The 117,968-nt window shown below is 35.9% G+C and overlaps 1 protein-coding gene across 1 annotated transcript; it reads left to right on the top strand.

Annotated features, from left to right (window-relative positions):
* The first annotated feature begins 39,106 nt into the window (after nucleotides 1-39,106).
* On the top strand, nucleotides 39,107-105,329 carry LOC129261203 (uncharacterized). The gene is made up of 26 exons (XM_054899279.2): nucleotides 39,107-39,245; nucleotides 46,898-46,930; nucleotides 48,706-48,756; nucleotides 56,694-57,034; nucleotides 57,788-57,855; nucleotides 58,474-58,622; nucleotides 59,611-59,733; nucleotides 60,535-60,599; nucleotides 61,906-62,102; nucleotides 62,425-62,485; nucleotides 63,059-63,131; nucleotides 63,688-63,817; nucleotides 64,351-64,524; nucleotides 64,832-65,199; nucleotides 65,659-67,256; nucleotides 68,999-71,469; nucleotides 71,925-72,103; nucleotides 72,719-72,899; nucleotides 76,165-76,493; nucleotides 77,281-77,433; nucleotides 78,690-78,826; nucleotides 80,663-80,722; nucleotides 83,231-83,502; nucleotides 84,144-84,849; nucleotides 104,792-104,943; nucleotides 105,256-105,329. The coding sequence occupies exons 1-26, from the start codon at nucleotides 39,198-39,200 to the stop codon at nucleotides 105,327-105,329; spliced, it is 8,193 nt and encodes a 2,730-aa protein (XP_054755254.2). The 5' UTR covers nucleotides 39,107-39,197.
* Nucleotides 105,330-117,968: the final 12,639 nt, after the last annotated feature.

Below are 117,968 nucleotides of genomic sequence, written 5' to 3'. Positions count from 1 at the left end.
CCATACTCCAATTATCCGCCTAAGAGTAATGCGGATAATTCAATAAAAATTGCATTCACAAACTCCGAAAATGATCCGCACCATTTTTTTACGAGTGCCAGACCTGAAAAAGGCAGATAATTGTCTTGGCAACTGCACACGCCCCCTCCGATGGGGTTGTGTTGGAAAAGGGTGACCTTTTGTGACCGCACCATGGCAATTATCCGCATTACTTTGGAAATGCGTTCACAAAGCCAAAATCTGGTCCCGCTCCGATTTTACAACCAAATTATGCGGATATTATCCACATAATTGGGTTTGTGAAAGGGGTATAAGTTAATGTGCAAATCTGAAAATCCAGACTATATCAGTATTTTTATGAGGGCCTACATGAAAAGGTGTCAGCCAGAATGCTTTGCGATGGACTAGAGTAGGCCTGTAGAGGCACATCATTACAAAAGGGCAGAATATTCATTGACTTCACTTAGGAAAGGAAGTTAACTTATTTGTTCAATTGGAATTTAGAAATAAATTTTTAATGATACATTTATATATTCATAATTAAAAACATTTGACCACTTTTTATGAATACAGAATCTTTGACAACTCTAAAGCCTCCAAAAAACTTTATAAATATTTCTTATGCACAATTTCACGTTGTTCCGTAAAGAAGGTATTACACTCTGTACAAGAACACAATCATAATCGTCGCAAGCATCTGGCTAGAATTCTTTAAATTCAGGAATTATCAGTTGACGCTACTTGAGACATTCTTTGAATTCTTGTTTTTGTGTCCAACACCCATGCTGACCATGTCTCAAAAAGTGTCATTTTACGAGATTATTAACCTGCGTTTCTTTGGAAAGAGTATGGTGATTTAGTCTGGGAGTTGCATTGAATAGATTCTATTTATTTACCATTCAGTACAGTCCCACATTTCTCTCTTTGTAAGGATTTGCATTGTAGTTTCTTGGACTTTCTTTAAGCAGTTTGTAGCTGGTTTGCTCAGGAAAAATAGGATTGGTCCCCGTTCAAAACATTTCTTGTAGTGGATACCAATTTTAGTATGCAACTTTTGGACACTTCATTTTTGTAAGTCATTGTTATGGAAAACAGTTTTTTTTACAAACAAATTCCAGAAATGTATTGCTTATTATCAACAAAAACTTTTGGAGCTTCAGAGTTACACAGGAGGGAAAAAGTCTAGAACATAAGGGATAAGAATAAAAAAATAAATGCTGATGAACAAGTGCAATTCATCATTATACTATATTGTATTTTAAGTTTTTTACAACTCTTACAATCAGTTTTAGAATTGACAGGTTTACCTTTAAAGTACATTCCTCACCCTGCTCGAAGATCCCCCCCTCCCAAGCCAAGACACCTTGTGAGCTCGGAATATCTCTCCTCTCCTTGTGCACTCCTTGCGAATCAACCTTGCATCCCTTGTTTGCCATACCAGACACCAGCCTTGTCATTATCAATCATATAGCACCATAGGATGAGTGTTCTCATTAATGTACGTCATGTTGAGGTACGCAAGTGATGTGGGAGCAATTTGCCCAAATTGGTGTCATAATAGTACCAAAGAATTTTAATTTTCGTTAATGTTCTTAATCTATGTTGGGGTATGCAAGAGACGGGGAGACATGTTTACATTTTGTCCAACTTGCTTTCATGATAGAACAGAAGAATTTTCATTCTCATTGATGTGCTCCATGTTGAGTTTACTCAAGTTACTGGAAATATTGAAAGGACATAAACATTTGTCTCTATCTCTATAATACTACAAAACATTCTTTTTATTCTCATTAATGTACATTACCTTGTGTTGAGGTACAGTTATAGAAAAAAGGTATACCTTGTTTTGATTGTCTGATTTTCCTGTAAAGCTCCGAAAAGATGAATAATATCTCTTCAATGATCACCATGTTGAGGGGGGGGGGGGTTAAAACCCCCTGGCATATGAATATCAAGTAATTCATCACCAGGCTTGGGGTTGGTAGTACAGACCCTCTTGTTGCCTACAGTAGACCATTTTCCTTGTATTGAAAATGATTAATATTACAAATTTTCAAGCCCCTGGGAGCCCCCACTCCCTTCAGCAAAATTTTTTTAAAAAAATCTTTTAGTCTAGCACTATCCAGAAATGAAATCATTGTTTGATTTCCAAACTTAAAATTTATATCTCCACTAAGATAGCCCCCATGTTCCCAAATATTCAAACATCGTACAAAGATTGGAAGCCGGAAAGGGGAGAAAAATCAAAAGTAAGTTATTAAGGGAGGGAGATGTAGACATTAAGAGGAAGATATTAATGAAGATATGTAATGGGCGATTCCATGCTAAAAAAAAATCAGCCATTTTCACAATATTTTTCAACCTGCTGTCCAGACGAATGAAGAACTTCAATTTGTTTTGTGGTAATATTAAAGTACTTCTCGGTAGACATGCAAAAACTGACAACCAACATGAAATTGTCGTTCATAGGTGAATTAGAGGTCAAAATGTTGCGTGTCGTATGGGACTTGATAGAAGTACATATTTATGCATTTATTCTAAACTCTGAATAAATCAAAGTACATGATGCTTCTGTATTGAAAAAAGTGTGCATTTATGGTAAAGAATAGTACAATGGATATAGTTATAATGAAATAAGGCATGTATCACAAAGCTGAGCAATGATCGTAGAACATTTTTCTACGATGGATTCCATTGACTATAATGTACAATCAATCATAAAAATCAAGCGTACAATTAATCGCTAACCTTTGTGTTACAGGACCCTGGATAACATGTTTGTGGCTTTTTTTGCATGATTTATGTAGATGAAAACACAGATGTCCAACCTCAAAGCGTATTTTTTTGCATATGTATTATTAGAAAAGCTAGTTTGACCTGAATATTTGTGTGAGGGTGTGTGTGTGCGTGCATGGGGGGGGGGGGTTCTCCTTGTATGCCCTATCTAACTCTAATTTTCTTACAAATCTTTTCAGCAGTGTTACCTATTTGTTATAATGGAAGAGACCAACTTGTCACTTGGTTCATTTCATTCAAGGAACAGACCATTGTTAGCAGGGGGTGTCATTCCAGTAATCAGTAATTGATCTACTTTAGATGCAGCAACCAACACCTCTTGGAGCTGTGCATCAGTCTATTGAAGTGTACTAATGGCGGTTTCTCCCCTTTTCGATAGCAAAAGGATGCAAGTGATAATCAGCCAGATTTGAGCTATTGATATTTTCATACTTAGGAAGTGTCCAATTGACTTTCGTAAGTTAGAAATCATAAATTTGGATCCACACATCCAATCCGCATCCGTGGAGCGTTGTGGCCCAGTGGATTAGTCTCTGGACTTTGAAACAGAGGGTTGTTGGTTCAAATCCCAGCCATGGCGTAGTTTCCTTCAGCAAGAAGTTTATCCACGTTGTGCTGCACTCAACCCAGGTGAGGTGAATGGGCACAGAGCGCTTGAAGGCTGCTTGAGCTACAGCCGGGGTAATAATATCCAAGTCCTTTTGAAGCGCATAGAGACGTTATTCATAATGTGTTATGCACTATACAAGAACTGACTATTATTATTATTATAATTTTGTAATGCACAGTAGTATTAGTTTTATATTTTTCAACAACACTGTTTCTATTTCTTTTAAAACACATCCACTGTGCATTACATGAGTTTGACCAAGGAGGGCAGCCTGTTTCATTTAATTGATTTTGAATAGTAAAATTTCCACAGTTCCATCTCAAAACACGCCTTTTCAGCACTCCACGTTTGCATTTTGAAAGACATTTATTCACCAGTTATCATGATTATCATGTTTATTCTTAAGAGCAACAAAGTTGCTTTATTGCAACCAAGGCTTGAACTAAACATCTTTAAAACCCTGCTTCTAGGGTATTCATATATCAATTAAATCCAAATTTGAAATCTCAGTGTACTTTTCTTCTTGGCCAAAACGTATGCATGAACTCAAAACCTGATAGGCACTATGTTAGACAAGCTATTATTGTGTTGATGAGATGTCGGTGTAAGTGCTCTTTTTTATAGGAAATATTATGTTTGTCACTTGCACCCCTTTAGCTCTTGTAGTGAAACTGGTTAGAAAATATTGGGCTGTACCACTCAAATCAAGGGAAGGGGGTTGACTTATTTTAATTGAGTATTAAGTCTTGCGCATATACACCCCTATTTCTATGATTGATGAGGTCGCAGAGTTCATTCCCGTTAGTCATCTTAGGAATTTACCACTGGTGTTTAGGGGTGCAGGGAGCCATTGGACTGGTATTTATCAACCATCTGAGCTAGTGTTGCGTTTACATGCAATATTCTGGAGTGCATTAACATGCCTTCAGGTCATAACATGGTTGTGCCCTTCCACACTTACAGAACACCTTAGTCGTGATTTTGATCTTGAATTATTTAAACCAGATTTCTCAGTAAATACCTCATGGGGAATCATGATGCAACAACCTCTTAGTTTTTTGTATTTATATGACATACAAATTGGGGATAATATTTGATTTGATTTATTGATTTCCGTTTCACAATTGTACATAATATGATAAACATAACATAACAAGGTTGAAAATACTACAAGACACAATAAATATATATATATATGACATAATCATAGATTTAAGGGACACAATTCAATAAATAAAGTTATATCAGATGACATTTGTATTTAAAAGTAAAATGGAGGGTCTTGCCAAAAAAATCAAAGCTTGTAAAAAAGGCAAGCCCCTAACTTAGTTTCATTACAAAATTAAAATAAAGAAATATTGGGTCGTAATAATATATAGAAATTTTGTTTAAAAATAAATACAAACAATTTTTGTGCGCTTTACAAAAACGTAACTGATGGATCGTGTGAGAAAATATTTTGTTTTACAATATTAGATAGAGAGAGGGGTGAGGGGGAGAAGACAGGAGGGACAGAGGAGTTCAGTGTACGCTAAGTAGAAAGAGAGAAGAAAGACGGTGGGCAGCAGGAGCAGGTACTTTGGCTAATTGCAATTTTAAGAAGAAAAAAATAAAACAAATATAACATACAATTGTAATTTCTATGTGCTTTCCATGAATATTGTGACTGTCAGGTATACTGGAACTCTCTTGAATCTGTAGAAGCATGTACAGAACATTGTTGCACCATGTTTTTGATCTGCATAACTGCAATTCAAACACAGTCCTCTAGCCTTTGAAAGTTAAGTGTGAATACATAAACGCGTACTAACCACTGGCGGAGATACTAACTACTTTTGCAATGTTAAACATATTTTTCAATTAACAAGTCCCTCCTTCAGCTATCCCCCCGCAAGAAGACAATGGAGTTGTCCCCAGTAAGTTAATATCTACAGTAGACAGTAATCACCTCGACTATTCCACTTCACATCTAGGGGAGATTTCATGCACCAAATCAAGATAACCTGTGCCTCTCTTATTGATCATGGAAGTTTTTTATAAATCTTCTTTTAATTAATTTTCATAGACCAATTTTCTCTTAGCCAATCATATGTGAGGATTTTGGTAACTTGTAACAGTTTTCCATTGTATATCACTGACCAATATCCTCCTGAAACGCTCCCCCTTATCTGTCAGTTGCTCATATGTTCAAGCCTCTGTTCCAGTAAAAGTCATTATTGGAAAGGCCCTCAGACTTGATGAGTAGCTGGTATTATACCAAGCCAGCGTACCATCATCGTAAAATGGAAAAAAGAGGCACTATCTATGATGCCGCATTTCACATCTGTTGCTAGGAATGCAGATTACTTTTACACTGATTAAATGCCTGTCTGGTTATGACAGAACTTTTTTTTTTAACTGAGAGTTTCAATTAAACAAGGGCTGTTCTATGAGGAAAATATCAAATTGAGTGCCATTGGAGCCATTTTCTATTAATTCACTGGTTATGCTAATATATTATAATATTCAAATTTTATATGTGTAAACGTATCATGCACATTGATTTTGTAAGGTTTTTGGATAGACCTATCTGTCATGAGCCTTGTATTATGATATTTTTACTTTTTTTTTCAAATAACTTCTGACATTTAGCTCATAACTCTATACTTATTTGGTCTCAGGGTCTGCCGAGCTCAGTTTTCCAACCGTAACAGATGAAGCTTGACCAATATCCCTTGTTATTGTAGCATTCGATGCCATTTTAAACAAAGTACACCTGACATTTATCTTCTAAACCTGTATCTATGCAGTATTTCTTTCAAGGTCTTTGTCAGTGAATTTGGACTGGTGTAAATATAGCTCAAGTGCATTTTTACTCTATGTTAGAAGTGTATTCTTTGCCCTTTAGTATGAATTTACCTGATAATCTCCTTGCAATTTTGATGCTGCTACAGTAGCTGTGTATGTAGGTCAGTCAGTTATGTCAAGCATTTTTTCTTATTTCAAAAAAGGTTTCATTGTGAATCAAACTGGATTCATAGATTTTTCGTGTTGAATTATGCAATAAATCATCTTTCCTACTCAACTTTCCATTTCTTCTTCTAAACAATATGCATTTATTAATGGAAAATAGGATAAGTCTGTACTTTCAAAGGGATGGCCAATTAGCTCCACCATTCTCCTTTCACTACGTTATGTGATTGCACTCTGAGTTATTTTGTATGAATTACCCTGACATTTATCTCTGTAATTCTGTACTTGCGCAGTTTCTGCTCCAGAGGCCATTTTCATCATATCCAACAATCAAACTCGATCAGAAATAACCTCCTCTCCCCCGACATATCATCTACCGTAACCATCCTTGACCTAGGGTTTTAATGGAGCAGACAGTAATGAAATTTACTCAGGAATCGGACCAGTTATGTTGTCATGGACAACCGGTTTAGACAGTTGCCTGTGTCATCAACCTTGGGTCCAGACGGACGGATATTGCAAACATCTGAGGGGGTTTCACAAGAAGCTTACGGTCCCATCAGTTCCAAATATCAATTACAAACTTGCACTTGATACATCAATTTTTTTTAGCATGGCAAATCAATTATTATCCTCTGTTTTGAGAAGGAGATCATAAATAATTTGTAAATTTACAATCAATTTCAAGATCTGAGATTGATTTCCTACCATAACTTGACTTGCAATTGATCGCAATTTAGTGAAAAAATCTAGTGATGCCTCCTAAATATGTTTCAGGTAATCGCAGTCAAGTTAACAATTAAAATTTGTATACTAAGATGTTGAGCACTATCTAAAAAAGCTTAGAACTTTGCACACTTCCATTAGTCCTGTACTGAAATCAATCTTTATTGCTTTTGATTTAGCAAGTTATAAATGTTGACACTCCAAGTGTTGACACTACAATGACACTACAAGTGTCATTGTGAAAAGTGACAGCTTTAGCATGGTGTACCCATAGACCTCACCTGCCTCACCTGGTTGAGTGTGGCAATAATTATAGGTACGTGTATTTGCAAGAGAGGCATTTGATAGAACGTTAAATAATAATAATAATAATAATCATAGCTGTATTTATAAAGCGCCTTTTGCCTGAGGATACAAAGCACTGCTATTATTACCCCGGCTTTAGCTTGAACTACCATCACCGGCACTCAGTGCATGCAAGGAATTAATCCTGCCGGGTACCCATTCACCTCACCTGGGTCAAGTGCAGCACAGTGAGGATAAATTTCTTGCTGAAAGAAAACACGCCATGGTTAGGATTCAAACCCACGACCCTCTGTTTGAAAGGCGAGAGTCAGAACCACGAGACCACGACGCGCCCACTAGGACCACTGGATAGCTTTGTCTGGTGACAACCACATCAGGGGACAAAACAAAATATGAATGAAATATCAGTTTGAAATATGTGATGTTGGTGTGAAACAACACCATCATCTTAGTTTTAATGATTGCTCCTGGTATCACATGCATGTATACTGGTACAGCAGCAAAGACATTCAGATCTAAGTTAGATAATCGAATAATAGATTGTGCATCTTACACCCTTCTGTCACCAATGCTATGTCATGTTCTTTCCCCCCTATTCAAAATTGATTCACCCATAAGACATTCGTGCAGTCATTGATATGACCTTTGACTATATTGTGATGAGAGGCACAAGGAATTAAGTTCACTTTCAGTGATATAAGGTAAGACCCTTTTGCACTCAATAGATGAATCACATAATGTGAACTCTCATTGATATTGCTCTCCAGTAAATATGCACTGCCACTAGCTAGGAGATCTTATTGGTCTAATTCACAAATTTCTACAAAATTAAAGCCATAGTCTTCAGTTTAAATGGAGTACAATACAGTTAAATGGATTAAAGTTGCCAAGGTTCCAACTCTTGTCAATGATCCCGTCTTGTGTCGGAGATTTGTGTCACAGTTGGTTACAACATGTTATGAATAATTACTCCTTTGTGATTAAAAAGTCATAAAACACATAATGCATAGTATAGGATTAGATCATCAATGAAACCAATAGAGAGGCTACTATTTCTTTGTTTATATAGAGTGTTGACTCTGGTTGACAGAACTGAGTTTACATCGTATTTGGGGGAGGTTGAGTGATTTCTGACTTATGGCAACTTTATTGATATTGCCAATGGTATCAATAATCCAATTTGCGCCAGAGGTCAAAGGATGTGATTGTCTTTGTTGGCTTTAGTTCCTTCTGGTTCTCAAAGGAATGAATCATTGGATGTATCATTGACATTTCATTCCTGTGAGCTGTGACTTACTTGCGCCGAGTTCTCATTGGTATCCAGTATCAAGTTTACTTTCGACATAGAAAGATCACTGTCATTGGACAGGTGTATATTCTGCATGTAATAAGTAGTCTTGGTATTTTTCCTTTGTTACCAGCGACCATACTCTGTAAAGTGGTCTAACCATTAAAGCAGGGGGGCAATTTCATAAAATATGTATGTCCGACCCCCTATATGTGAGACCTTCATAAAATTTTCTGTCTCTGATTTTTGGTTCTTTTGACAGTCTGTAATGCTGTCAAATGACCATGACTTAGTCAATTTATGAAGTGAAGTAAAACTTTAAAAAAAATGGGGGTCAGATGTACAAAAAAGGTTAATTACTTTACGGAATCGCCCAAGAGTTGACGATCTTAGAAAATTCATCAGAAGAAAGATTGAGAAAAAAATACCATACACCTAAGTGACTTAACCTCTATAGGTGCAAACTGGCAAAAATCTAGTTTTCAAAAGGATAAATGTAGCTTATGTTGCCATTTTGAGGAATAAATACTGATCAAATAAAAGCCTTCAAGTGAGCCATTGCCCTTTGTTGTAAAAATAGAAGGAGTGATTGGTAGCAAGTTTATTCATGTTGGAGAAAATCCAACATACATGTATTAAAGCACAGTATTTGAGGTTGTGCTCCTTGATGGGCACTTTATACTTATATACTTATATACAAAAAAGCTTGTGCGCTATGAACGCCTAGCTTAGCCGGGTAATATAGGAGCGCCTTGAGCATCTAACAAGGTGGATATGTGCGCAATATAAATACCCTATATTATTATTATTATTTGGATTTGAACGTGAATTTGTATGTTTTATGTTTACTTTATTTACTAATAGGTTGAAGGAAGGTGAAATAAGAGTAGGTCCTAGCTCTACCAAAGTTAATTCACAATTAGATAATCATTTGTAATATTTGTACCTTAAGAAATTGACCGAGTAAGCTACCAATTCATTTGTTTCTTTTTGGTGAATATGATACTGATGTAGTTATATGTGCTGTAGCATAAGAAAGGAAGACCTTTCACAATTCCTGGGAACCAAGACAGACTGAAGTTGGAGACAAGTTTAAGGTCTAATTTCACATACCAATGGATGACATGTACTTGATTCTACCTTCCATTAGAATCTAGTCCGACAGCTTCGGACTCTATCATGTATCTTATGATGGTCATCACATAAAGGAGAAGGAGGAAGATGGAGAAAGAGTGCACCACCCCCTTCTTCTCCCCCTCCCATTATAGAACATGCTGTTGCCCCCTCCCCAGGCCTTTCCCAAACACTTTTGATAGCAAGCATTCTGTGGGTCCACCATTGAATCAGTAGGAATTATGATGACGGCAACCCTATTCTCACCTTTAGTCACCCACAAGTATTCCTGAATCTATTTCCAAAGCACAGACCATATTTTTTAATGAAATGTTACCTTATCAAGTTATGAGTTTTTATGACTGTAATTAATGCCCTTGAATTAGGTCTAATAACCAGCAATCTGTTTATTTTTCTCCCGAAAGGTGTGCCGTGAAGAGTCCTGGATCTATTCCGAATAATCTTACATGAACAGGCCATTTAATGTATTCATAAAATGTGTTCTCTACCAAGTCATGAGCTTAGTTGTTCAAATCGTATTTTTAGAGTTCAGTGCTTGTTAAGAATAGTTGGCAGTTCATGGTACAGTGGTGTGAGATGTTCATTCCAAAGCGACAAAGGCTCAGATGAGCAAGGGTATCATGTGCGATCTTGATCTATGATACAGTCTTATGACTCATCTGATGACACTAGATAACATCCCATCCATCCTTTCTGTATCATCTTCACTCACCTGTCATCTGAGACCAGCCCCCTCCCCTTCTTCCAAAATAGGGCCCCTTAATTACCAACGCCCCCTCCCCACCAACAGCATCATCATCATCTCTCCACCACTGAAGATTTCTGCCCAACGCAACGACCCAGATCCAGATCTCCTTGTCAGTTCCATTCGCCTCTTCCCCATCACTGTACATACAACAGGGGGCTGGCTGGCTTTTGCGTAGTTGTCTGTAGTTTCTTTTTCTTCTGCTTTGTCCGCTTAACTGCTCATGAACTCTTGTTTATCCCTCTTGTTATGGTTCTGTGCTGTTCACCCCACCTCTTTGTGTACACTTTCAATCTTTTGCGACCATCGCCTAACTTGGAGAGCATTGGCAGTCGCAGGAAGATGGTTATCGCTTCCTTGGCAACGCTAATCTAAGCATTTGTGTATTTGGAGAGAGTTTGTACATTTCACAGTGGTACCTGTTTGGCATCAATTTTTCCTTTTGTAAAAATTGTTTTTTGTTGGAAGCTGTATTTCTATGTGTACTTCTGACCTATGAATCCTTGTATATAACTCTCCACCCTGTTAACACGTGTGTTAATTTTCGTCAAATGCAACAGCTTGTAATGAAAGGAAACATATGAACAGCTCGTAGTCTGTTTTTAGAAGAGACTTGACCTTGAATGACCCTATTCGAACTTTGAACTTTCCAACATGATAAGCGGCTTTAAGTAGTCTAGAGTTTTGGATAGTTAATCGGCAAGACTTTGTAGACGTTCTTGAAACCAGGCTTAGTGGAGAGATCTATCTGTTTTGTGAATTTTAAGGATAAGAAAACAAAATGTCGCTGTTCTATTCAGGGCAGGTGAGTTACTTATTTCTATATTTATATTTTCTTTTTGAAATGTTTTATTTTTCTTGTTTTCTAAATATTTCATTGATTGGGAAAATAATGTTTTTTTCTTCATTTTTGCCATTTTTAATACGTTATCCTACATATTTAATTTTAGTGTTTGAAAGTTTTGTCGGCAATGTCTGGGTTTTCCTATTTGTAAACACATTAAACAGCTTTCTCCTCTAAAAAAATATTATATTTGGACATAAATCTACTCTACATGTATGTTTTAGATATTTTATGTATTCATTCATGCTTTTTATCCTTCATATAATATCATTCCTCTAAGTAACAAAATAGTTTATCAATTTCAATACAAAACGTGACAAATTATTCTAAGGATGACGGATTATTATGAATATTATTTAACTTGCAGATTTAATCTGTGTATAGATTAGGACAATCCTCATTGGTTCTTTAACCTTCAAAGTTTTATTGTTAATATAATGGCTCAACTGCAACAATTTGATTTCATGCCTTTGGTGGTAAGGAGGATTATAAGAACATTGTTTAGTCTGAAAGCTGACATAAATGCACATAAAACCTTGATATACATGCCCTTGATGACCTGCGTTGGAGAGAAATATGGGTTTGGTAGGTACATATGAATCCATTATCTCTCTGTAAATACAACTGAGTGAGAAATGATGCATGTTCATACTGGAAGCTTAATTCATTTACCTGTAATGATGCAACATGATGCCTATTCGGCATCAATTGCAGTTCATTACGCATTATCACGTTAATTACCATCTTCGAAGTTCGATCTTTATCCTGTGAATTTCTTTACTTTGTAAGCACCTTATTATATGATCCTATATTAATCTTTAATTGTCTAAATGCTCATTTGACATGTTTGTATTGTGTGTTCGTGGCTAGTTACTTTTATTAATGAAGGTATTGAGTGATCAACTTCAATTATGATTATCTGTATTAACAACAATATTAAAATTGTTCGTTTTATTTAACACTTACATGGATTTTTTGTTATTATATCTAATGTTCATGTATTAGATAGTGTAATGAAACAAGGGTGCCACTAGCCTGATTTCATACTCAAGGAACTTATTTTCAGGCCCTAGAAAATACATTTTATGTACAAGATGGCCAATTCTAGAAAAGTTTCTGGCTTTCATTATTAGTGGCATCTCTTATCAAATCATTTGCAGGGTAAAACAAAATCAAACGTAGTAACTCCTTGTACTACTTTTTTTATGAAATTTCATATAAAGTATAAACAAAAAACAAAAAATCTCTTAGCCACTTGATATGACATGTTCCGATGAAAGTGCATAGATGTCATGTGAACTTGAACATGCAGAACATAGTACGTGGGTGGGCATCGAAACTAAAAACACTCCCTGTTTATTTGGGAAGTTGAGCAACCTCCTCTCCAAAATGTTTGCTTCTCCCACTCCCATTGAAATCAGAGAAAATACTTCTCTATTTTTCTTGCCAAAATGTGGTCGGGATTACAGGAAATCCCTCCCAATGTTATTTTTTTTGTAAGAATACATCATTATTCTGGGGAAGAATTGTTGGTGATGTAGTTTTGAGATCGAGAATGATTTTAAAGCCAGAATCATATTTTAGGGCCTTCTGATCGTGGCTCTCCATATATAAATCGCTACAGGGCTCTAGCCGTGATCAGTTTAGTGTCCGGTAAAATATGAATAGGCAAAGCTGTGGTACTCATGGCAATTTTGCTCGAGATTGTCTCGGTATCTTTGGCAAAATAATGCGCGCAGAATTCATATTGTGCAAAAGCTATGACTTTGGTAGCATGAAATAGAATCAAATTGATACACATTCAGCAAATTTTAGTTCTGTTTTGGGAAAATTTGTGCGGGCAGCGCATGCAATTTTGACCCAAGTGCCAGGCGGTAATTTGCCCGATGTAGCTTGAACCCTAAATTGCAACTATCGGTTTCTATTGTAAATCTCTGGATTGTTCCATCTCATCACTAGATTATATGAATTTTCATTCGCTGGAACAGTAACCATGTGAAGAATATGAAATAAAAATGTGTTTTATTTGATAAATTTGTGATTTTGATGGGATGCCCAGAAACTATATCTCCATTTTTCCTATACTTTTTTTTATATGAAACCTTTTCCAAAGCATGGAATGGGCTGAATATTGCAGCATATACCGTAGTCGTTGTCTCTCTTTTTCTGATATCCCCTCATTAAATGCGTTAAATAAATGATCAAAGAGTCTCTTTATAAAATAAAAACATTGGCGAGAGAGGGTGCTAGATATCTCAGACTTGATTATTTGAATTTTACAGAGGACCAGCCATTAAAAAGTTAATGGCTTGCTCATCTTTAATCTAATACTTTCTTAAATCTTATATCTATATTTCTTCTTTTGCTACTTCAGTATGTCAGTGCTGAGACTACTAACACAGAAGGAACTGTCAGTCAGATTGTTAATGTTGACTGTGTTGTCACTATGATGTGTACTCATTAACACATTTTTTTGTTTATGATGCTCGACCACAAGAGAGATTAAAATTGTCAGTTAATCATATCTTATCTTATGCTCCTAATTATGAAATAAGGAGGTATTTATGAGATGCCATAGCTATATGACATCCCGTATTGGAATGTTTAGCAACAAGACAGAAGATTTGAAATTCTTGTATCGTAATCCAATCATTTTTATAAATAGTCAATTAATTCATTTTCCATTAAAACTTAAATCAAACAATAAATATTTGAAAATTAATAGCATAATTATGTAAAACACTCGGTGCCGTCATCCCGATTAATCAGATGAAAAGTAGAATATAATCCCAGTTTTAAAGAACACATTGTCACACTGTTTAAATACTCAAATTTAACAGCATGAAGATGATTTCACACTGTGGGAACCTTCATAGTGTTATTAGTCAGTGTGTTGAAATGATGGTCTACAATGTTTGTGAAGATGTGATGCACGCTGTTGAAATACTCAAATTTATTGTACACTGTGAACACCTCAACAGTGTGATTGTTCGTAGGGTGTTCACATGGTGCACTTATATTTATGAAGATGTGATGCACACTGTCAAAATACTTAAATTTATTGCACACTGTGAACACCTCATCATTGTGATTGTTCATAGTGTGTTCACATGGTGCACTAATATTTATAAAGATGTGATTCACACTGTTAAAGTACTCAAATTTAACCATGTAGAAATGGTGTCACCCTGAACTGTCCATAGTGTGATTGTTCACAGTGTGTTCACATAGTGGACTACAATGTTTTATGACTAATTGTGCTCAAATTGTTAACTATATGAAGATGTGATTCATACTTTTCAAATAATCAAATCAAATCCAACAGTGTGAAGATAATTGCACACTGTGTGAACACTTCTACACTGTGAATGTTCAGTTAGTCCACATAGTGAATAATGTGGCAATTATTTCACATTATGTTCCACACTTTGAACACAAGGTAAAGAAAATATAATACATACTCAATTTGAGCTCACCACCAAAAATATGCTACATTTTCATGCAGTTTTCAGTAGACCCTATGTGAAGTTAAGGGGTTCTTTTTGTAGTTTTAGACCTTTTTTTGGGGGGGGGGTTCAGGGCTAATAAGCTCCAAGCCTGAGTGTATTTTTCCCTGATGAACACACTGTGGGATAGTGTTTTCTTTTTATCATTGTTTCCATCATCATTATCATCATCATTCTGTACACTCCATGGTCCTTCCAGATGAAATATTACGCGATAGTTTTGGAAAGAATCCATAATCAAACCAAAGGTTATCTCTGTATGGAGTTTGCGTTTAAGATGACCTATGTGATAGGTGCAGGCCTATCTAGTTCGATATGATCCGTCGTTCTCCTTGCATCTTATTTTGAGCTATGCCAATCCTGTGTGATAGGATCTCCTCTCACTTATTTTTAGCCCGTTTGAATTTGGCCTCGCTTGCTTGGGATGCCAGCCAGGGGATAGCCTCATCACCAGGTCATGGAACTTATCATTTTTGTTTGTATATTCCAATAAAACACCATAGTCCAATGAGCGTTATAATGGGCATGATGTAGCCTTTAATGAATCACTTGGTTAATTATGTCATTGGTATTCTTGTTCCGGGGGGGGGGGATGTAATCATAACTTAAAGAGCTACGCTTTATATTTACAATCAATTATCCTTTTTTAACATGGTTCACAATTGAATTTTAGTTGTCTTTAATTGAACATTTTATTGTATCTTCTGTGTACATGACCCTCATTTGTTTCACATTTCTTACCATCAAATCTTTACAAAAGTCATGTTCATTCATTGTTTAATAGGCCTATGAAGTTTTACAATCTGTATTTATAGAATACTATGTCAGATTAAATATATTAAAAATAGTTGAACAAATTAATATTTTTTTCACCGGTCACTATTATGTCTTGCTAATGATTTTCTAAATTGTTAATTCCTCTTGTAATGTTTGGTAACAAAAAAAGACTTAAAGAGTCACTAAACTTTTGTAAGATTGGAATTTTAGATGTTTTAGGTTAGACGATTTAATTCACATTATTGACTCTTAACTAGGCTTTAAGAAAGCTCAAGACATAATAAGATTAGGTGTATCAGATCTCTTCTGTGAGAAAAAGTTTGACGACCCTCCCTTCTTTGACTATATTTTTATATTTACATGAACTCTGTAAAGGGAGAGGAAGAGAGGGGAGAGATATTTGCTGTTTCATATGTTTACAAAACCTTTATGAACTTGAAACAGGCAAGTGGGACCCCCCTTCCCTGCCCGAACCAAACTATTTTATTATCATATGGGGAATTATAATAGTGTTTAAGTGGAGGATCTGATCATTTTCTTCATTTCTTAAGTAATTAGATGTGTCCTCATTGTTATGACAAAGATATCCCCTTGTAAAACATGAAGCATCCTCGAGCGTTTGCTTTCTATACTTTCCTAACTTTGTTTGCCTTTATAATATACAATATGTGTACATTTCCCAAAATCGAATACAAAGGAGTGCTTGACAGTTTTGACACAAAATAATAATGAACAAATATTTTGTAATAGGAGTGGAGTGTTAGTATGTAGTGAAGGCTATAGGGTTGCAGTGATCAGATGGTGAAGTCATTACCCCATATTAATTGATAAAAGTCAAGGGTTAGATGGGGCTGTGGACTCCACTAATTATCTATCAGTGTGTAGTAGTTGTTTGCATTTAATCAACCCATCTGTAGAACACTCTTCTTCTAAGGGATGCCTTCATAGAAAGTTTGAAAATGATTGGAAATAAAGTAAAATTCAAGCAGTTAAATTAGTCCAAGAAGAGGAAGAAAATTTATGATTTTTCCAGTGATATGATAATTATGAATTATTATTTTCTCATAATAGAAATGATATATTAATATGCTCCATGATATATATTTTTTATTGAAATCACATGAACCATACCCAATTTGCTGGAAAATTGTTTCTTTTAACTTTTCCTCTCTGTTTAGATTTTCTTACTTTTTTTTTTTCATCTGCAATTATTTACTGTAGTGAATAATGACTCCTTGGAAAATAATGTCGGATGTTTGAGAGGTTAGATCTAATGGAATATGTTTGTGAAAACAGGATATCAGAAAATTGCCTAATACATTGAGTAACTAGTGTTAAAATACCTTTTAATTGATAATTTGTATTGATTGTTCTTGTGTTAAAGTTGATGTAGATATATCATAAGACAGGAACAAGTTTATTTTTGCACAATTTTGAAATGGTTGGAATGAAAGTAATTGAATTCAATACACCATTATTCATTTAAGACATTAAATGTCATTAAAGCCAGATCAGCATTGTGGATTTACATCCTTTTGCCCCTGACGGATGACATTTATACCCTTCTGCTAATATGATAGACTCCCATGCACACACACCCACTAAAGCAATTTTGACTCAGCAGTCAGATGTTTCTGCCTACTCAATGGTTGGGAGAAAAAAGAAACGATAATGAAAGTAGATCAGTACTTGGTCCAGATATCTTCAGTGGACTGTCATCAAAAGAATCTAAATATGAATGGTCATTTGCTCTATTTAGCTATGAACATGTCAATATTAATTCCAAGCATTTGTGAAACATCCCAGCCATATGACAGTGGTCATGTCTGTTGTATGCATGCTGCACTTCATGTGATGTATCTCTCGTTAGTGGTTAATATCAACAATCCCTTTGTCTTTAAACTTATCTTCCCTTTAGTTTATCAGATATGAATTTGATCATGTACCTTCTATGCTCTACAAAACTTACTCTTCTTGGACAAAAGTTCACCACTGGAAATGTGATTTTTTTTTTAGTCATGTAATTAGGCCTATTACTGTACAAGATTCTTAAAAACAAACATTGAGTCAGCTGAGTTTTATCCCTATGAGTTGCATTCAAATTCAGTTTTAAATAAATAAATCATTCTTTTGAATACCACAAGTTACTGAGCACATAGAACACCAAACATTCATCCAATACAGAGCTAGCAACCAGTGGCCCAACTAGCTGTAATTGTGGGTGCATGATTGACTGATGATGTCATCGCTAAAAGTGGCATTCTGTCTGCTGATTGGTTGGGAGAGTACAGCCGATACACCAATAATATTTCTCTAACCTTTAACCACTCACTGGATGGTGGCCAATGTAGAACGAAAGGACATCTCATTAGAGGATAGTTTGTAAGTGATCTCTGCAAGGGTCAATGCTGAAATAATGATGTCACTGCTGAGAATATCTCAATAAACTTTTCCATTGATATGTGTATTACTATTAATTCTTTTTGTTGCATTAATGAAAATATCATTTTTTAACAGCATTCTTTGCAATTTTCCTTAATAAATTTGTATTTTGCTCAAGTCATCTGTTTGGTGGACAGAAGGATTTAAAAAATCCTATTTAACAGACAAATATTTGGCTGAGATGTCACAACCAATTGGGGTAGGAGAATGAACACTGTGTAAGGTCTAAGGGAAAGATACAGGTACCTGCAAATGCATTGTGGCAAATTAAACCACAAAAGAAATTATCAGGAATTAAACCTAATATTTGAAGGGATAGTTTAATATGACAGTTATTCATCAACACTTATGAATATCAACTTAATCATATGGGGGGATATATGTGATTGTGAATAATTATAATAGTCTGCTTTCCCATTGCATAAAATACATTTTATGAAGAACAACAGCAATTTTATAACAGATGGATTGTTACAAACTAGGTTCTTGGATAACATTCAACAGAGCTGCCCACTTGAACAAGAACATTTTAGTTTTATAAAAGCTGAAAATCAGTAGTTTGGTAAGGAAATCAGTATTTTCAAAGAAATACCATAGGACACCACATAAAACGGAAACATTAAAAAATCGTTATTTTACATGAATCCATCAGTATTCTTATTTTTCAGTTCTGAATACAGAAAATCTGTTCTACTCGGCAGCTCCGTTTCAATATGACTCTAATGTGTGCATTGTATTTGATGGATCTAAACAGTGTGACATCTCTGTGCTCACCAATGATTGTTGGTCTCACCTTACCTGTACATGCCTTAGGACAACAGTATCATAGCTGAGGATAGTGTTGTACTCCAGTGGATTCCATTGTGGGTCTTGACAGGTCACTGGCCCCCTTAGTGTTGGGGTATCAATTGTGTACCAGACTCCAGAGCGTTGATCATTAGAGTTTGGTTAACTCCGTTAAGTTATAATAATACTATAATCATATTAAAAACAGAGAAATTGATCAAAAGAGTTTGGCCAACTTGATAAAGATGGAAACGGTATCATGTAATGCTATGTCTGGCAAGTGCAAAAAAAATACATATGCTATCTCACCCATTTCATAATCCATTCAAAGTTTTATTTTGTTTTGTTTTAGAACCCCCTCCCCTTTAGTTACTGGATGTTATAGAATAAAATAAAATACAGAATATCTTATTCAACTGGTTTGGGTTTGTGGAGATCTAAAAATACTTTGTTTTGGCCAGCAGACACAGATGGTTGTTGGCTAGACCAACACGCTGCGACACATGGACCTACCACGGAAGGTCCATGGATACATGTACATGGAGAGCTATGCCTATCAGAAGATTTCTGTAAGACATTGTTGTATTATAATAATAATAATAATTGATGGTGATTTTTTACCCAATTGCTAAGAAAGCATGAATGCTTGTAAGCAAGCAACCAGAGGACCGACGGCTTATGGTCCTCTCCGAAGGACCTGGTACAGAGAATTAATGCCTTACCAAAGGGCACTATCACACCAAGTGGGAATCGAATTCGGGTCACCGGAATACGAATCCCCCGCTCTACCGACTGAGCTATCGCGCCTCCTCAAATTGAGATGTGAATTATCTATCATAATATACAAATTACATGTTCGTTTGTAAATCTCAAATGGTAGCTGATCCCCTTGCTGATGAAGGTTTTCATTCATGATTAAACCAGTAGCTGGAAAGTTGATTTCATTTCGAATCCTGGAAAAAACTACCAAATACCTTTAATTCAATACCTACAATATTCTGAAATATCTGAAATGAACTCTTATAAATGAGCTGCCATCGGCATGCCTTATGCTCCTTTATGTCTTATGACTGGGTTTCTTTGAAAATCTATCACACATAGGCGGGAGCAGATAATACTGAATGAAAATCTCACAGAATTCTGGAAGAGATATCCATTTAATAAAAGTGTCTTTTGCGAGCCGAGCCTGCGGCAGGTGTGGTGATATGGATGTTTGTACCTGATTGGAAATGGTGGAGGTTTTTATCATATATCATTTGATATACACAAAGGAGACAAGTGGAACAATTTGGATGGCCTTTCACAGAAACGTGCCACACATGTTTTTATTAGATTCTTTCATTCTATTACCCTTTTTACACACGCTAAAATTTCCTTAACCCCGTACTATAGGTGGGGCTAAATGGCAATTTAGCCCCACCTATAGTACGGGGTTAAGCTTAGCCCACTTTCTTTTTACACAGCATTTTTGCAAAGTGGGCTAACCCCACCTTTAGTACGGGATTATTTGGCCCTGCAAAAAAGCAGGGTTATCCCAGCAATTGCGGTGCTAAGAGCGATAGTACGGGGTTAAGATCGCTAGTGTAAAACGAAAGTGGGCTAAGCTTAACCCCGTACTATAGGTGGGGCTAAATGGCAATTTAGCCCCACCTATAGTACGGGGTTAAGGAAATTTTAGCGTGCGTAAAAAGGTACGAGTGAAGTACTTGTACTACGAATGATCGACAAAAACCACTAGTCCGGGGTTAGCGAGTTTCGTGTGTGAAAAGCAAGCATTCCTTATCCGGGGTTAGCGATAACAATTTGGCATGTGTGAAAAGGAAAAAAAATAGTACGGGGTTAAGGATAGTACGGGGTTAGCGATAGTCCGGGGTTAAGAAAATCCTGTGTAAAAAGGGTATATGACTCATCTGAGTATAGTAGATCTCCTGCAAAGCTATTGGATCAAATGGATAAAAAAAAAAAAAAAAAAAATTTTTAATTGTTTAGATTTGATGTTCTTTCCTAATATGGGTGTGATTTTAAGGAAGGCGACTATCAAAATAGCAATATTATGACGTCTGAAGATATCCTTTTTTCACAGTGTTGTAATGTTTTTTTCTTCTGAATAATCCTATCTTTACAATCATTGATGAAGTTCATTCAAGATCATTGAGATTCAGTGGTATTACAACTTACAAATTTGTATTTTGAACTTTGTAAACAAGATGTGTCATAATTACATTTATGATTTTGGTATTCTTTTAAATATATCTTGTACAATGTCCAATTTAAGAGTAATGTCAATAGTATCATCAAGTATTCTCAGAAAGAGTCGATCAGTATTGGTGAAAAATTCTTTTCCTTTCAGTTGGAGAAGTGCGTAAAAGTACTTTTCCCAGGAAATTGGTTGGGAATAGCAGAATTAGTGAGGTGAATCTACATTGATTGTGTTTTCATTTTTAACATTTATGTGATGAATAAGGAGGTAATTGTACAAAAAAAAGTTGTAAAATAGAGGACTTGAGGTTTTACTGCAAATATGGTAAAGATCTCTCCAAGGCAACTTCCAGTCGTAGACTTGATGGCTGAAGTGTGAAGAACTTCAAAACTTTGGAGAAGCGAGCTTATTTTGTGAATGAGTCACATCGAAAGCTATTCACTCCTGCAGAGTTTGCTGATGAGGTCTATCTAGCTGCCGAGAGTGGTGCATCATCACAACTCTAAGGGTGCTTGACCCCCATTACTCTATCACTACAGGGGGACAGTGCAGACGGGAAGCTATCATTTACCAGTCTTCCCTCTCTTGGGTGAACAACTCTGTTTGTGTTATGCTTGTATTTTCTTTTGTGTCTGGGTAGCTTGCAGTGCTAGGATGATGGATTAATTACATATTTATTTAAAAGGTAAGGAAATATTTCTTTGAGTTGTATTGTTATAAAGTCAAGAGATTAGACCAACTTATGACTTCATGTCTGGATTGTATGTAGAAATTTGTTGATACAATTCATATGTTTCTTGGCTACTTGACTTACATTGCTTTTAAGATATCATATTGACTCTTTATTTTGGGGTCGTATATGAAATAGATATATTGTTATGGTATATATCGGAATTATGTGAGCTTTGTTTGCCTTTTGAATTTAGCCAATGTTATTTGCAATACTTTGATTACAAGAAATCATAATTCTGTGAAGTGAGAGTATTATTTTATTTTACTGTTTATATATATTTCAGTGATACATACTAGTGATATTTCTACTACTTCTACTAATAATACAAATACCACTATGTTAGGTGTCAATGCTTCTACTACTACTACTACTACTACTACTACTACTACTACTACTACTACTACTACTACTACTACTACTACTACTACTTCTACTGCTGCTGCTGCTGCTACTACTACTTCTACTATTACTACTACTATAACTACTACTACTACTACTAGTATTACAACTACTTAAGCTAGAACATGTAGTTCAGATACTTCATCTAGCTGCTACTGCCTGACTGCTGTTGCATAAAACTTTTCTCCTTTTCCTTCTTCTTTCCCTGTTCCTTTTACTATCCATATCCTGATAATATGTTCCAGGTACAATTTATGATTATGTTCTTTTTATACATATAAAACCGCAAATAGGCCTATTACAAGGAATCAAACTGTTAATTGTGCAAAATTTATCCACTTCTCAGCAATACAGCAATGCAGTGTAAGTGTTGATGCATACAAATGTTTCCTAGTAATTTGCTGATTGAAGAAAACAATATGGAGAAGCTATTAATGTCAAATGCTTGAGGCAAAAATGTTAATTTATTTCTAATAAGCATCACTGCTGTCAGCTGCCTTAAAGAGTGTGGACTGTTATTACCATTGCAGCTCCTATGACTAATTGTAAATTTATAATGAACATATATCCCAAGATTTATCCTATACCTATATAGTCTTTATGTTGTGAAATTCTTGCTATATTTTGCAAGCATACATACTTAAACCCTACACGAATGTTGTTGTGATTTTCTCCTAGTATTTAGATGGGATTGCATTTCTTCATTCATCTAGTCAGTATTCAAATACATATAGGCCTACTTAATAGAGACACAAAGTTTGTCACTTGAGATGACTTTCCACCCTTTCATACTGTAAAAAAAAATCGTAATTTGAATTAGAATTTTTAGCATGTGTGAAACCAAACTAGAACATGATTAGAATCACGAACGCTTATCACAATCACGAATTCAAATTCTACTCCGAAGGTGAATTCCAGTTAAGTTTCACTCAAATTATGGTACAAATTTTACGTGTGAAAGGCTTGACCTCCAAAACATCTTTTTTGGGGGCGGAGCTTACGTGACCTTTCAAGCACTTCCATAGATTATACAATTGTCATGCACTCATCGTAGTTTGTATTTGCGATACAGTGCTTTGATTGACAAGTCACTAAGGACAAATACTGCCTTCGCTCGGGAATTCAAATTCAAATCACAGACAGACAGTTTTCGAGTGAGCGTGTGATAGGTCCGATGATTCTAAAGATGAATTTCAATCATCATTACAATAATTCAAGATTCTCGTGTGAAAAGACCCTTTATTTAACAGCATCATTTGAATTCATATTTGAATAATGTTTTTAACCCTTACAGTTTTTTATAACTTGATTAAAGAGAAATCCCAGTTGTGGTAACGATCTCAAAATGATTTTCGAACAGATAGTAAGTATAAATTTTCAAAAATATATGCCAAATGGCTTGGGAAAGGAAGTGTGTAATTGCTGAGGAATTGAGCAAAATAAACACAAAATTCTATGACATGTCAGTTATTTTTCCAATCAGTATTAGTACACTGTCCAACGTATGCTTTTCTCTGTTAGAGATCAAGTGTTGACAGTTTTCAGCTAAAATCTTGTGATTTTACAAAGATAATAATAAACTAGATTTTAATTCGTCATGCGGACGAATTAGGTGGTCTGTCCTTATTCTCGCCATCATGATCACTATTACCATGTTCAAGCAGATCAATATGATCTTCATGATGACAACGGAATGTTCATTATGGATGGAATACTTGTGAAAGTCGGGAGATGATAAAGAACTGTGAAAAGGGTCTCTTTGATATATGAAAATACATGTGATATGAAAAAAGTAATTATAATCTGTTTAATCTTGCTAAATTTTAACTTTCATACCTTTTAAATACCATAAAGGATCATGTACGAGGTGGTAAAAAGAAAAAAAAAATGAAAAAAAAAATCACCTTGTTCACCCCCAGGACTCGAACCTGCGCCCCCGAATCTCAAGTCAAGTGCGTTATCCATTGAGCCACGATATTCCCCATAGAGATTACACGTTCCCATAGAGATTACACGTAAGCAAATTTGAGAATTGCAAATCCAATTTTGCAAGCAAAAAACGGGCATGATCCCGGCATCTGATCAAAAAATGGAGGGCACATTCCAAAAGCTGAGAATCTCAGCTACAACATATTCAAAGCTCAGAGATAACTGACAAAAGAAAATGGAGATATAGCTCACGAAATAGAGGAATGTCGAATCTAGTTTTGAGAAAAAGTCATGTCCCTTAGAGATTACACGTAAAATGAGGAAAAATGACATGCCTCTTTTCATCGCAATTTTACACCATGATGCGTTTTTCAAAATGAAAATTTATGATGACTGACGAGAAAGAGTACATTTTAAACTACAATATATCGAAATCTGGGCGAAAAATGATCAATATTCACGGAGTTATGATCAAATTTGCATAAATTTGATGACGTCATTTTTGAAAAAAAAAAATTTCAGTTTAGGCGCAATTTTGATGACGTCATGATCAAATTGAGGGACAATGGTGACATGAAATCAAATCTACAACTCATACTCTATCGATATATGAAAAAAAATTGGGGGTCAACGGACTATTTAAAGAACTACAGTGAATTTTTAATAGGCATGTTTTTGCCCATATATGGCCTATAGTAAGAGGTCGCGCGCACACGTGCTGCAAACTTTAACGGGTGTTAATTTCGTTATTAATGGTCGTAGAAGGTTGATCAAGGTATCAAATTGCTCAGAATTATATTATCAATGCAATGATATAAAAAAAACGGCGTTTCTGCGTTGCGTTGAAGGGGTTACGTGCGGAAACGCGCGCGCATACCTGTGCGTGCGCAAATTTTTGAAATGCTTAAAATGACCTGAAACGTACTTTACTTTGGTCAAAAAGTAATTTTGAGCAATTTAAAATTTTGACGCGCGCGTCGTGACCTTCAGGTGACCTTTGATGACATGACCTGTTGACCCTTGACCTGAAGTTAATGTGATGTTAATTTAAATGATTTTTGATAATTGATAATGGAGATATGATCGACAATGTGATTTCACAAAATGGCGCCTGGATGATGTCACGATGACTTGATGACCTTGAAAAAGTTGATTTTACTTGAAATCATAGGGCTTGATGTTTGACAGAAATTTGAAGGAAATTGACCATGTCGAATTCGAGTGAACGTGTGTACAAAAAAGTGTACGGAAGAAATAAAAATAAATAAAGAATAAAGAATAAAGAATAAAGAAAATTCTGGCGAAATCAATAGGTGATCTGTCATAGACAGACCACCTAATAATAATAACTAGCATTTAGTACGCTCTCCATAGTTAACTATATCACAGCGTTTACAAACGATTTAAAAAAAAAGTACATAATAATTACAATACAAATACACGCAAAGGAAATTAATCGGAAAAGAGGTATGTTTTTAGAAGTTTCTTAAATTGATCTGAAGAGTTTGATGATTTAATGAAAGTGGGGATGTTGTTCCATTCTTTAGAAGCAGTAACACTAAATGTTTTTGTACGAGTTTTGGGTATGGCAAGCAAATATGGGTCTTTAGATGAACGGAGATTAGGGCGAGTTGGTCTATGGGAAGCAAGGCTATCTTTGATATATTTTGGCATCTGGTTATTAAAGGCTTTGAAGACAAAAAGAAGTAATTTAAAGACAATTCTCTTCTTTACAGGGAGCCAATGAAGAGATTTAAGTAAAGGGCCAGGATCATGACGTCGGTCCACCTTAAAGATAATACGGGCTGCCCAGTTTTGTAAACTTTGTAGGCGCTTCAAATACACTTGGGGAACAGATGTTAATAGGCTGTTACAGTAATCTAATCTGGACAAAATATGACAACGAACAGCACTGTGGCAGGTTTCTTCAGTTATGTACTTTCTTATCTGCGATATGTTTCTTAGATGGAATCTGACAGATTTACATAATTGATTAACTTGTTCTAACATGTTCATATTACAATCAAAGTAAGCACCAAGGTTTCTAACAGATTTGGATGATACAATAGTAGTAGAACCAATACCAAGGCTAACATCACCAAGGGAACGAAGGTTATGACTTGAACCTATGACAAGAAATTCAGTCTTTCCTTCATTGAGTTTAAGTCTGTTAAGAGTCATCCAACTACAGATGTCTGTGACACAAGCACAAAGAGTCTTCTTCGCTTCATCTACACTGCAAACCTTAGGATCAAATGTTACGTAAAGCTGTATGTCATCAGCATAAGTATGGTAGAAGACATTATGATGGCGAGCGATGTCTCCTACAGGTAAGGTGTAGATACAGTAGCCGATCGGCCCAAATACAGACCCCTGCGGCAAGCCTATAGAACTCGCACTACACTTAGATGACTTCCCACCTATTTCTACTTTGGTAGTCCAGTCTGCAAGGTAGGATTTGAACCACTTGAGTGCAATACCGTTGACTCCTAACCTGTTTGACATACGAGATATCAAAATTTGCCTGTCGATGGTATCGAATGCTGCTGATAGATCAAGTGACAACAAAAGTGCCACATGACCTTTATCTAAGGCAAACATTATATCATTTTTCACCTTCACTAGAGCTGTTTCCGTACTGTGGTGTGGTCTGTATGCCGATTGGTGTTGCTCAAACAGGTCATTATCAGCCATGTGATCCATAAGTCTTCGACATACAACCTTTTCAATGATCTTTCCAATAAAACTCAAATTGGACACAGGTCTATAATTGGAAAGACAGATCCTGTCGAGTGATGGCTTTTTAAGAAGTGGTCGTATAACTGCAGTTCTCGCTGCCGCTGGAAAGTTTCCTGATGAGAGCGAGGAGTTGACTATCTTGGTTATGATGGGAAGAAGATCTTGGATGTTTTCCTTCAAGAACCATGTAGGAATGGGATCCAGGCTGCATGACTTACTTGCAGAACCCTTGATGATTTTCAATATCTCATCTTCAGTTGTCAGATCAAAACAGACCATAGGAGATGATGAAAACGGTCTAGATTCAATCGAGGTCCCGGAACATGAAGTGATATCCCCAAGACTTTCATGAATCTTTTCAATCTTGTTGGTAAAGAATGTAGAAAACTGGTTACACAAGGTCTCCGCACAGTCATGGAAGGGAAGACACATATTCTTTCTGTTCAGTAAATAGTCCAATGTCCTGTAGACTTCCTTGGTATCTGAAGAAGAAAGTGCATGTCGAAAGAAGGACATCTTTGTCCTGCAGATCAGATTTGATGTTTCACGCTTTGCAATTAGATAGCTATCATGATCTATTGCAGACTTGCTTTTCTGCCACTTCCTTTCAGCTCTGCACCTTTTCCGTCGAGAAAGATGGATCTCCTCGGTGTACCAAGGCATTCTTCTACGTACCGCACAGGTCCTTTCTGTCGATGGAGCCAAGAAATCAATAAGACCACGCAGCGTATCATTGTACCAGTCAAAACTATGATCAGTATCCTTATGTTGTGAAAACTTCTGAGTCATCGTTTGAAGGGAATCTCTGAATCTGTCCCTATCAATTGCTTTATAATTACGAGAGGTTCTTGTGATCATCTCTTGCTGACTGACAGGGATTGTCAGCTCCAACCTCACTACAGAATGGTCAGACATCAGCATATCTTGCACGCTGCATCTCTTGATTATTGACTCAGATTCTCTGGTGAAAACAAGATCCAGTGTGTGTCCCTGCGAATGGGTTAGACCAGTAACATGCTGATGTAAGCCGGCCGCTGATATAGCCTGGAGAAAACCATTCACATCTGTCTTAGTAAGATTGTCTATGTGGAAGTTGAAATCTCCAAGCAAAATTAGTTTGCCTGGGATTACATACATATCAGTCAAAAAGGTATCAAATTCACTCATGAAATCCACCAAGGACAGTCCATTTGTGGGTGATGGTGGCGGTCGGTAAACAGCAACCAGACTCAATAGTGATGAAGATGACGATGACTTGTTCACAACATGGACACACTCAAATGTCCTAAACTCATTCACCAAAGTGCGGGTTTGTAATTTGAGCTCAGATTTGAAGATAACTGTTATGCCTCCCCCACTTCCCATTTTACGTGGAGTGTTGATGAGCGTATATCCAGGTGGGGTACATTCACCCTTGATAACTTGATCGTCATCTTTCAGCCATGATTCTGTGATGACAAATATATCTAAATCATGTTCAAGAATGTAGTCATAGGTGACTAAAGCCTTATTTCTGAGAGAACGTGCATTCCATAAATGTACTTTTGTACCAGACTGAATGTTAGGATCGTGTCTGGGTATCCTCCTCAGATTGTTGTAATTGATGCCACACCTGGAGGTATTGTTGACAGGCAAACGAGGAGTTGTCAATACTGGGATATGCCTCTGCTTCCTTCTCCCTGCTCTTTTACCTCTGTGAAACCTTTGCCTTTTAGCAATCCCGAGAGAACATATATTCTTCCAAACGCCATCCTGAAGTCTGCACCTTGTTAGAAACTGTCTATTCTGATTGATCTCCAGTAACTTATTTCTATCATATACATGTCGATTTACCTTACATTCTGTTCTCGCTGTATCACCAGGATTGTAACACTCATCGGTGGTCGTGGTGGTATCAAAGTTCCTTGGTCCAGGGTTCAAGCTAATATCTCCTGATAACAAGAGTTGAAGCTGGAAGGTTGACGTGGCATTAGAATAATATGCTACCCGCGTTCCAAGGAACTTACTGGGTTTCAGCTGTTCTTTAAAACAGCACTTGAATACATGGTGGCCAATACAGGGCTCCACTTCATTCCTTCCCATTGTAGACACAATGAGGACAATTGCTATCAAGTTGACCAACTCCATTGTTGTGTCCAGAAGCTATTGATGAAGACAATGGAAGGTGTGGATGAGTGAACTTGAAAGCCAAAATCAAGATACATGGAGAACATGCATGTAATGGTGGTTCAGCAATGAAGACAAACTGCAAAAACTAGATCCGTGCAGATTTTCCAAAGTAGGCCATCAAACAGATCCAAACTGGTCTAGGGTGATCCTGACGATATATATTACAAACTGATATAGTAAATATAGCATTCAAACAATAATAATGTGACAAAATAAGAAGAATTCTGGAGCTCAAAAAGGGACTGCCTGTGAGGCGCCTCTACAACATAAATTTATGTTGATGTACCAGATCTAGATCTATGACAATAGAGTGACAATTAACCTTGATCTTATAGACTTTCTCATGAAATAATTGTTTGCTTCAACTACATTCTTTTACCTTTAAAATGGATATCCTTCTTTCAAAATTTGGCTTTCGTTGAGAATATGGTATTGATTTTAGAATTAGAAAGATCTGATCCCAAAAAGGTTACCACTCCGAAAGAGGTAAATTTTACAATATTTTTGTTACGTATTTTCAATGGGGGGATCATATAAATCTCCTGAACCCCTGCCTGCAAGGTCCTGAATAGATTGCTTTTGTGTGTTAATCGCAAATTAAAATTAGATCATTGAAGGATGACACCTATTAACTATGGTAACAAAATTATTTTCCTGCATGTAATATCACATGATGAAGTTTTGCCTATTCATATTAATGACAACAGATGCAAAAGACTTTGCAGCTAAATTTAAAGAACAAAGAATATATTTAGAGGCCACTCAGCATAGGAATTCAGTCACTTGGAGAAAAAAACCCAGAATTTTGCTAATACCATATTCATCCGTATTAATAGATCACTGTCTGAAACATTCAATTTGAAATTTTCTCAAATATGGTGACTTAATCTGCTAGGATAAGGTTTGTCACATCCACTTTAAGAAAAGTGTGAAAATATTGGAACAGCTCATTTATAGGACTAGTCTTGAAACCCAGAGTTTTCTTTGAAGGCCTGTGTTGATTTATTTTTCTTTATTCCCCCAATCAATAGTTATGGGAAAAATTATTAGTTCTTTTAGTATTTTCCATAGAAATGCCTTATTTTTTTAAAGAAAAAATAACAAAGCTTAAAGACCAAACTGAAATATCCTGTAAAGGATCCACTTCATCTTTGGGGTTCAGGTAAATATGCTTCAGGAAAATGAGGATTACATAAACAAACTTAGTAAGATATTGAGTTTCAAGGTATTTACTTCAAGTTCTGTTACTGATTGAAAGTTTGTCAAGATAACAAAAATGAACAGATGACCATGATAAATATTGTTCACTTGCGAGCATGTACTATTTATGATTAAGTTAAAAAGTCAATTGCTACTCAAGTACAATGTACATAGTGGATTTTTTTTTTTTTTTTTTTTGGGGGGGGGGTGTTTTGTTTTGTTTGCTGTTGATACTGCTAAGTAGTCTTTATTTAAGACCTCATAAGTCAAACCTGGGGTGCAATTCATGAAGAGATTTTGGGGTGATTTTCACTGACTTCCTGCTCTCAGCCAATCAGATGCAAGAATTTTCAGTAGCTTATAAGTTGCTGAAATTCACTGAAAGTTTTTGTGAAATGTTCCTCATGCTGCAACATCGTAGTCTTCGCCAAAAGAGTGACCCGCTACAGAGAAGATAACGTGGAGAGTTCTTCCATCAGCTGTGAATTATCGATCAAAGGTCTTCTCCGAGCTTGTCTCCTTGCTCCACCTGCTCTCTTCATAAAAGTCCCATCTGAGTTGGAGTCATGTCAAGCTCTTCCGCAGTCCTAAATCCCAAATCGCAGAGTCACTTTGACGTCATGCTCAAGGTCAAGTCCAAGAGCGTGTGACCCTCATATCTTGGGTCTCTAAATAGAGCAGGAGGGTATAGACTAAACATCCATTGTTTTCTCCTTTTTTTTGCATTCTTGAGAACATTCATGATCTCAACTGAACGCAAGGTATTGGTCTAGAGGTTTTGCATCTGTGACTATATGATTTCGAGTCACAGTTCAAAGGTTCAATGCTCAATATGAATGAAGCAAAACAATATTTATACTCTAAACCACAAAGCCTTTACAATTAATACATTGTTTATTGGAGTATAGTAATCTCATATTAAAGCATAGAGAAATTACAAAATTCAGCAGTCAATCAGTTAAAACGATAATGTAAAAACAAATACATACATATATATATATATATATATATATATATATATATATATATATATATATATATTTATATATATATTATATTTGAAAAAAATAAATCTTTTTTAAAATTTAAAATATATTTTATGATTTCATATTGATCCAAACTTGTAATTTTCAAAAGGAGAAAAAAATGCTGCTTATTACATAATACCTTCTTCAATATATTTTATTTCCCTTCTTTTAAAAGTTGTCTCCCTTCCAATGTACTGTATGTAGAATGTTCACTTCTGATAGTTCCTAAAACTTATGGAAAATATTTGAAAAATATGAAAAATGTACATTAAATATTTCTATTCTTTCTGATAAAAATAGTTTGAAATTTTCAGTGTTAGATGCTCATTTTAAATGTCTTATCAACAATTTAATTTGCACTTGTAGTTTTTCTTTCAACTGCTACTGTCAAACTCTAGGTCAAGCCATACTATAAACAGACTTTTAACATTTTAGCGTCACCTTGCGCTTTAGGGCTTACCCGTGACGATTCTACTTCTATTTCAAGTTCCACGGATGCTTTAAACAGGGTCATTGCCCAACTTGAATGGGCTTAAGTGTGAACAAAAGAAATTAAATCTTCTTACGCACGTGCTAACTCTAGTGCCATCTCTCTCTTTTACACCCTCTGGTCTAACCTGTCAAAGGACATGTTCAATCTATTTTTAAAGCTATAATTAAAAACGTGAATCACAAAACAAAACGCTTTCTACCTATTTCCAAGCCCACCCACTAACTACTCATCTTTTTTTGGTGAGTTTGACTCACAAAGTCAAAGTCAACAAGGAATATTTTGCAATATACCGCAATGCACGACTAAAACGCGAGTCAAAAAAAGTCTGTAGTAGATTCATTATCATTAAGATCTCTGTTACGTTCAGTCTATGTTCAAGCGATCTTTTTCCTTCATTGATTCAGCAATATTGCCTTATATACTAAACATACCATTGTCAGCATTTCATGTTTGAATTTTGAAAGATTTTATATTGGTGAAAAATTGCTTGAACACAACCATGGGAAGAGATCTTTGAAACCATGTGGTAAAATTGTGTCGATTGAACGAAGCCTATAATACACTTGTAGAACAGTGCTCTCACATTCATAAGATAGGGCTAACCATATGGCAATTTGGAAACTACTCTTCGCTCCACTTGGTCATTTTTAGTGAGATTTTAAGTCGGAAATGGAAGCAATATCATTTTCTCACTATTCTGCAGCTTGGGTAATATCGAATTTCATCCATTAATATAAATAGGACTTAATCGTTTTTCCTTTTTTCATGAATTGTATGATTTTGAGGTAGTTTCTTTGTTGGCAATAGTCCTAATCATAGAGATTTTAAACCAATATCTGAATTGAGAAGTGATAAAAACTGACCATCGAAGATTTCTTTTCAACCTCACAGAAATCTGTATTTTATTATTTTATTTATTTATATATTTGTTTGTTTATTTATTTATTTATTTATTTATTTGTTGATTCTTTTGGGAAGTAAGATCTTAAAACCATTTTTATACTGATTTTTACAGAAGTGGAGAAATATTTCCTTATCTCGTTTGATATGTAATTTTCCTCTTGGCTGTTAGAAATTAATGTTTATAATGTAATTTATGCAGTTTGCCATTTATATCATGAAAAGTCCACACAGTCTCTCCTATTCTAAAGAAAAATAATGTTTCTTTGGATTTCAAAGATACCATAGGTTGAAACAAGACGCAAGTGATACAGCATGCCATCAATGACGGAACTGATTCTCATTATGATAAGGAATTAAATGACAACATAACTGGAACTTCTACTCCATCATTTGGACCACCCATTGACTAAATGTACTGTCTATAAATAATAGTAGTAATAATCCACGATATATAGCACTTAATACATCAGAACGACGTCTCTAAGTAATTTATACATATATTACAACCCCGGTCATCAGATCCTTGAATGCCCGCACACAGTGTATGCACACTCTCCACTCCCTGGGGAACATTCCAACAAGAGTTGTACGACTTGATTGTTAGGCGTACTATACATAGGCTTTCACATCTTACTGGGTAACCAAACTCTGCCACTCTCCACCTGGGTGGAGAGTGGCAGAGTGTGAATTGACGCGTTGCCAAGGGATGCTCGGCCAGGGTTCTGTTCTGATTACAAGCCGAGAGTCAGAACCGCTCCACCTCGACACTTCCAACCAACAACTAATAAATATAAAATTATGAAAAATGTTGCTTAGGATAAGTTGATCCAATTCTTCTTGAAATCAGATGTACCATATGATGAAGCATGATGAATATATTTCTCTCTTTTTTATTGCATAGTTTATTTTCAAAATAGTTTTTGATATAGGCCCTTCAATTTTTTTCCAGATATTGGATTGAAAATTATTTAAATGTAATCATGAAGTTAGTAATATGTAACATTTCCTTTTCTGTTATTTTCTGTTAGATTAAAAAAAAATACTTAAGTAAATGTGTATTCTCAAAATACTGTAGGTTTACATGTTTTTTAGTTTTGATAAACCAATACACATTTAAAGCTTGTTTTCATTGCTGTAAATATTAATGTAACAAGTGACACGGTTTGTACAACATTGTTATTAATGCCAATGAATTAACAAAAACCACAGAAGAGTAATCTAATTTGTAGCTTCCCACATGTCTGTCTGTAGGTGTCAGAATTTAGCTGTATTATTTGTTATCAATAAATACAGACCATTTCAAATATTATTTGAATGTTGTTTACTTGGTGTATAAGTAAATATTTTTTTCTCATACTGACATATTATGAACAATGTATTAATTATATTTATAAACTATACTGTAATTAATGTTGCAAATTAGATGCGTACCCTACACAACTTCTAGCTTAAATTTGATCATGAACTAATTCAAATATTTTTTATCTATTCAATATTCCGATGTTGACAAATCAGATATAAAGTCATCCCTCTAATTTTGAAATAGGAATATTGATATGAGATGTGATTATAACATGGGAGGTAGTAGCATGATTGAATTGGCTCTGTGTGCTAGATAGTACGGAACTGACGAGGGAGCCGCTGCGTTTGCCTGTGTGTAGAAGCCATTGCTATGGGAGGAATGCTAGGTCAGGGGACAGGGCTCTCCCTTATATGTCAATGTTTATTGTCCTCTTGGTCTGCTGCAACTTCTAGTCTACCATTGCAGACAGTTTAGCCCAGATGTTCTCCTTTTTATAAATTATTCCTGGAAAGAAAGAATAAGTATCATTGCAGTGATGGGAATATGCGTATGCTGATGCTGATGTTACATGAAAACAAAGATTGAAATCGCGTGTTGTTTCCAACAAGATTTGAACTTGGACATGCTAGATATTGATCACCTGTCATACTGGTAGCTAGCTTGCTGGTTGTAAGAGCTCAGTCTGAGCATCAAGACTAGGTGATTATGAGTTATCATATATGCTGTTTTCATGCATTGCATTCAAATTATAGTATAATAACAATGACAAGTGGCGGAAAATGTTGATGATTATAAAAGGAATTGAGAAAATCCAAAAGTTTAACAAGAGCTCTGTAAAAACAAGATATATAAAAGGCACACCTCAAGTCAGCCTACAATATTTTATCTACAAATACCATGCAAGTTCAATTATCCATTGGTCAATAAAGTTCATTGCAAAATAAGAGTTTGCCATTCATTTTATATCAGTTTATCACGAAGTATAAGAGCACTTCCAGAATTATTAATACTTACGTTAGTTATGTACACACTTCTAAAGTCATTCGAGTTCGATCACCTTTCAGCAATATTACGCATGCAGTAATTGATTGTTTAAAGGGCAGTTCAACTCTTATAATGATATTGTTTTGATGTGTATTAGAAATTCATCATGGTGAACAGAATGGGACAGTATTGGAAATCAATTGAACGATATATTTATATTTTGCATCATTTCAAGCAGGTTCATAAGTGCATGCTCTGTGTAGATTAGTAGCAAAGTCTTTATTTTCAAAATAACTTATTTATCATTCAAAAAGAAATTCCCTATATCTTATTTACAATTTCAATAATTTACAATAAGATAAGATTACCCTACATTTTCCATTGCCAAGAGATTAGAATTGAAGCTCAATTTGGGCTTTTGAGATTATCCTCTTAACCAGCTACTAATCCTATTAGCCAAGAGCCAAGTTACAAATAAGTTCAACTAATCCTAAATACATTTCCAGGGTGGCACACAGTGTCAGATTGATTGGTGTGTTGCAGGGGAGAAAGAGGGAGGGGGCAGTTGTTGGGTTCAAACATTTAGTAAGTAATAGACATCAAAAGTAACTTATTTGTAAATGTCTAATTTTGGTAGAGGGATTCAAATTCATATCTCCATTTATATATGCATTTATAATTTGATTTGTGAGGTTCATACACATAGTAAGTAATATTCATAAAAACCTATTTGCACAGTTATAATTTAAGTGTATAATTGATAGCTTCTAGTATTAAGGGTAAAGATTTAAATCTTTTGGGGCAGAGTATTATTTAAGAAAAATTGAAACAGCTTAAATGAATGCATAGTTTGATGGTTTTATTTGTATTTTTTGCAGAATTTAAAGAGACTGGATGACTGGAATTACAAAACTGTACCCAGAGCCAATAACTGATATACTCTCGTCAATAACTGATATTTTCTGATCTGGATAAAACACATTCTTTAAAAAAAACGAAAAAGATATTTGTAGGTTGGAGTCACACATTTTCCACTTCCAGTTCATAGAAATCACAAGAGAAATTTATGGATTTATAAATAATACTTCTCTGAAAGAAGTGCCATTTCTCATCTTCTGAATAACAATTATGATGTTATGTAGGTTGTGTGGAAAGAAGAGCTAAAGAATAGCTCCAATTCAAAACATATTTATTTGTGAAAACAGGAAGAAAAATACAAGATTGACAGGATTTAAACTATTGATTTCTGACATGCTGCAATTCATATAATCTAGAACAAACAAATCCCATGCTCACTAATGCATGTCATGATGGATGTATCGATGACAAATTATTTGTTTGTTTATTTCTGTCTCTGTGCATGGAGCCTGAATAGGGACATAGTGTGTTCACACCTACTGGATCAGGAGAATATCTGACAATTATGAGAATTAGTTCAGGGGGTCATTTCATATAAAGCTCTAAAATTGTTGGTTACACATGACTTTTGAATGACTGGTGATCCTTTCGAGATACCTCTAATTTCTCCTGCTTTTATATGATTTGAGTGAATTTTCTCTAAAGTACCTTTCAAATTTCATCAAAATATTGAAATTTCCATGCAGATTATTGTTCAAGATAGAATTATGAATCTAAAAAGCTTATATTTCAACTGTAGTTGAATGACTGAACCTATGATTAGCACCCAAGTAAGTACCACCAGTCATTTGTAAAGTCTTTTGTAAAAGTAGTTTGTAAACTGGTGCATAACCTATGAACAGGTTTTATTAAACAAAACCCTGGTCTCAATTGTGAAGATGTATTTCACAGTTTCCCCACCTGCTTAAACTATATTGTCAATTTGAGTGTGCAGAAGGATTTAGGCCTATGTATTTCTGTATACTTGGGATGCACATTTTTCTTGCGTCCATCAAAAATTATATACATGTAATTTATGTTTACACTACAAATTTCCTGGGGAGTTACATAAAAGTTTCATTATCTGACAGTAACCATAGTTACAGTCAGAGACCTGTGCTTATGAGCCAATAGAAACCAAGGAAATATTGCAGACTTGACAACTTTCCAGCTGATAAATGTTGACCTGGCATCCCTTGACAATTCCCTGTGAAAGTTTTCATAGGTTTAGGGAGTACCTGCTAATTTTTCAGTATTTTCTGTCAGGTTATATTACAGGTACTTTGCTTTCATTTTGTTATAAAGGCTGGTATTTTACTGGCTGAGATTAACCAGGGTGTGTTTCTCCAAGAGTTACTGTGACTTAAGAGTTGGACTTAAATTTTAGTCGCTTGCAGTATAAAATGCATCATTGCATTAGTCAAATGATGCTCGAAGGACGCGCGCTAGTAACTGCACATTAGTCAATGAGATTGTGTGTTCTGATATACTGTGCAGGTCAGCACTAAGCATGACACTTACATCTTTGTGTAATGCCCCAATGTATCTTTTCTAGGATGGCAAGTGTGAAATCACCTCAATGATATTGTATACAGTGAGTTGATTCACCTTGGAGAAGAGATTACAGAAGGAAGGCTTGAAAAAAGACCAGACAATTGTTTCTTTAAATTCCGTGTTTTGAAAGATAATTTGGCTATACTCAGGGATGCATGAATCCTGTGATCAATGCATTGGTTATTCTTTAGTTCCATAATTGACTTTTAATTGATTTATTCAATTTTTTAAAGATTCTATGTTCTATGAGTTGGCGCAAAATAAAAGTCCCTTTAGACCTCCCCCACCTTCCCTTTTTGGAGTGAGCAGTTCCTCATGTTGCTTTGTTGATGCATTATATCTGATGCTGTATTAAGAAAGAAATGTAATGAATTGAAAACGGTGAAGATAAAGCTAATGAATAAAATTGAAAATTGAAATTGATATAGAGTTTTAAAAAAAAATATCAGAGTGTAATTTTGAAAATTAAATGGTGATGAGTAAATTAAGATGTAGGACGTATATTATAGGTCCTACATAAGAAGGGAATATAGGCTATTTGTTAAATGTGAGAAAGAAAGATAACTCCTCCGTAAATCCTTCATTGTCTGCTAATCAAGCAAGATTGTCTCTGAAATTGTGGAGGTGTAATCTGAAGAAAGAAAAAGAAAGATCACTCTAGCCTATGGTCATTGACACTCTTGACCACAACACACCTGGATGACCTGCTGCCAACTACCAGTATTCTTTTTACCCCTCTCTCTCTCTCTCTTTTGTTACACCCCAATAAATAGTAGGCAAAAACAGTGTCACATTCTTCTGCCATTATGAAACCTCATTGGACTGTGAAATACAGGAAATTACGTAGAGAATACTTGTGATTTATTCCATGGCGAAATTGAGAAAAAAGGAGGTAGTGCTTATTGATCTACTTATTTAGAGAAGTACTTTGTAATTAGTCTTCATTGCTCTGCGGTTAACAAGTTCCATTGCCGGAAGTAGAAATATTGACCATTTTGTCAGAAGTTGAGAAATATATTTCCTATCTGTGCTACTTTTCTTTTGTAAGCAATAGCAGTGATAATATGATGAGTGGTTAAGGTTGAAAAAGTTAAAATAACTTGAGTTTTTAGCTGTTTTTATACAGCTCTTCAACAAGTCTGTGGATAAACATACTGGATTTATCACATGGAGTAGTACACAAAAATCTTGTTTTTACTAAAGGAAATGATTTTTTGGAATGTGGTCGCTGGAGAACATTATCTATCTCTGACGAGACATTGCCTGAGCACCATCTATTGCTATTGATGTCGGCCATATACCAGGGCACTTTGAGTCTACCACCGTTATTGATTTTTTGAAAATAGAAGGAATCTTGCTCCCATTTAAAATCCATCTCTCCTATGATTTCAGCAATCAGTTTCATATCACACTGTATAGTCTGAGAAAACACAAGGAAATCAATTATTCTCTATTTGCATTTGATCTCTTCTCTAACTCTTGGTATTCCTTACTCTCTCTGTGTATCTGTTGGTCTGTATCTCAATCTTCTCGTCCATATTTCAATCTTCTGTATTATTTCTCATTTAATCTATTTCCTATGAAATAGTCCATGTAGTCATTTGTGCTAGCTCTCTCTCTCTCTCCCTCATCTCTCTATCTTTCTCCTCTCCTCTTCCTCCATCTCTCCTGGAGAAGCTGATATTTTTCCAATTCGATAATGAGATCTGAAACTACCTTATCAGATTTTAAGAGAATTTGATTAAACTGCTAACATGGCTAAAGAAGTGAAACATCTTGCATGGAAACTCAACTGCTACAAGGTAAATGATTCAAAGTGCATTTCAATTTTCCTGTATATTTTCATTTATATCTTCTAAAACCGCCTTTGAAATTGTTTGTAACTTCAGAATTGTACCTTGCTTGGGTCCATTTCTACTAGTACAGTGATTCTAACACAGCCAAGCTGTTAACACACGTTATTCCAGCAGTAATCCCACCAAATCCATGTTATGAAACTTGAAATGAAAACTCCATCAAAACTTGGCAACACAGTTGTCATGGCGACTGCATTTCAGGCACATAAGGACTTGACAGGGAATTTGACCCCGCGACCCCAAGATGCCTGTGTAGGGGGTCGAAAGTAACACCAATGCCAAGGGCGAAAGAGGGGGGCTGCCACGAAATCTGGGTCAGACCAAATTAGAAAAATAAAGGTCGCTGGAGTTATGGATGCGGTTTGATGTTCGGGGGAATACTACTTGTAGTTTTTATTTGTACAGCAGAATATAGTTAACTTTTTGAGGACTGGTTTCATTCCTTTAGATGGTAGGTATGGAATGTCTAATAATGGCTATGTGGAATAGAGGGATTTGACTCATAAAGTGTGACAGATTACTATTCTCAGTTCTTATGCTTCTTCTTGTCTTATCTTTAGTTTTTATGCTCCTTGTTTTATCAATTATCAAAGACTTGCACCATGTTTGTATACATATTGGATTCTTAGTATATTGTAGCTTATCCTCTTATTTCCAGCAATAACTTTCTAATGGAATAATAATATAGTTCAAATGAAGATCGGAAATTGTGTTGCCATGGTAACAACATATTATAGGCCCCAAATGAGGTAAAAATCTATGGGTTCGACTTACTTGTTTTCAACCAATTCTCATGAAACTTGGCTCACACATTGTTCTCGAAGTAAAGATGTAGGCCTACAGGACATATTTTTGCAAGTGTGGAAAATTGTGTTGCCATGGTAACAATATATCAAAAATTCGGCAAAGTCTTGCTGTTCACACTACTTCATCAATATTTAACCAATTGTCATGATATTTTGCTCACACAGGTCTTGGGGTAAAAATGGGCAAGACATATTTTTTTCCCATGTATTGGAAACGGTTGCCATGGTAACGGTGTAGGGCATGGGTATTAATCACCTATAGTAATAGTACTAGTTGCTTCTTATAAAGTGAATTTCATATAAAAAAGAAAGAGAAAAAAGTAGCAATTTTGTATGAAAAAGAAAAGCGTTATCCATATTGAATCCAGCATGGACTATCCAAACAGATCATTAATCGTAGTAAGCAATATAAAACATACATCTGTCACCTAAGTAGAGAAGCTATCACAAATCTAATTTCTAATATTAACATTTGAAGAAAAAAAAGACATTGTTATCAGTCAATCATTACGTTTGATTGAATAGATATACTGAAGCATAATGGGAATAAAGACTTCATGAAAACATTTTTCTTTCATCAAACATTTACTCCATTTTGATGAATGGTGTTACGTCAACCATAAAATTGTATATTGACTCTGTGTTTCTGATACAGAGAGTATTCAGTGAAGCAAACTTCAAATCTTTGTTCAGTAAATCTTTTGAAAATAAAACAACAAAGGGAAACTTGACACCAAATGTTCTTTGAAATCGGCTACTTTGAATGTAACAGTGTATTTTCTTTAGGTCTTGATTTATATTCAAATTTTTTGCCCTTGTATCCAAAAAGCAATTGATTGAATTTAATTTTTGACACCATGACAGTACAATATATACAAGGTATCAGTGAAAATGTTTCAGGCTCTGAAAGCTTTTAAGATTATTTACATTTTACAGTAAAAAAATATATATATTGAGAAAAATGTGTTAATCTCCAAATATGACCTCATGATAAGCGATGCTTTACATGTTTCCTCATGTCTTTAATGTCTCTCCTAGTGTTTGATGATATAATTGAAGCAGCTCTATGGTAGAAAATCATTATTTTGTCTGGTATAGATCTAATTCTCTCTTTTTACCTCTGTTGAATTTGTCCATTAAAAGTGTGGTGATATCAATCCTCTGAACAGCAGAAAAACAGTTTGAGTGTTCTATATTTGAGATCTCCCTACAGAGACTACTGGTATGGCCAGCTGTCAGTGTTAATATTCATAGACATCAAAGTAGAAATATATGATTGCATAATATACACAAATGACCTGCAGATTTATAAAACCTAGAATCATTGCTTTCATTTAGATAATCAGTTTGAAAAAAAAAAGTCAATGAAAAATGTAAGTGGCTGATATACTTACTTGCATTATACATGCACACTATACAAGTGATTTATGTTAATAATATGGGCCAAGTACTTCTTTATAATATCTGTCCTCGTTCTTATTTTCATTAGTTTTGCCAATGGAGTGTTTATGGCTCTATTAAAAGTGAAAATGTGTACAATTTCCCATGTAGATGATAATCAAATTTGGATCATACCTATATTCTTTGTGAAAATAAGAAACATTCAAATTTGGAACTTACAAAATATTAGGATTGAGATGCAATAATTCTACCCTTCACAGATGTTAGAATTACTTGTTTGTATTCACACAACCTGGGGAGTGTTTCATGAAAAGTTTTCCCAGTGATTTAGACTGACTAATTAGCCAATCAGATGCAAGGATTTCTAGTAGCTTATAACAATAGTGAGTGAAAATGAATGACTATTAGTTTTATGAAAGGTTCCCCAAGGTAGTCTTCTTAAGAGAGGAGTCTTAAAGTTTTCATGTGAACAGGGTCAAAAACACCAATCCAGCTCTGTAGCAGCCAAGCAGAGCAGACTGTAATGTATATTTTGCCATGACACTGGAATAACTTGTGACAGCTTAGCGCCAGGAGCTGCCGCAAGCTTTCATATTTAGCATGCCCTAACCCAGCGTGGTGCGAGCAATTGTGGAAACCGACTATTTTATTGGAATTTCCAAACCCATATCTCGGCTGCTGTGCGTAAGGATGTCCCCAGAAGAATGAATATCTTTACTAGGAAATATTTTTTTGGCCAAAGTAGCTCACCTAATTTGGTAAGTCAGTGTGGTGTATTTTTAGAAGCAGGAGGTGAGAAGATGATATTTTCTTGGTTGATGTTGTTATGAGTTGTGAGGTTTGTCACATTCTTATCATTTTTTCTTTTGAGTTTAACAAATATTGTTGTTGGTTGGTGTGCACTGCCTCATTGTTGGGTGGCACCAATGAAGATGTCTTGCTTGAGCAATTGTAGATATCACATAACATATCCATTTTTATGAAGAAGCTGACAATGATAATGGTGTTGGCAATATTCTCACAACATGTAACCATAGTTAATTGTTATGAAGAAATTCACCTTCAGTGGTCTTTGCCAATCAGATGGACCATTTCAAGGAAAATTTTATTGGAATACTCCACAGGGAGTGGAGCATGTGCATACACGTTGTGCGGTCAAACCAGAATCCAATAAGCAGGGTTCTGGATTCTCAAACTTTTGTGTTAATCCTGCTTATATAGATAGGATATATAAACTATCATTGTCCTCATTTTATTTTTTTACTGATAATCCATTACTAATCTCTTAGCAACAAGCTCGATAACTTATCCCTTGCCGACAAGATCAATAAAAGGAATATTATGACAGAAAATGAATATAATATGTTCTTCATTAATGTGCCTTTAACCTTCTGGTGTAGAGTGTCAACGGAAGTCAAATATCAGATTACACTACACATAAATGATATATGTTTCATATGACAAATTACATTTTTTTCTTCAATCATGTCGATGGTTGAAAATCTTGAAATATGAACTTTCATTTTCAGTGTAATATTATTGACAGATATCAATAAATTCAAGTATGTAAATAAAGTTTTAAAGTTTATTTTGGTTTGTCATATAAATAGCTTTTGCATCTCAGTGATGAGTAGAAAATGAAGAAAAAGGCCCCAAGTAGAAGAGGCCCTCACAAATCTAGATTCTATAGTCATCTGTCACATGACTAACAGACTAAGCACACATTTATTTATCATCTCCAAATGTTATTCTTTAAATTCTTATATGATAGCAACCTTTTTGTCTATGGGCTGTTTTAAATTGACACTTTTGTTACTCTAGCCATATTGTCACATTCAATCTCTTTTCGTCTGTCTTAACAATAAATGTCTTTCAAAATGCAAAAAAAACCTGACAGATGTTTCAGTAGAACTGCTGTCAAAAAAGTTTCAATAAACCAGCAAAGATCTCAATTGAAATTCATCAACAGACCTTCAATTGGTTAGGTTGTGCATTGCTACATTCCAAGAATGACCTTATCTTGTTAAGTTTGTTGGTCAAAGTCTCAAACTGTCTCGTAAAACAATCATTTTGTGCGTTTCTCATTTCCATTCGATTGGTGATTTTTGTGATTATATAGCTCTTAGACTGTTTACTATTTCCAGTGATGCCTTTGCTGTTATCAGAATTAATTTCATTGCTTTAGAACTACTGTATTAGAATAAGGTGGAAAATAATGACCCCAATACAGTTGGCATTTTTTTTATTCTTGATACACTATGCATTTACGACTATTATTTCTTCATCATTCATACTTCAAACAGTTTTTTAGAGCGTAGATGAAAATCAAGTTTGGGATTGTACTGACTGGCACTGCATCATATGTCTAGCCTAAGCCCGCACAAGCATACATTAAATGCACACTTAAGTGTAAGTTATATGCACAATGCGGGTTTTTTTTCCTGAAGTGTTGAATTTTTTTCTTCTTTCTACAGAACTTTATACAGGTCTGTGACTAGATATTTTTTAACATTACAAATCTTTAAAAATATTGATTGGGTCAATCTTGTTCATTAGCTCTACAGTTCAAATACAGATTAATCTGCATAATCTCATAGGACCAGAGACATATTTTCTACTTAGAAGAGGCATAGAACATTTATATTTTCATCTGGTTTGAAAAATTGCTAAGACATTTGTAATTATTTGACTTATAGAAAGTCACTAAAATGCAGACTGAAGTGTCACTGCCAAAAGAAAGATATTGTCAAGCTCTTTGATTTTATCTTGTTCTTGCACATTTTGCCTTTGGAATTCTTTTAGTTTAAAAGTTCTAAGAGTTTCACTCTCTATTCCATCATTTAGAAGCTTCTTCCAGTATTTCAGAACTCAGAGAAATCATCAATTTATTAAAGACAAATATGTCATGATAAGTAAGCAGCCTTCCTCTTAACTCATTAAACTCTGAAGAAATAAAATCAGTAGTAAAATCTTGGTACCTCCAGAAATAATCCAGACTTCAGAAAGACTTCCTTGGTGTAACTGCCCAAACTTTAACCCATTCTTAGGAAATATTTGAAAGTTGTCAGGAAGTTCTTCATCATAGGGAATTAAAGCTAGATCATCGATGTATCTCCTTAACAATGACACGGCTTGCTATTCTTTGTGGCTATTTATAATTTCCGATGATTGCCTGATGATGAGGACATCATACAGGAATTTCACTTTCATTCTTGAAGGTCAAAGTCTATTGACTATGGCTGGCTTTACAAGACAGGGGATGAACTTGAGCTTTTCTTGAGCTTTTCTTGTACTTCTCTTATTTCAATTTTCTGTTCTGCAGTCACCATTGTATAGTCGTTTTATGTAAATTTGATTGTTATATGTTTTATATTGCAGGGGCCGCGGAAGGGGGGGGGGCTTCAGCCTCCCCCCACTATTTTCCAAAACCGTATACAAAAACGTAAAAATGACCATTATGATTGTGATTTTTGCATGGTCAGCCCCCCCCCCACTTTGAAAACCGTTCCGCAGCCCCTGTATTGTGTATCTAATTATTTTATTAGTCCTGTACTTCGTCCTAAAAAACAAGTAACCTGGACTTATTTTTATTGTTTGTAACTTCCCTCTATTTTGTTTTGAAGAAAGGTGATATTTAAAAGATATTTGTCATTCGTTCATGCAATAAACTCTCTGCATGATTGGAGTTGTACTCAAACTTGGGTAATTTTCTAGACCATGCCATAACTTCCTTTCTTTGTGATGTAGTCTACTCGCCTACAATCCTAATGTCCTTGTGGTTAATGACGTCAAACTCATAACAAGGCCAAGGTTCCTCTTCCTGTTATCTTATATAATAAAATGATGTTAAATATCAAATTAATGTTCCATTATTCGCATTGTTCCTTTGGATGCCTGACAAAGAGATTTTTCCCAAATCATGTCAGACTGACTTTTAGTAGATGCAAACCTAAGGCCAAAGTTTATAGTATGTCTCATTTTGTTTGTAGTAATGAGTCCTTCTGTTCTACAATGTTTAAACAGCTTATGAAAACTTATTGTCAAACTGTTAAATTTGAGCATTTTAGCAATGTGAATATTTTTTCACACAGTTCACTATGTGAACACACTGAATATTCACACTTTAGAGGTGTACTTTGTGGTGAATTTTCTTCACACTTTTATATTTGAGCATTTTAACAGTGTGATTCACATTTTTACAAAGAACACACTCTGATTGTTCACACTGCTGAGGTGGGCACAGTGTGGAATTGTCTTCACACTGTTATTTTCAAGCATTTTAAGCATTACATTTCTAAACAAAGTCTACAATGTGAACACACTGTGAAGACTTACACTGCTGTGGTTTCCAGTATGGGATTGTCTTAACATTGTTTGATTGATCCTTTTAAGAGTGTACATCACACTTCACAGGGTCAACTAAGTGAACACACTGTGAACTCTCACACTGCTTAGGTGGCCACAGTGTGGAATAATGTCTTCACACTGTTATATTTCAGCATTTTAACAGTGTGAATTACATTTCTAAACATAGTCCACAATGTGGATGCACTGTGAACACTCACACTGCTGTGGTGGCCACAGTATGAAATTATCTTAGCACTGTTTGATTTGATCTGTTTAACAGTGTGAATCACATTTTCACAAAGTCCACAATGTGAACACACCTCGAACGCTCACACTACTGGGGTGGCCACAGAGTGAATTACAATTTTAACAAAGTCCACAATGTGAACACACCATGAACGCTCACAGTGCTGAGGTGGCCACAATGTGGAATTGTCTTGACACTGTTTGATTTGATCTGTTTGACTGTGTGAATCACATTTTTATAAAGTCTACAATGTAAACACACCATGAACGCTCACAGTGCTGAGATGGCCACAGTGTCGAAGTGTCTTCATACTGTTAGATTTAAGCATTTTAACAGTGTGGATCATTTTTCCACTCCCCTAAGTGAGCAAGACTGTGAACACTCCTACTGTGAAGTGTCTACAGTGGGGATTTTTTTACACTGCTAAATTGTTTGAATCACAACTGTAAACAGTCCACTCTGAACACACTGCGTTCTTTATATCAGAGTTATGGCTCTCAACAAATTCAACTAAATTATTTTAATCATTAAACAAATTATCCAATAGGTGAACAATTAAAAATGCTCATAAACATCTCCAAGCTTCCTCATTGGGAGTTTTACTTTTGCTCTTGTTTTTTTAAGTTCAAATTCGATGGGATCACGAAGTCTTAGAATTCCAGGTGTTTTTAAACAAAAAATGAGCATCAATAAGTCTTGAATGTGAAATTACAATTAATGTTTAATATAGCCTGTCTAATTTTATGTTAATTTATCTAGTATTCTTAATTTTCTATCTCTTTCTCATTTAACTTCAGGTTATGACAACATGTCTACCTCAGTCCCCAACGGTAAGTCACCAATATCTTAAATTTTCAATCAAATTTATTCCACTTTCTCCCTTTTTAGCATCTAAAATATACATGTATATAATGAAAATGTCAAATGATACAAATTTTCACCTTTTATGATCTTAGGTCTGATCATATGAAGTTCTATAACCATATTACAACACCTGTTTGTATAATTTCTCTGTGTATTAAGTATCATATTATTAAAACGAATGACACTTCCAATCTAAAACATCTGCTATGTAGTGGAATCAGGGATTGGTTGTCAATTAGTTTGAGAAACCAGCATAGGATGAAATAGGCCTTAAGAGAATGTTCTTCATGAATTTTAGTTTGCTTCATTCGGGGAACTTCTGTAAAATATACATTTATTTTTAAATGGAACATAATAAAAAAAGAATAGAAGGAAAATTGTATGCAAAAAAGAGAAAGTTATCATAAATAATCAAACAAATTCATACTTGTATCCCTATAAAGTGATGTTCAATGAATCTTTGTTTTGAATTTTTAATGAAAATAAAAGCACATTTCTTTAAATGTTTCTGATGGTAGCCAAAACAGATGGATTAAGAAGAAACATATCATGATGTAAAAATCAAGGAGGAAATTGAAAATTTGTGATATTTTAAGAACTGGAGAAATTAGAATGGAAGGTGGCAGAATACATGCCAAAGAGAGAAGAACTCTTTGTAATTAAATTACATGTTCAACAATTAATTCCTTTTTCTGATGCTACAAAAAACTTCAGTTTCATGTACCTATTCTTATATTCAAACCTTACTTTAATTGTTCAAGGTTTCATTGACATCTACCTATTCCTCGAACTATCAAATTCTACCGAACTACACGTACTACGATAATGATTTCTGCTTCTTATGTAGGATAATATCTTGTGTGGTCAGATTTTATTAAATCTGTCCTCGTCCAAGAGCAGATGTCCATGTTATGGACCATTTATTGAAATTGGCAGTTGCGAGCTGAGATCTCTTGAGAAATATATGCCATTTGGGTAATAGAAAATTCAAACTACCGTTCATTGGGCTTCACATTCAAAAGTATTATACAGCGTGAAGCTCAATTGCAGTCTTAGGGGGTGGTGCAAGAAAACATTTGAAATCAATTGCAAATATTAATGCAGATTTACAATTAATTAATAGTCTGCTTTTATATAGCGCTTAATACATTGGAGCGACGTGTCTAAGCGCTTTACAGATATATTATTACCCCAGTCATCAGATTCAATCAGTCATTCCCGCACACAATGTGTGCACATCCTCCACTCCCTGGGGAGTATTCCAGTCAGTCGCCAGTGAGGCGCACACAGTACTGGACAAGCCACAATGACTTTCACATCCACCCGGGTACCCATTTAGCACCTGGGTCGAGAGTGGCGAAGTGTGGATTAACACCTTGCCAAAGGGTGCCAGACCGTGGTGGGATTCGAACACATGACCCTCTGTTTACAAGGCGAGAGTCAGAACCACTACACCACGGATCCTCCATGATATATTGATATATGAATACTTTTATTTTCACTGCGTGTTACAAGAACCAGACCAACAATCAAGTACAGTGCAAATTTGCAATTAATTGCAAACTTATCATTGATTTTAAGACCCAAAATGTGCTTGAAATTAATTGGAGGTTTAAATTCTTGCAATAGTGTCTGTGGTATTAAGCAATTTAAGGGGATGATGTGTGTTATTATATTATGATTATTTTTATTATTATTAATTTGGATATATGTTAATCAGTTCTTTTGAAAATCCTCACAGACCAATGAGAAGTTTAAGCACGGGTCTCCTAAATCTCCAAGGTCCCCCAGGGTAGGTCTGTTGTATCATGCACCCCTCCCACAAATCCATCGTCATCTTAGGCTCCATCTTCATAATCATGATTTTAATATTCCCATCTTCATTAGATTAACTGGTCAAAGCCATTTCATTTTGCAGTGAGATAATAACAAACAGGGGAATCATTTTGAAGATATTTGATTTGTGTTTTTTTTTATTAAAAAATGTTATTCTTACAAATACACACCAGAATTTGTTTGATCATGACTATGTTTCCAATGTTTCATATATGTGGAAGACAACTGGAAAATACATTATGGAACAAATGTTGTGTAGATATTATAAATTAGCCAAAATGAATACTTTCAGAATACTTCTCTGTTGTTTTGAGTTGTGAATGGAATCAGGCATGCTATCTCCATTGTTTTTTTGTAATCATGCCACTTTAGCCTGTCTTCCAGGCAACAAGAAACTTTGCCCTTCTCATTCACATGTTGAATCTGGAGTTTGGTCTTTGTAGACTAACTTTTGTCAGGTGGAAAGGGCCCTCTAACATCAATGTTAATGATTAATGTTCACAACAGAGTTTGGCTCTATAAATGTATGGGAGGCCTATAGACTATAATAACAAAGGAGCTGGTAACACCTTGCAACTACACCTAAGATTTTGTATATTTATGTATGTTTTATGTCTCAAGACCCAGATATAAATAGTCTATTCCACCTGGCTTAAGTTGAACACTTTTGTCAAGAATGGGAAATTTAGCGTTGCATGGAAGTGAGGTTATTTCCACAATATTTCTAACATATTTTAGAGCCTTGTCCAAAGCAGACAATTTAAACTTTTTAAAACTGAAAAACCAAATGAAGAAAAAAGAGTTTATTTTGTGAGGAAACCTTAAAGGGGAATGAAATCTTTGGAATAAGTAGGCTTGTGTCGAAACAGAAAAATCTAAGAAACAGATCAACGAAAGTTTGAGAAAAATCGGACAAACAATGAGAAAGTTATGAGCATTTGAATATTGCAATCACTAATGCTATGGAGATCCTCCCATTGGCAATGTGACAAGGATGTGTGATGTCACATGTGAACAACTTTCCCTTTGATGGACTATAAAATGCCCCCAAAATGTCTCTTTTTGCTTTTTCTTATGGTGACACAAACTCTTTATCCATGATGTATTCTTTAATAATCTGTATCACATGTCCTCCTATCATGCCTATAGAAAGAACATGATCTACTGACTGATGAGATAAAAGAGGCAATTTAAGTGAAATATATAGGCCTACTAAAGTAATTGGGAGAGTTGTTCACAAGTGACATCACACATCTTTGTCGCATTGCCAATGTGAGGATCTACATAGCATTAGTGATCACAATATTCAAATGCTCATAACCTCATTATTTGTCCAATTTTTCTCAAACTTTTGTTGATCTGTTTATTTGATTTTTCTGTTTTCACACAAGCTACCTTGTTCTAAAGGTTTCATTCTCCTTTAACTGAAAGTGAAAGATGCATTTCCAGTTATTGCTTTTCACCAAAATATATTTACAATATATGTAATTCTTTGTCAGCTATATTCATATCAGTGGATATGCAATGTGGTCAAGTTTATAGATTAATGCCAGTTGTGGTACCTAAGAATCTGAAAATTAGTTTGAACAAAATCCAATAAAATGACCACCCAAGTGTTTTTATGTTGAGTAAAAAGAAATATATTTATGCCAGATGAATTTGGAAGAAAATCTAATTGCTAAGATTAGAAGTGAGCAAAATAAGCATGGTGTTTTAGCCAGAGGTCTGGTTTTCCCCATCCATTATAATACACTTAAAGAAAAATGTATTAACTGTATCTATTGACAAACCAATAAAAAGTATGGTATAATGTCTGTTAAAAAAATATCAAGCATTAACATATTTTTGTATATGATTTGTGGCAGCTTGAGATCTGGAGGTTTTTTTATTGGAAGAAGAACTTTTGATGAATTTCATGTTCCTATGGTATTATAACAGTAGGCATTGCTGAGTAATTGCTATTGAAATTTTTCACAGAATTAGAGGATACATGTACATACTATCTCCAGGTTACACGGGCCTAATCACTAGAGGCAGGTCATAGATATTCATTCGACCCAACCCATTGCTATTTTTTTTATTTTGATATGGCTGATTAACAAAGTGTATGCATATGATTGTCCATCTAACACTGATTCTATTTTTGGTAATTATTGAACTTCCTTTTCCCAAATTGGGAAGAAATATCACCAATTTTGGACTATATTTTGACTGGCGGAAGGATTAGGGCTATTTTGCTGTTTGAGGTGATGAATCTGCTCCCCCCGACGGTGTCTTCAAACACGCCAATTTATTTTTAAAATGAGCCGGTCGAGGGACCCTTTTCTGGTCAGATATGGATTGCCAGATATATATCCTATCCACTGGTAGTAAACATTCGACCCCCGAATTCCACCCTTATTTTTTATGAATTTTTTAAAGTGCCAATTTAACACACGAGTCTATGGGGAATGATTTAGGCCTGTGATACCTGTACACCTTGACCATAGCCTATTACAAGGAGAATTCCCTAGTGGATGAAATACCTGCCCAAACTCTTCAGTAGCAGATTGCTTTCACTAGTATACATGTTTCAATCATCAAGAGGTCCAAAAACTGAACTTCATGGCTATATACAAGGCTACATAGGGGTATAACAGGTAACAAATTGTGATTGGTAACTCTGTGTTTGTGTACCTAGGCTAGGCCGTGTAGGCTGTGTGTTTGTCTCTGTGATTCATGTTGTCGTGTGTTTTCGTATACCGACGAGCGCTGATGTAAATCGTGTATAGCACCCATCACAAGATAGGCCTTGCATCAATTGCACTTGTGAAATTGGTTCATGGGGAAGGGAAGGAGAAGAGAAAACTTTAGAATTTGGCTGAAGAGTGGTGGATTCAATAGGGAGGGGGGGGTAGAGAAAAGCATAGTTAGTATGTTTGGGGGGGGGGCTGAGAATGAGTGCTACTGCTATCTTGTTCAACTTTTACTGACTTCTAGCCAGACTAGCCCCCATCCATTTAGAATACAAGCCATCTAACCCCCCTCTCTCCCTGTCTCTCTCTCTTACATCCCTTGGCTTGGGCCCTTGTCATAGGAAGATGTGAATGTATAGTATGCTTGTATGTTGATTCTCATTTCTTTTTATTGTTATCTAATTTAACTCATGTGAATCTGGTATTTATATTGTGGGCAAATCTTGAATCCAGATATGCACACTATTCATATCTACAATTTGCATTATAGGATTTGGGCCCTACATTGCATCCATTGTTGAGCTACATATAGGCAGGTAGGATGTGTGTAAATCCATAGGGCACTAGACATTAGGAGTAACATTAAAATTGGTCATTACATAACACATCTGTATATTTCATGCATTTCTTTGTGATAAAGTGAGTGTACAGATGTTAAAGAAAAGCCAGGAAGGTAAATTAAAAAGAAACCTTCATGTGCCATACAATACAGGTTACACGGGCCTAATCACTAGAGGCAGGTCATAGATATTCATTCGACCCAACCCATTGCTATTTTTTTTATTTTGATATGGCTGATTAACAAAGTGTATGCATATGATTGTCCATCTAACACTGATTCTATTTTTGGTAATTATTGAACTTCCTTTTCCCAAATTGGGAAGAAATATCACCAATTTTGGACTATATTTTGACTGGCGGAAGGATTAGGGCTATTTTGCTGTTTGAGGTGATGAATCTGCTCCCCCCGACGGTGTCTTCAAACACGCCAATTTATTTTTAAAATGAGCCGGTCGAGGGACCCTTTTCTGGTCAGATATGGATTGCCAGATATATATCCTATCCACTGGTAGTAAACATTCGACCCCCGAATTCCACCCTTATTTTTTATGAATTTTTTAAAGTGCCAATTTAACACACGAGTCTATGGGGAATGATTTAGGCCTGTGATACCTGTACACCTTGACCATAGCCTATTACAAGGAGAATTCCCTAGTGGATGAAATACCTGCCCAAACTCTTCAGTAGCAGATTGCTTTCACTAGTATACATGTTTCAATCATCAAGAGGTCCAAAAACTGAACTTCATGGCTATATACAAGGCTACATAGGGGTATAACAGGTAACAAATTGTGATTGGTAACTCTGTGTTTGTGTACCTAGGCTAGGCCGTGTAGGCTGTGTGTTTGTCTCTGTGATTCATGTTGTCGTGTGTTTTCGTATACCGACGAGCGCTGATGTAAATCGTGTATAGCACCCATCACAAGATAGGCCTTGCATCAATTGCACTTGTGAAATTGGTTCATGGGGAAGGGAAGGAGAAGAGAAAACTTTAGAATTTGGCTGAAGAGTGGTGGATTCAATAGGGAGGGGGGGGTAGAGAAAAGCATAGTTAGTATGTTTGGGGGGGGGGCTGAGAATGAGTGCTACTGCTATCTTGTTCAACTTTTACTGACTTCTAGCCAGACTAGCCCCCATCCATTTAGAATACAAGCCATCTAACCCCCCTCTCTCCCTGTCTCTCTCTCTTACATCCCTTGGCTTGGGCCCTTGTCATAGGAAGATGTGAATGTATAGTATGCTTGTATGTTGATTCTCATTTCTTTTTATTGTTATCTAATTTAACTCATGTGAATCTGGTATTTATATTGTGGGCAAATCTTGAATCCAGATATGCACACTATTCATATCTACAATTTGCATTATAGGATTTGGGCCCTACATTGCATCCATTGTTGAGCTACATATAGGCAGGTAGGATGTGTGTAAATCCATAGGGCACTAGACATTAGGAGTAACATTAAAATTGGTCATTACATAACACATCTGTATATTTCATGCATTTCTTTGTGATAAAGTGAGTGTACAGATGTTAAAGAAAAGCCAGGAAGGTAAATTAAAAAGAAACCTTCATGTGCCATACAATACAGGTTACACGGGCCTAATCACTAGAGGCAGGTCATAGATATTCATTCGACCCAACCCATTGCTATTTTTTTTATTTTGATATGGCTGATTAACAAAGTGTATGCATATGATTGTCCATCTAACACTGATTCTATTTTTGGTAATTATTGAACTTCCTTTTCCCAAATTGGGAAGAAATATCACCAATTTTGGACTATATTTTGACTGGCGGAAGGATTAGGGCTATTTTGCTGTTTGAGGTGATGAATCTGCTCCCCCCGACGGTGTCTTCAAACACGCCAATTTATTTTTAAAATGAGCCGGTCGAGGGACCCTTTTCTGGTCAGATATGGATTGCCAGATATATATCCTATCCACTGGTAGTAAACATTCGACCCCCGAATTCCACCCTTATTTTTTATGAATTTTTTAAAGTGCCAATTTAACACACGAGTCTATGGGGAATGATTTAGGCCTGTGATACCTCCAGAGTTAGCCACCGTTATAAATTTATGACTCTGACAAACCGAGGGAGACATTTACACAACTGGTGTAAACTCTAGTGCCCTTGCCTTCATAAATATTCCCCCTATTCCTGAAATTACCAGAAAAGAGGAAATATTTATGTTATTCCACCCCCCCCCCCCCCACACACACACACACACTCTCCAAAACAAGAAGTCAATTCCTTGGCTGTCAATGAATGGGGGTTGGGGTCATTCATGAAAATAAAGTGAAACTAAAAAATATACAAAAGGGAATAAAATTAAAAAATGTGGGTAATACAAAATTTCATAAGGAGATCATCAAACCTTTTAGTGCCCCTCCAAACCATTCCCAAACAGCAAAAACTGCAGTGTTGATTGGTATACATGGAGAACCACATCAGTCATTTCACTCTGGTTTTAAGTTTTGGTGTTCAACACCTATAAAACACATATGGTTGTTTCTTTTACACTCCTTGGCGGTTCAATGTCTATGGTGTATTTTTAATACCTTAGGGTGTGGTCCTCAAGAGACACCAACTGGTGTCCTTTTTAACACCTTAGTTTTTAATAGTGTGTACTCTCACTTTAAATCAAGTGTCAAGTTCTTTATGAAGCATTGGGATAAGGTTTCAATAACATTATTTCTACTCAATTAACTGAAATGGAATACCCTTTTTTCATTTTATGCGATCCTGAAACACTTACAGTAAGAATATGTTGTTATCTACTGAGGGTTTTTTTATGGTCCACAGCAGCAAATTGGCCATAAATTGTAATTTCCAACTGACGTTTGTGTATGTGCAGTTTGCACGTAGCCATTCTTGTGGACTCGTCATTGTCTCGTTTAGTTAGCCATAAATCTTGGAAGATAGTTCCATCATTAATATCTACTTTGTATCTCTCTGTGTTTTACAGTTTGAGGATCTTTACAAACATGTGAAAATGATAGCAAATATGCTAGGGTCTGACGGGAATATAGCCTACTAAGAGCAAGATTTTATCCAGTTCTCTGAAAATGCTTTAGATTTATATTTTAAAAAAAAATTGTTTAAGATTTGTTTTGTTAAGTTTTCTGTCAATTACATGTACTATTAGGATGGTAGGACCAATACATTTTCCTCTTTTCCTAGTTACTTTGTTTAACTATCCTGATCAACAATAAGCAGCTACACATGTACCTCTGTGGAGAGGTCTTACTGTATTTTCACAATCTTTCTACATGATATTTCCTCATTTGATTTGTTTCCTTTCTCCATTTCTCCATTTTTTTACTCTTCTTGTCAGCTGTTACTAGTACACTATATGCATTTTGTGCACTGTTAGATTTAGTCTAAAAAATGTCATCAAAATCAAGTGTATTGTTTTTTATTGATATATCTCCCGAAAGATGTAATTGAATTCCTGAGTATATTCAATTAAGCCATATGTGGACTTTAGATCAAATCACTTTCCTCAAGCCTCATAGTAAAGATAACCTCATCTCTTTCATCTGTCTACCATTAATCAGAAAAAGTTTGGTAGAGGGGAACGTGATGGGTGATATTTTACACCCCTCTTGCCCTCTGATAGGCTTTCCTAACAGTCACTTCCTCCTCCATTTTAAGAGAAATTTGAGAAAACATCTTAGTTATTCAATTAATTCCATGTTTGCAACTGGCATGTTGTGTTGTTGATGTTTTAATTTTTACATTATTTTATTATATGGATAATGGAATTTCAAGGAAGGGTGGCCAGAAATATTTGCTTTGATTAGAGGCAAGTTTATGTTATATACAGTCTAAAGAAAGTGTGATTCATGAAGGGGGCTTTTGTTTAATAATGATATCCGGATTGGAATTTTAGAAAAGACTGCAGCCGGTCATGCAATTATTAGGTTATCTTTGTTCTTTATGTAGTAAGAGAAATTGTATTGCAAACTCCACTTTGAGGAAAGTAACAACCTCTCAGCCTATTTATGAACAATCTTGATATCAGGGTGAACCTCTACTTTAACATACCGTACATCTTCTAGTGTTTATCTTACTGAGCTTGCCACTGTCAGGGGTGATAGTCTCAGGAGCATCTTAATCCAATAACGGCAAAGGAAGTTGTTCACAAGGCACTAATCCCTTCTTTTCCTCTCTGAATTTCCATGATATGTTAGCCAGATTTTTCTGCTCTGGTTTGCCCTCATTTTCAGTTCCATGGTGTGTGAAAATGAGGTCAGCGGACAGAACCTAATCAGAAATCATTAATATTGGAGCCATAAGCTTGAATAAAAATTGAAGAAAAAAAAATCCTGTTTTAGACTGTGAAAATATTGTCCATGAGTATTGAATTTTTAGATTTCTTTCTGGAAAACAGAACAAAATGTATAGCAGAAGAGAAAGAAGAAAATCCATGATATAACTTGACATAAATCAGATTTGTTCATTCATGTTTGAATTTTTTTTTCTGTTACTGACTAATCTTTTTATTGTAAAAAAGGACAAGAAAGCAGGCAGTCTGATTGATTTATTATTTTTGCTCTTTGTTTAAATCCCTGAATACAATCCATGTATTAGATTTCGCCTGAAGGCAAGTACATATTTGGATCCCCGTCAGAGAATCGGCGCAAAAAGCCCTCCTCCTCGCCCTCGACGCCAACCACGCCCACTCCGCCGTCCACTCCTCGGCTACAGCACACCCCGGCAACAGCACGGAAGATGCAACAACTGGATGAATCTCCCAAGCTCCAACCTGTTAAATCAATCATGCAACAATCAAATGTCCAGATACAACATGCCCCATCACCACCACAACAACAACAACCACAGCAACGCATACAACAACAACATCAACCGCAACAACTAATACAACATCAGATGCAACCTCAAACCATACAGACAAAGTCGATATCTATCAAGTGAGTATTACATTACCATTAGCCATTTGAGCAGAATGTTGGTGTAAATAATAGTTCTACATCTAACTAAGATCCTGGTTGACCGTTCAATAACATGTTTATATTCACTTTGTCTACAAACAGTTTGTCTCCTCAGATAGTCTGATAACACATTTGCTAAACCGATAGGCCCGTATTCTGAAGTCAGGTTTAACTTTGAGTTAGACCATGGTCTAACTCTGTGCTCAATTTATGGGAAGCCAAATGTGTCAAAATTTTTATTAAGTTGTATGTTTCTTGTTTAACTGTGCTCTTTCCTGATTCATCGATGGTGAAGACAATCATCTATTTATACTTCCTGGACAATTATAAATGATTTGAGAGCCAAATGAGCTGAAATATGATATCTGTACCGTTAGTGATTTATGTAACAATTGGCTATCCATACTTAAACCACAACTTTTAACCTGAGTTTAAGTTAAACCCCGACTTCAGAATACGGGCCATAAAATCTGCAATCAATTTGGTTTAATTCCTATTTGATTTATGCTACATGTGGTCTACTGCAACCCATTTAGTATAATTTACTTGTAATCTAATGCCCAATCGTTCAAATAATCATCACAGTGATGGTCTAACACCAGAATTTGTTTTTAATCCCCAACTTAGAAAGCAGCAGTGTAACCAAAGCACCAGCTCTCATTACTAGACCTATTTTATTTTCTTTAACATTTAATTTTTCTAACAATTTGTTTTGTTTGTTTTTGTTTCCAGGAGTGGAGATGGACTCGTTAGATATTCATTTGATCTTGAAGTGGATTATATAACAGAGAGATTAATTGGTAAGAACTTGAATTTAAAACATTAGATATTTTTGTTATAACATCTGTAAGGCACTTTGTACTGATGTTTCTCAGTGCACAATATTCTGACTTTGAATTAAGTACCGAAATCTGTATGAATCACTAATTCTCAGAATCACAAAACAAAGACATGAACCTCCATTTGTTATAGGTGATCCTATATTGTGTTAAATGAGATAACCATAATTTTCTCTGTTTGAACATTATGGGAGTGCATTTCCTGTGACCATCCATAGCCATACCTTGAAAATATTGAATTTTCCATTCAGAAGCTTTTTAAAAGAAAGTATTTAAATCTTTTAAGATGCTTGTTGAGAAAGAGTATTTTAGTATTCAATGATTAAATTTAACTGTAGCTGTTGTTAGTCAAAATGATTGAAAATCTTGATTTGGGCCGGATTTCAAGATTTATTTTTGTCCATAGTGTGTGTGGGGGGGGGGATAAGATTACCTGCTCCCATTGGCCACTGTACGTAATAAGAAAAATCGAAATCCCCCCCCCCTGGATTGACATCAAAAGTCACTAGTCATTCCTATAGCCATATGTAACTTGAAAACAGCTTTGTGAATCAGCCATTTTATTTGTTGCCCTTGTAGCCGTGTCTTTCCCTTCTGGTGGTCTTGAGAACCAGTACCGAAGCAACTTACGAGATGTAGTCCGGATGCTAAAGAGCAAACACAACAACTGCTACGTGGTCTTTAACCTATCAAGGAGGAGACATGATGTATCCAAACTAAACCAAGAGGTAAGGAGAATGGTAATATAGTCCTAGTGGTTATAGTGTTGTTGATGGTGGGTGTGGCTAAAAAGAAGTTGTAGTGAACGATTATAGTGGTTGTAGTGGTTGACAAAATTATTTGTTTTAGTTTTGATGTCTGGCTTTAATTGAAATGTTGATAGAATGATAGCGCTCAATAATAATATTAGGCATTTGTATAGCGCCATCTATCTAGAAACAATCTATTCCGAGGCGCATTGTTATTATTATTACCCCGGCTTTAGCTCGAGCTGCCTTTCAGCGCTCGTGCATTCAAGGAATTAATCGATGTTGATGGTAAGAGTGTTCATGGTGGAGGTGGTGTTGGTAGTGATGATAATTGACAGTGGTTCAGGTGGTGTGATTGTGCTACGATGGTGGTAGTGGTGGTGGGGGTGGTATTGGTGGGAGTGGTTATTGTGATGGTGGTGATTGTGATGATAGTCATGGTGGAGATTGTGATGGTGATGGTAATGATGGTTTGTGGTGGTGGTGGTGGTGGTGGTGGTGATGATGATGATGATGATGATGATGATGATGGTGATGATAATGATAATGATGGTGATGGTGATGGTGATGGTGATGATGGTTTGTGGTGATGGTGGTGGTGATGGTGATGATGGTGATGATGATGATGATGATGGTGGTGGTGGTAATGATGGTTTGTGGTGGTGATGTTGATGATGATGTTGATGATGATGATGATGATGATGATAATGGTGATGATGGTTTGTGGTGATGGTGGTGGTGATGGTGATGATGGTTATGATGATGATGATGATGGTGGTGGTGGTGGTGGTGGTGGTGGTGGTGGTGGTGGTGGTGGTGGTGGTGGTGTTGATGATGATGATGATGATGATGATGATGATGGTGATAATAACGATGATTATGATCGTCAACTTGTAAAAGGCTTTTCACATCAACAATAATTATCAGTTATAATCTCTGTATTTCTCTCTTGCATCTTCCTCACTAGGTGCGTGATTTGGGCTGGCCCAACGTCCTCGCCCCTCCCTTAGAGAGGCTTTGCAGCATATGCAAACAGATTGAGACTTGGATGAAGGGTAACCTCAACAATGTTGTGGTGCTACATTGTAAGGTATGTCCACTTTCCATTGATAACAAGAATAGTGGGCCTTATGAGCAGGTAGTCTTTCTGTTATATATGTTTCAATAGGAAACAAAAATGTTCTAGGCAAATCAAATGTGTGGTATTCATTGAAAGGGGTTCTTCTATTCAGGTGGTCACTAAAGCAGATTTGACTTTATTAATACAGACTATGAAAGGGAAGAGTGTTATGAAATAACAATACTACATCATCTGCTCAATTAGATAATTGTGATTTTAATAGCTTTAGTGTGGAATAAGACATGGTTCTCACTACCTTCCTAAAACTAGTTTACTGGAAACTAGTTAATTGGAAACTAGTTTAACGTGTAATGAGAACGGTCGAAGCGATCTTCCAAACCGGTTCATAAAACCACCTCGCGATGTAGTTTTCAAGATCGATAAACTGATAAACTGGTTTTAGCGTAAGTGAGGACACAATCGTTCTTTGGGAAGCGATCTTCGCACATTATGAAAACATGTCACCCCTCTGAGAGCATTTCCATAGCAACAAGATCCCTTTACGTGAAGTGATTTTGAAAACCATTTTCGTATGATCAAATGGGAACGTTAGCAAAGCGATCTTCCAAACTAGTTTCCTGAACCGTTCTCCAGTAAACTCATTTTAGAAAGCGTAATGAGAACAGTGTCCAATATAAATTGCCACAGTCAACCCAACTCCTGTGTTAAATGGACATTCTGTGGAATACTGCAGTTATTAGCTCTTTTGCACTTAGAGATTACCTTTTGTAAATCCTGATATATCATTCTTTCTTCTCCTTCCTTGTCCAGGGTGGTAGGGGACCCATTGGCGTAGTGGTATCAGCCTTTATGAACTATCTGAGCATCACTTCAGGGTAAGTACTTTATATCCATCTTTTTTTATTATGGTTCATCACCATTTTTTATATACCATTTGGGCCAATACCAGGTGGTCTAATCTGATTTCCAATTCAGTTATGGTTCTCACTTAATTTAAATCAAGGACAAACAATTTGTTGTGGCATTGTAGTTCAGCAATTTGATTAGGTCCAACCCATTATCAGCATCAGTCTGCCTGTATGGATATCACTCTGATTACAGACACAAGAATTTTGTCTGTAGAAGTCCAAAGTATTGTAGTAGGCCAAGGGAATGGGAGCTTTCTTGATCATTCTGATCAAGATAGATTAAACCTGATCATCACCTAGCTGGACCATCCTAAGCTCCTTAACTCAAGCTTTGCACTTAATTGTAAGACTAAATTCTCTGATTGATTGCATGTGTAAATGATATGCAATGCAATACTACTTAAGTCAGTGATAATGCGACTTATTTCAGTTCAGTTCAGTTCATTTATTCATTTCTAAAAAAGGCATTGAGTACAGATATATACATAGAAAATAAAACAATACAATACAAAAATATGATTGAACAGCATAAATAACAAGAATAAAATGTTCAATCAATACAAATAACAATAATGATAACAGTTTAAAGCAATTAATTCCAAATGAGGAATATATATCACTAAATGTTATACAAAATGAAAATGGTAAAAGTTCACTTTAACTTTATAAATAAAGAGAAAGTTCCTTCCAGGAGATTTAGTAGTTTGTTTTGCTTTCACTTTCTATTATTGTTCTCATAGTTTTCTCAGATCATCTTCATTATATTTCAAGTGTTGTATCAAAAGTAATCAGTGGTGGCAGCAGTGGGATTTTCTGTTGTTGTTTTGTTAGTACAGGGGGTATAACATAAATAGATTGAATGATATGAAGTTGATTGTACTTTTTGTATTTGGTTAGTGATAGACTTACAGATATGCTTAATTGTACAATTGATCGTATAATTTATGGTACAGGGCCCTGTGACAAAAGTTACTATTATGGTAACTTTGCCATCCTTTTATACCTACCATGGTAACGCTGATCAACAATAAATCAGAATCTAGGACTTCTGGAAAGCTACCATTGCGTGGCAAAGTTACCATAATGGTAACTTTTATACAATGGGGCCCAGGGCTTTGGAGTTGTTTTATCCACGAAAATAGAATTACAGGATAGTGGTTGGTACAAAAAAAGGTGTTATCACAAGGAAAAGTTTTCCATTTCAACAGTATTACATGATGTTATTTTTACATTAGCTGGGGATTTCATTTCTCGCTCCATATCCCTCTTTCAGAAATGATTCGACGATGGATCGTCATGCCATGAAGCGTTTCTTGGATGCCAAAGGTTGGGGCAGCATGCACCCTTCTCAGATGCGGTATATTGATTACTTCTCTGGGCTTTTAACCAACTCCATCCAGATCAACAGCTCACCCCTCTTTCTTCATCACGCTGTCATCCATGGGGTGCCTAACTATGATTCTAATGGAGGTAAAAACTATCTATAACAAGCTTTTGATTTCATCATACTCTTCATCTGTTATTTTGTAACTTGTTACTCTTTTCTTAAAATCTCAAATTAAGGATGAAATCTCTTTTTAATTCTTATTTGATGCAGCTTTGCCGAAATCATCACTATGGTATTTATTTTTTGTTAATTGATTTTGGTGCAATGAACACTGCTCATCAGGACAAAAATATTTCAGTTTTATTGAAAATTTTGTATTTTGATTCTACAATAAATGCAGAAAGTAATTGAAATTAATAATTGGACCAGCAATTCTGATTTGTTGCTCTTCATTTCTTCTGTCAGGTTGTCGTCCTTTCTTGAGGGTTTATCAAGGCATGAGTCCTGTATACACATCGGGTGTCTAGTAAGTAGCATTTCTTATTGTATCATACATGTAAGTTTCAGCGATGTGTCTATGAGAGCAAAAAAGCATCACTGCCTGAGACAACCAAGACTGAGAAAAGTTACAATATTCTATGCGTCGTTCTCTTTTTTCATCTTTTTTTTTTTTATTTGAGGGGTTGTAATATGAGTGGATTTGGTCACTCAAAGAACATAAGCTTGCAGAAAATTTTTTTATGTAGGTGACTCTCCTCAGTTAAGATGAATTGGATATCTGTTGAACTTATTAGAAATTCACCCTAGAAGACAGATGTTTTGCAAAATGGTCTTTGAAAAATGTGTTGGCTTATAACTTTATCAGACTTTTGGAAGGCTTACTTGTGCAGAATTAATTGTATTATTATTTTTTTTTTTTTTCAAACTTGAGTGGAGTTTGAATAATTGACACATTTCTTTGTGCTTTTCACTGTATTTAATGAATTGCGCATTACTTTTTATATTGTTCTAGATTACTTATGAAGGGCTGAACTTAATTTAATATATTGAAGGAAAATGTATGAAAGAAATATCTCTTTATCCAATGTCTCATTTGTAGCACTGTGCCTGAAGGAACTAGTCGGTTTGTGATCACGCCCGGTAGAGCAATTCCTCTTAGAGGTGATATCCTGGTAAGTTTGAAACTATCAAAATTCATAATTTTCTCTATAAATAACTCAATATAGAAAAAGGCATCCTTTACAAGTTCTGTGTGGTATTGTGTCCCATTTACATATTTCTAAACATTACAATCATTATGGAAATTAAACGTATAAATTCAAATGTTTAAAAAGGAGTATGTAGGTAATTATAATGAATAGAATGATGGTAAAAATGATTGAGGTTAACTATTGTCAACATGTACAAATAGCATGCAATTTTTTTTAGCTAAAACTATATTTTTCATAGTGGCTAATGTCATTAGCTTTTGTGTTGTTTTGACAAATTCAAAGAAAACTAAAATATTGCAATTCATAGAGCACCCCTTTCTACTCTGTGAAGATTAAAATGGCTAGGTTTTTTTATCACTACAACAGGATTGTTGTGTTAATAGCCTTAATAGAATACTATCAAATTCTTAAAATGCTAATCAGTGTATTTAGTTTAAATTTGAGCACAGGCTCGAAATGTAACAATTGACTAAACTAGTTCAACTTCACTCTCTCTTTTCTTTCATCCATGTTACAGCTAAAGTGTTACCATAAGAAATTCAGGTCGACAACTCGAGACACAATCTTCAGATGTCAGTTTCATACAACAGCAGTGATGGAGTATAGATTAGTCTTCCAAAAACAGGAACTAGATGATGCCTGTACAGGTAGGATGTGCAATTGGGACGATGATGGTGATGATGACAATGATGATGATGATGATGATGATGATGATGATGATGGTGATGGTGATGGTGATCATGATGATGATGATCATGATGATGATCATGATGATGATGGTAGTGATGATGATGATGATTGTGAAGGTGATGATGATGTTGATGTTTATGATGATAATGATGATGATAATTGTGAGGAGGAGGATGATGAGAATATTTACTGATAGAAAATATTATGATCATAGTTATAGTGATAACAACAATCAGCAGTGGAATTTTATCACCATCATTATCATATTATGATACCATATTGGCGTAATCATGGAACAGGAGAAAGAATACATGAGCAACTCCTCTGTTTTTATGAGAGAAAGAAAGAGACGTCTCCATTTCGAAACTTCCTTGCATAAAATACAAAAACAAAGTCAAAAGAGTGTGTGCTTTCCCTGACAGAACTGTGTAATTTGTAAATGCTTAAGAAGACTAGAACTCAAGATATTTTTTGTTTGTTTGTTTCATAGATGCTAGATTCCCCGAGTTCACCAAGGTAGAACTGATCTTCTCTTCTACTCCCGATGCCCTCCATGGGAGTGACTATGTCTCAGGAGCTAGCTTCCCGTCTGAACACATCGATGATCCATTGATCAGATGGGATTCGTATGAACACTTCAATGACATCATCGAAGGACCTGAAGGTAGAAGCCCATTGTCTTTCATTTTCCTATATTTTCATTCTATAAGGTCTTGGTGTGCATTTTATCAAATTTATTTTGCCAGAATCATAAATAAGACCAACAAATCAAGAAGAGTATTTTAAATCAGGTAGAGGTTTCTATTCTGTAGCTCCTATTCAGGTGTTGATAGAGCAAGTCTGAATCCTATAATCAATGTGTTAAAAATATTTATACCTGATGGCTTCACTGAGGATTATGGCCAATAATTTTTGTAAAGGTTTCTTTAAAGGGATCAACATGTAAGTTTTATCGTTCCTTTCTACCCTAGATGGAGGCCCTGATCTCAATGAAACATCAGGTAACAACAACAACAACATGATCCTGGACATCCCTCACTCCTCGGCTCCTGACGGAAGCCTCTACGCCCAGGTCAAGAAAACACCCTCACCGGAGCAGTCTCCGATCATCCCCAGACTGACCAATGGGGATACCAATGCCCCCTTGCCTTATGTCCTCTCCCCTGACAGAGCCCCTCAGGTCCACACCTCCAAGGATGGAGGCAAGAGAAACATGGACTACCGGGAGAGAATGGCCCTGGATGAACTGCTCAAAGGCATCACTGGGGAGGATACAGATGGAGGAATTATGGTGAACAACAACATTCAGTGGAAGGCACCACCATCCCCTGATAACAAGGTCTGTTCAGTTACTTGAATCTGGGTACTTTGATGGTGGTCCCTATAAAATATCAAAGGGGGGGATTTAAATGGAGGTTAAAAGAAACGGTTCTTTAGATTTTGAGGAAGTTCTGTTGTAAATTTTGAATTATGGTCTGGATAGGCCCTATAACGTCACAAAGGCCTATAATGACTTTCAATATTCTGCCTTTGGTCTAAAGAGTATTTTGTATCTTAAGGATGTCAACTGTATCAGATGGTGTATTTCGTCACATATTTCCCTTTAATAATCTTTGATTGTGTATCCTTATATGCTTTGGAAGAAAAGCTCTTGAATTTACTATTAAGTGATGATGATGATTGTGATCATGATGATGGTTCTAATAGACTTATACATGTGCTCTTTCTTTTGTTCTTGATATCATAACCATCATCATCTTCAAATACAGCTTCTTTATTCTAAATTGTTTAATCCCAGGTTCTCCATCATGAGCCTGTCCACACAAGGCGCATTGTTAGTGTGAGTGAGGATCTCCGCCATGCTCCGGTTTCCCAATCCAAACCCAAACCGCCACCACCAGTCCAGGAGGATATCAAAGAAGAAGCTGCTGGCCAGGAGAACTCTTCGCCCTCCAAGAAACCAGCATCTAGGAAGGAGTCCAGTGAAGCTGAGAACCCATATGCAGAGATCACAGACGCTATGCAGCAGAAGCTTCAGCAGAACCCCAACACCAACCAGAGTGGTCCACAACAGGAGAGGATCCAGCAGGAGGTGGTCCAACAGGAAATGATCACACCTGTTCTTGTGACGAATAAGGAGCAATACGCACCACCAATGATGAATGGAGGCATTAGTGTGCCACGTTCTGTGGAGCAGCACAATCCCACGTATGAGATCACGCCAAAGGGATCAAACCATCGGACAATGCAGAATGGTCCTGTGAGCCAGAATGGACCGGTGGTTCAAAGTGGCCCTATGGTTCAGAATGGACAAGTGAATTTAAACCCACGTCAGGTGAACCTCAACCCAGGACAAATCAATGTTCCCAATGGACCGACACCTATGACATATAACCAGATAGGTTACAATGCTAGTCCAGCCCAACCGTATGTAGCACAGATGAATGGGCCGGTGGAGACCCCTATCGTACCCAACTCTCTTAGTAGGGTGACAGAAAGGACTCCTTATGCAAGTAGACTAGAAAATGGCCCAACATCTCCTGTGCATACCAAGTATGAGCCGCGTCCTTTGAAAGCAAGAGAGGATAGGTTCCAACTCCTAAGGAAAGGCCCTAATGCGCCCGAACAGTACCAGCCATCCCCTCCATCCCCTGCACAGGTTAGCCCTGTCAGTCCTACTGATAATGGTGATGATGATGGGCTTGGCTGGCTCAGGAGGCAGCAGGATAAACTTCGTGAAAAGCGGGAGAGGGAAAACGGAAGACCCATTGTGAGAGAATCCCCAGGAGAACCCATCAGAGTTACGCCTGTCAACGCATCTCCAAAGTTACGTGTTCGTTTTGAGGGTGACGTCGAGCCGGCACCCCTTATGGTGTCCCCACCACTGTCCGCCAAGAGGGAAGAGCCACCGTCTTGGCTTGCACAACAGCAGAAGTTGCAGGATCGTCAAGGTAACAACATCACTCCTATCAACCAGGCTCCAGTGGTGGCCACAGAAGTAACACCAGTGCAGAATGCAATGTATCCAGCACCTGATCACCTACTGATGACTGGTCCTCAGGATGGTGGCGTGTCTATGAGACGGGGTGTGTCACCTCCCCCTCTTTCTATTTCAAAAGACTTAGAGCGATCCATTAGCGAGCTTGGGCAAATGAACACTGCCAAGCCAGCCCAGAGCTACGTTCAGCGGACTGTCACCACCAGCACGACCCGAGAATGGGAGCCCCATGAGAGACCACTCAACAGGCAGCTATCTGATCTGACCCATGATAGGGTTCGTGACCCTGTGTACCAGAGACCTGCTGATGATCAGTCACCAAAGGTCCCTGCTACACCTTCTACGCCTTATGATCCAGTTCCTCCCATTCTTACCAATGCTCAACTGAGGAACGATGGGTAAGTCACTACCAAGTGCATGGTGATGTATTTTCATTCTTGAAAATTACGATTTATTGTGACTTTATTTTAATTTTTATAAGAAAAGGCTCAAGGCCAAGATATATGTGATGTCTGATTATTCATGCAGATCAAATGCAATTCAGCCTTATTGGCTGCTAAATATGGGTGTGTTAATAAAACCATGACCCCCCCATCACTTATTTTTATTTCTCTTTTTTTTTAATTGGTAAAATTTGCCAACAAACTCATGAACATTTAAGAATTGTATATTCTTTAGTAAACTTGATATTTTGATATTATGCTTTTCCCCCTTCTGGACCTTGTATTTACCCCATTTGTTGCAAAGAGATTTTTAATCCCTGTAGACTTGGCCAGGGCCCACATGGTTTCCTTACTTGACCTTTTAGATGGAACGACTCTTCGCTGGTTATGATGCCTTTGTGATATTTTTTATTCAAGTTGGTTTGCTGGTGAAGGAAAAGAGGAGTACTACTGACCCTTTTGATGTGTGATGCAAATTTTCCTATCTTCTTAAATTCATGGTTTTTTTTCATGGTTTCATTAATGATATCATGGTGCATTATTTTGAATATCATGGGGTGAACATTGATTGTGTTTGCATTGCATTTTGGCACCAACTACAAGATCTTTTATGTAAATGAACAGAGACACCAACGCAAAACCAGCAATTATTTTCTATTCACTATTATTATTTTTTCTGGTTGGAGGGGTTTCTAAATTGATATCTGAAATACTCTCATTGGAAAAATGTGATTAATCATTCATTTAAATCCATTTAATTTTCTTTTAATCAAGAATTATTTGAATTATTAAACTAAACTCCTAATTTGTTCTTTAAATCATATTTAAGTCATATATTTTTTCTTTCTCATTCTGGTGAGCCATTCATATATTACGTTTCTACATGAGTTTACTAAAGATCATCCGTGTTTCAACATCTGGGCCCTGTCTTACAAAGAGTTGCAATTGATCCAATCAATCTCAACTGTCTGGAAATCCATACCTCCCATTATTTTTTTCTACAGGAAATTTGCACATCTCCTTAGTAAATAAAAAGAATCAAACTGAATTTTCAAGAGAACGATGAATGTATGAATATACACCATATCTAGAAAATATTTTGAACACACATGCATTTTAGATGTTGAAGTTACTGGCCGTCCATAGTTGCGGTTGATAAATCGCAGCTCTTTTTAAAACAGGCCCCAGGTATGTGTTTGATGTGACCCATTGCATGATAAGTTATATACGTATTGGTATTAAACATTTCATAGCATGTTCAGGAATTTTCTAATTAGATGCTACTTGCGACTGTGTCATATTTGTATTATTTTATCATGTATACTACATCTTATGCCTTTGGAAATGACTATCTGTGGGGAAAGTGGATAAGCCTACATTTGCAGGGGAATAATGACAAAAAATAGAGCAAAATATATAGTGATTTACAAAGCATTAAACATCAAAGCTGTTTAAAATCATATAAAGGAGGTGATTTGGGGGTAATTTCATGACAGTCGCAAGTAGCAACTCTATTAACCAATTTGTGAATTCACCTGGTTTTTATTAAAGTTATTATTAACATGGTATGATCCACTAACATCTTCCTTTTAATCTCTGCCTTCCTCCATATTTATTCCTGTTTGTTGGTGTTTATCATGGCGTGTGTCTGCCTACGATATATTCATGCATCTACCAAACCTTCACTACCACAATAGCCATAGCAATTCCGCACAGGAACAGAGGCGGTACCAGTCACGGACAGAGCTAGCCTCTCAAGCTGGTAGCGTGCCATTTACAAACACTTCTTCTGGACATGCCAGCTTTGCTATGAATACCAAAACGGCATGCAGCAGTAGTGTACCGTTGAAGGTATCATCCAGGGTGTCCGATTCCAACTCCTTGACACCTTCGGTTGATTCTGGTTACAAGTCCTCTTCTTACCAGACCTTGACATCTGGTCTCTCAGGAGTGAGCCCACATGAAACTAGTATCGATGTGACAAGGTACAAGGGAAATGATGGCTCTGAGACCACCATTAGAAACACCACAGAGCGGAGGAAGAAGACTGTCCAAGTTGAAGCTGTTCTAAACAAGGATGGGTCCTATCATTATCCAGCTATACCCATTACCCAGTGGAAGAGTAACTCTGGTAGTAAAGCGATAGAGCAATCATCGTCACCGCAGCATCAGCCTAAAGTCAATATTCGTGTTAATCCTTATGAAGAGGTTGATAGCTTTCTTCCAAGGCCAGGCGATGCTACAAGGACTTCCTCAAGCCTTCAGAAACAGCATGGTGGGCAGCCCGCAGCCATATCCTCAGGAAATTTACGCTCTCCAACATCTGCCTTTGTTCCTCTGTCAGTCTCAACATCCATGGGAGAGCATCTCTATGATACTTCCATTCACTCCTCTTCTTCCTCCTCTTCTACTTCATCTATACCTACTTCTCACTATCCTCATCACTATAGAAATGACAATAGTCCTTATTACCAATCACAGCGTAACCATGGTAGCGGGAATCATCCTGGTAATGGGTATCATTCTCATAATAACCAATCACATCAGTACGTCCACACACAACAGTCTTCCAGTAGTAACTCACAATACCAGTCTACTCCCCAAAAGGGTTCCTCTGTGCATCCTTCCCAGATAACCTCCGGGGATCGGGAATATGAGTCCGTCTCCCATACTCCCGATACAAGCAGTAGAGAAAGAACCGGTCAGTCAGATCTCACCCCTTCCCAACATTTGCTGAAGTCTGCATTCAGAAAAGCAGACTTCCTCCTCTCTCCATCAAGTGTACCAAGTCTTTCAAGACCCATTCCTATTCCAAACGAGCGACCAAAAGTCAGTTTTCATGACCAAAGCGAGAAGCAAGGGTCCAGATTGCCCATAGGTAGCTACCAAAGGGACCTGTCGCCTGAGGTGGAACAGCCACCAAGGGCATCCTCTGTACCTCCAACACTCCCCTCTTATGATTGGGTTATGAACAGGATTAGGGAGCTGCGAAGAGGCACTAATAATGGTAATCAAGGCACATGTGTGGGTTCAAAGGAACACTCTTATGATAGGACTAGGGAAAGTAAATTAGATAGCAGCCAGAAAGGTGGTAATAAGGTTCAGTTTGATTTGCGGGATGAGATAATAACCAGTAGCAAGAATCCGAGGGGTAGTGGCACAAATCAAAGTAAAACAAATGTAGTCCAGCCTATCCCACAGCGTCCAGGGAGGCCACAGTTTGAAAATTTGGCAACCTTACCCCCTAAGGGTAACACTCGTAGTAGGACTCCGCAAGATGGTGGGACTCTGTCCCGCAAGCACCAGGACCATAATTTACGTGAGATGGTATCCAATAATGTTCCTAACAGGAGAGAAGAGATAGAGCACTGGAATAATTACGGGTATAGCTATAACAGCAATTCTATGCAACAGACTGGTCAACCTTTGCCAGGCCCTTCTGCATCACAGAGGTTCTTTCCAACCAGTCCTATGCAACCGAAGGATGGCGAAAAGAGTCCGGTGGGTCGTCATTTTCATCTTCCAGAGTCGCGATTGCCCGACCATCTTCTTCATAATCAGCAGCCGGCTAGGACTGAGCGAAATGTGCGGACGTTAAACAAACAAACCCTGCATGTGGAGGCGACTAACCCATCACAAAGTGTGACCTTTAACACAACCCATCCCTCTCTCTCCTCCATGCATGGAAGCACCCCTTCCTACAACAAAGAAGGTCGAGTCTTTACCCGTAGTGTGAGCAACTCTGGCCTTGATGAACTCCTTGAGACTAATAATAACAACTCTACTAATGAGGATCCCTTCAGTAATCTTGATGATGCTGTCAAGATGCTCTCTCACTGGAGCAATGAAATCCAGAAACTCAGTGCCCCTTACAATTCATCATCGATTGATGCTAACCATAACACGCATGCCTCACTAGACAACCGTGCCATCCTTTCTCACCATCAACTCAACAACAACAACCAATCAGATGACAGGATTAACCGAACTCAATTTCAAACCCACCAATCCAGTGGTGGGTACCATAACACATCTCAAACATTGACCAATCACAGACCTCAGGCTACGTCCACACCTAAAAAGAACTTTGATGAAGTTGATCTGCACATTGATGAACCAACAGAGGTAGACAACATACCAAGAGGGGTGGTGGCCGACAGATCGCCAAGTGAGTAATATTTTTCTGATTTATCTCTTTTTGAAATCCATATTAATTTTTCAATCATTTTCATTTTTCCTCATTTGTCATATCCATTTATTGTATAATATCTGTTATTTTCTATCCTTTCTCTTTCATTTTGTCCCGAATCTTTGAAGAACACAAATATTGAAATGTGGTATGGATATAAAGTATGATGTTATACTGTACAACCCTGTCTTTGTTGTCAAATATGATGCATTTCATTATAATTGGAATTTCAAAGCCATTATTGTAAAGCAATACAATTAGATATTTCCCTTTCTTTTACCTGTTGAATGTGTTTATTAATCCTTATGAAGGAAGATGGGCATATGCTTTACCAAAAAAGAAAACTTTGAATTTAAACTTACCCACATTTTTCTTCTTTTTTGTCATGTCTTGATTTTGAATCTAGTCTAACTCTCTTTTACTTGTTTGATTAGATTTTGTGGATAGGACCCCGCCAGCAACCCAGTCCAGGCCACCACGCCGCACCAACTCTCAGTCAGGTTATGATTCTGATACCGGTATCCAGCAGTACTACCGCCCCCCTCGCAGGCGCAACCTAGTCGACCCCGGTGCAGAGGTTTGGCTACAGAACCCCGGAGGACTTCCAAGGAAGGTTTGTTAACCATTCTGCTCACCATTCGTGTCACTTTAATATAGTATATCCTTGTTCTCATTTGTCTCTTTCTGTCTTATAAATTTTTTTTTTTTTGCATTTTATAACCCTTACTTTTCCCATTGGCCTAAATGTATTTGATCTGTTTAACCCCCCCCCCCCCCCCTTTCTCTCTCTTCAACCTTTCTCTCACTTTACTCACTTTGTCTCTCAACTTGTCTCCCCCTCACACTCTCTTTGCTATTTGTTTTTGCTTTTCGGTTTTCTGCTATTGTACCCCCCTCATCTCTCTCTTACTCTTTAGTCTTTGTTACAAATATTTGATATTTGATTTAGTTTAATTACATATGATATGTTTGTATAATGCCATTGATTCAAATTGAAATTCATTTATTCAACATCTCTTAAACAAATTACAATGTATTCAGAAATCAACTTTCTGAATAATATGTTACAATAATTTAATGACTATACATATATGAACAGATTATAGCAAAGATAGAATACATTCTTCATTATAAATACTGAAATACAAACTTTTTGAAAGAGACAGTTTCTGAAGCACCTAAAAACTATTTGTATCCATGTATGCATCACTCTTTTATTATCTCCCAGGAGAGTGAATTTTGGAACCGGAAAGATGGACTCAAGTCTCAGGAACCTCCCAAGGAGTACGACCTGAGCTCGTCTACCGAGAGCATCTCTGGTTCCAAGACGCCCAAGTTCCCTGTTGGGCCCCGGGCCTATGCCAACATGACCAAGACCTTCATCGTAAAGACTGGAGCGCCACCCCATGGTGAGAAAGGGAAAGTCTTGCCGCCTGTACTGCATGCTGACTATCACCTTGGTAAAATCATACTCATTCCATCTAGAGATGTAGAGAAAGAAATTCTAAGGACCAGTCATATATCTATATTTTCATGCTTATTTATTTTGAGTTTGTTCTGAATTTTGCTGTTTTAAGGGATAGCCTCCATTGGAAAAAGGAAATGCATGTTTACTTAATTTCTACATCTTTGAGCATGCAGAGCCGGGTGCATCTTGGTATTATTACTGAATTCAAACGTTGCGAGGGACCAAATGTAGTAGTTCAAAGCTTGATAGAGAATGGATTTTATTGGTACATGATTGGTTGTTAGAATACTAAATATAAATGTGAAATGTTGAAATACTAATAACTACAATACTAAATCATTAGTACAGATCATTCATTAACTAATATATAATCAGATCATGCAGTGAAATTGAACAACAGTCAAGGGGACTACCCATTTTTCTTGAAATGTACCTTTCTGAAATGATGAAACACTAATATCCGCATGAGGAATGCAGGGATAAATGTATTATGATTTAAAGTCATATACAACAGAGAAATGTATTATGATATTAAAGTCATGTACAACAGAGAAATGTATTATGATTTAAAGTCATGTACAACAGAGAAATGTATTGTGATTTAAAGTCATGTACAACATTTCTTAAAGAGTAGTAAGGGTACTGTCACATCTTTCAATGCAAGCTACTTGGCTTGTTGCCTGCAGAGTTTTTCAGCATGCAACAAGATTAATGCAGGCAGACAAGGATTTTGGAAAGTTTTACCTGCATCCTACCTGCTGGCTTAGGTTCTGCCAGATGAGAGCTTGGAAACTGATCGGCGAAACGATAATGGGTGATATACAGGTACCCGTGCCTGCAATCACCCGTGACTAACCTGGAACAAATTGGCTGCAAGTTAATCCTGCAAGCAACCTCTTGCGAGATACTTGCTAGGCACCGTCAATTGTGGGCAGTAGAAATTGTTACTGGCAAGTCACACGGAAGGCTTGCACAGAAAGATGTGACAGCTATGGCCTTAAATGACCTGTGTTGTACATATACCTGCAATCTCATTGCATGCTTGGGTATATTTTGCTTTATGTTGGCAAGTGGTTTTGAATTCTCTTGGGATGAATCTGTTTCTACATACAAATATTTCAAATTTTGAAATATCATATAGGGTGTAGCAATGGTAATAATGAAAATGTTCACATTAATGGGACTTGAAAATCACATTGAAATTCAATTTTACATTACATCATATCATTCTACTCATTATTCACATGTATCATCATTCATTTTGGAAACATAACATAAACATCAATAAGATTACATTTTATAAGCAAGTACATATACATCAACTTCTTCATTTTCCAATATATAGCCAAGTAACATTGTAAAATTTCAGTATTTTTATAGGTTCATAGATTTTCACTTTCAATAAAATCTGAGGAAATTTAATTGTATTTTGTATCAGGGTAGTTTCTTCTTCCTCATTTCCTTTCCAGAAACCAATTGCATTGAACACAGTGATAAATTATGAAGGTTATTCAGAACTATTCTGGACTAAACCGCTCTAAGCTCTCGTGTTTTTATTCAAATGATTACAACAGAGAGGGAAAACACTGTTGAAGTAAGATTATGACTTTCTGCCCTCAAAATATCGCTCATGATTGATCAGAACTTAGAGCTGGACGTGATTAAATGTCATTGAAAAAGATCAGTCAAGGCTTCTATACTGAAGTGTAAAAAAATGTTTAACAATGTGATGAACATACACATTACACATGAGTCATTGTATTTTGAAAAACAATTTGACAAGGTTTTCATAAAGAATGTACAACCATAGTACCCAAATTCTGTCCAAACTAACAAATCGTACATGTTTCAAAGGTCTTTTTAAATATCTATAGATTCATTAAGGTATAGTTTCATTTATTTGGCGCTGTACCTAAAATGTAGTCTAAATTTGGACTCATTTTCGACAAATTTATGACAACAGACATGTTACTCATTGTATCTTTAAGGTCTGAAAGTAATGTTGCCAAATCATCACGGTCATAACAACATTAATTCTGTGTATGAATACATACATGTACGTCAAATAGATTCTATACATCAAGGTCAAATATTGATAAGCCAACTTTCATTGAAAGTCATAGAAAAGAAAACATATCAAGATTTTATAATTCTGAGTGATCATTCAGTTTTCCAATTCTTGTTAACAAGCTAGAATATATCATGTTTAGCTTGTGCTACAATATATCTTTATGAAATAGCCAAAAAACAAGACAATAGATCGTGATTAGTTCTCTGTCCTTATAATCCATATTTTCATCCAAATGGCAATTTTCCAGGAAATCGTTGCGTTGAAGTTGCCAAAACAAGAAAGGGATCACGCAGTGCATTATATTATTATCATCATTGCCAATACTTTCTGGAGTTGTTGAAGATAATGAGAACAGCGGTTGGTTAGGGGAAATACACCATTCCCCCAAATAGGTGTTTTATCAAAACTAAAGGAAGGAAAAATATGGATTGTCAGTGAAAGATTACTTTCCACAGAATAGTTTCAAATTTGGAGTATCAATTCATCTAAAGGAACATGTAATTAATATGCCGATAATTGTTACTTGAATTTGATGTTGGATCTGTTTGTGAGGAAACCATTTAGAGTGATATCAGTATAGTCTCTTTTGTGTTTGGTCGTAAAGGACATATTTGGAAGGAAAGTATTAAAAAACTTGTAAGAGGAAACATTAGAATTGATATGGATACACTACATGGATGACATCACAAGGAAGATATTTGCCCTAAGTGTGTAAGTTTCTCTTCACTTTCTTCCCTTTTATTTCTTTTATTATTCTCTTTTTTTTTCCTGGTCTGTTTCTTTCTCTGTATGTATATGCATGTATAGTGTCATTTGTTATCTTTGCCTTTTGGGAGTGTGTTCTTGTTTTTGTGAGTTGTTGTTTTTCTATTTCATCTTCATCACTTCCTCCCCCTTCTTCTCCTTCTTCATCTTGTTCTCCTTTGTCGTCTTTGTCATTTTCTTCTTCTTCATCTTCTTTGTCTTCTTCGTTATCTCCTCTTTTTTTGTTTTGTTGGTTGTCTTCTTCATCTACTGCTCCTCCTTCTGTTTATTCTCCTCTTGGGGCCGAGCTTTAGTTTCTAGCACACCATGACTTCATCTGTGTCACTATCATGATTTCATATCAAATTCTTTCTTCACCTCCACCCTACAGGTCCAGACCAGCCACTCCCTCTGCAGCGGACCATGCAGCGACAAGACAGCTTTGAAATCCCGCCTGTGCCTGAACCTACGGCACGCCCCGCACCCATGGCTGAGGTACATGCCCCGCCCCGTCAACCAGTACCTATTCCTGTGACGGAGCCTGCCAGGGAGATCCAACCCACCCAGCCGATGTTCTCGGAGAGGAGGGTAATTACCGTGGAGAATAGGACAGAGCCTAGCAGACAGCCTATGGAATGGACACCTACTCCACCGGCTCCTCCTAGCCAAGAGCAGAGGTACTACACACGCACACCAACCAGACCTACTCCTGCAGGAGACGTAAGTAAAGGATTTACTAGTATCTGTTCAAGCTTTCATGAATAATATTCTTTTTTTCTCATATCATATTTATCCATACCTTCAAAGCACCTTGATTGAACAGAGTCTACCAGTTTTGGGGCATTTATATCCATGACCTTTGTATATCCATGTCCTTGGCATTTTGTTTATGATATTTATCTGTTTACTCGATAGAAGTTACTTAGTTTATATTTTGTTGAAGATGAAATAAATGAAAGTGAAATGAAAATGAAATGAAAACCTTGCAAACATAAGCATTCTACTAGTCAAAACATGCTTACGTGTTCTGAACTTTTCAGACTACATTGGCTGAATGAGATTGTGTACTGTAGCATGTTTAAAAAACAAGTTATAATTTTTGCTAGACTTCCCTCAAGGCCCAATTTCTGATGTAAGTGCAAATTAAGGTATGTGCCAACAGACTAATCATACCCACTGCAGCCAGTTTGTCTATTCAACGTTTTTCAGGTATCTTTTCTGTATCAGGATCCTTGGGTAATAACACACCATAAGGAAATTATTGATATCATTAATTGTTCGATGTAAATAAATATTCCACGTACTGAAAAATGAAAGTGATCCTCAGTGATGATTACAGTCATGTTAGTACATGTATTTGTTTTAATGTAGAAAAAAGGTATTTATGTCAATAGCAAATTATGACCTCTTTTAACTCTGATTTTTCACTTTATATACTGTAAGGCTCTGCCAGTAGACCTACTTATCCTAACACTTTAACCCTTAACTGTTTGTGTTGCTATGTCAGGAGTCTTTCAGGCAACTGGAATACCTGGAGAGTGAGCCATGGCTTGGACGTAAACCCATCGTTCATTCTCCTCATCGTCCCAATGCACCGGTTGAGGTACAGCCCTGGATGCCACCTGTTGTCACCACCATGTCCACTACCGGTCCTATACAGGTGAGACTGCCAAGCACTATCTTCCTTGCCAGGGGCCGCGGAACGGTTTTCAAAGTGGGGGGGCTGACCATGCAAAAAATCACAATCCTATGGTCATTTCTACGTTTTTGTACACAGTTTTGGAAAAATGTGGGGGGCTGAAGCCCCCCGCTTCCGCGGCCCCTGCTTGCTACATCTTACAGATTCGATATTAATCAATTGCCTGGCTCTTGGTATAATCTCTCATGTCCTACAGCTTTTGAGACCAGGGTACCTTACCCGCTGAAACACTGTCCCACACTGCCCAACCATGTGTTACATTGTAGTCACAGTGTGTTTGCAGTGTGTCCCACAATGTTCCCCAGAGTGTGTTCACAGTGTGCTCCCTAGTATGTTCAAAATGTGTTTGCAGTGTGTTCACATTGAGTTCACAGTATGTCCCATATTGTATCCTGCAGTGTGTCGCACAGTGTACCTCTCATTATGACCCACAGTGTATTCACATTGTGATCATAGTAGGACACACACAGTGTGAAAAACATCTTTGCATAGTTAAATTTGAGCATTTTAATAGTGTGAATCACATTTTTATATAGAACACAATGCAAACACACTGTGAACACTCACACTGTTGATGTGTCTACAGTGTGGAATTATGTTCATATTGTTTAATTTGAGCATTTTAATATTATGAATTACATCTTTACATAGTCTTATATGTTAACACACAGTGAAAACATTGACAGCACTGTAAACACACTGAAAGCACTTTGACAGCGCTGTAAACACACTTGACAACACTGTGTGGCACTGTGTTCTTTCAAGCTTTATGATAAATCACAAAGAGAAATTCTTTTCGAGGAATTGTCTTTGTCAACCAAAATTCACTTTCAATATTGGTCTACAATTGCAGATTTTTATTCTACAATCTGGTCAAACTTAGCTAAAAGTACCATTTTATAAACCAGAAATCATTATTCCTATATTCCATTTTTCCACAATCACAAACTTTTACCTGTTTTGGTAAGTTTTTGCTTGGGAGGCAGCAAGTCTCACTAGATCTTTGCAGCATGGCAGTATTAAATATTCTACATAGAGGAGAAAGCAAATTAGGCAAATAGAAATTTTGTGAATTTAGAAAAAAAAAATTCTCATAAGCTCATAATCATTTTAAAAACCAAAATGTTTTCTATCGTCTTGGATCAGTCATTGTACAGATCAAACATGTAATACATGTAAGCAAGAATAAACATTGAACATCTCTGTTCTAACCACAGACGGTAACCAATGGTGTTCCTCAGACGGTTACCACCACCCAGTGGAGACGAGAGGTCACTCATCAACAGCAACCCATTGAGATTATGCCCATCACTAAGGATGTCACGGAAGATGTGGAAGCTAGGAAACCAAGAAAGTGAGTGATCAACTTCTATCAATTTATGTCATCTTGGGAGTATTTTCTCAGCGATGTACAGAGGAGCCAAGAACAGAATATATGTATTCTTGAATACCCATCATGACAAAGACCCACAAAGACTTATTAGTTCTTATTTGTCTTTGATGGGCATTTGTCAATACATTTTACACTGGTCTTGAATCCTCCGTATGTCACTGAGGGACCACACTATTCTTTAGAATTAAAAAGATAAAAATTTTGCTGGAAAAAATCTTCAGCCCAATTGAAGAGATTTTTTTATGAATAGATCTCAACTTTCAAAGAGGATTGCAACTTAACAGGATCTAAAGTTAGAATTGTTCTTCTTTTGAATAAACAATACAGACTCAAAATAAATCTTACTTTTTTTTTTCACAATAACTTATGATTGGTATGTATTATAAGAAAAGCAAACCAATGTTAAGTTTAAAATAGCAATATATGAGAGGTAATAATTAACTGTTTGAACTCGATGCCAAGTTAATAAATCATATCTTTTAAATCTGTCAAACTACTTACCGTAGATTATTTCACAACTATAGCAATATAGGTGTGCAGTGCAGTGTGAAATATTCTGCAATATCCAGCTCTCTATGTATAAAACAGGAGTGTGTGGATTTGAACATTATCATGCTTTTCCACTTTCACTGCTTTTTGTGTCATTGCGATGTTTACCACAAATTCTTATCCACCAATGTACATGTATTCTGGCGAAAGCAACATTTTATTATATTTCTTATTGCTTATATTTTTGCTTCTACCACTTTAAAATTAGATTGATGTATACTTGTGAAAACAAGTTTCAAGTTTATATTTATGTGTTACTCACCCATGTTATTCATTGTTCCACTGTGTAATTGATTTTGATGATTTCACAAAAGAGCTTTTTTTGCACATTTTTGCTGTCACTTTTAAATAGTATGATCCCTGTGGCTTAATAGTTGACAATAAAACAGAAAATCCCATGCTCATGTTGGGGATGGGGGTTGGGCTTGAGTTCTGAATAGAGCACTGATAATGCTTTTAATCTTGTATTTGCCAAAGTAAAGAGTAAATTATCGCAGTGATGTTTGTAGGTTAAAATAATTAGTTGATACTGAAACCCAGTGCAAGTTAACATTTGAATACTTTTGTTCTATAAACTGATATCATTCAGAAATTATGGGTTTAAATATAATGTACATTGAGAGATGAAGAACTTAGGCACCACACTCAAGGTCAGAGCTGCGTTTATCCTGCTGGAATCCTACAAGTGTCATTTTCTCACTTACCCTCACATTTCCCACTGTAGCACTGGCTAAATTTGCCACTCTCCATCCAGTTGTATTAAATGGGTTCCCAGTAGGAAGGAATCTTTGAATGCTTGAGAACCTGTCAGGGTAGCCATGCCAAAGCTGGGGGTAAAAATTTGCAGCACTAGATAAATGTTGCATATTATTATTACTTTTCATCATAAACAAAATGGAATGCTATATTATTGATACCTGCTGTAAAAGATGCACCACAGACTTTTTTGTTTGGTGCCTTGTATAGATATTTAAAATTATGCTGAAAATCCATTATGAAAGATTCTAAGGACATTATAGTAAGATATCTGCTGAAGATGCAGCACAGACCACAGAATTTTGTTAGCTGCCTTGTAAAGATTTTTAATGGGATGCTGTAAAGTAATTTTGAATCATTCTGAGGACACGTAGTAAGCTTCCTGCTGAAGATGCAGCACAGACCACATTTTTAATTAGATACCCTACTTAATATAACATATCATTACCAAGAAAAAGTTTATTTGATATAATTTTGTTAATCTGCCTTCAGTATTCTCGACCCTCCTCCAAGTCTTCTTGAAGGTGTGGTGGAACCACCAACAGTCTCTCCGTAGGTTACCTTATCAAGATTATATTGAGCGTGACCCCCTTCCCCCTTCTTAGCTGACCCTTACCCACTCCTTGTTATGTTTGTTGCTTTGTAATTCACCCATTTGGTCTACAAGCAGATGCTCTAATTCTCAAATTATAAAAAACTGTCATGGCTAAGCCCGCTTGTTCTACTACCCACTTGGTCTAACTCATTTAGTATAATACCAAGCCGCTCTGACTTTCGCTTTGCGTATTTATTTTGCATTTTAATTGTTAAATGAAAATTTTTATTCAATCATATAGACCAAGTGGATTTGAATAAAAGTGGGTATAGCCTAGTTGGGAGTTGGACACATTAGTAATTAGGCTAAATGGCAAATGAGACCAAATGGTTAATAGACAAATTTGTTGTACACTAACAAGTATTAGACCATGTGGGTTTGGACCAAGTGGAAAGTAGACAAAGCAGTGGTAGACCAAGTGGCAATTTACTTTTTCATCCTGGCTGAGTTTACCCATTTTTAATTTATTCCCTGTATTCTTCCTCCTTCATATCACCTTCTCTCCCTTCCTCTCCTGCCTTCCCTGTTAGTTCTCCAATACAATGAAGACTAAAGAAAAATGTATTCTGGACACTGGTTATTTTCCTTTCTTCTGTCAAATGGAAATTTTATTTTGTATTCAACCCAATCGCAAATCTATCAATTTAATGTGGCTATTCGGAACTTGCTAAAACTATTCTTTAGTTATCATTTCATTTTTTTTTTTTAGAGGGAAGGGGCAAGTCACACTGTGATGTTCTGTATATCTTTTGCTGTCTGTCTCAAGCAAATTTGCCCCTCTTTGTATCCATTTGATACAAATGCCCCCCCCCCTTCCCGTCTCCTGCCCCTTGCCTTGCACCTTGCTCCCGTCGTCCCCTTCTCTTGCCCCCAATACATTTTTACCTTTCTCTCCTTCAACCACCTTGCCCCATTCCCTTGCAGCCCTCATCTAACCTCTCCCCACCCACCTTGATTGCTCTGCTATGATGGCTCATCTACAGAGGCAGATTTCATTATGACTAACTACTGAATGAAAAGCATATCAAATCGAGTTAGCTTATTATACATAATGTAGAAAATAATGTTGAAATGCTCAAACTTACCTCCAGATAAACAAAGTGGAAGAATAAAAATACCATGCAATAATTTATTTCAAGGAGAACATTTTTTTTTTATTTATCCAGAAGAGTCTGGGATTCTTTGTAGTTGATTTTTGGACATCAAGGCTTCAGATGTGATATGTTTGCCTCTTTCAAGGAAACATCAATCGTTGCTCTATAAATCATGTTTATCTCATATTTGTGTGCTCTTTCAATTAGTGTTTGTATCGATGTTTGACTAAAGAATGGGTTTCCAGTTTATTTGTTGTCTTTGGATTAATCACAATCATATAAATGTAGTGGTCGGTTTTATTTTGTTGAAGAATCAACACTAACATGTTAAATTGCTGTTCTGCGGTGATCTTACATATTTTTCTTGTCTCGAGAATTTGCCATGTTAGCATTGTTCTGTTTGTTTGTTTTTTGGTAATTTTTATTAATTTCTTTCGATAACCAATATGCTGAGATTATTTAGTAAACATAACATGTCAATGAAATTAAAACACCCTAGATTTCAAATAAATTACTATGATCATAACCCAAATTTGTTAGATTATGCAGATCTATATTTAGCTAATAATTTTCATGCTAGATGTCTATAACTGTTTGGATTTTTTGAAATGCAAAGTTACTTTGCTTTATTCTGGGAACTGCAGTTGCTTGCATCGCTTACGATAGTCATTTGAATCTCAGAGTTTTTCATGTTCTTTTGTGATTTTCAACAGTTGATATGCATGATCTGCTTCATATTATCTTCTCTTTTGAGATAAGATTAAACTGAGGAATAATGTTACATCTTTATTTGGAGATTTGAAAGCATTGAGATGCATATTGAATTTCAATCATTTACTAATGTTCATATCTGCATTATATGAGCTGTTGCTACTTAGAAATAATTTTTCTTCATTTTGAAAATTGTCATCTAAAGTATGAAGCATGGTTTATCTATTTGGTGATATTAAGCTCAATACTCGTTAAAAGTATATTGATTCAGTAAATGGAGAAATAAAAAGATAACATGGACTTGCCGTCGATAACATAAGTTTGCCATTGGCATGGGGAATGATCCCACCGCTGCCACAATTAAATGAATGTTCATCAATTTTCAAGAATATAATATAAAACCCTATCCTTGAATGGTAATTCAAAAGTCAAATCATTGAATTTTCTTGACCATTTTAGCTTTGTACCTTATTTTACATCTTTAAAAGACAAAGATATACGCATTTGTTTCCTGACGGTATCCATTCTTTAAGGAAATCAAGAAAAGATCAATGTATTTTCAAAAATCTGAATAAAGGCAAACAAATCTTTTTATTTTTTGTATCCTCATTTCTTCATTCATATTTCTTTCAATTTCTTTCCTCCTGCATTATCTGACAGGGTTGTTGAAGCCAGATTCACACCTCGCTATGTACGGGAAGTCAACGCTGCTCCCCCACCATCAGCGCCACTCCCCCAGGCAACCACCCCAACCCAACCCAGTGTGGTACAGTACCAGGAGCAGCCACCTCGCTCCAGGGCCATGGAGCCACCTATCACAGAGGTGCGGCTCCATCCGGTGGAGCTTGGACCTATCCAGGTGGTTCCTGTTGAGGCTCAGGTCATCATAGATAGGAAGGAGCAATACCCGGGTCAAGATGCATGGCAGCAAGGTATGTAAAAGATGTGAATCTTACTCATTATACTGGTTGGGTCTGTTTCAGGTTACAATGGAAATTCAGCTTGGCTTAGGGTTTAGTTAAGGTTTATTTTTATTTCAATCTTAACTTTGATATTGGGATCATCGTGTGACACTGACTTTATAGCAATTGTTAAGGAAGTTTTCATTACATTTGGTTGAAACTCAGCGTCCTATCAAGATGTTCTCTTTCAAATACAAGATTCAAGTATTTAGTGTACAGGGATTTAAACACTGGTGTGTCACATATACTAAATAAGGTAACATAGCATTGGGAATATGGAAATATTGCTGTAAGATGAGTAACCATTTATTTCTCTTACCGTACTTCTTCTTGGCTTCATTAAATTTAGTTCATGTAACAAATAGATTCTTAGAAAGATTTTGTGAAAATGTTTTTATCAATGATTTGTCAGGTGCCATCAGTAATAGAGATGTTAATTTTTGTGAATTTACATAAAGTAATTACAGATGGACTTTACCACGGTCATCAGATTCAGTCCTGCGCACATACAATATAGGTTCATTAGCCACACCTTGGGCAGCATTACAGCTAGGGAAGCAATGATTTTGAATATGAATAAATATAGAGATTTATTTTTTCATCTCTACCAGCTGCACCTGTTCATTCTCCGGTTCCCAGTCAACAGTACCAGGCTCCAGCATCACAGCCTCACCAAGGGACCGTGGCACCCCCTCCAACATATGGTTCAGTCAAGGCCAGATCTCCATCACCTACCTTTGGTATTGTGAAAACCTCTGCCCCTCAAGCCTCTCACGGTGTTGTCCAAAACTCACCATCATCACCTGTGTCTTATGTCACCGCCCCGCCCGCCTCAGCACCATCTTCTTACTCCACTGTTCAGCAGATCTCACCCCCGATGTCGTATGGAACGGTCCAGAGCACTCCACAGAGGGGGGTGATGACTGGCCCCGGTCAGGAACCTTCCATTATGCACCAGAGGGTGGAGGTGCGGGAGATCACCCAGACAGAGAGTGTGCCTGTATCACAGACCCTTCAGCAGCAGCAACCGCAGCAGCAGCCATTTCAGCAGCACCAAGAACCACCAATCCTGCAGCAGACCCAACAGCAGGTTCAACAAGACGTACCATCAGAGCAAGCACCGGTGTCACCAGAGCAGCCATCGGCAACCCTAAACGAGCGCCTGCTCAACCAGCCTAAACCACCGGTGCAGTACCCGACATTCAGCGATAGACATCGTAAGGCTGCTAAGGAGCCTGTTGATGACTCTCTTCCTAATGGTGGTGCAGGATACAGGACCATCTATGATAACAGGAGACAGAGGTCTTCACTTGGCAAGTAAGTAATTGTTTCATTTCCTAACGTTCCATAATTTACTCAGCCTCGTCTAATTTTTTTATCAAGGATTACATTAACATGTTGCTTTTGATATATGATTTCTTTTATTATTTTCAAAGTGAATTATATCAACTTATGACATTATCCTGTACAAAGAATTGTTTCAAATTTCTTCTCAAATTGCATTGTAAAATACAGTTTTAATTTTTCAACTTTATCGCTTGGTAGTTCATTTTTCTTTTGTTCATTTCTGTAATGATTTTTTAAATATCTTTCTATATTTCTTTATTTCGATTATTGACTGTTTGATTAAGACCATGTGACATCATACATGACAGAACCAAATGATGAGACTGTTTTGCACCCATATCCACAAAGTAATCTCTTCTTATGTTTAAAAAACTTTCTTGCTGGATACTACAGAGGGCAGTCTTTCATCAAAATCAGTAGAACATATTTTGTGTGATTAATTTATTATCTCTCACCTAGTCGCTTTATTTCCCTCTCTGACCATTATCCACCTGTCTCTGTCTCTCTGTCTAATCTCTCCCTCTCCTTCTCTCTGTCTAACTCTCTCTCCTTATTATTTCATCACTTTATCAGTGCTTAAAAGTGTATTATTTAATTTAGTCAATTTAAACTTATCAACTGAAGAGAGAGAAAAAAGGGAAAGAGATGAATGCATCTTCTGTATTATTTATCCACCAAGTAATAAACAAATCTACCTGAAAAGAAAACATTTAAAAAGTTAGATTATCTTCTTCCTACCCTAGATACAGCCTTAAGATATCATTACAAGCCACACCAACACACAGGCTAATTCAAATATTAACCCTTCAATTAATCGTCTCTTCTCCTTGTCCACAAAACCCTGCCCACCTATGAGACCAACACTTGACATTTTGCTGGTCAAATTTCAGATTTCGTTTCCCAGCGCTCTGTCACCAGCTCTGTGTCAATATTTGAGAATTGGTCCTCTTTTTTTTTAATGAGGAGTGTGTTTTCAATGATTAACCCAATAATTGTAGCTAGAGTTAGAGTTATTTATGGTGTCTTTGAAAGGGGGATTTGTTTGAATTATGTAATACTCTCACTCGCATCTTTTAATACCTCAATTTGCATAGAGACGGCATCTGACGTTTTGTTTCTTCCTTCCTATGAATTTAATATGCTCAATTCTTTCCCCCTTAATTGTGTCCAACTTAATGAATCTGCTCAATTGTCCTCTGTGGTGCTGATTTTTTATCTAATTGCTAAGAAAGCATGATTGCTTGTAAGTAAGCAACCAACTTACTGACAGATTAAGGTCCTCTCTGAGGGACTTGGTAATAAGGGTAAATGCCTTAACAAAGCGGGAATTGAAGTGGGAATTGAACCAGGGTCACTTAAAATCTAAACCCCTGCTCTTGACGGAGCTACCACACCTCCTCTATCCATGCCTCTGTCTAGTGTATCCTTTTGTATGTTTTCCATTCAGCGACAGAATGGTGAGTACTTCTTGCTCAGCACTCTTGGTACTCGAGTATCATTTCATGTTTTGATGGATAACGGTTGTAATACGTGAAATTTCTTCATTTTATGCTTCTTAATTTCACGCTCTCTCACAATGTTCTATGTTCACTTCCGGGTCCCATGTTTAAAAAAAAAGTTTTTTAATTCAATTGTTTTAATCTATGTTAATAGTATAAAATAATGATGTGAATTTTTCTTTGCGAGATTGTTTTATCCAGGGAAAGTGTTGTTTCAGTTGGGAAATGATGTACACCTCAGCTAGTAGAAAAATCCTAGATGTGGGCAATTCCAAGCAAAAGTGGACATTTGCCAAAAATTTATATTGGCTCTATTTTAAATCTGGATCAAAGTTTTCTATCAAAACTCATATGGAATTTCATAAATACAAAAGGGGAAAATAATTAGCCACAATTTTTTTTTCTTACGCATCTCCTTATAGGAGAATCGAAACCATACAAGAAATTCTATACATGGGACAACATATATTGTTTTTTACTTCATTTCAATTTAACAGAAAACTATTGCTTGTTTTGTAAAATTTTCTTTTGGATAATCTGAAGGTCATCATTTTACATCATATCAAACAAAATTTTTAAAATATAAGTTCATTTTACGCTGCCCGTGAGTGGATATTTCTGATGTCACTCCGTAACCGGGTATGGGTTTACGTTTTAAGTCGTAATTAATGAAATAATACACCAATTTTTTAATGTAATGCAGCATATTACAGCTAGAACAACATAGAATCCAATCAATAAATCAAAATTATGATAGCAATTCAAAATTCACAGAGTTTAAGCAATATGTTTTCTCTTCAAATATGCATGTCCATTTTGCGTCACACCGTAACCATGTTTATGACTATTATCTCATTAATTCAGTGGATTAAAATAACAAATGTTATCACTTTGAAAAGTGGGTTTCAGCAACTACTGTCAGGTACCATTTCTTGGCAAATAACTATTCAAATATGGGTGATATCTTTGTTTGAATGCAAAAAAGTTGTTTCTGAATGTCACTCCGTAACTGTGGAACTGCCCATATTCCTTATACCTGCCTAGTATTATCATCATTTGCATTATTTTCATATGGAATTTAATTTCTGATTAGTTCTCACTTTTCCTGTAATACATTTTGAGTAGTTGTAGACTTTGTAAAGTAGGCTATTGGGTCAGATATATTGAGGTCACTTTATATCATGGACATAAATGTGGTTATGTTTGGTTGGTCAAAGTCCAACAATTATAGATTTAGCAGACTAGTTGCCAAATTAAATTGTACTTAAGTTCTGTGGATGCTGGTGGTAATGAAATAGGGGTAACCTAAATATGGATGCTATTCTTAGAATGTAAGCGATGATAGTATTCACATGGGTAAATTAATAGCAAAGTTTATCAGAAGTGAGTGATCATTATCTGCTTCACTTATATTGTATTTTGTCAGAGGAATATTATTCATGAAATATTATTAAGAGGTAGCCTACAGAAGGTGGTCAGTTGCATTGGTGATATTGAAAACCATACAGTATATTTCATAAAATTATAGTTTGAAAACAACAAAGTTCCCTGACAACTTTATAGAAAATAATCTGTCTTTTCAATGCAGTGGTATTTCATAAATAAGTAAACATACGAGTAAAAACATTTCAAAGACTTCTTCAAATAGATAAGTTTTCTTTTTAAAGAGACTTACATGTACTACATGTAGTATTATTCTTTGGGGTCCTTTCAGCTTTGCAAGGCCCAAACAAAATATATGAACAAACCCTTCCGGGCTTGTAGTTTCCCCTGAAATTCAATGTGGAGTATGAATACAGGCCCAGCCCCCATATCCTTGTCAAGTGCGTATATATCACTACCCACGAAGAGAGGCTTTTAATTGAATTGGTGAAAGCCCTGATTTGGCCAGGAGTCTTACCCGATAAATCAACTTGTGTGCAGATACATGAAAATAGTCGTTTTGCTTCGTGTTCGGGCATACTTTGCCTGAAAGGTCATCGTCGATCCTGAATGTCAGGTCCTCCATTGTCTTTAATTTGCTCATATTGCTTCCCAATTTGTGGGATGTAAAACCTGAATTGGGCAATCGTTAATCAATCAATATGCTCTCATCTTGATGCCTGCGTCATGTTCGACAAATTACTCGGGTTACAGTTGATCTGGGATTTAGTTCTTGATAATTAAAAGATTATTTCTTTATTTTATTCATTGATTCATAAGGCAAGGATGCATCTTCAGACATTGAAATGCTATCTCTTTGGATACAAATTTTAAGATTAAAGATAAATACCAGTTGTGGTAACAATCTCAAAATGAGTTCAAACAGAATCCAATATACCACCAAAGTATTTGTAAGTAGGCCTATGAATAAAAAAATATGTGCCAAATAGCTTTGGAAGAAAATGCGTAATTGCTGAGAAATGAGCAAAATAAGCATGGAATTCCATCAAATGTCCGGTATTATTCGAAGCAATATTGATACAATGTCCCACATATTTTTTAAATATTTTTTTTATTCATTTGTAAGGTATACTTCATAAACATTCATGTCATACTAATTTTCTCCTCATTTATTTTTGGAGACTTTTCACTTTCACAACTGGCATTTCATAGTGAGTGAGGTCTAACTAACGTAGGGTTAACTTGATTGACTTGTGTAAGGTATTGATTGAACTGTGCAGTTGCCACTGCATCATGTGTTCTGAAATGTTTCCTACACAGAGTTTGTTTCATCATGACAAGACAAAACATAGAAAATTGAAGAAGTAAATACATAAAAACCCTTCTGTATTGCCCATAGATTCTTAACCAAAGCATTTGTTATGATGATTGCCAACTTTTTATCAATTATGTCAGAAAAAGCATTTACATTATATTACCTGTACAATCACCAATTCATCTTTGTTATATGCCATGCCAATTTAAACTTCATTGATGATAGTTCATTAGCTTATTTGTTTGAAGTACAAACCTTTGAAAATTCTTTATCCTATATGTATAAGCTATTAAAGAACTGTAGGCCTATTAGTTGTGAGAGCATGCATGTGTGCAAGTTCATAACATAAAAACTGACATTGATTGTGCTAATTATGTGAACATTGATTGTGCAAATTATGTGAACACTTTTGTTCTTCAGTGTTTTTATTTGAAAATCATTCAAGTTCCATGTAATATATAATAATAAAATTACATTCAGTTGCAAATTTTCTGTGTATCTCTTATTTTCAATGAACATAACTTGATTTTGTTCCACAGATCTGGATCTATTATTTACAAAGCTTAGTAATTGATTATTTAGATGATTTCTGTGATTGATTGCATGGGTTACCGTGTATGATCAATCATAAATACAGTGCCCCTCCCCTTTCCAATTGAACACTAAGCTTTATGTTACAGACCACAGATATGGAAAACCAATTTAAATTTAGGGAATTTTCAAATCTTATGCAAGAAATCTTTGAGTCATTTCATGTTCATCTCTTGACTTATGATGGATTTGTAATCACGATAAGTCAGAACATGACCTTGCAGAAAATTGCATCACATGATCAACGTTTCCTGGGCATTCAATGAAATCAACCAAGCAACGAGAGACTGTTCACACAACACAAACTGGATGCAATAATCATACCAAGCAACGTTTAAAAAATCATTGAAAAAGGAATGGAAAAAGTAACAAAAACTCAATTATATATTATTGGATATATTAAAAAGTTTATTTGAATTATACGGGGCTAATCAATATGTCAGCCAGCCAATCATCAGTTGATACATATGATATGTCCCACCCAGATGTGAGGTCTACAATTTCGATGAAATTAATTTTGGACTAAAGCGGAACCCTGGAGTAGATATTGAGATTTTACTTTGAATACGAATGATATATACACTTTTATGCAAAAATTTAGTTTGAAATACTCCCCACGGAGTGAAGAAAGTGCATACTTGTACATTGTGTGCGAACAAGCCAAGATCTGATAAATTAGGTTATGGTATACATGTATATCATGTTAATCACTTAGAAATGTCTTTGTTAAGTGCAAAATAAAAGCGAATATTATTTTTTATTATCATATGCATGCGATTCATTAATGTTAATGCAATTTTTCAATAATAAAGTTCAGACTGAAAAAATAGATATATACATGTAAAATTGAACACACAGCTGTGTGAATAATTTGTTTTGCGATCTGCCAGTCTGAACACATCGCAGAATGCAAGATGGCATCTGTCAAAAAAGCATTTTCTTTCTTGATCTGGCGAAGTTATTACTCTTCCATTAGCGATTCCTGCGAAGGAAATAGTTGTGCAATAGATAAAGATTTCTGACATGAAATTTCGAGGAGAGATTTTCCTTTCTGTAGTTATGAATTTTCTGAGGAAGTTGTTGATAGAATTTCATATTGCAGTCAAGTGTTTCAGAGTCTAAGATTTGTCAGTCTATCGCCATGGCAATTAGTAGGATTAGTCAAGATCTGAGTGATTAAGTCACAAACCACAGTTTAATTTCTGTAAAAGAGTGTGTAGGGATCTGTACTAAGTGATTCTTGATGGTGATGTATTATTTGAGGGCCTTTGCTCATCTTTGAAGATTTTTTTTAATTTTCAAGTTTCATTTTCATTCTTTTTGAAGCAGAATAATAATATTAATATTTCGAGTCAAAACCTCTAGGCCGCGACACTCCCAAGAAAGAATACAAGATAAAAATAAAAATTGAGGAGAGTACAAAAGGTAATAATATTCATTTCCAGTTATATAGTTAATATGTTGTTGTTATAAACAAAATAATTATTTTTATATTAATAATAATGTATATTTACCCAGGGTAGCCACTTCGGTTCCGAAAACTGTTCTCCCAGCAGGCCCTACTATTTTCCTGTGATATATTAAGGACTTAAGTTTTTTCTATCAAAAAAGAGAAATTACCAAATGATAAATGAAAAATAGCTTTGAGTTTAGTCTAATTTTGAGATATCCTAAAATATATTCAAATTTGATAGGAACTTTACAGTCATAATTCTGTCATAATTCAATCAAGGATTTTATTTTAATAATTAATATTTTAATGTTGTGAAATGCAATTCAATTCCCCCATTAATGTCAGGTTTTAGAATAAATGCCTTCAAAAGAATTATAGAATGTAAGTCTGTATCAAGAAATTTCTGTTAGAATTTTTCAGCTTCATTGAATTGCAATTTTATTAACCACATAAGGGTCTAGACCTTAAAGACTACCGAGCAGCTGCAGTAGTCCCTCAGACTTTTTGAGATGCATAGTATTACATATCACGATACTGCTTTAATTAATCCCCCTGATAGAGTTAAAACTGATTAATTGTAGAAATCTCATTTTTGTGACATATTTGGCTAAATTTGCTGTTTCCTGTTTGTATTCCATTTCAAATGGACCACAGCCATACATTGTGGTATTGAATTAAATTGTTGACCTTTTATAAGAATTGAATCCATAATTCAGTTCTGGTCCAAGAACAAGTGGTTCGATGCCCTGAATGAATTAAATGGTCACAGAACTTGTGCATATTCAGAGCTATCTGTCAAATGTTCAGAATCTATCTCATTTTAATCCTTCAAATAGAAAAGACTGTCAAACAAAGGAGAGAGTACAGAGTTAGTTTTTTATCTTTAACATTGTGGTTGAAGACAAGAAATTCATGAAGTGTGTATGCAGTTTGTATACTATGTGAATCGTAACATCATAAGAAATTCAAATATAAGAGGGACGTTCATTGTAAGAAATGTAGCAAATTTGTTTTTCGTTTGAATACAGTGCAAACAATGAATTTTTAAAAAGAAGTAATATAGCACACCAAATCTGAAAAAAAATTATATTTCAGCTTCACCCTTTTTTACTTCTTACACTGAATTGAAGATATTTGTCACAGTATAATGATAGTTTCTAATATCAAATGTTGTTCTAATATTTGGGGGTTTTAACATTCAGATGGGAATGGCAGTAAAGATTTTATAATTAGCATTCTTTTCTTATTCATCACACAACGTCTGACCTATCAGATATAACCCTGGATGTGTTACTAAATGGAGTAAAAGTAACAAAAGAAGAATAATTTGTTTAGAATAGTTGGTGCTTCACATTTATTCGTGAAATTGTTTTCCTCCCACATTTAACCTCATTTTGAACTAGAAAAAAAAAGAAGCACAGGCTTGGCCGGATATATCACTAAGTCCGCACGTACTATTTAGCATTGTGGGGAACAATAGTCAAAATCCTCTGCAACTGTTTATATGAGAAAACACCCCCAAATCAAAAACCAATTTTGTAACAAATACTCGTCAGTAAACCACACTGTTCTAGCTGGGTGGGTAACATTGACTGTTAATGGCAATGCACTTATTTTTCATTGCCCAGTAAACAAAAGGCCTATTAAATCACCCTTTTTTTGCTTTCCTTTGCCAATATGACAATTTTAGACTGTTTATACCAGTTAGGGGGTGAAATAAGATATCATGTTGATTCGTTGTAATAGCATCAAGCAATGCAAAATCTAATCATATATTGCTGTGCTATTGTGTAGCCTTTTAAATTCTTTATTAATTTAGCTTAGAGAGGGGAAGGTTCGTAGGCATATATATCCATAAAATAATCAACCTGTTTTGTTTGTCTGACCCCAGTTTTTCTCTCAGGAAGGTCCCATGTGATTACATACTACATAGGGGGTTGGATATGTACGCATTTTATGGAATTACCCACATATATTAATATGTCATTATTTCATGTCAAGTAATATTCAACAATTATTATGTAAGATGATAAGAAGTACTGCCCAAAAATACATTAAATTCTTACAAATATTCACGAGGCATCTCCTTTTGTTCTTGTCTTTACAATCGCCATGATTTTACAATCTGGCAACTACTCAAATCATGCAATTTTTTAACGGAATATGATATTGCAGCTTTATATAGGTATGTGATGTCCTATCTTAGACATTACATATCAAATTGTAATGTATTTCTTTTTAAAGCAGGGCAACTATGAATGCTTATAAGGCTCTACTTTACTTTACAATGTATGATATTATTTGTGACACAACATTTGCTCCTGCGACAATTTCTACTGGCTTAATTTTGTGTATGATGTAGGGTTAGGGTTGAACCCAGGGTTGAAGTTGATCATTCGATAAGTGTGTATAATTTAGAGCAGAGCAATTGTCGACGGAGCAAATGTCATGAAACCAATATTATTACCCTTGCTGTGACACAATATTGTCTACAACAGTTGTTGAATACGTTTGATTAGTATTTCTATCAGGATATTGATTAAGTTTTACCTTAGAGGCTGTTCTCACTCAGTTCCTTAAACTAGTTTAGTGGAAACTAGTTTAGTGGAAACTAGTTTAACGCTAAGTGAGAACGGTCGAAGCGCTCTTGGAAGCGCTCTTCCAAACCAGTTTGGAAGACCACCTCGCGATGTAGTTTTCAAGATCGCTTCGCATCGGAAAAGTGGTTTTAGCGTAAGTGAGGACACAACCGTTCTTCGGGAAGCGATCTTCGCACATTTTGAGCGCGCTACTCCACACGACAGGTGTAGAATGCCTATGCTGCGGTTTCGAATTTCGCGCGAAACGTGTCTCCCCACTGAGAGCGTTTCCATAGCAACAAGAGCGCTATACGTGAAGTGATTTTGAAAACCACTTTCGTGTGATCAAGTGAGAACGCTAGCAAAGCGATCTTCCAAACTGGCTTTCTGAACCGGTTCCCAGTAAACTAGTTTTAGGAACGTAGTGAGAACAGCCTCTATGACCAACATATGCTGCATAGATCCATAGTCCACCTGTCTTATAATACACCTATTTACATGTCATCTCTGGACACTTAACTAATCCCTTATTACACCATTATTCCAGTCCTGGATTAGATCAATGCCTGTAATATTGTAAGAGTCATCAATCTATTTTTCCATTGTGAGTACTCTATCCACCTTGATCCTGTATTATCCTTGGTTCTTGGGGTTTGGGAAGTTCTTTTGAAGCATTTTAATTACCTGGGAGCAGGTACTGCTGTGTATTTGGAAGGAATTTGAAGTAGGGAGAGAATAGAAGCTGTTGTTATATTGACATTTATTCCAACTCAAATGGATATATCTGGCACCCTTTGGAACAAGACCCTGTATTCTACCCCTGTGGTCAGTTCCTTAGACCCCCATTTCAGGGCTTCGTGAGGCACATCCCCATCAAAATATAATTTGAGTGCCCCCCACCCTCAGAGGTTTATTGAAGTATATTGACCTACAATTTTTGTTGTGACTAATGTACTTATTACCCAGTAACCCTTTTTAATATAATTTAATTCGATATTATCACCCCGTGGTCGGCCCTTTACGTAAACGAGACTTAATTGACATATCATATATTTAAAAGGAAAAAAGCATGTATTTTGTAACAGTGTGTGGTTAGATGGTTAGCCACCCCCCCCCCCATGGAGAGTCGAGGGTTCAATACCTTGGTTTTGGTCATAACAGACTTTACATCAAGAGTATTAAACAGTTTTTAGGAAGGGGTTGGGTGTTATTACTCTTTGTGTCAACTCAACATACAGTCTAGGAATCGGCAAGACATAATTATATATAGATTCATGTTGGTGCGCCCAATAGCACTTGATATTGAATGACTCATACCCCTTTCATAAACCCAATAAAACCTATCCTCCAATTAGCCGCCTAAGAGTAATGCGGATAATTCAATAAAAATAGCGTTTACAAATTCCGAAAATTATCCGCATTATTTTTACGAGCGCCCGTCCTGAAAAAGGCGGATAATCGTCATGACAACTGGACACGCCCCCTCCGATGCGGTTGTGTTGGAAAAGGGTGACCTTGTGACCGCACCATGGCAATTAGCCGCATTATTTTGGAAATATGTTCATAAACTCAAAATCTTGTCCCGATGCAGCTATTATGCGGATAATAGCAGCATCAGAATAATGCGGATAACTCTTGTCCTTTTCTGATTTTACGACCAAATTATGCTGCTATTAGCCGCATAATTGGGTTTTATTGGGTTTATGAAAGGGGTATTAATCTTTATAAAGCAAAAATACTGTACTTGTTATTAAACAGACCCTTGTGGTTAATGAATGAACATTATTTTAGGATCATCCATTATTGCTTTGTATTTAAGCACATATGGGCATTTTCACGTTAACTGACGTTTATACACGGCACAATTTTACACACTTTTCATTTGTTGTTTTAGAGATAATCATACACACAATGAAAGGTGTGTAAAATTGTGCCGTGAAACGTCAGTTACCGTAAAATGCCCATATGATTCTGCTCCAAAATATTCCATCTGGCACCAGTAAACCAATAATGCCGTTCTGATTCCAACTTACCTTCATATCCACAATCCTCTTATATCTTTACATCTTTTTCCAGAAATTAACCTTGAATAGTGCTTCAGAGTGGCCTAATTAGCGTATCCTCTGGCTCTTTTAAAGTTTTAGTCTAAACTCCATGGGGAGTACCTCTTATTGTCAAGTCCAAGTCATTCCTTTTATTGTGGTTTTATTTTATGTGGGCTCTTTAGATGAAACAGGTCCTGTGAACCATTCTGTTTTAAGCTTGTTTTGTTGGAGACCTACATGATGTCATTACCTGGCTTGTTACAAGATTAAAGACCTGGGCCCTGTAACACAAAACTTAGCAATGATCGTAGAACATTTTTCTATGATTGATTCCATTGACTACAATGTACAATCAATCGTAAAAATTGGGCGTACGATAAATTGCTAACCTTTGTGTTACGGGACCCAGGTCCTGGAGAGTTGTTGTTCACAGGTCACAGCCTGTTAGAGCACTGTTACTACTACTACTGCTGGGAGTGCCTTTCAAAAATTATACCAGGGTCTATTTAAAACAACCCTAAAAAAATAAGTGAATTATTATATAGGAAGACACTGCTTAGACAATTTCATTGAATTTGGACATTATTTGGAACTTACGCATATGAATTAACAGTGGATAATTGAAATAATTAGGAAATATGCAGGTTGATACATAGAAACGAATCTATGAAAAGAATGCTTTATTGAATAAAATGAAATCAAATTAATAGAATGGATACTCTCTTAATAATGCATGGATTTTCACTCGCTTTTACTTTGGCACCCTAAATACGTTTTCAAGTGATGGCAAGTTTCTTGTGACACCCTATAAGTACCAGGAAATCTTAATACTTTATTTTGTGTATACATTTTTCATAATTATCTTGTATACTCATGGCAAATTGATGGAGAAAGCAAAGAAAAAATGTAAGGCACAATTGATATGAACAGATTATTCAACATTAAATGTTAAAGACCAACATTTTGGCAGGTAAATTGACTTTCTGCCAAGATAAAAGACCTCTGCAAATTTGTGATATTACATTCAGGGGAAAAACCCACATATGTATTTGAAACGACACATTACCCCCTTTTACTAAAGGAAATGCCCCTTCTCCTACAAAAAAGGAAATTTTGATATCTATGATAAGAATCAATTGCACAGTAGTCATAAGCCGACTGCATGACTGGATATAGTGATTACATATTGTTATGGTATGTAGTGACACAATATGCCTAGAATAATGTGAAAATCAACAAATAATACAGTGAAACATAAAACTCAATAAAGTTGTCTTTATGAGCAGGTAGTGATTATGGACTGGTTCCTATGATACCTGATTCATAAGGAACAAAATAGGCCTATAAACCTGTAAATGAATAAATATGATATCAATGGTAGGTTGAACCTAATCTGTTTACTTCAATTTGAATTCATGACATTTTCTGTCATGTACAAAAGATTAAATTATTATAATATCAAATCTATGTCAAATTACTCATAACACACAGGCCTATATGTAGGACTAAAAGATTTAACAACCTGCTCACATTTATATTTTAGGGCTTAACAAAGAAGCAAGTAAAATCGTATTTAGAGGTAATTTGATAATGCCATTTATGACTGCTGACTCTAATTTCAATCAGTTTGGGAGAAGAATTTGTGAGAATCCGAAAGTCGAACAATCTTTTGAGGTCGGGATATGGTTATTTAGATTACTGATATTTGTTTATTTGAGAGCAATGACATTTGGGAGTAGTTTAGTTGTTAAGTGAAAAATCCATCTCCTATAGGATTTCTTTGACATGATTTGACCTAAGTCAGGCAGTTAGTGGTAATCAGTCATCGCTTTTCAAATTAAGGTTAAATGGTTAAAGTCATAAAGTTTTTTTTTTAAGATACAAATCATTCCAGTCTGTGAATCTGATATCTAGTAAACTTGAAGGAAAGACCCAATACTCCCCCCCCCCTTTGTAAAACAGGAGAAAGAGAAGTTGAAGTGAAAAAAAAACCTCAGGAATTCATACATTCATGGGGAGGTATAGTGCACCTTTAATTAAGAATGTAACCTTAGAAAATCAATAGAATACTCATCCCACTGGTGCTTGTGGGCGGATTATAGGTAAAACATTGTCCCTCTCATTTACCACATATTCTTGAAGAATCCCCTCTATTTCCTTCTACTACACCTCAAAATCCCTTGAGAACCCACTTTCCATTTTGTAGGGCATTCATCGAAAAATGGCGGGGTGGTAAATATATTGATCAGTGCCGGAAGTTTCTTCTTAGACCCATCTTGAAGCCACAATGCGAGGAGTATGGAAGAGGGGACATGCTGAAGGAGTAAAGCTTAGTTAGGGGGCCAGTTTAGGTGTGATCAGAGTATGTCTTGTACCTGTCATTCTAACTGCCTATTTTAGGAGTTTAGGAAAATTATTTTATAGATAACATCGGTGAAATCAGAGTCTTTGAAAGTTTCTGAAATTTAATATTTCAATTTCTTATCTTTAGAACATGGAACTTAACCCTAATTTGTATAGATTTTTTTTATCGAGCACTGCATTTAGAATTCTCATTGTTTCTGAAAACCCAGAGAATTGTGATTTATTGGAAATCAAATCAAATTAATGGATTTGCATGCAATTTGGGTGCGAAAAAGTGAAAAGTTTATACTTTGCCATTAGAAATTAAAGAAAAACGTTTTAGTAAATTTAGAGCAATTATCAAGATTCATAATAAAAAAAAAATAATGAAGAATGGCTTATATACAAATGGCTTTAATAAATAATCACCATTCATGAAACCCTTTTCTCAGTTGGATATTATACAAAAGGTTGATCACCCCTTTCATATTTTGTCAACCATTACATAACAGTGTCACCCTCTCTTGTACATTTATACCCCTCCTATCGTTACAATACCCCCTATATTCCTTATGATGTCATCTTTCTGCTCCATTGGATTCCGTCTAGAAGCTCTTGATGTGGTGCATCTTCTGATTCTGTAAACGGAGTCTGACAAACCCAAAGAACAATGACCCAGTCCTCAATATTGGCCCTGTTGGAAGCCCATTCAGTTCCCCATTCTGAAAACCTTCCATTAATCCTGTATTATAAGCATCAGTATAGATCTACTACTGTATTGTATTTGCTCATTTGCAATAGTGTGTGACGATTTGTCTCTCCATCGCCACCCCAGTCTTTACTTTGAAAGCAAAAGAACAATTTCTCTCTTTATCATGATCATATAGCCTCCAAGATTGGATTGAATTGAAAAACATTGAATATGGGCCACTTTGAGAAGTGATTCCTTTTCAAAGTATTGCAATTCACAAGAGAACAGACTCGTGTATATTTGTACCTTAATTTTTTGGATTACATTTGCCCAACTCTGTGAAATGAAAAAGTGATAAGTAAATTCATAGCTCAGAACAACATCATCAATAAAATTTAATGTGCATTCTCATAAAGAATTGATTTTAGATTGGCTATTTTCAAACTAACTTTCTTCAATTAGAGAAACACATTTCCTTTGGCAGTTTGTTTAATAATACAAGAGTGATTATGTGAAACTGTATTCAAAAGTATCAATATTCTCCTTCAGAAAACAACACTATCAAAGCGACAGTTATATGATTGATAGGTGGACCAATTGCCAGTCAAGGCCATGTGAAGCAACAACCTGAGCAAGGAATTGTTCAAGTTTATGTTCCATTTTTGTGGGGTTGACATTAGTCTTACAAATTGCGGTTTTATTGTGGGACAATGAACAACAATGCAGATCGACGAGAATATATGACTTCTGTTTGCATAAGAAATAGAAGTATTCAGAAAGGCATGAAATTGATACTAGTGGGCATAATCAACGCGTAAATGTTTTGTCGAAAGGTTAGAAATATGGAACTGCCCGGCGTGGACAGATGCAAACATGAATGAAATCGAATGGAAGGTAACAAAATGTGTTGGTGTGAGAAAGATATGAATTTCAAACAATTTGAAAGTTTTTCTGAAGCATTTTTTTTAGTGAAAAGAGACCTTGATAATTTGTAGGTAACTACATTCCAGTGTTTTTAGTTGTCAAGGGTGTGTTCTATTCATAGCAAATTGCATTTTAACCAAAATGTGATTTTGACTTTTTTTCTACAAACAGACTTTGTCTGCCCTTTAACAGCCACTGTGTTTATGACACTAATTTTAGACATAACAGCAGATGTTGTTTGTTAAAGATAGATTTGTTACTTTTAGCAAAACTGTGTTTACATTGAATACATGTGTATTCTTTGTTACAGTTGTGAAAAGAGTGATGAAATTTCAAATGTTGCTGAATTGATCATGGTAAAATTATACTAATTTTTAAATAAAATTTGTTTGTGATGAACGTTCAGCAATTTTTGAAAAATTATTGAAATTCTTTTTTTATTTCTCTGGGAAGAAAAGCAAAGAATCAAAATCTGATTTAAAAAGTAATAAATTTTCTGCTGGCAGAATAAAACTTAGCGATGTTTAAAAAAAAATTAAATCACATATAATGCATTTTAAAACGTTGCAGTTATATGAGAATGCAATGAATAATTCACAACAGAAATTCAGAAATGTAATACAATTTATTCTAAATTAATTAAATGAAAAATTCATTCATGTACTAGCATCCTGAGATGATATTTTTTAACCAATAACTGATAATTTATATGCGGAGCTGCAGACCACAAGCAAGAGATGCATATCCAATTCCTAAAGGTCCAACTCCAACAATGTCAATTATGCCTAGTGGAACTGTGCTTCATTGGTTACACTCAACCTTGTACGATCTTGCTTTTATCGTATGCGGTTTCGTGGTCACATAGAAATGTTGGCCATTGATTTTTTTTTTCTTCAATTTTTTGTCGTTGGCTGAAGGAAGTATAAGCCTGCTTACCTGTGCAAACCTTCATTGGTATTTTATACAGGCTTGGCATGGAGGAAGTGGGATGATTTGAATGAATTTTGAAGGGATAAATGTATCCTGAGGTTTTAAGGAATGTTTTCCACTGAAGTATTGTTTCAGAATTGCACTTCATTATTATTGTTAGTTTTGATGATTTGTCCATCCTTTTTACTCTATTTCCATAAGTATTTGGTCTAATTCCAGAGTTTTTATATGATTCTGTTTGTTATGAGAAGTTTTTGTTTGATTTTTTTTCTATGACCTTCAATAACTGGGCCATTGTCAACATCGCTTTGTGACGTTCTCTATGAGAACATTTTCATTGTCTATTGTGGTCTTAAAACAATAGCTGTGGTATATCATTGTGTTTGATAATGAGAACAACATTCCCTTACCTTTTCATCTTGTAATTTGTAAATGGAACAAAGGAAAATGTTTTTTTTTTTGCTTTTACACATTAGGAATGTACATTGAACATGCCAATGCCTTAGTTTACAGAAAATATGGAGTTTGAAAAAAGAAGGGTGGATAAGTAGATTTCCATTCAATAAAAATAATTGTTTCAGATTTTTTCTAAGCAGCCAAAGTCTAGGAAGTAGAGGAATTATTGTAAAATATGTATTACAGCTATCGGTAAATATTTTAAAAATAATAAATTCACTGTTCTTAAGTTTATTTTATGTTAATTCCGCTCTAAATACATGCAGGTCAGCTGGTCAAACTTCCATACACAGTGACTACGATGTGAACACATTGAAAACATAGGTCTTATTTTAATCAGTTAGGCTGTTCTCCTTTATACCTTTAAAACATGAGAGGGATAACAGTTTTACCAGAAAAGGACGGGGGAAAACCATGTTTCATTAGAAAAAAAGAAGAAGTGAACTTGAACGGTGAGTCAGTTTCCTCCATACTCGTCACTCTTAGGGGATATTGGGGGAATTTAAGGGGTATAGAGAATTTACAACTTGTTCTTGAGAAAGATTACTTTGGGTATCATATAAGCCTATATTATAGGTACTCCTCCCCTATTCAAAGACCTCGTATATCTACAATTTCCCCTTAATCTTTGCACAACTTGCTTCATATCTTAATATTTCTTGTCTTTGCAAGGTGATTGATTCTTGTTAAAAGCCCTAATTGTTTGTATGTACATTTGCATAGGAGGCATGGAGATTATTCAATCTGCTGAAAAGGTTGAATGTATCAACTATTTTGCCAACTCCTGAAGGGAAAAATATTTGTTTCTGTGTACACTTTTTCGAGTCTGTAAATATTCTTCATTCTGTCTTTCTTTCTTTCCAATCTGCAGCTTGATTGTGACATAATGCATGCTGATATTGTGTTCCTCTTCAATCCGACTAATTTTCTCCACATCAGCAACCAACATAATGTTCCTCAATTTTGAGTTCTATATTAATAAAACATTATTTTTTACATTTTAAAAACATGTGGTATCATAAACATAGATCCATCAGCCTATCATATTTGCAAGCATCATGACAGAAGCAAGGCCTGATGTGGTTGGTTGTAACGCTTGGAAAGTTTCCACCAATGAGGCGCCGGGGGTTTAGTACCCGCCCACTGCAGTGTGTGTCGCACTCACACACTGATCCTTGCCGTATACACACACACACACTCCAGTTTAGAATTGAATTGATTGGGGTTCCCCTCTGCTTCCACATGGTGAATAGGGGTGTGTGGTTTTTGCTTCTCGTTTACCTTTGGTAGATAATTCTTCTCCTCTTTTATGTTTTTCTGGCTCTTTATCAAAACTGTCACCCAGCTATTGTAAACCAGTCTGGTGCTGGTGTTACTGCGTGGAACATGCGAGGGGGTTGTGGAGCAGCTAGAAAAGAGTTTTTGGGGAAAGACCTACTGTTCATCCTTGGAATTTACTGGATTTTTTTTTACGATGCTGCCAGAGGCTAGTGTATATCTGGGATTTTCAACTTGAACCAGGCATCAAATAGTTGCTTTATATCTCAAGATTACTGCCCTTTATAGGCATGTTGATTCTCTAGATATGTCAATAGCAGTATCGTGTTGAGATTTGTGTTTGACATGCCTTGACCGGAAACCCTTTGCATTGGACTTTGTCTTTGTACGCAAATACAAATTCTATGATATGAGACTTTGTGGAAAAAGATCATAGATTTTTCTACATTTGGAGAACAGTTCCGAGTTTGCAGCTGGCGGAACTACTACTACCCTCAGAGGATTGGAAAGCTGCAAGACTTCCACAGATTCACTGGAACTGAACTAAGTGGCATTTAAGTCTTGTGGGGGTTTGTTCATGCCCTGGTCAAATCTTTATGCTTGACGGCTTGTGTCGTGACGCCTAAATCACTGTGGTTTTTCTATGGATTTGGCGTGGAGCTATATTATGTGCTTCACGACACACAAGCCCATAAAATGCCTTACCCCAAGAGAGATCTATCCTATGTCTCATATCTGTGCTTTCATATCGGACGAGCCTGATGATTTTCGCCTGGCTTCCCTCTAAAGTGCACAATACTCTATATTTCCAGTATTTTTCATTGCTTCCCAAACACCAACAAGACTCCGTTTAGCAGCAGGCAGCGTATCGCCATAGCGATCTCAAGACCCGTGTCACCATCTCGCACAGAAGCCGACAGAAAAAGAGATTAGAATCTCTCTTCATTTCCTATCATTTATTGGAGGATATGGTATTTACAGCGACTTCTATGATATCACAGTCTTAGCTTCAGGAAATCAAGTAAAAATCTGCGTTGACAGGTTTTCTTATCTTACGCTAGGAAGCATCAGTCACTGAAAACTTCACTTTTCATCTACTTCACATTAAAATCTTCAGAGGCACTATATCGTCTTCAAATTTCATGAAGGAAGCAGCTAAATTTATTCTTTAGTCATTGATTTAACAGCACATTCTAATTTTTGAAGTCTTTCCATTTGTATACACTCTGTCACATTTTTTGCTGAAAAGAAATGTGCTTTGTTCAATAGAAATTTTGACACTGCTGAAATTCGGCTGTCGATGAACTTTTAGTCGATGCTTACTTAGGAACCTCATTAAAATCAGCGAGACATCACCCCTGGGGACATCTTCGTGTTGCTACAAGTACCTGCCAATTTACTTCATACATAGCCATAAAATATATTGCCTCTAGAGAAGCTAATTAGGTGCTATTCTCAAGAATATTGGACCAAGCCAGCAGTGCATTGTCATCAGCCTAGTAGGAATTTTTAAGCTTTGGAAGTATTAGATCATCATTTTCCTGGAATTTCATACTGTTTGATCCACTGGGCATGCTTGTTTTATCCTGACAGAAATATACCATTTTAAGATTGAATTCTGCTTACTTTTATCTAGAAATATATAATTCTGTTATAATCGTCATCAGATTTGATTGGGTATCTAACATCCCTTGTATCCATGGTGATATTTTTTATGTATGTAATATCTGCAGGAACAGTCAAGGATACACATCTGTCATTTCTCATTTGTGATTAAAACTTGAAACAACGCCTGTCGATTTCCTCTGAATGATATATTATATTGGAAAATTGTCAAGATTTTGATTGCAAGGCTTGTAACGCTTTGATTATTTTTGTTGTGAAAAATTATTGTTTTATCTCAAGGTGGTGATACTGTATTTGTATTGATATCAGAAAGTTATTGGAGGACATTGCACTTGTTTCTTGGAGGTTATCTGAATGTGACGTCAGGGAATAACATTCAAGTAGATCAAATTGTGGAGGAGGAGCATGTGAAGTTCACTTGATACCCAAATTTCACAGTTTATTTTGGAGGAAAACAGTTTCCATATTAATTTTGGGAGAAGTGAAAACTGAGAATCAATATCAATATGGAGAACAACAATTCAAATGCATGTACGGGGGACGCGTCCGATCCATTTGCGGAACTTGAAATGTGGGTCAAGAGGTTAACGAACTATGACATCACTTCCCCTTTTAATCCTTCCCTGGACATTATCCCAGAGAAGAAGTCGCCGCAGATTGACGAGACCGACCAGGACTATGAATTCATGGACGAGTTTGAAGAGGTCGAGAGCCGACTGGCCGACCTGACCTTTGAACTTTCACCTTTAGTTGTGGATGATGAACATGATAAAGACAGTGGTTATTCTTCTATTTACAGTGAGGGGCAGTTACCGAGTCCGGGCGGATTATCGGGAAAAGGGGTTCTGAACGGAAGCACAACACCGCCAACGCTTAGTGGAAGAAGCACGCCCTCAAATTTCTACTACACACAGAAGTTGTCACCCTATGGCAGTTCAAGTTCATTAGCAGGTAAATCACCTTTTTATTCATTTTTTTAAATCATAGATTTTATATTCAATTTTCAGTTGTTTTGTTTCTTTGCAAATTATGAGTTGTATGATACTGTGATGTAAGTGGTGAGTGTTTTGACTGATAAATAAAAGTAGGATATCATTAGGGCCTATAATTTTGTTTGCAAAATTTGTATGCTTATGATGTGATAGTAAATGAAAGAACTTTGACATGAAGAGAATTTAAAGAACTTGATCACCCTGACAAAACTCTGGGTCATTTTTAACTTAAAGTAGGGAATCTGCTCAATCTTTTCCCTTTAAAATATAGATGGGATCAGGAAAGTTGCTGTGGCATTCTGCCCTGGCAAAGATGAGGACAATGTACCTAAAAGATTTGATTAAGTGGCAGTCTGACAAACGATGTCACCGTTCTTTCAAAACAATGAATAGTGTTGATATCTGGTAGTCAATAGAATAGGCACTACCCTTTTAAATTTTGATCGTTGATCGACTCCTCCATAGATGGTTACAATTTTCTCAATGTGAAGTTCATTGTTGAAACGTGACTGGCATCGTGTATGAAATCAGTTTGGCCACATCGATCAGATCCATTAGCCGTGAAATTCAATTTCCACAAGCACTATAAATGCTCCCAAAAATAGTAGAACAAAAATCTGAAGGCAATGTCTATATTATTTACCAACCAATCCTTCCCCCATTGGCAGTGTCCAGCATCCACATGTTTCTTTATGATGAGCAACCAGAGGGGTTAACATTGCTCCGGCACATCTCCTACATGTATTAGTGATAATCAATTTTGTCAAGTTAATTTGTAAATCCATTCTTGGATCATGCCACATTTGATGGCTCGAAGTTTTTCCGCTCTTGCCTCGTTTTAATGAAAGTGATGTGTTTCTAGGGTAGCAGGATTTAACATGGCTATAACATCAAGGTCATCCAGATAGGATTCTGACTTTGATGGACCCTGATCATCGCTGAGCATGATATCGGTGTACCTGTATGACCATGAACATCCTTTCATTGGATGAGAGTCGTTAAACAGAAGGACAAAACTCTAAAGAATTTACTCGAACAAGAATCATCCATACTTTTCAGATGGAAACCTTTATTCAATATTTTTTAAAGTCAGATTTCAGGTTTGATGTTTCAGGAAAGGGATAATCATATCTTCAAATATTTCTTCTTCCAAGATTTCTGAGGGCAGTGAATACATGTACATCTGTCAAAAAGTGTTCATGTGTTCCTTTCACGCTGGCTCTCTACAACCATCATTGCGTTTCCATGCTATAGTTGGGGGGAAGAGTTCACTGTAAAAGGAGTTTTAGTAAGGTTAGGATTGTGATAATGGACCAGGGGCCTGTTGCATAACACTTTTTACCCGAGAAAACTCTGGTAAAAACTGAAAACTAAGGTTAGTCTGATTTCTGCCATTGACTTTAACACAGGGCAAAAACTCCGGTAAAAACAACCTGAGTTTTCTCAGGTAAAAAGTTTTATGCAACGGGCCCCAGGTCTAAAAAGTAAAATGTGAGGATAATTCCAGGTAAAAAGACAAAGGTTGATAATGTGGCCATACACATTTGGAATAATAGAGACTGTAACAACTAACATCATATCATGAAAAAACTGCCTAGCTTCCACCGTATTTGTTGCATGATTGCAAGGTGACTATTGATTTTTTTTACCAAACTAAAGCCCCCACTACATGTAGTTATTCTGTCTTTTCTTGGAGCGTTGTAACACTTCTCAGGTGTGGTGTAGTGGAAAATGATAGAAAAGAAAGAATCAATGCTTTACAAGGGTTTAGAGTGAGGGTGTACGAGGTCATTGACTTGTTGAATGGTTGATAATTAGAAAGAGGAGATGATTCAATATTATCTTGATCCCATATAATAACATTCTGAAGAAGATGGTATTGTGATATTGATGATTTTGTGATTGAGTTGCATTTTTGGGATCATCCGTTTATTCGCTCGGATTTTCCCTTCTGTGCCCAGTTGATGGGCTGTGACTTCTTCATTCATGAGGTGTAGATTGGTTGAGTTTTGGTCGATGCTGTAATTGTTAGATATTTTAGGGTTTTATGCAATTCACGTAGTTTTTCAAACTTTTTGATTTAAATTCATTCATGTCATTTGATGAAAGGGCTGACTTTAATCCCTACAGTACAGATGAACCAAGTCGTGTTGATTGGATGTTATATGAAGTATTTGGCCCACATACACGAGTCCTAGGTTTACATTCATATGGATCTAAATGGAAGGATTAGAAAGGATGATATCGTTTGCAAGGCATAGGCTTTTATTGTAATTCCCCAGCCACATGCTACATAGAAATAAAATGCTTTAATTGAATTTTATGGAATAAGTGGATGAATCAAAATGAATGGTTTTATAATATTTCCGTGGTCACCAGACTAAAGGTTTGTTGATATTATTCATAGTGAACACCCATGTATTGTACTATTGTTGGCTTTAATACACTACATGTATATGGCTACACTAAACAGCTTTATGGTTATATCTTAAGAATTTATAATGAAAGTTACTTGTAGTTGTACAGTAAAGGGCCGTCTGCACCATCCCAAGTTTTCAAATTAGCGCGCTATTTCTGATCCGACAAATTATCCCGATCTGAACAATCTCGAGATTATTCGTAGGATTAATCTCGAGATTGCAATCCCAAGTCAACTTGGGATTATTTGCAAAATAGCGCGCTATTTTACGAATTATCGCGCTACTTCGTAGGTGCAGACGCACTCGGGATTATTTATTCACGGCATCAGACCAAAATGCATCGATGCCTCGCTCGAGCAGGAATCGCTCTTCTTGCGATGGTGGAGACGGGGTTTCTTGAATCTCGAGATTAATCGCGAAGAGGGCCGATCAGGCTAAAATCTCGAGATTGAGCAAACTCGGAATGGTGGAGCACCGCCTATTGAGTAGAGATTCAGACCCGACGGTCATTGAGGAATTCCTCCTCCACAAAACATCTCAACCATGTCCTCCATTACTTTGATGAGAAGATGAATGATACCCATACCCATTCCTTGAAAGGCACATCTGAAAAACCAATTAGAATTGTAAGAAATATCTCCTCACCCAGATGTCTCCCATATTTCAAGAATTGTTCCTTAGGGGGAAAATGATACTTTGAACTTAGAAGTGAAAATGGTAATTGATAGTCCTAGAGATCAGAGTTAAATCAGTTTTAGGGGAATTGGGATGCTGGATGCTACATTCAGGTTTTTTAACAAACTTACATGTATGTCAACAGAATTAAAGTTAAAAGACTACTTTAGTATCTTTTGTGTATGAATGAGCAACACTATCAATGCCCCCCCCCCAAAAAAAAAAAAAGGCTTTTAGCAGGAAAAACATTAACATGTCAACAGAGATGGTTGAACTCAAATTGCCCATTACTGCATCCTCTAATAGTTCTGAGAAGTTCTTTGTATTTGATTTCTTACTAACACAACCAAGAGGTCATCCAGCGCTCCAAGGAAGCAAATCTCCTTGACACAAAAGGAATATTGGGTGACAATCTGTTCAAGTTTCGGTCTTCTGTACTTCACACAACTGTTTGACATAATTCTGCCTTTCAAAGCCATGCTCCTGTTAAATTGGCTAGTTGTGATCTTACAAATTGTAGCAAGTTCCTGTTCAAATCCCCTTCTGCAAATTTGTCCAAGTTCTTTACCACAGTTACAAGGCTGGGTTGTTGACAAACATGGCTATAGTGTTAAATCCCTTGGTATATTAAGGGTCTGACCAATATAAGTTGGGATCAACTCTTAGCAAGCTTTGAACTGGCACAGTTTAACTATCGAATACCCTGGTTTAACAGTTACTTGCTATTTTAGGTTATATTTCATTTATAAAGTTTAACTATCTGTGACCAAGAATACAAAGAAATCCGGTTTATAATTCTTTCAAATCACCATTTTTATTTCAGTATTTTTTATAACATTAAATAAAATTGACCAATATTTCAGGAATAAGCATGGCGGCCTTCTTCACACACACATATTGTTCTCCACCAAATTATTTGCATCATATATCATGAAAGTGATACTAGAATCAAGTGGTGTTTTGTTCGGAGAAAAAGAAGATGCAAAATATTATTCCAGGGAGTTGGATAGAAGCATCCTGCATCTGATGATTTTAGGACGATAATCAGGAGTCGAGTTACTTCATTAACTTTTTTCCAACAGACTTGCTTTAAAGATATCCTGTAATGACTTGCCATTACAGCATGCAGAAGACTAGGGGTTATTTCTGAACTTATATTACCCTGCTTGTACAGATTAATTGTCAGGAGCCAAGTGAGAAATAACAGATCTATATTTGAAATTGATTTCTTCCTTCTTCTCCTTGAGACATCAACCACAAAAAAGTACCATACTGACAAGTTTGTTAGCAAGATAATGGTAGCATTGCTGACTTTTTCATAATCCTCAATTTCATCATTGATCACTATGGATTTTTTTATTATATGAAATTATACAAGAGATAAATCAGAAGATGAAGAAAGATATTTATGAATTTAGTTTTAGTGTAAGGTTTTTAAACAATAGAGATCTATATCAAATTAGAGTTAGATTTATGACAAAACAATTCTCCTTAAATCATGTTAAAATGTTATCAATTTGAATGTGTGAGTTCATTCAGATGAATGTTTGTAAGCAAGAATTATTTGCATCTTATCCTTGCTGTATATGCTGTACTTCTTGCAGTTATGCACCATGCAGAGGGAAAATTTAGAAGAAAGAAAAAAGCAATCACATAATCAATCTGAAAATATATATTACATTGAATGATATTTTTGAACCTGAATTCTGATTCCACTTCATTAAATCACATACGCATGAAACCATCTGCCAAGCCATCAGGAATGTTTTCACACGAGAGCAAATGCATTATTTGCAGCGAGGAGTCGTTCTCACATTGCTTGAATCATCACGCCCATGCAATAGAATGGTAAAATTATAATTATAAATAATATAATTATGAATTACTATAATCATAATTTAGGCATAATGGAATTCATGGGCCATTTTTTTTCTCCTTTGGCATGATCAATGAAAATTGTGGTTCAAAGCTAATTAAAGTACTTTTAACATTATTGGTACCTAATGAATCACAAATTTTGGAATACAAATGTATATATGCATTCCTTGTTGCTACATTTGGCAAGCTTGAGGAAGGCTTCCATGATGTCAACAACCTTTGTTTAAATAGTATGCACTTTTTTTAAAGATATGTAATCATTGTGAAATTTGCACTCGTATGGAAAGTCTTGGTGGGGTAGGGAGTCGTGAACTCGTGATCATAATGCTCGTCATGAAAAATCATAACACACGATATATCTGTCTAGCCAAGAAGATGTTGATAATCTGTACATGTATAACCCATTTGCGTCATGGGATTGCATGTACTGTAGGTGGTCGAATGTGCGTCTCCTGGAAGGAAACGTGGGTTGATGTTGGAGACGGAGAGAGAAATTGAATAATAATTAATTAGGTTTCACTGTTTTAAAGGAATGTTCATAATTACTTACTGTGATTAGTGATGATAGGATATCAAACCGATGCCAATTATGTTATCTTTAGTTCAGACTCTAGAAGTATCAACATGTAATTCAAATTTGTAATTACCATCATTAGCCCCCCCCCCCCTCCCCCCAAAAAAAAGTTTGTGTTCAATCTCTTATGTTTTTGCCTTCTTTAGTTTGAGCATGTGAAATAAAACTTTGTATAAAAAAAGAACATACATGTAGCTAAAATTATACCAACTAGTGGTTGGAAAAAATCTAAGGCTATTATTTGAGGTAGAAGCCAAAATTTACTTGTATTTCCGTTTACATTGGACCTTTCAAATTTTTTTTTTTTAGTTTCCAGGGCTCATGGGGAATTTCAGTGGTGAATTTCACCCTGAGCCCCATGTAGCCCTAACTATTCCCCTAGTATGCTACAAAGTATCGATGAAGGTGTCAAACTCAGGCATTAGAAGGTGTCCATGAGCTTGAAAAGATGGCACATTTCTAGTGATACTCCCTTTGTTGTTATTTACAAAGCATGATGAGGATTTTTATTTTCCGATGTGAAATTAAGCGTAAGAACTATCCCCATGCTCTGGTTATTGCCTATACCAACCCGTCAGCTGTCTTGCATTAAAAAAAAAAAAAACACTTGCGTCATAGCTGCATTCTGCCGTATTGCTGCTGTTTTACAATCATCTGTTCAAATTCTATCACGTGTGTTTTAGTCTTTTTTTACCATATTGTGATGAGATGGCAGATGATATTTAAATGATCAAGAAGTGATAAAAGCTGATGAAGAAAACATTTTCATATTTAATGAACAGAATAGTGTGGGAGTGATTTTTGTTTTTCTGCTTTTGGAATCGATCTGATATTACAAGGAAAGAATGTCTTGCATTCAATGGCACCAAAATGTTAAAAATATGATAAATATGGATGCAGACTTATGTTTAAAAACGTTTAAAAGTTTTAAGCAGCAAAGATAAGGACCACAGACATTAAGAGTCAGAAATGTATATATTTTTTTAATATTATAAATATTGTCTAGATCATGATATACATTTGCGTGTGGGCTTATATAAGGGCATGCCCCCCCCCCCCCCCCGAGCAAACATGGGACAAATAGAATGATTCCAACTTCCACCTTCCAATTAGTGTTGGTATGGACCAAGTCCATGAGTGGACAGAATAAATGCAACCTCTGATGCGCTGCAAAGTTCAAGGTGGAGATCTATTCAGTATTTTGTTCATTACTTCATCAAATTCTGTCGAATATCTTGCACGCAAACTATCTTCGAAGCTTTCCCCTCAATTTAGCTTTAAACAAAGAAAATGACTTTCAAATTGATCCTGGGAGGCTGGCAGTGGCAGTCGACCAATAGATGAAATTGTTTAGAAACACAGGCTCGGTCTCCCCCTCATCACCATTTTCGATCAATCTTCCCCCGACAAAGTGGAAGAGAATAGATCCTTGACACTTTCTTGAATACAATGTACCGATTGGTTTTCACCACCTATTCAATAGTACTGTTTCACCCCACACTAAGTCTATATTAGGACATGGGTTTGTGTGTTCATGCAAGAACTGGGCCGGTATTCACTTCGATACTTAGGCCAGAATTTCAAGTATTTTACTCAGTAATTTGCTTTATTAAAATACTTAATCATGTTTGATATTCTATTGCAATTTTTGGCTAAGTATATTTCTTCAATCTAAATCAGCCGCCTACCAGACATAAGTCTAGCTTGCGTACATCAAACGTGATATGCGCAGTCATACATTCTGCGCACAGATGGATACATACATTAGAATCGAGATTATTACTTTGCAGTCAATATGTAGCAATTCGTATTCCCTATTTTTGTACATTTTAGCAGTTTGCCATTGTAAGTGAGAATCTACATATTTTGATTATGACAGACTGGCAGTGGCATTATAAATGGATGAAAAATTCCTCTTATAATTGGTGGAAAGTGCTTAGCATTCTGAGGTTTATACCACAACCTAATCATATTTCCTATGCCATCGCATATCTAGTTAAGCTATTTCCATTCCTTCCTTCAACTATCTTCCAACTGAAATTTTTTTTTTCCTTTTGTGTTTGCATGATTATGTACTTTTTTTTTTTTTTTCCTTTTCATTAAAATATGTACTGCATATATATGCCCAAAATATTTGAATGTACAGTTTTTTTTTGTACAGCTCATGGCCGAGAAACATGTTTCTTTTGATATCTTTTTATTCAAACTGAATTCAGTTGAATCAAAAACTCTTCTTAAAAAATTCTAGTAGATGCCTTTATGAGATTTATATGTGAAATTATTATCTCTGATCACATTTAAATGTAATTTAAAGGGGAATCCAGCCTTGGCCATAAAATGTTGTGTTGGGAAGGAGAAAAATCAATTAAACAGAATGGTGAAAGTTTGAAAGTAATCGGACAAGCAATAAGAAAATTATAGCTGTTTTAAAATTGAGATCACTAATATTATGTAGATTTCAAATTGGCAACTGAGTAAGAAAATTATGACAAGGGGCAAGGACAACTTTCCCATAGGCCATGTACTTTATTATCAGGGATTTGTGGTTTTCTCCTAAGTACCCAATCCCCTGGGGCAGTAATCTAACATATAACCCAGGTAGTATATTGTTTTATGTCTTCATGAAAGAAAAATATAATTTGAAATAAAACTTTTGGGAAAAATGACATTTTGGCAATAATATGTATTGGAGTACATGGAAGAGTAGTCCTTGCCTTACATCACTATGACATCCCATATGCGGCCAATTTGAAGTCTCCATGGGTGTAGTGATTACCAATATTTACAACTTTAAAAATTCATAACTTTCTTGTTGTTTGTCCAATATTGTTCAAACTTTCACCTATCAACTTGTCTGATTTTACTTTTCCTTATAAAACAAGTTTTTATTTGGGTTGGATTCCCCTTTAAGAACAATTTGCATGTGGTAACATCAGTTGTTCATATCAAATTTTCATATCGCACATCAACCAAGCTAATTAAAGGAACTTAATCTTTCACCTTATACATTTTCCACATGTGAACATGCCCATATCTTGTTACCTATGTACATGTACCTCCAAAGGTAACAAACGGGATTAGTTACACCTGTGTTGACATTTATACCATGGGGAACAATTGACACCCCTATTGATCCCCGTAATAGGATTAACATACCCCCAACAATGTCAAGTACACAATAGCTCCATTTTAGGGGGTAAATGCATTAACCCATCCAGGGTTATACTGGACAACAGATATATATGGTGTGTCAGGTAGATTATTGAAAGGGGGGCAAGAAAGAAAATCATATATGTAAGTTACTGCCTATTGAAATGATTATACCAGTAATCTTGTGAAGAAATTTGCATTATTTATACTCTCTCAATATTATCATAATAGGTATTAGATGGGGTCATTGGCATTTTGAATTGCAATTCTGATTCTGATGAAAATTAACAGCCTTTATCCTCCCTTGATGGTAAATGTACCTACTTGATTTTTTTAAATTAAATTTGATTTTGACCAAAGTATATAGCATTTGTGAACAATTGGGATGTAATAGCTTTGATTGTTGAAAAATGAGCATACATGTATTTGTTTTTTAGAGAGAGAGATTTTCTAGGTCAAGAGCTGCTCCTACAAATGTCATGAGTATTTTTCAACACATTACAATGCCATTGCTACAGTGATCCTTTCTTTGTAATTAGCCGTTTCCATAGCGCAACACCCGCGCAACACAATAGGATGGATATACCAAAATTGATTCCGCAGATGTATCCAATAACATATGGTGGATTTGTTATGATTTAGAATATATCCAAATATGGATTAGTAGTGTGTAGGGGTTATTATTTACCAAGAGGAGCTGATGAAATCGAAGTCAAAGGAGAATATTACAAATATGATTTATTTTGAAAATAAAAGAACACTCCCAGATATAGGTTAAATTAGGTCAAATTCTATAGCATCGGATAAAATAATGGATTATGATGATTGCATAGATGTATTGAATAGAACGCTGTGGATTCAACTTTAAGTCTGTTCAGCTGTTCATCATGATTGCATGGACATATACTACTTAGCTGAATAGAAAACATTCAAATGAAATAAAATGCACAATATACATACAATATTGAAAACAGTTACTTCATATTGTTCCATGTATCTTTGAATTGGTTAATAACTTTACAATTAAAGCAGGTACTCTGATGAGTTTCGGTAAACTTTCACTTTGCTCTTATAGGGTTACATTATAGAGAATATTGATTGACTTTATCTTTGACATTTTGTTCTTTTTGCACTTTGAAATGTTTTTAAGTATTTGGGTGTGATTGAGTTATTTATTTGCAATGGGACAGTGCACAAAAGGAGATTGGAATTCATGTTGCTGTTTGTTATATCTATTTGACACAAATCGAATGGTTCTTTGGGCTACTTTAGGGTCCCATTTTTCAATTCCTTTTCATATCCGGTGATTTAGTGAATATGCCCTTTGCTTTTATAGTAATGGAAAGTGTATGACCAGCAACCAAATGAGGGAATCTCAAAGGGTTCTTTTTACTTTTATCAGGGTTCAATTTTTGTCCCAATAGGGCAATTCAATCAATAGTTAAAGGAGAGCAGAGATTTCATTTATTTATATTGTCTTGTTCCAAATTGTCCAAAATAATATAAATTGGTATTGCTTGGCCAAATTGACGAGTAATTCTAAACAATGTTTGTTATAAACTTGTACATGTTGTTTATAACCAAGACAAGCTCTGTGTTATGCATTATAATGTAAACTTTATGTGTAGGCCTATGTATCCCCTGATTGGTACTTCATCCGATTTCACATGAAAGTTCGGTTGTTTAAAGAGTTACATACATTTCCACTCACTATAAATATTTATGAAGAAAATCATAAAATGTATATAAATCTCTTTACAAGAGTATTTGAATAGAGCATTTCTGATATATTGTGGCAATATACTTATGCTAATTGTAATGATTTACTTTAAAATGTTCGATATAAGTAGTCAGAGAATTTGTATTGCTCTCAGAACATATTATTTTGTAACTATATGGCAACTGGAATTCCACAAACATTCTTTGCCATTGCCATTGATGGTTGTAATAAACACGTAACCTGCTTTTAGAGTGGTTCTATACTTGTTCAAGTATATTTTGGAGTATTATCCCATCCATCATCGTGTCACAGCTGATAAATTGTGAAATATTTTCATTATTCACTCTGACACCTCTAGTAGGTTTGTTCTTGACAAACCACATGATATTCCATGATCAAGACACATACCCGCGGACATTCTCAGACTCTGACTGATGGCATATTTCAGGTATTGCACTCAACCAGTTCAAATTGTATAGCAGAATGATGAAAGAAAGCTGAGATTTGAAGAAAAAAAATGATGGAGTGATTTTTTTTTCACTGTAACTTGTCAAAAATAAATATACCATGTACCTGAAATATAACAAAACAGACTATATGTAATAAAACCAATTACACCATGGATATCGATTTCAAAAATTCAATTAAAATGAAATTGAGAATTATAATCTTGGTGAACTAAATGTTTTTCTCATATTTTTGTAGTGCTGCTTGAGCGAAGGGCTGCCATGATATATTTGAAGATATGGGGTAAAGGTTGATATAGTGTTGATGTTACATGTAGGTTCTAGGTTAGGGTTTATCTTTTGCTTATTTTCTTATTTTTATGGCCTATATTTCCATACATTGGGCAATTTTGGTAGATAAAATTTCAAGGAATGTGAGAGTACCTTGGTCCCTGTGATAGCAGAGCCACATGATACAGTGGTGTAATGATCCCCAAAAATGAGGATTGCACACAACACAGCACATGTGGCAAAATTTATTTAAAAAGTTGAGAGCGAGTGAAGCAAGCGAGCAAAAGTTTTGACCTGTTTGAAATGAAAAACAAAATTTTTGATTGATCTGTACATGATATTCAGAAATATCATATCTTAGCCTTTTTCCTTTTCTTTCTTTTTGTCCCCCAATCGATACACCAGTGTCATGATACATATATACATTTAAGATTATTTGATCCACATTGATTCTCATTGTGCTGCACTTAGCCATGGCTAAAGCCAGGGTAATAATGTCCCAAGTCCCTTTGCAATCATAGGCCTAGAAACTTTAAGAAATTATAATTTGATATGTGCTATGCAAGAACTGAACATTCTTTTTTAATATTTTGACTGTATATCACTTGTTATCCTTGTAAGCAACTAGTTCAAATTGAAGCCTAATGGCCTAAAGATCCCTCCTAGTTCATGCACTCATTCAATCCTAAAAAGCCACAACGCCAGAAGTAATATCTTCCTTTTAATATCTTATAAGATTGGTTGAATAATCACCATCAGGCCATCCACAGGTTTAAAACGGAATAAAAAGAAAGACAGAGAAGTTTTATGAGATCAGTTTCAGAGGTCATGAGGATCAGAACTTTTTTAGGTACTTTAATTTGACCACAATGATAATTGATACTGGCATGAATCATGCTATAATCCTTGTTTCTTTAATTTGCTTTATTCTTAAAGAGGACGGAGATAAAGGCGATTATAACTCAAATAAGTTTGCCAGAATTTCGAGGGCCTTCCATAATCAAGCTTGAAATTGAAAATTGAAACCTAAATTGTTGCTGCCTCTTTAATTGAATGCAAAATATAATCTTCCAAATTTATTGTCCTATTTCACCATTTGCTTAGTTCAGCTGAATCAACACTTTTACCTCTCTTTTTTCATTAATCCATTTAAAAGTTCTGTTGAGTTGACAGATAAATATTCTAAAGTGTACTATTGGTAACAAAAATCAAAAAGACAATTTCACATGACCATTTTAATTGGCACGCTCCGTATCCAATATCACAATATGTTCTAAAATATAAGTATTTTGAGTAGGCTGTAAAGTGAATATGGCATATCATTTTTTAATCACTGCAAATGGTAGACATACTGGTAGTCAAAAGATAAGATTGTTGAAATCTAGGCTGCATTTTATCAACACGTTTTAACCCTCGAATCATGGTTTTCAAAGATGTTCAGGTCAAACCAAAGTTGCATTTGAGCAATTTTTAATTAGTTGTAAAAATAAATGTCTTTCAATATGCAAATATGAAATGCTGAAGTAAGAGATGTTTCAACGTACTTATGGAGATTAAAAGAACGTACCAACGTACTCAATCATGATTCTACACCTATGGGCCTTCGTCCGATCTGGACATACATTGCATACATCTATCAGGGAACTCCCACTTCCCTGCATCTACACTCCAATGTTGACCTTCACTTCCTGGGTCAAACTCACAGCTCTGCCATACAGTGGTGGGTGGGCTTAGAAATCGGAAAAAGCAATGCATTGAATGCTTTCCTGAATCAACCATGTTTTTCTATGTTTATATTTATGATTTTAGCCCTACAAATTTGATTAAACA

Source organism: Lytechinus pictus, chromosome 1, assembly GCF_037042905.1.
Source record: "Lytechinus pictus isolate F3 Inbred chromosome 1, Lp3.0, whole genome shotgun sequence".
Taxonomy (NCBI): domain Eukaryota; kingdom Metazoa; phylum Echinodermata; class Echinoidea; order Temnopleuroida; family Toxopneustidae; genus Lytechinus; species Lytechinus pictus.
This window is presented reverse-complemented; position numbering and strand designations above follow the sequence as displayed.

Coding starts and splice junctions, on each gene's coding strand:
- LOC129261203 (XM_054899279.2), top strand. CDS start 39,198: ATGGCTAAAGAAGTGAAACATCTTGCATGGAAACTCAACTGCTACAAG. Junction 39,246..46,897: donor GGAAACTCAACTGCTACAAG/GTAAATGATTCA, acceptor ATTTAACTTCAG/GTTATGACAACATGTCTACC. Junction 58,623..59,610: donor TATCCAAACTAAACCAAGAG/GTAAGGAGAATG, acceptor CTTCCTCACTAG/GTGCGTGATTTGGGCTGGCC.